The sequence below is a fragment of the Astatotilapia calliptera genome, chromosome 7 (assembly GCF_964374335.1).
Source record: "Astatotilapia calliptera chromosome 7, fAstCal68.1, whole genome shotgun sequence".
Taxonomy (NCBI): Eukaryota; Metazoa; Chordata; class Actinopteri; order Cichliformes; family Cichlidae; genus Astatotilapia; species Astatotilapia calliptera.
The window spans coordinates 27,192,156-27,336,334 of record NC_137428.1 but is presented as its reverse complement, the minus strand read 5'-3'; the positions used below and the strand labels follow the sequence as shown (position 1 = coordinate 27,336,334).

Here is a 144,179-nt window from a genome sequence, read left to right as displayed (position 1 = left end):
TGAAAGCTCTGGCCTTTGGCGCTGTCAATTATTATAACAGTGTAATTAAGATCAGAAAAATGATTGAAGATGGCAACAACACAGAAGTCCTTTCTAAAGTCTGGGTTCTATCTAGAGAGCAGGGAAAGCCATCATCATGGGTCAACTGCAGGGTAACCTGTCACCATCTTTTGCCTCACTGTTACTCCCAGCTGTGATGAATGCAGAGTGCTATGCAAGTCACAAACTAAGCAGATTTTGGTGGAATATGATGGAAACAACCACAAAGAAAAATGCAAGTGGTAATTTTTAAGGTGGATAAATCTGCTGAAAGGTGGTTCTCAGAGCTATTTTTCAATTTTCTGCTGTGATGGAGTGACACTGTTTATGCAAGAAATATGTGACTCCGACCTTGATAACAAACAGGAGTTTTTAATTGCACCATACTTTTTTTTTTTTAACACGTATTGTGTTTACTTAGGTATCGGTCACACAGACCTAGGGATTGATTGGTGACCCCTGGCGACCACTGCTCACTAGGTTGGTTACAAATTAGTTGCAAGGAGGTTTAAAACTACTGTTTCTCCTCGCAGTTCCTTTGGTGGTAGCAGGTTGACGCTGTTGCCTGTAGTTTGCAAGAACGATAACGACTTGTCTCCAAACATCAACCAACTCACCAACCACTCACCGAGAGACCGTGTGAAACTTGTGGAAACCTTCCAAGTTTCCAGTTTGCTTTGCTCTTTTTCAGCTTTCACTACTGATCAGCAAGTAATTGATAAGTGTTTGCAGACACGTTTTACTTCCAAAGTTTTACTTTGAAAGTCTCTTACTCTTTACTCTACTTTAAAAGTTATATTTAAAGTTTTACTTTGAAAGTGAAATTATGTCAAACGTGTATATATCATTCTTTCTGTGTGGGTTAAAAATCAGCGCAATATAAACCAGCACTTTTCACAGTTTGATTAAGACTTAGAGAGTAGTTGGGCAATGTTTGCAGACAATTTGCCATCTTCTAAACTGCAAGTGACCACAGAAAACTTCTTGTGATGAGGGAACTTGTAGTGCAGCATGAAAATCTGACCAATTTCACCCAAGAAAAACCAGCAGCGCCTCACAAACCAGTAGAGGAGTCTACATTTTTCTTTAGCAAACAGTGGTTGCCTGGCACTTACTGACTGGTCTGTGCCTACCTCGCTGAAGCCTTAGCAAGGGAGTTGGGCCAGTTGAATAAAAATATAATATGCTTGTCATTCGTTTAATAAAAGCCAAATGTTCTTTGTTTGTTTTCAGAAGAAAGACATGAAAAGAAGATGCTGCACATTTATTTTTCATAGATCTGCCCCCCCCCCCCCCCCCCACCACCCACACACACACACCAAAAAAAAAAAAAGAAAAGAAAATTATGACCCAAACCATCCACTTTCAGCCACAGTCAGCTTGTCCTGCTGGCAGTTTATTCACTAATTAGTTTTGGCTTGAAATAAAATGCTTTCGATAACACAGTAAAATAGACATATTTTTTGGAGTTTGCCTGACTGCTATCCTTTGCTGTTCAGATGGATTAATTTTCTGCAATTTTCCAAAGTTGAAAGATTTCAGTGTTTACAGAAATTACTACACGCCTCGAAAGAACTGACTGTGCTATGAAAATGATAATAAAGTATAGCTGTACCTTTAACCCATGTGGTGATAAGTCTGAAAACAGGCTTGAGTAGTTTGAGTGTGGTTACTGTCCTGTATGCTTCCTCACATACAGTACATGCCCTTCATATGGAGGCCCTTAAGTCTGAAAATTCATTAAAAAATAACATCTATCCATTGCTGCTTTTTGAAATTTCCATTCATAATCACTTTAATCTCCATTTAACTCATAAGAATACTTATTGCCTGTGATGTGAGTAAGCAAGTGAATTATTAAAATTTTAAATCCCAAATCAGTTTGATACGGTTAAGCAAGACAACATTTTGACTACACTTTTAAAAAATGACACGTTCACGCAGCAGTTTACTGTTGGAGTCCTCCACTGGGCTTCCTGCTGAACATGAATATGTGCAGTACAGGAACAGCAAACTCTCCCACACAAGTCAGAATATCCTCTACTTCACAGCTACATAACTGACGCAGCTTCACTGAACAGCTTAAGCAAGAGATTTTTGTGTTGTTGCCCTCAGCTGGAAAAAGAGCTCCTGGACACTGATGCTTAATCACAGGATGGCACATGCTACAAGACGAATGTCCAGCGAACTTATTACCACACAGATCAAAGGTTATGTGTATGCATGCAAGCTAGCCTGCTCTCTGTGGCCTTAAGCAGCATCTTACTTCTAACATTGCCTTATTATATTACCAGCACAACACAGAGACTTCTCTCTCTGAGCTTTATGGATCTATTGATAAATTATCTCCAGTTTAATTCTCAGCAGATGTGCCTTGCAGCTGCTGCAACTACATCGCAGATTCATTCCACCCATGGCCAGTGATGTTAGACTGCTGGTGGAGTCACCGGCCCATTGCATCAATTATTCAAGAAAGCCGTGTGTTAGCATCTGTTCTGACGCTCATAGATAGAGAGGATACAAGTTTAGTTGTGATATGATTTGCACTTTGGGTACGGAAGTATGGATGCAACAGAGCCCATCAACACTGAATAACAGAGATAAAGAGGGACTGATGAGCGCAGATGCATCCATTTGTAGACGCGCTGCCTTGTTTGTGAGAGAAATGTTCTCGTCTGCGTTTTATTTTTTGTCTTTTTTTGTTTTGTTTTTTAGCTGACTCGTGTGTTAATTGATCACATCTCAAATGATTAATCCATAACATTTCATAACCCAGAAAACTGAATGTGCAAGTCAGCAGACTACTGAGGCAATTGAAACACTTCGTTGTGCTCTAAATAAAGAAGTCACATTCAGATCCTCGCAAAAACAGATTATAAATGGAGAGTGCAAATTTAAAATTTCCTCTTTGTGTCTCGGCTGAACCTAGCTTCTTGGTGGTGTGTGATTGGAGATAGTGCTTGGGACCTGTCGTTGTCCTCCAGAGTGTGTTTCAGTGATCTTCCCTCATCTCTTTTAACTCCCTGTGTGTTTATACACCACTACTGTATTTAATCATTAGTAATTATTAAACTCTGGCTGTTTATCCCACACTGTGTCTTTGTCCCATCTCTCTCTACTCTCTTCTCTTACCCCTCAGCTCCAGTCGAACCCAGCGGATGGCTGCCCCTCCCTGTGCCTGGTCTATTCGAGGTTTCTTTCTGCTAAAAGGGAGTTTTTCCTTCCCACTGTCACCAAAGACTTGCTCATACTGTAAGAGGTTGTATGATTGTTGGGGTGTCTTTCCAATGTTGTAGGTTTTTTTTAACAATATAAAGCACTTTGTAGTGACGATTGTTGTTAATTGGTGCTATAAAATAAAGGTGATTTGATTTTACATGATCAGGCTTTATAACGTTCAGTTTTCCTAAAAACATAGATGCCAAGCTACTAAACTGGAGGCTCTAGTGAATTATTAAATCTTACATCTGTAAGGGATCCACATGGGATCTCTCCTGTAACTTTTCAATGGACCAGTTTTTCCCCTTATATGGTTACTGGTGACATGACAGAGGTTTGTTGCATCTGAATGTGTTTTTAATGAACATGACTTGCAGCCATGTCCTCTGAATTTTAGGTCCCATCGCCATTGCAACCAACCATTTAGATGCTTAACTCCTGGAGGGAGAGCCGTGTTTAGTTTCAGCAGTCAAGCACATTAGTATGGAAAAGTATGAAGTCTTACAAGTGTGGGTAAAATGGATCATGCAGGGCAGTCTGAGTCTTGTATCAGGCACTTAGTGAATTGAGAGAAGAGTCTGAGAATGAAACTCTGAAATCTGTTCAAACTCTCTGTTGTGGTCCTGGTTATATTAGCTGGTTTCTTGTGTTTCCTCCTCTGTTCCTCTACCTTCAGTGTCCCCCTGTCTCTGCAATCACATTTTGTGTTAGTGATGTCACGGCTGTGTTAGTGTTTTGTCTTTTGATCACTTCATGCTTTAAAGGTTGGGGTTTTTTGTTTTGTTTTTATTATAGTTTCATTTCTGACTTTTGGACTTTTCTTTTCTCTCCCGTCCTCAGGAGATTCACCTGTGTCTTGTTCTGCAATCAGGCAGCAGTGTACATAGAGTGATATGTTCCACCATGTTTGTCTCTTCTTTCTTGTGCTTCCTGTGCTCCATTTGTGAATTTTTTAACTCTTAATTTATCCAACAAAATGTTACATTTATGTTCAATTTGTCTAGCCCTGTAGCTATCTGGCTATATTTTTAATTTAAATCACTGAAATTGCCAAATGAAATGAAATTTGATAAGCCACCAACTAAAAGCTTCCTAGTAAGAAAATTCATGGAATTATGAAGTTTTCTATGAATTTCTCCTTAAAATTAGGGGGAAATCTTTGCATTAGTAAGAAAGATTCATTAAAAGGACTTTTACGATGCTTACGAGTTTCGTAACCAGAACAAAAAGTGATGGAGAGACAAAGAGGGCGTAGGAGAAATCCTTTCCAAACGCTGAATGACACTGAGTTAATGAAATGCTACAGATTAGATCATGCAGGGATGATGTTTGTGGTTGCAATCTCATTACATCTCCTACCCAGTGCAGTAATGCTGTAAAGCCTGAAATGAAAGTGATCACAACACCAAGATATTTGGCAAGTGGAAAAATGCAGCAGTGTAGCAATAATGATTTGGGTCTGTCACAGCTTTCCATCGGCAGAGTGATCATACAAATGATTACAGCTCTTTCACATCCTCACATTGTGATGCATTTCATTTAATTTCCACTGGACGTCCACACCTTGCACTCTCACAAAAGGCTATTCATGGGCATGGCAGGCTTGGGCTTGTTGGGTGTAATTGATGGGATTCACATGCGCATCATAGCACCATCACAAAATAAACACATTTTTGTAAACAAGAAGCGTTACCACAGTAACAGTGTGCTTTTTTTTTTCTGTGTATGAGATTTTGGACATCGCTCCAAGATGGCCATGCTCAACACATGCCTCCAGAACACTTTCTGAAAATGGCTTAAGAAAGCGTTTTGAATCACATCTGCCAACTGGTGAAAAGTCAATGTAAATGTCTACAAGGAGATTTTAGAGCCTCTTCATCTGCTGATAGGTTTTATGGACATGCTGATTTCCTTCCCAGCAAGACTTAGCACCACCCCACAGTGCCAAACCCCTACCAAATGGTTTGCTGACCATGTTATTACTGTGCTTGACTGGCCCGCCAACTTGCCTGACCTGAATCCCATAATGAATCTGTGATCTACGGGGTATTGTCAAGAGAAAGATGAAAACCCCTGACCGAAAAAAAAAATTATTAAAAAGGCCGCAAAGCAGAGCAACCTGGGCTTCAATAATACCTCAGCAGTGCCAGAAGCTGATCACCTCCATGCCACGCTTCACTGATGCAGTAATTCATGGTAAAGGAGCCCCAGCCAAGTCCTGTAGTTGGACATTTCTGTTTTGTGAACCTTTTTCATTATTATTTGTTTTGTTTTATCCTTTTGATTTTTAATATTCTTATGATTTGAGCTACAGAATTTCTGTTTTACATGAGCTATAAGCTAGAATTGCTATTTCAGTTTAACCTGTAATGAATATAAAATATATCAACGTTTACCTGTTTGAGTTGAATTAAAAAAGATGGTCCAAAGTGAAAGCATGGGTCATAGCTGAACAGGGACTTGGCTAACTAACGAGAAGGTTTTGACATGGAGAGCTGCAGCTCACACCAAATTAGGTTCACAAAGTCATCATTAAAGCTTCTGCAATACCACACAAATCCTGGAAACTTTCAAGCACAATTATAGTGACAGTGATGAGGATGATAATGAAGATTGTCGCACTCCACAAGTGAGGAACTTAATCCAGAGTGGACGGCTGTATACAGAGCCCAATTTTTAAATTTGCATTTCACCCAAGTTACAAGCCCAGTTTTGCCTGGATTGACCATACGGTTTGTGACGCGTAAACGGAAACCACTCTGAAAGAAAGAAACACAAATGTATAATATCTAGGTGTTGGTTTATTTGCATTTAGAGGCTTGATGTAACTCTGTCACACTGCTCCTGTACTCTTTTTTATTGTTGGAGGCCATCCATCCACATTTCTTCTCCATCAGGTTGATGCTAGAGCAGCACCAGTATCCCAGGGACTCTCCTCAAGGTGAGATTTGCTCACCATCATACAGAAAACTAGAAAAATATTTGTCCACTTTATCATTTTTTCAGTCATTTCACTGAAAACCACAGTGACAACATGCCTGTGGTTATAGTCTTCTGTGAGAAATCATCTATGTTCTATAGCAGACAGTTACATGAAATCTGTTCCTTATACATCTTAAGCTGCTTATTGTTGTAAACCAACTTGATCTTTGTTGCATTTCCATCAGCTGAATCATATAATTGTCTCTGCTATTCCTCAGCCTGAAGATAAATGAATGTTTCTGAGTATTTAGGGGATTTTAACACAGCCTTAATCATTCCGGACATTATAAATTATATGTCTTCACTATGTGACTATAAAAGCAGTTGTAGATTAAAGTACCACTAATTATGGTTTATTACTAGTTACTGAACATTGCACATACATTGTTTATAATACCAGGATTTAACAGAGATTTAACTCGGTGCAGTTAAATCCTACAAATTTAACTCTACATTGAATGCACATTATTTCAGATTACATTTTTATTTCCGTTTTTCTGACAGAATGTGTCACACCTACAATACCCATGTCAGCCACACCTCCTCACTGAGGTAAATATTTTAGTTTAAAGGGCTCACAAGGGGTCACATACTGTACCACCCCTGCTTCAATCCTTAATAAATGTGTGAATAGTATCTGGCATAATCATCGGTGTCAGGGAGGAGCCTAAAGCTGTACACTTTTGTGCTACTGAAGCTAGATTTTGGAGCTAGAATTTCACTGTTAACCTCATAGGTATGTTCTGATTAGGTGAACTAGTAAAGACAAGCCGCATAGATTTAAAAAAAAATCACAAAAGTCAACAACAGTGAAAGAGTCGAAAGATAAGAGCTACTGAATAGCTTTGACTTGATATCTTGAAGAATTTCTCAAATAACTATGATAAATAAAGTATTTTGTTATCTTGTGTAGATGACACAGCTTAGGGAGCTCGGAGACGAGCCTTGACACAGAAAGGAGTCGGTTCTGAAAATGATTCTTTGGGTTTTACAGATACGCCCAAGGGATGTCTTCCTTGAACCCACTTCTGAATTCCCCAGGAGGAGCACAGAGATTTTCGTGTAGCCTGTAGCCTTGTATAAGTGCCAGCAAGTCTTTCTCTCAAAACACTTGTAAACTAAATGAAAGTTCAAGTGCCCACTACAGAGAGATGACATCAGAAAAGAGACAAATGATAGAAAAACTCTGCTCGCTGCTTTTTGGTTGTGGACGTTATTACACATGCTCTTTGATCCAGCTCATGTCTCCTCAGATGCAGGAGTTAATTATGGGAAAAGGCTCAGCCCCTCCCGACTAGTCCTTTATGGTATACTCCACCCTGCCATTTACTTGTATCCATCTGCTAATTAATGAAGTGCCATGAAAGGGTTACCCAATCAAATCACTGGACACATAAATCAAAGACTTCCTTTCTTTTTGGTTGCTGTCAGTATTATTAGAGGAAAAGAGTGATGACTACTATTGAAACATTGTGCTGGGTCATTTACCTATGTTTGAATGTTCCTGTTCGTGACCTGAATGCTTCCTATTTGCAAAGGTGCCTCCGGCGTGCGCCAGCGCATCACTGTGCATGCGCGCAGACGTGCAAAGACACCTTTGCGCGTGTTTTTGTTTGCAGATTGGTACGTACACATTTATGTGGCGCTGCTCAGTTGCACAGAAGCTGGGCTCATTAAGCAGATTAATTTGAAAGATTAAATGAACGTGGGAAGGATGAAAGAAATGAGAGGGGACAGAAGCCATGACAGCAGAGAGGGAACGAGAAGATGAGATCGGCAGGGAGAATGATGGACAGCTGTGTGGGATAGTAAAGAGACCTGAGTGGAAGAGAGAAATGGAGAAAGAGAGGAAAATAAAGATAGGAGGAGGCTTCTGGGGAGCAAAAGAGAGCGAGAAAGTGAGTGAAAGCAGGTAGGCGGCAGAGGAACATTAAAAACTGAGACAGCAGAAAGGAAGGGGATATGAATGTGTGATCTTCTTGTGGAGGATAATGGCTCCCCTCTACTCTCTCCTCTATTGCTCACTGAAGGGCAGAAGTATCTGTGGGCAAATATGTATCAGACTCTGGGCAGCTTAGGCAATTTCATGGCGCTAAGGAAGATGATGATAATCCAGTTAAATTGAAAAATGGGAATGACGATGGATCCTCCTTCATCCTGTAATTAATCCTTTCTTACATTCATGCATCCAGATAGTCTATGTGATTAGGATTGACTGAGGATAATACTTACCCTCAGTGTCGCCCTGCTGAGAAATTCCTCTCTGGCCTGTGATATACAAAAGAACGTTTATTTCGAGCTTTATGTTCGGCGAAACAGGCCTGAATTTACATAGCAGGATTGAAAATGTGCTTCGTGATGCTTGGTCATAAATAAATCACTACATTTTTGCAGGCCCTCTAGTGTTTAATGGAACAGTTAAATGGAGAGTCTGTCACGGTCCTGGGTCGGTGACCCAGTGTTGAGTTGCTTGTGTCTGAGAGTTTTTGTATTATGATCTTAGTTCTCTTTGTTGTCTTAGTTTGGCTTTCTTGTATTCTGTTTAGTTCACTGAGTATTTAGTAGCTGCCCTCTGTGTCTCTTTGTTGGTCTCTGTGTTTCTTAGTTGCGCTGTCTCCCCTAGTCAAGTCTGCGTCTGTGCTACTTCCTGTTTTACTTTGAAGGTCTGTGTCTCATCTGAGTGTATCCTACTTTGCTTCCTTGTCTCTTCCGTTCTGATGTCTCCCAGCTGTGCCCTCCCTCTGTGTCTCATTCCCCTCATTCCTTCCAGTGTATTTAAACCCTGTGTTTCTCTGAGTCAGTGTTGCCTCGTCCCTCAAGCTGTGTGTTTCCTCGTGTGCCTCTCTGCAAAGTGTAAGTTTATATTTTCCCAGTTTAGTTTTGTATGCTTTTCCCCTGTCAGCAAATAAAGCTGAGTTTTTTGAGTTCATCCCTTGAGTCTGAGTGCCTGCATCTTGGGTCCAACTCCTGCCTGCCACACAGCACTTCCTGACAGAGTCATGAGGACAGGGAGGGGAAGTACAGAGGTCTCGCCCTGTTTGTGTGTGTGATGAAAGAAAGTTTCATTGGGAGGCAAAAGCACATGTCCAAAAGGCTAGATTACTTTGATTTGGTATAAATACAAGTATAATGTTCCTTATTGTGGTTAGATCAAACATTATAATGCAGAGAAGGAAAAATTAAGTGAAATATTTGTTGAGAAATACGCAAAATGAGTTATTCCTTTCAAAGCCTTTAAATAATCCCAGTAGGATTCTTGGTTTTGTTAGTGTGGGAGCTGTTTGTAGAATAAATTATGGTGTCACTTTTTTTTCTTTTCTAAATGACATTTAGCCCAGCAGCTTATTCATTTGTGTATCTAAATGAATTATTTTTCTCTCAAGAACATTGCCTAAGATGTATTTAACCCTTTAAAGCCGGTCGGAGCGGACACGCTTCGTTTTGCTTAACTATTTTTAAATCCCGGTAGCACTGCAGCCACGTAAGCTAGCGCAATAATTTTTTTTTTTTTTGCATATGAAACCAGAGGAGTTGTACTTACATCTTATGCCATCAGCTTGTCCTAGGTCACAGTTTCCTTCCACATATAGCTTTGCAAAACTGCATAAAAAGCATTTGTAGCAACAAAAATATAATATTCCAGAAACACGCTTTGCCGATCCGATCAGCTGTTTGTAACACTTCATACGTCCATCAGCGCAAACTATCGCGAACTATTGCGGAAATGTAGGGTTTTTTTTAACCATCAGGGCCTTATGAGCCTATACTGGTGTTTTTAAAAGTTATGTTTGACTTTCTGTGTCGTTTCTGGGATACTTAGGACTCATATTGCACTGCTGGAAATAGTTTATTTTGATGCATATGCTGTTATTTTGCAAATTTGCATTATAATATTCATTTTTGTTTTTCCTGCAGTATATGAAAATTGGTGTATTTAAAAAATAAAACTATGAAGACACTTAAATACAAACTAAATTTCCTGTGGTGGGAAACTATTTTGTCCAACATTTTTGTATTTACAGTTTTGAGGGATAAGCCTCTTAAATTTCCCTAACTAGAAATATATGTTAAAAAACAAAAACGATTTTCAATTTTTTTGTAGGTTATTGCACTGTTTTGCAATTTATGTAAGTACTATGCACTTAATGCGTAGATTTTATTAAAATTTGGGCTATAATGGTTGTCTTGATGTATATCAACTTGAAATGCGCCCAAAAATGGCACTACAGCATGTAAAAATATAATATAAGCTCTGGCGGACTTGGTTCTATGGTAGGGTTAATTTTCTAACATCTTTGCATTTTTGAGAGGACATGTCTATTTATGCAAATGTGAAAAGACTCAAATTCACACAGGGGTGAGCCAACAACATGTTTTAAGTGGGGAAAGAATATCTAAGCCATCCTTCAACCATTAATGCACACACACACACAAACACACACATACATACACAAAGGAACAGGTCATAATGAGAAAATAAGAAAGCTGTTAAGCTGGTATTAAAAGATCACAGATTAATCAGAGCTGTGCATGTTGTGTTACTTGATGCTAAGTAGAAATTAAGAATACATTAGATCGTTAACCATAAAGTCTTTACATACTGTGAGCTGGTCTTTTTTGTGGATTGTCATCTTTTGTGGTGAAGAAGCTCGTGTGGCCCTGAGATCCCAAGAGCAGAGCCATCCAGAGTTCATGCTCCTGGTAATGTCACCCACTGGAGTAAGGAAAAGAAGGATGCTGACTTTGTGGGTGCATGAAAATCACTAGGAAGGTGGATGAAAGCTACAGCAGAAAAGCGATCCAAGTCTTCTTGTATTCCATGCCAGTGAATCCTGGGCCTGTTCTGGGAAGGATCATGCACTGATTTAACCCAGCCATGGTTGGACCACGAGCTTGGATAAATGGGGAGGGGTTGCATGAAGGACAGTTAAAACAAAACATTCGGATCATCAAAATTTAGGCTTATATTCCAAATTGGTCGGGGCCCGGGTTAACGACTACCACAGGCAGTGTTGGTCAAGTTACTTGAAAAAAGTAATCAGTAACTAATTACTGATTACTTCCCCAAAAAAGTAATCCCGTTACTTTACTGATTACTTATTTTCAAAAGTAATTAGTTACTAAGTTACTTAGTTACTTTTTAAAAACACAATTTACAACCTGAAGAGGTGATAAAGCGATAGATCTTTCAGCCCAATTCTACTTTTTCTGCATAATCCATCATACAAAATGTAATCAAATGGAAAAGTCTCTTTTTAAAACTTGTTTTATTAGTTTTAATCTTTTAACTTTATGCATCAAGCAAAAATTTAATTATATGCACCATTCTCTGACTTGAATAAATTAGTTTAACATTTAAACCTATTTTCTGCACATTCCAGCACATAAAATAAAATATTTTTTGTGTTTACACTCACTCTTTCAAATAGATGCAAGTAAAACACAGCAGAAAATAAATAAAGTCAAAGACTCAGCGGTCCTGTTGCTCTATTTTCACCTGTAAAGCAGGAGTAGGGTAGGCGGAGGTTTACCCTGGTGCAGGTGTGCCGCAGCGGTCAGTTGAAGAATCCGCGAGTTTCTCTGTGAGTTTCCCATTATGTCGTAGCGCACTCGGTGCTTGCTTGGAAGTTTAGGGGTTTTTTTCGCTGTAAAAAGAAGTTTTCTTCCCACGCAGTGATCAGCGGACACTAATGTTTTTGTCACTTTTTATGGAATCAAACTCAAAGTAAGGTCAGTACTTCCACACTTTAAACGCTGCACGCTCATACTCTCTCCCGCACTCGATATGTGATCCATTGTTGATCTGCACACAGTTGTTGCCACGAACGGCGCACTCGCTTACGTCACTGTCGTGAGACATTCTCGCAAAAAATCGCGGTTTTAGTAACGCAGTAACGCAGTGTTCCTACGGGAAAGTAACGGTAATCTAATTACCGTTTTTGCGATAGTAATCCCTTACTTTACTCGTTACTCGAAAAAAGTAATCAGATTACAGTAACGCGTTAACGCGTTACTGCCCATCTCTGACCACAGGTGATGTTGGGGAGCCGGGTGCTGGAAGAAATTGATATGCAGGTTGATAAGTGAGATCACTCTACCTGATTTTCAACACAGAAGCCGATGCTGTGTGTATAAAATCACTATATATTCTCCACATGTAGTTTCTCCATGAGTGACCTGAATAGTCGTCGTTAGAGGAAAATACTATTTCAGGTTTTTAAAAACGTACATGTCTTTTAATGACATGGATAACACGGTAGGTGTGCTTTAGTGGCTTCGCCCCCTCTAACTTGTTTTATTGTATCTCAACAAAAACCTTCACCTTACCTAATGTAGTCCTCCTCCTCTCATTTGTGTCTCAAAGAAAGCACAGTGGACATTTTCTAGATTTATGAGGGACAACAACTTCTTACAGGCACTGCTTAAAGATTGCGAGTGGGATATGCCTTACTAAATCTAAGAAGTGACATTTTGAAGGTCTGACCCTTCTGAAGGGTACATTTATCTTTCCAAAAGCACCATGCTATTGTGGCGCTTTCTATCTTGAATCAGCTCACAGTGGGAGCCTCTTAAAAAGATGCCCTTTTGTTGTTTTTTGTAACAAAGAATTGGCCATTCAATTTGGGTTACAGTTCAGATGTTCTATACACTTTGACATGTCCCAAAAATGGCACACTGAATTGATTAAATATGATTTAGGAGCACGTATTGAGACTCAAAAGTTCATCCATCCATCCACCCATTTTTTTAAACTGCTTATCTAATTCGGGGTTATAGAAGGATGGAGTTTATCCCAGCTGTTATTTTTGGGAAAGGCAGCACACGCCCAGACAGGTCACATGTCTATCACAGCCTCAGCTAAAAAGCCATTGTTGTCTGTGCAGTAAAAACAAGTCCTTAAAGACAAGCAATAAGTTCGAGATCTATGCATATTGTACATGTACATGCATATGGATTTGTAGAATCTGTAGGCAACATTTTAAGCACTGGAAGCTTTCTGGTTTCTATTCTGCTCATGTCTGAGTGCTGTTGACTGGTCATGTTTGAGCAGACAATGTATGTATAATCAGTTTAGTGAGCAAATGTGGAATAACATTTACCAAAATGCAATCTCAGAACCACTGAATACTGACTGATGATGACATAGGCTTTTATTAGCTTGTTAAAATGCATCTGCATTGATAAACAATGACAGATGGACAAAACAGAAAGTCTTGAAGTGAACGTCCACTGTCCAGATTTCTTGGCTGCATTGAAAGCATCCTAAAATTGCCTATTTCCCAGAGAGGTTAAGTTGGCAGACTGACCGAATGATTTGCTGATCGGAAGATCTCTGACTCTGCCCCTGAAATGTTATCAAACACACAGCAGACATAAATAGTCCAACATATGTAATCATTTCAGTCCACCAAAGCTGTTGATGGCTGTCTGTTTTCAGACCAGGATAATAAAGGTGAATAGAGAGGAAACCAAGACCCTGATGGTCACACTTGCGTGATAATGCTGGTCCTCTGAAGCGCTGCAGCAAACAAGAGACTGAAAAACAGAATTTGAAAAGCACTTTTGTCGAATGCCAATGATTGTTCATCAGTGACCTGTAGTATAAAAATAAAAACTACACAGTCCAGTTTGTGAAATCCAGGCACACATGACTTAAACCTGCCTAGAGAACATGCTTAATGAAATCTGTAAGTATATGTTCAGATGTTAGGGCCTTTACCTATCAGCCTATCAAAATGAGAAAAAGATGCAGCAATTTACTGAAAGATGTGGAAGCAAAATACAGAACATAAAGCAGAGAGTCATTATGTGGAGGCTGCCTTCATTCTGTACCACATCCTGAACTTTATTAGGCAAAATCCGCCCTTTGGGTAGACTTTGGGTTTGCTTTGGCTAAACTGAAGCTACATTACTCAGGTCGTTGCTGGATTTTTCATATTTCTTAATAACATGACTTTCATATGCTGTAGATTCTTCTTTTGTCCTCCACTTGTCCATTTTCCTTTAATTTCTTTAAGGATGCCCTGCACACCATGCAGAGATAGAGGGTGAGATAAAGAGTGTTAACTGTGGTATTTTTGATCGATTCGGCTAAAGAAATAAAAGCAAAAAATGTGTCTTTCTGTGACAGGCTGGAAGGAACAGTGCATAAAGATGCCATTTAAAAAGAGTTCTTTGCTAAGTTGTGTATTATGTGTAGACACAACACTGGTTCACCTCTTAGGTGCCTCTTTTGCAAATAAACCCCTGTAACTCCTCTCACAAAGTGAAAGAGGAACAACTGTGTGAGCACAAAGAAAATACAGCGAAAAAGTCCGAGAATCTTAACTCTTTCCAGCTGTGGATAGATTTCTCTCTTACTACTATTGACTGAAACATCTAAAAATATCTCTGCACTTCATTGCATTTACCCTGAACAAACACATCAGGAAACACGTGGGCAGAATTTACACACTGGGGTGTAGAGTAGCATTACTTATTTATCAGGCCAGATGGAATTTCAAAATGAGATGCTGAGAGCATGGTCAGTCAATAACTCTAGTTTCCCCGAAACAAAACAAAAAAAGGAAGAAAAAAAAGAGACAAATAAAGATAGTTGTTCAGCACGTAAAAACAGAAAAATGATAGATACATACTACAGTGCCGCAGAAGGACTGGGACCAGACCCGCGTGCACTCCAGCGGCTCAGCAGCACTGCACTCTGTTTACTTGCAAACTGATGATTCCATTAATGTTAATTTAAAAGGAGAATCAAAAGAGGAAATGGAATATTTTCAAAAGCCCAGAGCAGAGCACACTTCTCTGAACTGTTCTCATATGAATAAGTAATCAGGGAAAAGGTTAAGATGTGTCATTCTTATGCTCATGGGATGAATCTCTAACACCAAAGCGACTGATTTCTGAGCCCGCTATTGTATCGGTAAGAACTGGGAGAGCACCTTCTTTTTCCACTGAGTTGTTTTTATGTATATCAGTGAGTAAGAACAAGGTCAAAACAGGACTTTGACTCTAAAATCCTCGCGTGACAGACTAAAGCAGGAATTTTGCATTTGTTGTTGTGGACCCAGATCCGTAAAATTTGCAATTGTGCAGCAAAAGTTTCAAATTCCATTTTATTAATTAGTAAGCAACAATATAAATGTTTAATTGAAAAAAAAACTAAATTCATAGCTAGAGTTGAGCCCCAGGTGTTATATTATGTTCCTTTGCGATAATCCTAATTTATACTGGGCCTCTCTTCAGTTCACATACTGTCTGAAACAAGGCATTTCATCTCTCTTCAGTCTTCTAAATGGCTGCGCTTAGCAAACAGGAAGTTTTGAAACGCTCGACTGGTGGTATTTGTATTTGAGCGTCACCCAAATTATGTCACTCTTCACTGTGCAGCTTATGGATCTTAAGTGAAGCTCCGTCATTCAGTTTAAGCCCTCTTTGTTTTTCTTTGAAATGTGCTTTATGTCAGGAGTTAACAGGTTTTGGATTCGTCACATGTGTGGAACGTCTTAAGGGATGTGTGCTGTGATACAAAGCTTAATGTAGCCCATGATGATAGAGACCCCCTCATTAAATCTCAGACATAAATATCACAGGCTGTGCAGGATAGCACTCCCTGTAGTCTTACATTTCCACCCTATGATCCGCTGACTGATGATGTGGGGCTTTGGGACTGTGATTCGCTATGCTGGAGCACAGTAGCAGGAAAACAACATAGCAATTGAAGAAAACTGAGTAGAGTGCGAGCATTGATAACATAAAATAGCATAAGGATGTCCATCCATTTTCCTAACTGCTTATTCATTTCAGGGTCACCGGAGGGCCTGGAGCCTGTTGCAGCTGTCGTAGGCTTTTAGATATCATTATAGTGATTAAAGAGGCTAAACAATGAGCTGGTGCTTACTGGTGGGAATACTTCTGGGAGGTAGGAACAGAATCTTCATCTCCGGTGCAGATATGAGGATGAACGTGGATACTGACAAAAGACGCAGACTCTACGGCTCCATCTTTGCTTGACCATCTTTTCGTAAAGATCATGAGCATCTGATTCTATCACAACCAGCCAGGTCTAATGATGGCACGCGTTAAATCTGTTTGCTTCATGTATTTCATGTGTGATATCTTTTTTGGGAGGTTCTAAAGGATGTACTTCACTAATATTAAATGTAATATTACTGTGTACACTACACTTCATTTCCCCTTCTTGTTTTGTTCAGGTGTTCGATGAAAGAAAATCAGCTGGCTTGATGTTGTGCACATCAGGACTGATTGCTGTTATCCAAACAATCACAAATCTATCAAAGAACAGTCTAATCTAGTCTTCTTTTGTCCACGAGTACTGACAGGAATGATGACAGACAGCTATAGCTAAAAAAACAAAATAAAAACAGTTAAAGTGGCTTTTGGATAAGAACTTTTTGTAGCTTTAATGTAATGGCTTTAACAGGTATTGCATTACAGCTGTTTTAATATCTAGTCCCCACATACAGTTTCCAGAGAGTTATTTGGATGCTGCAAGGCCAGAAGAAAACTAGTCAATAAAATATCAAGTCAAATCAGTACATCCTCAGTGCTGCTGTGTGGTTCCAAATCATAAAGCGAGGCAGCTTCGGAGTGGACCTCTGCATCCACTGCCTGCCAATGTCCTGTGCACCCCGAGGTAACTGTAGCATGTAGCTATAACCACTGCTGGATAGCAGGAAAGATTAAACATAAATCTGGAGAAAATTTAATCTGGACTTTACACAGTATGCACATTGTCGTTTCTGTTGGATGTGCTACAGCTGGAAGTTCATCACACTCTTGTACAGAACAGTGTTAAAGAACTGTGGATGAAATCTGGAAATCTTATCAGACTAAATGATGAGATGATGCCATCAATTGGAGCATAATTTTCCATTTCTTAGCCAATAGCAGACAAACTGATTAATGGATTCTAAGAACAGCAGAAACCTGTCCTCTTCATTTAATTCTGTTTAATCATTTCAGAGTACTATCACAGTTTCTCTTTATGTGTGGGCTTTGCCAGATTCCAGATTCCCACATATGAAGCAAAAGGACTCTGTAGGGGATTTTATCCTAATTTCCCACTAAATGAGAAAGCTACAGCAGAACTTTGGCTTGTTTTGCTTGTTTGTTGGTACCTTAGAGCAGCGGTCCCCAACACACGGGCCACGGAGTCTTTTGGTACCGGGCCACTGGGTCTTTTCCCGTGTGTTATGAATAAATCTTCTGTGTTTTTTGGTACCGGTACTGGTTTTATTTTGTTGTATTTATCCGCGACACCTTAAAGGGCAGTCCACGAAAATATTGTCGGACATAAACCAGTCTGTGGAGCAAAATAGGTTGGTGACCGCTGCCCTGGAGGGCTTTTTCTCATGTTTGCTGTCCTATGGGTGTACCTATAAGCAGTTTGTTTTGGAGGTCACTGGGCATTAAGCCAAATATGTTTAATGTATCGGAGCTTTACTATCTTGCATGTCATTTGCATCTGATTTACATTTAATCTTAGCTCAGCTGTGCTATAGGTACAATGAGTGTCCCAGTTTTAAGGCCTTATTTCATACAATGTGTTTTCTCAGATATTTTAAAACTGGTAACAATACCCATCTACTAGTGTCTGTATCTGGGTCTTCTCTACATTATGACACAAAATTTCTAACGTATGATTACCACAGCGTGAGTCACTGGCTGTTTTTTTATTATTTATACAAATTATTATCAATTATTTATCTAATAATTTGCGACTATTCAGGTGGGAGCAGGTTACAGCAGATCTAAGGAGTATGAACTTTGTCCAAGATTTCACTTCACGTTGTTCTAGTTTCAGAAACGTGTTTGTATTTCCACTGAATAGCTTTAATGTCTGCAAAAATAATAGCATTAGCATTATTTTTACCCCACCTATTAGGAAAAACAATCAGAATACACAAACTACCTGCAGGGGTGTATGCTTATTATTGATCTTTTAAAATTAATAAAGTGTATTTCCTACAATTATCCACAGAGTTAAACTACTGTAGGTGTTGCAGCTGTTTTTATGCATTTGGGTTCGTCTGGATTCCAGTCTCTCCTAATGCAGGACATACCTTTTTAATTACTGAAAAGTTATTGTTCAAGAATGACACTCCTGCAACTCTCACTGTGGTCTAAAGGGCACAGTTCAGTTTGAACGTCCTGCTGTATTTTCTGTTATCAGCATTTGTTAAGCTTCCAGAGCGCCGAGCCTTTAAAATGGCTTGCAAAACTGTCAGCATCACTACCGTTGGCCCTGTAAACTCATCCAAGTAATGAGCAATGCCCTAATGGCCCACTTTAAACTCCTCAAAGTATCTCTGAGGTTGTCTTTACCTTTCTCTTTACATTTAATGTTATTTTTTTCAATGTATAATACCTTCCTTCCACGCAATGATAATAATAGAATCTGGTAAAATCGTAACACTTCATTAAATCTATGTCTCATGCACCAGGATAAGAGACAATGCACCTGACAGAGCCTCGGGTCTTTCAATGCACTACTTTGCAAACCTGGGATTTGTAGGACTCACAGAAAGCTGCAGGCTGGTAATTAAGCTGGATAGCTAAATAGCTATTAACCCCACTGTTTTCACTGTTACTTGCTAATATTATAGACTTTAATTGGACTCCTTTGGGTGTTTTCATGGCCTAATTCTGTCTTTTCCATGGAAAGTAAGACAGCACTTTGGTGTAGCAAGCTACTATCATAAAGCCTCTTTAGGAGACTCGAGTTTAGTTCTCTGCTGATAACAAAACAAGTGCTTTGTGTTGTCTTGTTTTACTCTCTATGTATTTTTCTGTATATTCACGGTTTGAGTGGCTACTTCTATAACAATGTCACCTAGAAAAATTCCTCTTATTCTTCTTCGTATATGGACTCAGGCGACAGAGCTCCTTTACTTGTAGAATGATGTGCAACCTTGTAGCACTGACAGTGCCTAGCAAACAACGACTATGCAAATGAGAAAGGATTGATCCTTTCTTTGAACTGCTCTACCTCCTAAACACTACTTGCCAATGTTTTTTCATTGTTTTCCAGGCGAGACACAGCGGGCCTTCAAAGACGAGCAGCGAACACCGACAAATACAAATTACGGGATTGACATGGGCCATGGAATAGCAGAATGTGTGAAGAGCAGATGAAAGGAGAATATAGAGAAGATGAAGAAGGGATGGGTGACGGTTCCTTTCATGATGCATTGGTTTGCCGCATCCCCTATGGTGCAGCTGTTTGTTATCTGTCAGAGTCACAGCACCATGCAACTGAGGGAGTGCAAATGATGCAAACTCATCCTCACTGCATTGACACTTATTAACATTGAACTGGAAAGGCACTCGGAGAGCACATTCTCCTCCAAGGCTAATGCCCGTTTTAGTATTTACTTTTTTTTCTTTTTTTTTTAAGAAATTGATCTGGAGCACCAACTGAACTTATTGGCTTCTTCCATCACCCAAGCTTTACAGTACCTCTCCATCTAGTTTTGGTTTGTCTGACTTGCAAATAAACAATGTTGCTTCTCAACTTGGCAGAAGAAAATCAGTAATGGGGATGATGATTACCCCTTGATTATCACAAACAAAGAATGGCAATGATCACATAATTCCAGCTTGGATCTCTCCTGGTGGAGAAATAAATGGAGCTTAGAACCATGTATATCGAAAATGATCAGCTTAATTGCTCTGAATGACACGTTACCCAAATACCAGTCAGAAACTAAAAAGGCTTAGATTCAGGTCAAATAAAGCAAGGAGTGAACAAATAACTATAGTAGTGGATGGTATAAAAGTCAAAACACATTTTTATTCAATTAACTCAGATTTATGAATCAACTTTTATGCTTTACATTATTAGGGATGGGGTTGTACATGTTTTGTGGCATTACAGCAGATGCCTATAAATATCATCACAGGAAACTAAACTCAGCACTCTAACATGTTTCTGACAATCTATAAAGTGCTGTGCAAAAGTCTTGAGCCACATCTTAGGTTGGGGCTTTTGGAGGCCAATCTACAACTGATAGAGGTCCATTGATAGGTTTGTAGCATAAACCTATTCGCTGGAACGTTGAAGGCAATATAATTACACTGCAAAGCAAGACACAAGTAAGCAAGCTTCTTCATGTTTCTCGTGCACGGGAGAGAACCGGACAGGCGCCGTTCCCTCGCCTGACCCCAGTTGCTCTCGTCCGTTCTCCCGTATCACTGCCCTTTTATTGAGGTTACATGAATATGCATAGGTTCATTAACATATGACGTCTACATACAAACAAAGAGTACCTTGCCTGTGTGTGTGTGTGCGTATGTGGTGGGTGCGTGTGTGTGCGTATGTGGTGGATGTGTGTGTGTGTGTGTGTGTGGTGGATGTGTGTGTGTGTGTGTGTGTGTGTGTGTGTGTGTGTGTGTGTGTGTGTGTGTGTGTGTGTGTGTGGTACTGCTGATCAAAGGGTCATAAAAGCACACAAGCAAACCCTGGTCAGGAAGAGGGTAGACCCCCCCCCCCCCCCATCCTAGATAACACCGTGAGGAAGTCCAGCAGTTCATTTATAAACAAAAGCACTTAGACTAGAACAGACGCAACTACGTTAATCCTACCGTAAAACAATAAGACAAGGCACGAACTCTCGTGCCCTCAGTGTGCTCTCTAATACACACAAAGTTTGCAGACTATTAAGTATGATCAGACCTCTACCAATCTACAACTAATTATAAACTCTAAGCATAAGTAAATATTTCTAAGCATAAATGACAATCAAAAATACAAACTCTAACATCCATTGTGCATTTTTCTGTTCAAGCATACTTGTGCATCGGCAGTGTGTTAGGGGTCATTGTCATGCTGAACAATGACGATCACCGCTGGCCTAAATGTTTTACGGATGTTTTACAGATGTCTGCAGACACTCAGTGTTGCACCACTCTCTTAACCTCCTGTAACTTGAACAAAACACCTAAAATTGTAATTTTTCAGTCTATAAGACCTGTTGTCACTGATTTATTTATTTTTTTCATCCAGTTCTTGTGTAATGTGGCATACCTCAGCCTTTTCTCACTGTTTCCTTTCTTTAAGAATGGCACTTCTGATGAGGCTTCAGTGAAGAGGAAATGGATCAACTAAAAGGCCAGATATATTTCTCAGGTGCTGAGTCTGTTTTTTTTTTCTTCTTCTATTTCTTAAGGATATGACTGTCAGATACTTCAGGTGTCGTTCATCTGCTATAGCTATGTTAGGCCAGCTACTTCTTCTTTTGTCCTACACTTGTTGAGCTTCAAGACATATTGCACATCAGTGGGAACAAACCTTGTGTTTTTGCCATGCTGCTGGTAACAAAACACCTAAAGATACAATTAAAAATTGGTTCTGTGGTAAGTGGTTTGCTATGTGTAGAACACTAGTTAAACCCACTGAGTTAGGTGCCTTTGCATGCCTGATTGATTCATAGGTCAGTTACCATATCTTTTTAGCTCCGTATTTAGTCATTAAATATTATTAATCTCTGGCTCTCTTCCACAGCTGCTTTTTGTCTTGTTTTGCTCTCCTCACCTCCAACAGTCATAGCAGCTGGCTGCCTCTCCCTGAGCCTTGTTCTGCTGGAGGTTTCGTCCTGTTAAAAGGGAGTTTGTCCTTCCTGCTGTCACAAACTGCTTGCTAATGAGGGTCATTTGCTTGTTGGAGTTTCTTTCTATTATTATTGTCTTTACCTTACAACATAAAGTGCCTTAAGGTGATTGTTGTGATTTTGCAATATATAGATAAAATGGAACTGAACGGACCTGAACTGAATTAAGTGGCTCAACAATTAAAACAATATTTCTCTGAAAATGTTGATGCACAAGGTCTGGACTGAAAATGATTTTAAAAAAAGCAGGCAAAGTCCAAAGGAAAGCCTTGAAAGACTTGGAGAAATATTGATGAAGAACACTTTTAAAAAGTCTGGCTCTTTGCAAGCAAAACTCTCAACACTTTTACACAATACTGCATGTGTATATTTTAACCCAAATCATCAACTTTCCATTACCAAACTTAGAAAACAAAATCAAGTGGTTGTGAGACTTAGAGAATAGAATAAAAACATAGATGGTCTACGTTGCTGTGGTTTTCAAAAACACCCTTCACCTAAACAAATCGCATTGGTTCTTCTATCACCTATTTAAGCATTCCTGAAACAACATAAGTGTTTCCACTTTTAAGGGCAGAGAAAGTGTGCGTTAAGATGCAGGAGGTGTGGTGGCGGCATAAACACACGAGACGGATGACTGGGAGCCTGGAGTTAAGGACTCGTCTGGGGCCGCTTTTAATGACTAGAGTAGAAAACTCTATTCTACTACCATCCTCTGGTCATGATGACCCACTGGAGCAACACTAAAGTCTGATTAATATGGAAATGTGAAAAATGCATATCTACATCTTGACCCTGTCTATTTGAGTATTCAGTTCTTGTCGGTTACAGAGAGGCTACGGTAGAGGGAACGGTAGATGTTAAAATTTTGGACATTCATCTGTTTTACGGTGGCGGTTTCTGCACACTTTTTCAGCCACGATGTCAGATTTCATTACCCTGTGCTGCGACCGGGCTGTAGTCACAAATTTAATCAAGTGTGTAATCGTACTATCGCCACTAACAACAAATGGAAATGCATTCTTTGATCAATATGCATGTCATGAAAGTAAAATAATGTAGGCACACACTGTAAAATCTGTTCTGTGGCTACGCTCTCAGCAGTGGGGATTAACCCCCCTTTGCCTTAATGAATTTCTCTTGACAAGTGAAACAGCAGTGATTTTGGTTCGAGGGCACACCTGTGTTCACAGAGTGTCACTGCATAACTAGTGTCTAGTTTTAACAAGGTAGACCCCACAGGTCTTTAACCTCAGATGTACAACAAATCCTATTAATATTAACTGCTGCCACTAAGCTAAATCGAGCTATTTAACTGATCTCACAAACACTGGTCATCCCTCTGATCTAGGCTCCTTTCTCACAACCACCTACTAAGATCAGCCCCTGGTGTGCAAATTCTATGAAAATACTCAGAATTACGACATTTTCCTAGAACTTCCTCTTAAAGTTAAGACTAAATCCTGGTAACGATAAATTATTCACTGCAATCATACGAAGAAAGACTGTCAGGAGAGGGGAGGGGAAACTAAGGTTTAAAAGTTTTTAACAGGAATGAGAAAATAATAGAAAACAAAGTGTGGCATTACAGGAGCACCAAGGGAGGAACTACAATGTGCACAGTCTCCATAATCCTGTTTATTCTTCTTTCTAAGCGCTAAATCAGGTGTGGGCGATTAATTTTCCCAAGGGGCCATGTGAGAAACTGAGACTGTTGTGGAGGCCTGCACCAGTATGCTTATTAAAAGAAAATCAGTCACCACTGTGACATGCAAGAGAGCCAATAAAAACAAACCAGTAATTTTTAAAGAGTGTTAATTGATTCACAGCATCAGCTCACACACTGAGTAACATGCAAGAAACCATTCCATCTTGTTAATTGTCAGTAGCTGCCACTTTGAGCCTTTGAGCAACACAGTAAATTTTCTTTTGTGGAGTCTGTATGCTGATGAAGACATGTTTAGATGGTGATCATGTACATGTATGTACAGAGGGGCACTCTGGGATTATAACGCTTTAATGAGAGAAAATGATCATTACGACGCTAAGATGTGGTAAAACTGGAAAACGTGTAGTTACAGTGTTTCACAGTTTCATGTTGTGAGTCCCTTTTCATATCTTTAAAAAAATGGCACTTTAATGCAGCAATGCTAGTGTCTTTGATATCAAAGAGATTAAAGACATCAGTGTGGTAATTAAAAATGAGCAAAAATACAACTCTAAATGTGGGAACCTGTGCACGTCTGCATTTTCAAAGACTTTATGTGGTAGCTTTGGCTTTTGATCTATCCACAGAATCAGTTTCTAGCTTCACCATGTTTCAGTAGAGTACATTCTCCCCTGTGATTTGGGATTTGGTAGGTCAATTTCATGTCCATTGTGCTGATTGTCACTAAGTTGGCATTGTTTCTTCTTTTATCAGGCACCAGTTACTTAATACCTAGCAATGGGGGCAATGACACTTGCTCACTGAGGTCAAACTTTTGGTCCCTTTCTTACTCAGATTTGCGCTGAGATCCCTCCGTCCATCCAGGGGGGCTGGAGTCCATCCCGGCCGTCAGCCAATGAAAGGGGTACACCCTTGACAGGCTGCCAAGCCTAACACAGAGTGACAGACTATGTTCACACTCACACCTACAGCCAGTTTAGGTTTGGTAAAGTTGTACACATCCTGTTTATTCTTGCAGCCGTGCAGGGATCATGTTTAATACTGGATTGAGTATCTCAGGTTCACCATTTAGAATTGAAATTAGAAGCCAATTTTCTTCTTTTGCACACAAAAAAATGAATTGCTAAAATTGACCTTAAAAAAAATAAAATAAAACTTGCCTCTTGAAAAGGGCTGTACTGTACTGGTTGTGCAGTCTCGAAACACGTCCATCATTCACACTTTTATATTGTCAGTATTCACAGCTGCCTGCGTACATGAAAATAGTGACATATAAATAACACCAAGATATGAATGTGAGTTATTATAGTTTGTATTTTCTAATTAGTTTTTATTTTTATTTCACTGTGACTTTTTAAAAAATCCTGTTTAGTCTCAGTTAGTTGAAGTGGATTTTCTTGTTTCACAATCATTTTTACCCGTCTGCTATAATAAGCTGATGGGGTGGGCGGGTGTGCTTGGGCTTTTTAAATTTTTGTTTTAGTTGACAAAAATGTTTTTCATATCTAGTTTTAGTTTTAATAAAGGGCAGAATAAAGATTGTAACTGTAACTGTATGATGAGTTTCAGATAAACTGGATGTCTGGGTTGAGCTTGTGGGTTATGCATGGAAAAGAAAAGAACCGGCATGGTTCTTCAGGTGACTTTCAGAGAGCTGACTCACAGAGGTCGGGATAGGCATTAAAAGAAAAGAAGAAAAACTTCCCTTTAACCACAAGCTTAATTCCAGCATGACGGACAGGTAATGGTGTTTTCATGAGGAATATCAGCGATGACTGTGGCATCTACCCAGATAAGATTATTAAAATGGTATTTTGCCGTATGTGCTGAAGTCGGTGTGAAGGATGAGTCTTTGCTGAGATATGTGGATCGATAAACCTATTTAGGTGTCTGAGGGTTGGTGAGTACCAGATCATTCTTTAAGATAGTACTGGTCTTTGATGGGATCAAATAAACCAACATGAGAACATGAGAGAGAAGAAGAGTTAGCGTCGCCTAAATACGTAGGGGCAGTAACTCTAGGGTGAGGCAAGGTCTTCTTACTGAACTTGTGTTTTGATGACTGAAAGATTTGCATCTGTGAAGTTGGGGTGGAAGAGAGGAGGTGTCGTAAGAGGAGAGACTTGGAGGGGTTACTGTTGAGTTCATGTTGGGGTGTTTTTGCAAACATTTGTCTGAGCATTCATTTTTGTATGGACATTAGGCTTCAGGGGTTAATAAATCCAAATGGTCTTGAATACCTTACAAAAAAATCATAATAGTCATAATAAATCTGTCTGGATGCTCATGTGGAAAGGCTGTGCACTTTTCCTGTTCTCAGTTGTCAGATACTTACTCTCTATGGAAGCCAAATACAAGCAAACTGCCAAAAGGTTGCCCAGTATGACAGAAATCTAACCAATAGGGTTATTTTCAGAAGGATTTCTGTGAATTATAGCAGTGTTTATGAACGATAGAGAGAGACGTTTACACGGTGCAGGGGAAGCAGAAAGAGAGAAAAAGGGTGTTTGCTTAATCTGGATGAGAATTGACAATATTAAAGAGATGATTGATTGCGGCCCCACACCTGCAGATCCTGTTAAGGAGTGAGGAGAGCGCTTAATCATTGATGGCTCCCGTGATGGCTCACGCTGAAGTCCTACCAATGAAACAAGTTCAGTGAAACAAGCTCTTAACGCAGAGCACATTTTCTATTAGGGCAGTAACTGTGACGAGGTGGGAGCAGGACTGGGTTTCTCTTTGCAGTTTCTACCATTGTAACACTGACATTTACAGACAACAAGGAAGTGTGTTCTTTGGACAGGTGGATTATTTCACCTGGATTATTTTTTGCAATTAGAATTTGTATTTTTTTTACGTTCTTTATGTGCTGAAAGTTGCAAAATATCAAAATGTTGAGCCGTTTGTTAATATTTATTTTGGAGCAGAAGTAGATTAAAGTATCCATGTTTTAGGGTGGGCTTTGCCTCCGTTAAAAATATAACCTAGACTTTAAAGGTAAGGGGTCTAATGGATGCTTTGGTGTTTCCAGGGGACAGGAATATGATGAATACTTTATTCAGATGTTAAGAAGAGGTATAAAGTTTCGTCATTGTGGTAATGGATGATGCACTCAGATGGTGGGGAAAAATAACACATAAATACTCTCCCTGATGTTACACGTGTTAAACAAATTTGTGGTGGAACGCAGCTCTGGAGAGGCTTTTGAAAAGAGGCCCTTATGATAAGAGGAGTACTGTGCTCCATATATTAAAGTGGGACCTTTCTAACCCTGCATCATTTCATCTTTTCTTTCTGAATAGAGCAGATTTAGCAGGACTGATTGCTCCAAGTCTTACAAATACATGTCAGATTCTCAGCATTAACATCAATCCTTGCCTAGTAGATAATGATTTACTGTATGGCCTTTCACCATGTAACATTCATTACTTATTTTCAACCCCTTTTTCCAGATACACTTTTGAAGGATGGAAGATTAAGTAAGGTTTTCCACATTCAGGCTTCCCCAGGGTGACGGATGTTGGATTTGCATTTAACTTCCCAGGTCCTACTATGGATGAGTGACCTCACTGGGGTGTTTCTCTTCATTCTGCACACAGGAACAAAATATAGCTGTTCTTCTTTTGTAGAAGACAGGAGGAAAATGACATTTTAAACAACTGAAGAGGACTCTTTTGTATAAGAACAATATGTATTTTTTCCTCTTTCCTGCTGCACCAGACTGAATGTGAGTAGAGCAGTAGACTGACAGAAAAAGCACTCTTTTCCTTTTTCCTGCACTTTCCTGCTATTCCCATTTTTAATGTTGTTTTGATTGTTTGTTTTTTACTCTTTTTACTCAACAGACAAGGTATTTTATTATAAGGATCTGAACTGAATACCTAGTTGATTGTAGTTTGCGACGGATACTTGGTGAATAATGAAGATAAACTTTATTTAAGGATCTCTAAGTGCATACATGTGTATTACACTGTATTATGCAGTATACTGTTTCTACATTGTAAGAACCTTAGAAGTTTAGTTATAGTTTTATTCTTTGTATTGTGATACATTATTTTCAGTAATACAGGTGTGATATCAAATAAACTATATACTTAATCAGTCTTTTTATAATTATATTGTGATAAACTTTAAAATGTTACATGGTAGCTGAGGCCTGTAGAGTCTGTTATATAGTTCTTGGGTTTTTTGCTGTTTCTCTGACCATTACACAATCTTACCTTGGGGATAATGTGCTGGGATATCCCCTCCTGGGAAGACTGGGAGCTGTTTTGAATGTTTTGCCCTTGTGAAAAAATTTTCACTGCCGACCAGTGGACTTGAAATAGTTTGGAAATGGCCTTTTAACCCTTTGATGTACAGCAACAATTGCTTCTCTAAGATCACCGCTGTCTTTTCTCCTCGGTAATATGCTGAGACACACCTTGTTTCAGCCCAGCAAACTGCCAAAATGTCTCCTTGGTTTTGTTTTGTTTTTAGAGGTGCTCACACTTGCTCACTAGTCAGTTAATGAAGTGTATCTTATTATTAGCACCTGGCTGCCACTTACCCTCCTAATTCATGTGGAAGCAATAAGGGTGTACTTTCACACACTACTTCTTCATTTTGGCTTAGTCTTGGTTTCTGTTAAATAAATAATAACGCCATGTAATATATTATATATTGTGGTTCATACGAGTTTTCTTACCTGAGATTCTTATTCATCTGCCTAATTTTAACACTTGGTAACTTATCCTGATGCCTAAAACCTTAAAAATGATGGTGGGTGAATTTTTTTCCTAGACACCTTTCAGAAAAGATTATGTTCAAAGATATTTGTCCAGCATTTATACATTCATACATTTATTCAGTTGTTGACCGAATAGACAAAGTAAGAATTATGTTTAAAGAGATTTTTTTTAATGAACTTTGAGGGAGAATTAATGAGAAAAGTAGTTCAGTGGCCATAGGTTCACTAACACTCCTATGGGATTTAAGGATATGGTTGTGTTCTCATGAATTAATTACATTCTTTTTGAGGCATCTCAGCCACTAACAGATGCACGCCCAATGACACACACACCACGCACACACACACTAAGGAGAGAATAAAGCCCAAGGCCAGATGCTTGTTCACAAACACCTCTTTGTCTTTGAAAGGCAGGTGCAGGTATATTTTATTCAGAAAACTGGCTTGTTGCGTTTAGTCGCTGTCAGTCTTCCAGACAGCCACGGGGGAAGGAGTCATTTAAGTGAGCTATAGCTAATTCTCAACAGGGAGGTGAATGAATTGGTAACTTCAGGGGAGAGGGAGAGGGCCTCCATGGGAAATTATGTCATTGTTTATCATTTGTAAATATTGAAAACAACATTTTGGTGTTTTACATTGGCCATAGGCATTGTTATTTGTCTCTCTGTGTTAGCAAAGGACTGATGACAGTGATGTCTTACAGCTGGTGTGGCGGGAAAGACCTGAGACACCCAACGAGCCCATGATACATCACTGACGATGCATCTCAGTGCGCCCCAGGAGACATTTCTTGTGTACTGTATACAAGGCAACCAGAGAGACAATTTGCCTCTGCTGTTCCACCCTTAAATCAATAAGTATATGTGTGCCTCTCTTCTTTATGTGGCTACTATCCAGAAATAGTTTTAAAATTTTAATATTAATATTCTGCCAATAATGTTTAATCTAAATTTTCCAAAAAAGATGATAATGTATTCATAATTTAAATCCTTACATCTGCACTGACTCTTTGCTCATTCTTGTTATAGCATTGCATAATCTTCCTTTTTTAAAATGCCTTTCCTGATTCAATCTGTATTTTGGTATTGCATATCCTATTGTGGATTTTTATCATTTCAACAAGTAATACTTCATGATTTGTCAACAGCGTTTTCACTCAGTCAACAATGTCAAAGGGCCATTCTGATGATAAAGTTATTGAGAGCACTTACCTGTTTGTTATGAATGATCTCACTTACCACTCACGAATAGACTGCTTGTAATTGACCCACCAATCATACCACTGTATGGGGTTATATAACTAATAATAACAGCTTTTCACCACTACAGAAAAAAGCAATAAACATTAAATAAATATTTTGGCCCCTGACCTACAACCTGTAATCTAAAATAAAGGATTATATACCCATTTCATCCCCTCGTCAATTACACTTGGTGTCACCTGGAACCTTTAAAAGGTGCTCTGGAAGCCTTGGGGACTCTTTTGGCCCGAACACCTTTGGGGGAGCAAATGACGATAAGAAGCACAGCTGTGCAGTTAACATATTCCACTCATTAAATTATAAATGAGCTTCCCTACACATATCCTCAGGTATACGTTAAAATTATTATTTTTTGGACAAACCAAAATTGCCATACTTATCTACACTTGAGCCAATCCTCATTTCTTTATATTTTTCTTCAAGAGAGCCAGGCTTTCTTTATATTTTTAAAGTTCTCCAGGCTTTCCAAAAGTTTTTCTTTGGAGACTAACTGATTTTTCACTCAGTTTCAGTCCAGTTGTTGTACCTGACCACTTGTCACTGCCCTAATTCAAGATATGAACCAGAGTTGAGTCTAAAAACAACAAATAACTTGGCAAAGAACCACTTTTAAATTGTATCTTTAGGCACTTTGTTGATAGCAGCCTCCCGCAAAACACATATTTTGGGGCATTTCTTTAGTTGAATCTAAATGAAAGAAAATGTAAGAAAAACACACACTATTTAATAGGCATAAAATAGTATTTTGTGCCAACAGCTACTAGCTGAAATTCTGGCATATCTTGGCATGGTGTGCAGTGTTTCCTTTCTTGAGAAAAATGGACAAGTGGAGGACAAAGGATTAAAAAAATTCCTGATCTGTCCGATGAAGCCTCATCAGAAAAATTACCTTTCAATGGAAAGGTGGCTGTCAAGAAGCCACTCTTAAGAAATGAAAATGGGGAGTGAGTGAAATGAGTTCATGTTGAGTGAAATGAAAATGAGTTACTGCAAATTATGCAACAGCTGGAGTGAATTTGAAATTTCTGGCTCAAAAATTGAGGTGGTCAGTGAGGTACAACAGTGAGTCTTTACAGTCATCTATAGATGACGGTGGACGCCCTGTCGTGGTTTGGGGCTGCGTTTCAGCCAGAGGTGTTGGAGATCTTGTAAAAATGCAATTATAAATGAGGAAAGTACCGTGCAATTTTAATCCACCTGGGAATGGCAGATTTGATTGGCAGCAGCTTCATTTTTCAATGACAATGATCCCAAACACAGTGCCAATAGAATAAAAGCCCACTTGTACAGAGAAGCACATAATGCAACTCTTATCAGTCATGGATTGGCCTCCCTGGAGCCATTATTGGCGCAGTGTGGGATCATCTTGACAGAATAAAACAAAAGGCAGCCAAAGAAAAACTTTGAATGTCCTATGAGAAGTCAGGAGGACTATTGCTGAAGACTGCTTAAATAAATTTTAAGAAAGCTTCGTAAGCGAGTTCAGGCTGTGTTGAAGAATAAAGGCGGTCACACCAGTTATTGACTGTGAGGATTGACCAAGTGGTGGAGGCAGTAATAAATTGTTTAGAAGGTTGACAGTCCAGTCTTTTTATTTTTATTCTTTATTCTGGCACACACTAGTCCTCTAGAGGCTTTGCAACCCCTGATTAAATAGCCAGCAGCTCCTCCCACTCCTTGAAGTAGCAATTAAATACTGATTAATGATTATTATATACTGTATGTCCATGTGAGTTTGCACATTTTTCAATAAATTGTTGCACAAATTTCCAACTTTCCTATCAATGTATAAGGCTTTAGCACAGCCTAGTGCATTGCAATTCCTGGGGCAGATCTTCACCAGTACCTTAAACACAAGTCAATAAAACATCATAAACCTTTTTGTGTATGCGTATTCTTGTATCTTGAGCTAAGTTATCCATGTGCAAAGACGAGCTGTTTGCATAAGTACTGTGAAGACTCTTCATTTCAAACAACACCGAAAGTAGATGAAGCAGAGGCATTAATGAAAGCTTCACGGGTATTAATACCGCAATGTTAACTTGACTAATGGTAAAGCCCATTAGGTAGAGCTGAAGGTGTGAATACAAAACACATTAGGTGTGAATTATGTTATTAACATTTACAATCAAACACTGTCATCATATTCAAACAGCATCTCACTAAGTCCCACAATAATCTGCTCATCAATTCTCCGTGACTTTGCCTGACATTACTTGACGACATAGAATTCAAGTTGACATTTATCAATGCAAAAGACATCGCAGCCGCCAACTTGGCACAATATGCCTCAACAAATATTAAAATACATGCATTACAATACCAGCCAATTCCTCCCACGTCCACACTGGGCAATAGATTTTTCTATAATTGTACGATCTGACCAGAGAAAATTAGCTAAATTTCTCTGGAAAATAGTTTGAAGGTGAAAGCCAGTGCCCACAGCAGACTGAGACAAGTAAATGGGTACTTTAACCTTCTGTTAATATCAAACTGAATGACTGAAGCTTCTTTTTGCCAACAGACATGCTGTGAGACAATATTCAGACGCTACAATTATCATAATGTTGTCGCAATGAGATGTATGTGACTAGCACTGAAATCACTCTGTCGTCGAGAAGTTTTGAGCATTTAGCACTAACACAGCAGAACTTAATGCTGATAGAAAAAAAAGTTTTCTTTGTGAACCAGTGATGAATGACTGCTGGAATGGATCTGAATGAGACAAGCAACTTGCCAAGAAGATATTGACCGCTTCTGTCACTGGTCATTTATTTGGACCAATTGATGGGTCAGTTGATAGTAAAAGTTTCCAGATTAGCCGGTGGGTGTTCATAATATAATATTATTAATAAATCAATCCATTTGTCTTTCGTCAAATGAAGCAAAGCTCAGGCAAACTGAGCTGTATTGAGCATTTACTGTCAGTGTTTTCCACATTGTAATATTTGCAGATTATCTCCCTGATTTCAGCACATTTTATGCTCCCCCGTTTTGCTTTGAAAACAAACGAAAACATTAGTGTAATGAAGGGAGCGAAATCTTTGCATCTCGCAGGCGTGCACATTCACCACTTCAAGGAACAAGCTTGTGCTGATATGTGTTCTTAATTGGATGTCAGTTCCTTCCTGTTTGTTTCCCTGCACATTCTGGGACTCTAATGGCACCAGTCGACTAGGTCTGCCAGTGAAAAAATAATGATATATCTATTAGAAAATGTACACAGAAAAATGGTTTGAAGTGGTTACAAGCGCAGATCAATTGAATAAGCTTAATTTGTGAATGTGTGCGCCTAGCAATCATTGTGCATTTCTTTGCAGTCGAGTCATGAGGCCGTGGTACAATAAAGGAGAGCTGTGAATCATTAGTGACACTGTGGTTAGGTTAAGGAGACTGTCTATCAAAGTAGACACAGAATGATTAAGACGCTTGAATATGGGCGCCTGGATGTGGGTGGCCACCGAGGTGTGCACGTATATCTGCATTATGATTCACGTTTTAAATGCACGATCCACCCTGATGATAAAGAAGCCACAGTGAGCAGTTATTCTAAGCAATAGCACAATAGAAACAATCATGTGCTTTTTAAAACTGCTCCAAGAAAATGGTGTTGTTGTTTTTTAAATGCAGGAAGGTTTCAGTGCTGTTTTGTTGGGTCATTTTCAGGTCAACACCTCTAAACCTAATAAGGATTCAATGTCTAGCCTTAGGACAATTCATGAGAGTGAACAGCTTTCATATTGGGATCTATACACCAGAAGATAAAACGGTAAATATCACGTGTGTTTTAATGTTTTTTTATTTTAGAAATTTCTGATGTTTATTCATAATTAATAATTCATAATTATTCATAATTCACAATTAATCTCTTTAAATCATATCCAACCCCCCTCACTAAAACTTCTGAGCAAAGTAGCCTGGGTCTGGAGTCAGAAGTATTTTAGTCAGCAGTGCTCACTCAGTGATGTTTTTCGGCATCATGTTGCATCACATTTTAACTGATCTTTTAATTGCTTTCTTCGGGGCACTGACCTTTCACTTTCTGATGAATCACGATTCCAGTCAAAAGAGATTGAATGAAAGGTGTCTCAAGCCAATTCAAAATTTCTCACAGCTGTTTAAATAAAGTCACAGGAAAGAAATATAGCAGCCCAAAGGAAATTTGGGAACAGAATTCCAAAATAAAAGCACACATGAAAACTACGTAAAGGACATTGTAAATGTGAGATGACTACGTGGGAATTTTGTTACCATGGAGGCGGAAAGTCGGGCTTGTAAACAAATAAATACATTAATAAAATAGAGTATTTTGTACAGATGTGCATAGACCTTTATGACAATCCTGAACAAAAGTAAAACTAGCAATGACACCTTGTTAATTAGGCAATCTACTTTTTAAAAAGAATTATGTTCACTTATTAGAATCAAACATATATAATTTGTTTTAGTTGATTAGAATATTTTGTTGTTCTGCTAATAAAATGGAGACTGGATGCCATATATATCACATTTAGCATTACACTAAATTAAAGTGATTCTTTTCATAAATGTAATTGAATAAATTAATAGTACGATTACGTCATGAAAACAACATGTTAAATCTGTCTGTGAACTTTGTGTAACTGTAAACAAGTAAACAAACCAAAGATAATATTACCTTGCATCCTACCTCCTTTTTTGTCGCTTGTGTTTTACGTATATTTTGTACTTTTAGATTCGGGGCAACGTGCAGTAAAATTACGCTTGTATTTATAATTCCCTCCATTGACTTTTACTTTACAGGGCTTTACGAAGCCGTGGGACTTTTATTTTGAAACTTTCACGGAAGCTCAATTGGTTGTTGCGTCCGTCTTGAGACCGCTCGAGTCTCCTTGAGGCAGACGCACGCAGCTGGCAGCTGCTTCAGTGCGCGAGACCCAACCATCGAACGGGGAGCTCGCGCTTCTCGCTTCACCTCTGATGGACTTGAGATAAGAGGAGATCAGTCAGCGTCTCTCATTTTTGATGCCCCGGGTGTTAGTAACACAGCAAGACACAAACTGCTCTGATGCTCTCAACTGTTCCTGCGCCCATTTTAATGTGTTTTATGTGTTTGCGCTCAACAGTGAGGTAGACTTTTATCCGGGCACATTTTAGAGTGTCAGCGTGTGATTTATCCCGTGGATGCGGCTGTCGGAATCCATGTAAGCCCTGCAGGATCAGCCTGTCACAGGGCATCATGGTGCATCAGGTTCTTCACAAGTGGATGAGGAATATTTCTCCAGAGATGCTGCTCCTGGTGCCGATACTGTGCTCCTTTCGTCTGTCAGGAGCGGCTCCCTCTCTGACTACCGAGCAGCTGGACATGGGGGTGGTAAGTTTTGAACCTTTTCTAGCTACTTACAGAGAACCGGGCTCGGAAGTTTTTCTGGATGGTGCAGGGAATATGAAGTGGTGTGTTCTTTTTTGTGTGTTTTTTTTTAGCTTTGGTGTGTGAGAGAGCTGGAAGACCCCAACACCCCCCCCCCCCCCCCTTTTTTTTTTTTTTTACTTGGGCTACTCTTGAACGTCCAGCGAAGAGCAAGTGCTGGCCTCTCTAAATACTTGCTCTGAATTTTAACTGCGCTCTGCAGTCCACTCCACAAGGCAGAGTGGCAATAGCACACTGCTTGATTAAAAATAAAAAAAAATAAAAGACTGTATAGGATTTTATTTCTCCCGAGGAGGAACCGCTCCATTAAAAGAATGAAGTTGTGATAAATACATGTCTGTGCAGGGGGTTGCTTCGATGTTGTATCGACCTCTTCCAGCTTATAGTGAACGACAATCCACGAAGCATAATTTATTAATGCTTTTTTTCCCTCCCCTCCCAGTAACGCCTTTGAAAGAGTCCAGAGGATTGCTGTGTTTAAAATAGATGATCCAATACTGTAGTCTGGCGTGGCTCAGTAGACTTGAACTAAATGCAATCTCTTAAATAGGCAGCACCATTGGTGGAGGATACAAACAAATCGATCAGAGCTGTGACTGCTTATGAGAATAAATTTAAGACCTTTAATAATAAGCTTCAGTTTGGAGCTAGAGCAGAGTAAACTAATCATTAATGATTCTGTTACATTATATTTAGGTGTGTGTGTTTGGTATTGGTGATGCATCTTGAAATATACACAGCCTGTAAAGTGGTAACTGGCCTAATGCTGTATGTCATCATCACTACTACTACAGAACAACAGCATGAATGGCATTTACTTAAGACTGCCGTTAAGAAAGAAAAGAGACCTTATGTTTGCAAGATCATACTGTGTGTTTATAGCCACTATAATGACAGCAGGCATAAAATTACAGTATGCACCATTTACTTTAAAAAAAAAAGTTTGTAAAAGCTGATTATCATCTTCCTAAAGTAGTCCCCGCTGAAGATGCATTTTTCTCCATATTCCACTCCTTAGGGCAACTTCTTTCATTCTTTCATTCTTTCTTTCCTTTTTATTGTTTTTTTTGTTTGTTTTGCGGCTCATCCCAACTTCAGTCTTCCTGTCTCACTTTCTTTCAGCCCTCAAACTCTTCTCTCTCTATCTAAAAAGAAAAAAGAAAAACACACAAAAATCCCTACACATGGGATTATTTTTTTGCGTAAAGACAAGAACAAGAGAAGAGATAAGTTTAGATTTTTTTTTTTATTCATGTGTTACCTTCTGAGCGCTGCGTCATTCAGTTTTTGATACTCTGTTCTGACACATCTGGCACGGCAGACGATCTTATCGAGATGATATGCAGGCCGTAATTGTTGGCACGTATGAGCAACAGAAAGACAATCTGAACACGAAAATTCAAGATATGTAGGTTAAAAACTAGGCACAGATCTGTAGCACAGAGCCTTTTTTTAAGCTCAATGTCCCCACATATGACATATGAGTGTTTAAGTAGGACATATACACACTTTTTCCTTGCTGCATTCCTATGAGTAATGAAAGTAATGAAATGATACATAACAGCAAAAATCATCATATCAGATGTTTTCCTCTTGATACCAATATCTCTCTGTCCTCTGTTATTTTTTTGCACAATGCTATCCTCCTTTTTTAATTGTTATTCATTAAAGAATAGGAAAAATAAAAGCAATGTGCTTTTCGGGACCTCTCGCCCAGGCATTTCTTTAGAATTGCATGAACTGTGACACAACAAACAGTCCAGTGTCACCAGATGAAAAGCTGTAGTAACAGCAGCAATTTTCCTCCATTTACTGTGTCACAGAAAGAAATGCTCAAGGTGGAGTTTTTCCTGCATTTCTAGATAGAGCTGTGTGTGAAACACTCAGCCTCTGTGCAGCCTGTAGACTGAAGGGCTTAGCTTTTTGATGTAATAGTTGGGATGCTTTGCCCAGCTTTCTCTGCCATTAACAGAAGGGTGACACTGCAAAAAACATGCTGCTTGGTAAACCTGAAGCAATTAGTTTAATGGAATGACCGTTTCTTTTATGTTTGAATAGTTTCCAGCTCGATGTGTTGAGGAAACCTTGTTTTGGTTATCAGCCAGGTAAAGTCTTGACTTTTAATTGCAGTCATGTGAAAAAGTTTTCATAGGACGTTCTGCAGTCCTGTGAAAATCATTCAATAGTCAACAGCCACCTTTAGCAGCTATAACTTGAAATAATCTTTTCCTATATGACTTTATTATTCACATCATCGAGGGGAAACTTTGGCCCACTCTTCGTTACAGTTTTACTTCAGTTCGTGAGGTTTTTCTGGCATTCATTTACAGCAACAACTCAAGAGAGGACCTCTCTCGGTCCTGCCACGGCATTTCAGTCAGGTTGAGGTCTTGACTTTGACTGTTTCATTACAACACCTTGATTATTTTCTTTTCCAGCCATTTGGTCCTGATTTGGTGGTGTGTGGGGGGGAACATATTCCTGTTGCTTGACTCAAATGTGAGGCCATCTGTCTGGCAGTTAAAGCTTGCCCCAAACTGACTCTAGAACACTTTGGTATACAGAGACTTCATTGCCCACTCAAGGACTGCAAGGTGCCTAGGTCCTGTGCCTGCAAAACAAGGCCAAAGCATCACCCCTCCATGTCTCTACTTGACAGTTGGTATGAGGTGTTCATCCTTAAATTCTGTGTTTGGTTTTCTCCAGACATGGCGCTGTGCATTATTGCAAAACATCTCACCTGTGCGAAGAACATTGATCCAGAAGTGTTGTGGTTTGTTCAGATACAAATTTGCAAACCTAAGCTGTGTTGCCAGAACAGGGCAGGCTTTTCTCCTGGCAACCCTCCCAAATGAGCCATGTTTGTTCTGTCTTTTTCTATTTGTAATGTCATGAACTTTAACATTTAATATGCTAAGTGAGGCCTATAGAGTCAGAGATGTAGCTTTTGAGTTATTTGCAATTTTCCTGAACATTGCGTAGCAGTATGTTTTTGCTAGGATGTCCACTCCTGGAAAGTCACTCTTAAATGTTTTCCCCTTGTGAATTATAATAATAATAATAATAATGGATTGGATTTATATAGCGCTTTTCAAGGCACCCAAAGCGCTTTACAATACCACTATTCATTCACTCTCACATTCACACACTGGTGGAGGCAAGCTACGGTTGTAGCCACAGCTGCCCTGGGGCAGACTGACAGAAGCGAGGCTGCCATATCGCGCCATCGGCCCCTCTGGCCAACACCAGTAGGCAAGTAGGGTAAAGTGTCTTGCCCAAGGACACAATGACCAGGACAGAGAGCCCAGGGATCGAACCGGCGACCTTCCGGTTACAGATGCGATTCCCAACCCCCTGAGCCACGGTCGCCCTGTGATCTCGTTCTCACTGTCGAATGATGGACTTCAGATTGTTTGCAATTGGCCTTATAACCCTTCCCCGACTGACAGGCAGCAACAATTGCTTCACTGAGATAATTGCTGATTTCTTTCCTCCTTGGCATTGTGTTAGCACACAATTGAATGCTCCAGCCCAGCAAACTGCCAAAACTTCTGTATTTATAGAGATGGTCATACTTGCTAATGATCAGTTAATGAAGTGCTTTTGATTAGCAGCACTTGCCTCTACTTACCCTCTTAATTCCTGTGGAGACAGTAGGGGTGTACTTACAGTTCTGTGAAAACCTTCTTTTTCACATGACTCTTGTGGATGTGGGAGTAGATACCTGTCTCCCTGTGTTAGTCTTGTGATGTCTTGGCAGTCCAGTGGTGTATCTTAACTGTTGCCAAATTTTATCTGGAATAGGCTCCAGATAGTGGTTGAGAAAATAGACTGATGAAGTTTATACCTATAGCATCTGCTAAAGTCTTGATTGGGATTGAAATATTTTGTTTATATATATAGTCCAACCTTTGTAGTCCCCAGTGTTTTGGCAATAGAAACCCAGTCTCGCAGATGGTAAAAAAAAAAAAAACAAGACAACTGCTACCGATTTAAGTCCATTTTCAAAGCAGTTCTGCTTTGTTTTTGTTTGTTTGTTTCGATTTAGTCTGTTTAATTAACTCTGATCACATGTGCAGACATGCTGATGTCGATTGAAGTCATTTCTTGGCTTCTTCATGTAGGCTGTACTAAAATTTGTTTGATCACAGTGACAGTTTTTATAGTGGTGAGAGCAGCGTCTTTGTAGTTTCTCCTCTTCATTGTGGAAAAACACATCTATAGACACTTTAAACAACTTTTGCAACATGTTTGCATTGTGATCTTTGAAAATAAGTGTTGTTTCTTCAAAATATGCATACTTCAGTTGGGGTTTTCTAAGGGTATGGCGTAGCCTATTAGTTGTATTGAGATGTGAATTGTCTAGTTTAAGGAAAACATGCATTCCCCCGGACCAAAGCATATTTCTTACTTTGAAAACGGGAGTACCTGAAAAGGAATGTGATGTCCTCTTATGGCCAACCGCAAAAAGCGAAATGTAGAAAATCTCTCTGCTCAAAAAACCACAAAGACATGAAAGTGCCTTTCAAGTTTATATTTTCGAACCCCTCTTGACCAAGGATCTTTGCCTGCAAGTCTGGGACAGATCACATATTTCTTTTTTTTTTTTTTTGGTACTAAGAAATAGTTTGAGGACAGAAGAAAAAATATGTATTCCAGAGAGGCGACATGAATAAGATGTCTTTGGGGAAACTCCTGACGCTCCAGGGAAGAGGTGTCATCCTGCAGTTCTTTTTTTCAGAGGCCTTATGTGACACCCTCCTACTCTAGGGATCTGAGCTAGATAGCAAATTTTAAGTTCATAGTTTAATTTTCCCAGTAAAGTAAGTGATCATATCATTATGAAAATTACCATATGTGAAAGCTTCTAGCTGAAGCTGGAAGCCAGAAGATGATTTTTAATCCTGCAAAGCCCTGTTAGAGGCAAAAGCATGTGTGAATTACGACTTTATAGCACCTTATACTTGATAAAGTAGAAGAATGTGATTTAGACTTTTTGGAAGATTAAAGTTTCCGGCTTTATTCATTGTCAAAAAAGAGAGAATTCTCACATTTGATCTCACACAAAAAAGTAAATGTAAACAGTATAACCTTACTTCATCTTCTAGGTTCATCATGAAAGACAGAGAGTGCTTATCAGTGCAGACAGCTGAGATGAGTATTAGTTGCCCAGTGACTGATTTGTTGTCACTGGGGAGCCAGAGTACACACAGAGGACATTATTCACTGGAAGGACTGTAAACTACAGATATTATCAGATGATTGTAGACATAATTCTCTTTCCACAGTGGATACAAACCAATGAGCCACAACATTAAAACCACCTGCCTAGAACTGTTCTTACAGGACAGGACATCTGGGGGCGGTCCACGTCGTGTTTGGCATACAATAGGATCCTCGCAATGGGCCCTTGGGGTCTTGTAGGTTATAAGATGGGGCCATGTTGGGCCATATGTAAATATTTTCCATCTGGCGACTGTTGATAATTGTGTGGTGTTCCATATACGCAGTGCAACCTGTACTTTGTGGCACTTGTTAGGTCAGAAATGTATAGAAAAAGTGAACAGTACTCATTATGAACCATACAATTCCAGGTCTTTATGGTGCTACATATGCTAGCTTTGCTTGATGAGAATTTTCATCAGGGTCTGTGTAAAGCTTTCGGCTTTAAAGCCTAAATTATACTCCATTGCAGAAACAGGAGAGTTGGGGAGACACGACGGCTGAGTAGCAGTTATAGTCATTCCTGTTTTATTTTGACATCTGCCTTAAGTCAGCCGTATAGGGAGCATCCAAAGTTTGTGGATTGTAATGTAAATTCTCTCCAGACGAGTTGGCACGATCACAAAAAATTAGGCAGGCATGCAGGCATCCAGTGTCCCTCGTGCTCACCATCGTATGAGGAAATTTAAGTCACTGGGACATTTGAACTGACTCCAATAAACTTCCAGATATAGAAAGTATAACTGAACTGTTAACAATTTGCACCTTCTAAGTTAAATATTCAAACAATGTAATTTCCAAGCAGTAAAACCACCAAAACCGCCAAAATAATGCCTAACAACCTCAAACACAAAAACTGTCCCCAAAGAACAATTACTGACAGACTCACCTGATATGTGTTCAGTCATCTATCCCATCAATAATGGTGTGGGTGCTTTTCCTGAGTGGTATACACATTGAGGTTCTTATCCTGCAGAGGGAGGTCATGCTTAGCCTGCCACTGTGTACACTCACCCGCCACTTTATTAGACACAACTATTTAAGTGCTCATTAACTCATAAGTCTAATAAGCCAATCACATGGCAGCAACTCAGTGCATTTAGGGATGTAGACACGATCAAGGCACCCTGCTCTTGTTAAAACCCGGTGTAGAATGGAGAAGAAAGGTGATTTTAAGTGATTGAACTGGCATGGTTGATGTTGCCAGAAAGGCTGGTATGAGTATTTCAGTAACTGCTGATTGTCCAAAGAAGAGAAAATAAGTGCTCTTCTTTGATGCCAAAATAAACAGTAGACAACTCTGGGGTTCCACTCCTGTCTTTTAAGAGCAGGATGCTGAGATTTCAAATCACACCATTATTTGTTGTAAACAACATGAAAACATGGATCTATTCTGCCTCGTATCAATAGTTTAGTTCAGATGGTGGTGGTGTAACAGTATGGGGGATATTTTCGTGGCACTCTTTGGCCCCTTTTATACCAACTGAGCATCATTTAAACACCACAGTATCATTGGTGATGATGTCCATCCCTCCATGACCACAATGTATCCATCTTATGATGGCTGCTTGGATATCACAAAGCTCAAATAAGGTTAAACTGATATGACCTCCACAGTCACCCGATCTCAATCCATTAGAGGACCGGAGAGTGATCTGATGGACCGGGAGATTCACAACATGCATGTGAAGCTGACAGATTTCCATCAAAGATTTCCACATCATGTCAATGTGGACCAACATGTTTCCAGGACCTTGTTGAATCCATGACACAAAGGATAAAAGCAGGTCTGAGGGTAAAAGGCAGTTCTACACGATACTCATAGGATATATAGCCTGTATTTGTATAGCGCTTTACTTAGTCCCTATGGACCCCAAAGCGCTTTACACTACATTCAGTCACCCACACATTCACACACTGGTGATGGTAAGCTACATTGTAGCCACAGCTGCCCTGGGGCGCACTGATAGAGGCGAGGCGGTCGGACACTGCCGCCACCGGGCCCTCTGACCACCACCAGTAGGCAACGGGTGAAGTGTTTTGCCCAAGGACATAACGATGGAGACTTTCGGAGCCGGGGCTCGAACCGGCAACCTTCTGATTACAAGACGAACTGCCAACTCTTGAACCACAATCGCAACCATATACCTAATAAAGAGGTCCATGAGTGTGTATGTGTTTGATATAAAGTACTCAGTCACTCAAGATTTCTAAGGAAACACTCACCTAACCACAAAATAAACCTTTGAATCCTGTAGTAGTGACTCTAACAACCAAATACTGAGTCCTTTAGAAACACCCCACACAGCAGCGATGAGAAGTGTTCATTTTATAGCTACGCTTATCTAGCTTGATATATCACTGAATAGCTCCTATTTGCTATTTCAGCACTTGAGGGAAAGTAGTCATAACAAGTAAAATATAATATGGTATATGTTTCTTGCTCATCATATAATCTTCCTTCTGAGGTGTATTTTCTCCACTGAAACATAACTGCAAGCTTCCCAAAGGAACTATCCATCTGAGCGCACATTTCTTCCCTTTGGATAAGCGAGCCTGAGCTGGCCAGATTAGCAGCTGATAAATTACCTAAATTACTGTATATTCAGCCACCTGTGGAATTTTATTCATGAAAAAACACAACCATTACACATTTGAATAATGATCCTAAAACCTTGAGACTGCACTTGTATGTGTGTGTGTGTCCATGTGCCTAGAAGGACAACCACACTCCGGCTAGTCCATTTCTCACCTTCATTTTGCTACGTAATTTCTTAAATGAGAACACCATCTGGCATCAATTCCTCTGGAGCGGTAGGTGCTCCCCTTGTGCTCCCACACTGCCACCACTTACTATCCTTCCCTGCTAAAATCTAAATAATTGAATCAAGTCTTGAAATTGCATCCAGGAGCAATGACAAGAAGCAAAAACAAATGTATTGTTTTTTAGGATCGAGACAGAAGATGGGCTTTAAAAAGTGAGGCTACGTATTTAATTTTTTTTTTTGGGGGGGGGGGGTTATTATAACCAAAAATACATTTTTGATATAACCAAAAATTCTTATTCTTCTATTTTTAGTGACATTTCTGATTGACTTAAAAACCTTTTTTTGTGGCCTTTTCCATGGTTAACAAATACATGGTCTCTGGGAAGAAAATGTAGCTGGGACTCACTATTATAGTATGTTAATAGGCGATCAATTTGCAGCTTGTGTTCTTAAGAGACCTATAAGCATGACTCAGGAAACATCCAGAATACTTATGCAACAATATCCACTCCACTCATTCTCTGCTGGTTGAATCCCAACCAATTTTCTTCAAATGGTGCTAATCCTCTGACCAGCAGCAGAGCTTCAAGATGCAAATGGTATTTTTAATAATTCAGTTTTTGTTCTATAGGGTATAATTGGGTTTCTCAAACAAGCAGCCTGGCCACCACCTGTAGCACCACCTTTACTAACGTCTGGGTTTGTCACAATACTAGAACTTAAGAAAATGCTGGATACCATTTGATACAACTTTTGATACCACGTGAAGAAAGTGATCAAATGAAGAGGCATAATTGTTTTTAAATAAAAATTATAACAATACTGTTCTGTGCAAAAGCATTCAGCTGCAGCCATATCTATTTCCTGTTTTTCTGGTGACTTGGTTTCATCGCTGATCAAATATGTCACAATTTCTGTCTGGTTGCTGGCAGTTTTCTCAGCTTCAATCAGGGACTTTAGGAGGACTATTACACTTTTTACTGTCTCCATATTGTTTTCTCCACACCCTCCTGGTGACATCATCAGCCGCATACATTTATGCTCACCATTACAGAGTGGATATCCCCTTCAGTATTCACCTGAAAAATGGGTCTTGGCACTCTTGCTTCTATATCAGCAATGGTGAAATAATTCAAAACCAGAAGCAGAATACCTGCAGTTTTTTTTTCCAAAGTTTTTTTCCACAATATTCCATCTTTTCAAACTGTTCCAACAGCTCCTGCAGTATAATCTGCAAATCTCTGAGCTTCTGTACCGATATAGCATTAAAAAAGCAATAAAAACTGCAGCTGCTGTGGCAGGAGCACACCACACAAGGTTACAAAAATTAAGAGGTGCCCAATGCACAGAAGTGGTGACATCAATTTCAATTCAGCTTTGTTGTACGGTGACGTTCATGAGGCACCGGACAACAGGTATAATGGGTCCTAAATGTTAACCTTGATAAAATGGCTAACATTAACATGTCCACTGACTAAGTTAATATTTATGATAACTTTAGTATTTTTAAACTGAAGCTTTACTGACCTGCAAAATGTCTCATAAAGATAGGTTTGTGCATTACTGTTTAGCTGCTAGTGGCATGTTTAGGTGCTAGTGACAGGAGGAGCTGTTTGCTGTGAAGTTGTGTGTCAGGTTTTGCAAATGAGTGTCTAATCCAATAATAGTTACTAATAATTAGAATATGAGTAATAATTTATTGAAGACCCTAATCGGTACACATGCTGCCAACTGCTGAAATTTGTTTCTGTCACTGAAAAAAAATTGTCATCCATAACTCAAAACTTTTGGTTATTATCCAAAAGTTTCAGCTTACTCAGAAGTTTGAGTGAGCACATAGACATTTTGAGGTAATAACCCAAAATTTTGATGCTGGGGGGAAAAAAGTACCATCAAGTTGTCTGTACTTGCACTTCAGTACCTTTCACTTTCTCCTTGAGTGTACCCCGTTTCAAATAGAACACTTTCTTTTGCACTTTTTGCCAGCACATCTTGGTTTGTCTTATTACTCCAAGAAGTCCAGGGATAGAAGGTGCTCAAAGAGAAAATGGGAAGCTGTGACAGTCAAGGATTGCTGCACTAACTAATAGAGACAGGTCAAGAAAATAAGACGTATCCCAAATGAGCATTCTGCCCACACAGAATATGATTTATCAGCAAGCATAATTTACAAGTAGTGACTGTCTGGACAGTGTATTGATATGTATTTCTAAAAATTTACCTTAGTGAGTGATGAGGAGTCCTGAAATGTTAGCCCACACAAAAATAACTGGATGCTAGTTTCCCTGTAAACCTGTTATTAGTCTCTCACCCTGAATCATTAGGATACTTTTAGCAGTGCTGTCCCATTTCATCAAGTGTGACCTGCCGTCTGTAGAAAGGTATCATGGGGCTTATATTGAGGGCAGCAGATTATTTCAGGAACAATGATGTGGGAGAAGATTTTAATGTTGGAGAGAACATATTTCTCCATAAAGATTGACAGTCAGCTTGTAATTTAAGCTTCTCAGTAAGACGGAAACCAGTCCTTCAATCCGCTCCTATCCAATCTGTCACCTCAGCCATGATAAGATTAAAAGTTCTCTGGAGACATGCAAGTTTCTGAGAAGACTGTCAGCATTATTGGGGAGTTCATTATTTCCTCAGAAATCAATTCAGAAATGGTCTCAAGAGCTCCGACACCTCATTGGCTGCCACTGTAGCATGGTGGTGTGGGACTGATGTGTGGCAGCTGTAAGACTTCTCCATGGCATGTTTCCAGACAATGATAACATTGATTTCCTGATAAGATTTGGCAGCATGTGTTCACAACTTGATTTACTGCAGGCAATATTTATGTTGATCTATGAGGAGACTAAAGTATTGGAGTTGTAAAATAAAGCTTGCAATTTCAACCACGTATTCCATTGTCTGTGTTTATTAAGTGTAAAGAAATTCTAGACCTGAGGATTGATTAGGATGTTTTTGTTTGTTTTTAATCAGTAGCTGAATGTGTTTCATACAGAGGGTATTTATGTCACATGTCTAAAATAATAGACATGTTTATTTTCATCAATCCAGCTGTCTACATGAGTGTCATAACATTTTGGTTGGTGCTATATGCACGTCAATGTGACTGGGAGCATGGTATTTTGTGTATATTTTGTAGGGCTGCACGATTAATCGTTAGAAAATCGTGATCTCGATTCATACTTATGTGCGATCTCATTTCCAAATGACAACGATTTAAAAAAAAAAAAAAAAAGACGACGTCGATTGTACCGCATTTTGATCCGGGACGTAATCTGCATGAAAACAAGCGCTCACTCTTCCTGCTCAACAAATGACAAGGGCGGAGCCTTATACCACGTGATACAGAGGCTGTGCCGTGTGATGCTAAAATTAGCAGGGAAAAAACAACGGAGAGCACGTCAGGGATGACGAGAAAGTGACAGGAGAAAATCCGTCCCGGTCAACCACCCAAACATCAATAACGGGAACCTTATACAAGCAGTACAACATGTTGCAGCAACCACAAAACATGAGACATTTGTTGTTTTTATGTTTATTTATTGTTTTTATGTTCAGTCTCAACTGTTACGAAGTTGATGTGCAGTTAATAAGTGCAATAAATATTTATACTGGAAAAGAAAATCGTGAGAGAATCGTGATCTCAATTCTAAGCCAAAAAATCATGATTCTCATTTTATGCAAAATCGTGCAGCCCTAATATTTTGTCTAAATTGCGTCTTGTCCTTTGCTGTGTTCCTGTATGTGTGCTCCTTGCTTTGTTTTTCCTGAGTTTCCTAATTGTGTTCTAGATGTTCAGATTCCTGGGCATGGTTCCCTGTTGGGCTGTCTGGTTTTGGACTTTGTGATTTTTCTGGTCCAAGATGTGTTAAAGCTTCTTTAAAGTTCATTCCTGACTCAACAGTCCTGCATTTGGGTCCATATAATTTGTCCTCCACACAGCATGTCGAGACACCAATCACATTAAACCATGCTTGCATTGGTTATAATGCAGCTTCCATTATTCTTTCTTAATTTATCTATTTCACCCTTTTCTCCACTGGAAACTGCAAGAGCCCATGTGTGCAGACAAAAGCTGCTGGGTTCTTAGATTGGAGAAGTTATAACAACAACTTTTTGTTAACCATGTGTATCAGAATCAGAAACTTTATTGTCATTGTCATGAGAACAACGAAATTAAGAATGGTCCCCGATCATTGCATCATCCCTAGCAATATCAAAATATAAATAAAACAATAAAATTCAATAAATAAAATAGATAGAATACTTAAAATACTAATAAGATATAACAGTAAAACATTCACATACATTCCCACACACATGCTTCAGACCGTGCATAGATTAACACAAGAGTGGCGTGATGGACATGTTTTTGTAGTATTCAGATGTGTTATTGCAGTTGGATAACAGCTGTGTTTGAGTCTATTAGTCCTTGCTCTGATTGCCCTGTACCGTCTGCCTGAGGGCAACAGTTCGAACAGGGAGTGGCCAGGATGTGAGGTGTCTTTTATAATGTTTTGGGCCTTTTTAAAACAGTGGGCGTTGTGTAGAACTTCCAGTGTGGGGAGAGGGCAGCCAGTGATCTTTTGGGCGGTGTTAATGATCCCTTGGAGTGCTTTCCTCTGAGCCCCTGTGCAGCTAGTGTACCAGATGCATATGCAGTAAGTTAGAACACTCTCAATGGTGGCTCTGTAGAAGGACACCAGCAGTCTCTGTGTGATGTTATTCCTCCTGAGAATTCTCAGGAAGTACAGTCTCTGTTGGGCCTTTTTCAGCAGCTCGGAGGTGTTCACACTCCAGGAAAGGTTCTCCTCTATATTGACTCCCAGGAAGCGGAAGCTTGCCACCCTTTCTACACAGTCCCCATTTATGAATAGTGGTTGGATCTCTGCCTTTTTCCTTCTGAAGTCTATTATGAGTTCTTTGGTTTTTGAAGTGTTGAGGAGGAGGTTATTGGCCTTACACCATGACGTCAGCTGCTCCACCTCGTCTCTGTTCGTAGACTCGTCTCCCTTGGAAATGAGCCCCACCACTGTGGTGTCATCTGCAAATTTCACAAAGATGTTGCTGTGGTGGCGAGGAGTGCAGTCGTGTGTGTAGAGAGAGTAGAGCAGTGGACTGAGCACACAGCCTTGGGGTGAGCCAGTGCTGAGACTCAGGGCTGAGGATGTGTGATGGCCAACTCTGACTCTCTGTCTACGGCCCGAGAGGAAGCTATTGATCCACATGCAGGTGCTGTATGGAAGCCCCAGGTCTTGTAGCTTGGCCACCAGTTTGTGTGGAAGGATGGTGTTAAAAGCTGAGCAGTAATCCACGAAGAGCATCCGCACATAGCTACCATGCTCTTCCAGGTGAGTTAATGCAGCATGGAGTGCTGTGGCTACAGCGTCTTCCGTGGATCGGTTTGCTCTGTAGGCAAACTGGTGTGGATCCAGGCTGCGGGGCAGGGCTGCTGTGATGTGTCTGCGGACCAGCTTCTCAAAGCATTTCATTACCACTGGGGTGAGTGCCACCGGTCTGTAGTCATTCAGGCCGGTGATGTGGGGCTTCTTAGGCAAGGGGACTATGGTGGAGGACTTCAGGCAGAGTGGGACAGTCGCCTGTGCGAGGGATTTGTTGAAAATCCTGGTGAAGATCCCAGCCAGCTGTCCTGCACAATCCCTCAATATTCGACCTGGCACACCATCAGGACCCGCCGCCTTCCTCGGGTTAACAGCCTGCAGCATGCGCCTCACCTCGTGCTCTTCCAGGGTGAGGGTGGTGCTGCTATGGGTGGCGTGTTGCTGCTGTGGCTCCAATACCTCCGGTACCCTGGTCTCAAAGCGGGCAAAGAAGATATTCAGCTCCTCTGCCAGCTCCAGGTCACCGTCCGCAGCTCCGAGATTGATCTTATAGTTGGTTAGGTGCTGGATGCCTTGCCACACCTGCCGGCTGGTATTACTCTTCAAATGGTCCTCGATCCTCCTCCTATAGTCCCCCTTTGCCTCTCTGATGCCTCTCTTCAGGTTGGATCGGGCTGTGGTGTAGTAATCCCCTGTTGCCAGACCTGAACGCAATGTTCCTCTCCTTCAGCAGCTGCCTGACCTCCCGGGTCATCCAGGGCTTTTGGTTGGGATAAGCCCGGATCCGTTTGACTGCTGTAACAGTGTCTATGCAGTGTTTTATATAGCAGAGAACACCGTCTGTGAACATTTCCAAGTCCTGATGTTCAAAGATATCCCAGTTAGTCCTGTCAAAACAGTCCTGCAGCTGCTGAGAGGCACCCTCTGGCCATATGGTAATATTCTTTGTGATGGTAAGAGCAGTTTTCTTGAGGGGGGCATATGCAGGGATTAGAAACAGTGACAAGTGGTCAGACTGACCCAGATGTGGCAAAGGTCTGGCCCTGTAGCCCATTTTGATGTTGGAATAAACTTTGTCCAGAATCTTGTCACCCCTAGTGGCACACTTGACGTGCTGGTGGAATTTGGGGATTGCTTTTTTTAAGTCTGCGTGATTGAAGTCCCCTGCTACGATATGTACAGCGTCAGGGTAAGTGCTCTGTTTATTATTGATGTTTGTATGCAGGAGTGCGATCGCAGAGTTAGCATTAGCATCTGGTGGTATGTAAACAGCTGTTATTATGACAACGGTGAACTCCCTAGGTAGGTAGATGGGCCTGCATTTAACAGTCAGATATTCAATGTCCGGTGAACAGTGACGGTCTATTATCACTGTGTTGGTACACCAGCTGTTGTTCACATACATACAGAGCCCCCCTCCTTTGCGCTTACCGGAGTCCACTGTTCGGTCATGTCGCTGTGTGGTATAGCCTGCTAGCTCAATAGCAGAGTCTGGAATGGATTGATGTAGCCAGGATTCAGTGATAAGAAGGATGCATGAGTCTTTGATGAAGTTATTCGCTGCTATTTGCAATCTCAATTCGTCCAACTTGTTCGCGAGGGATCTGGCATTTGTGATGAATAGGCTGGGGAGCGGTGGTTTGAGTGGCTGCCTCCATAGCCTGGCTAGCGCGCCGGCCCTGCAGCCTCGCCGTCTCCTTCTCTCTCGACGCCGCCTGCGCCTCCACCCCGAAGGGATAACAATCCATGGGGAGCCCGGACTCCTCGCTATTTCCACCGGTATCTTGTGTAAGCGGACAAATTTGCTAGTCACGCTCTCGCGGTAGCTTACTCCAATCTTGAGGAGATCATGTCGGCTATAGATGTTATTCGCTTGGCTGGTAGAACACAAAAACAAACATAAGGCGTACAAAATTATCCAAACATAGCATCGATCGGTAGAACACTGAGCTGCTGCAACTACGTGCGCCGCCATCTTGAAAGCCTGTGTATCTGCTATTTGCTTTTGCTGAAAGCTAATGTGCTTCTTTGTTCCTTATCTTTATACTTTTGTGTTTTAATGAATTAATTGTCAGTTTGTCTTTCATTGTTATAGGTCAAATATTTACATGACTGGTAGAATTGGATGACATGTAGGATGAATCCATCTTTAATTCATTCAAATTACTGACTGAAAATTCACTACACCTGTGTAGAGTCTGACAATAGAGTTTGTCAGTTTGTCATTGCCTAGCCTATAGAGATCGGTGGTCTTCCCTCCACGGATATCTCTCCCCAGACCATCACTGACCCATCACCAAACCGGTCATGCTGAACAATGTAACAGGGAGCATGATGTTCTTCACAGTTTCTTCAGACCCTTTCATGTCTGTCACATCTGTTCAGGGTGAAGCTGCTGTTATCTGTGAAAAGCACAGGGTGCCAGTGATGGACTTGTCAGGTCTGGTATTTTATTGCAAATGCCAATCGGGTACACAGAAGCAGGCAGCGAGCAAAAGGCCCACGAGAGCAGATCGGGCCCTCAGGCCAATCTCACGAAGTTTGTTTCTGATTGTTTGGTTAGAGAATTTACACCAATGTCCTGCTGGAGGTCATTTTGTAGCTCTGGCAGTGCTCATCCTGTTCCTTCTTGCACAAAGAAGCAGATATCGGACCTGCTGATGGGTTAAGGACCTTCTACAGCCCTGTCCAGCTCTCCTAGAGTAACTGCCTGTCTCATTTGAATCTCCTGCGTGCTGTGAGAGACAGCAAAGCTTCTGGCAATTGCACATATTGATGTGTTGTCCTGGAGGAGTTGGACTACCTGTGCAAGCTCTGTAGGGTCCAGGTATTGCCTTATGCTGCCAGTAGTGACACTGACCCTAGACAAAACCAAAGCTAGTACAAAAAACAGAAAAGCTGAGGAGGGAAAAATGTCAATGGCCTCAACCTGTAAAACCCATTTTGGAGATTTTGTCTCATTGTTGCCCTTCTAATGCACCAGCTATTAATTTCATTAACACCAAAGCTGTTGTAACTGATTATAAAACCCCCTCTGCTGCTTAACTGACCAGATCAATATCCCGGAAGTTTAATTGATTTGATGCTATACTCTGATTAAAATGTGCTCCTTTAATTTTTCTGAGCATTGTACATCTAATCGTACACTGTTACTCTTAGTGAAGTTGTAAGTAATTAACTTGACATCCTAAACAGATATGAAATGTAGAAAATGTTTATGCCCACATTCTGACTCGCTGTAGTGATGGCAACATACTTCTTTTTATTGTCACGCAAAACATCATTGATGCCAATGATAATTTTCATTTGAATCAGTAACTTCTTCATGAGCGAAATGATTGATTATTTTTATTTTAACCATCCAAATTTGAATTCTCAATAGAAAAAGAAAAAAACAAACAATTGGTGCACTGAAATAAAAATTATTGCAGCAACTGTCAACCCAGTCTCTCTAATATAGTAACATTGGTTGCTCATTTGAATCAGAATTTTTTGGTCTTTGGCAAAAAGATTTTCTTCAAGTAGGATTGATATTCTGGTTCTTGTATGCTCTGCAACAAAACTTTAAAATTGCTGAAAATACTGATAATAATAGTAGATATTAACATATAAATAAGTTAGGTAGTAGCTCATCAAATCCACTATCTTAAACAAGCAGAATAGAGAGATGCAAAAGAATGTGTGTTTTGCACAAGATTGAATTAAAACAAATAGTTATGTGTAATCTTTCAGTGCTTTGTCACAGATCTTTTGAAACTGGAACTTGTAAATTAATCAAAATGTCAACCACATTAGCAGACGTATTATGCCCGCTCCACCTTGGTATCTTTGTTCTGGACTGAGCTACACACTGGAGTAGCTTTGCAAAAAAAAAGAGAGAGAAAAGAAAGAAAAATCCCATCTCATCTATACTGGCCTTTCCGGGCCCATTAATTAATTTGCTGTCTATTAAGGGGTCCCTTCTGGGGGGTCCCTAAACAAAACTATTATTCAGTTTGTTTACTGACTTCCTCTTTAGCACAGCTTCAAAAGATTCCAGTGGTTTTCCAAATACTTGTGCTCCTCCCCTACGTCATCAAGTCAAGTAGCCGTCCTCGATCATCTTATTCACATTCAGAAGCAGATGATTCCCCCCGGACCACCATCCATCGCTGTAATGCATTTAAGCAAGAGACTCGGCGAGAGAGTATTTCTGTTTTTCTGTCAGTGGTATGACCCGAAGTTATACTGAAAGTCTGAGGGGCACAAGGTCAGCAGGGATAGAGACAGCACAGTCCCAACGTGGAGTCAGACAGAGCACCGTCCAGTCTCATATACTTCATCCTGTTTGTCAGGTAGTGAGTGATGACCAAATCAAATTAAATAAAAAAGTGATGACTTGGAGAGAACCACAGCTGCTTTTACTCATAATAAAAAAATAACAGCTTGCACGATTAAGTGAAGCTTTAAACAAGTTATCAAGGCTACAAATTCTATGCCAACTATCTTCCGTGGATCTAAAGTGTTTTCTTATTCAGTAAAAGCAAAGAAAAAATTCTTTAGACCCAAGAGTAGAAAAAGAACTGAAAACACGCATTTAGTGAAGTCTGAAGCCTGAGATTTTGGCTCGTAGTGGTTATTTGTACAAATGCTAACCTCATTATTTGAAATGCAATATAGGCCCAGTTTGTTTTTGATTTAACGCAAGTACTTGTTAAAAAAAAAATCTTTCGATTAAAGTTGTTTAGCTACACATTAAGCTTTCCATCATTTCTGTGTACCGTATTTTCACGACCATAAGACTCACCGTACTAAAAGGCGCAGTCTCAGTTATGTGTGCCATTACTGTATTTAACACACACATAAGGCGCACCTGATTATAGGGCGCATACAAGTATGCGTGTTTAAAAATAAAGCGGGAGCAAAACTGAGTTTGGTACTCACATTTTTATTACCGGTAATTGTCATCAATCAAACCCATCGAAGTCCTCATCCTCTGTGTCTGAATTGAACAGCTGTGCTAAATCTCCATCAAACATTCCAGGTTCACTTTCTTCACCGTCAGAGTCACTTTCCGTGCCGTGCGGCTCCTCGGAAATGATGCCGGCTTTTGCGAAAGCTCGAACAACAGTGCCAGCAGACATGTTAGCCCAAGCATCTACAATCCATTCGCAAATTGTGGCGTAAATCGCCCGGCGCTGCCTTCCACTCTTGGTGAAACTGTGGTCTCCATCAGTCATCCATCGCTCCCACGCCGCTCGCAGCCTTACTTTGAACGGGCGGTTCACACCGATGTCCAGCGGCTGGAGTTCCTTTGTCAGGCCTCCCGGAATGACAGCAAGCTCACAGTTCATTTGTTTCACTAGCTTTTTCACATTGGCTGTGAGATGGGCACGCATAGAGTCACAGATCAACAGCGATGGTGATGCGTGGAAAAAACCACCTGGTCTCCTTACATACACCTCCCTCAGCCAGTCTTTCATCATTTCCTCATCCATCCAGCCCTTTTCATTTGCCTTAATGATGATTCCTGCTGGAAACTTCTCTTTAGGCAAAGTCTTTCGCTTAAAAATCACCATAGGCGGCAGTTTCTGTCCATTAGCATGGCAGCCAAGCACAACAGTAAAAGAAGACTTTTCGTGCCCCGTTGTGCGTATCGCTAGCGTGCTGGTCCCCTTCTTCTCCACAGTGTGACTCACCGGGATGTCAAAAGTGAGCGGGACCTCGTCCATGTTTGTGATGTGGCTGGGCTGGATGTTTTTGTCGGCGATGTGTTTGCTGCAGTAGGAGCGGAAGATGGCCAGCTTTTCATTACCGGTATAATCCGCTGGAAGTTGCTGCGCTACCGTAGTCCTGGTCCGGATGGAAAAATGGCACCGTTTCATGAAACGAAAGCACCAAGACGGACCTCCTCGGAAATGTTCAATTTTAATTTCTTCTGCTAGCGAAACCGCTTTTAGTCGAATGGTGACCGTCGAAACGCTTCTCCCACTCGTTCTTTGCTCGATGATCCACCGCTCGAGTCTTTCCTCCAACTCGGGCCACCTCGCCTTATGTCCGCGGAAACTCAGCTGCGTCTTCTTGACCTGTCAGAGCTTGTTTTCCAGCTTCCTCCACTTGCGAACCATCGATTCATTAATCTTAAATTCTCTCGCAGCTGCTCGATTTCCATGTTCCTCCGCGTAGCTGATGGCCTTCAGTTTAAACTGTGCTTCATAAGCGTGTCTCTTTGCCATTTTCAGGGTTGTTAAAACAACGATGTTCCACATAATGCACATACCTGACCTTTTATACAGGTATGTGCGATTGTCCGGTATATACGATCAACGCCCACACTTCACCCTTTAGCGTTCTCATGGTGTTCTCTACTACGTCCTCCTTACAACACACAGGGCGCACTGCACTATAGGGCGCGCCGCACTAAGGCTTTTATGTGCGCCTTATAGTTGCGAAAATACGGTATCTGCTGTAAGCAGTTTGCTCAAAATAATCAAATCGGTCTTAGTCGGCTTTGACACAACCAAATATCCGACTTTACAGAAGTAATGGGCCCTACTGTGTCAGTAATTTAGCAGGAATTGCTGTTTTCCTCAGTTAAATATGATCCTACCGTCTCCCTCAGCCTTTCACTGGCTTCATGGTTTAGTTTAACTGTGGGTTAGAGGAAAGTTGGCTCCCTTTCAGGCTCTCCTTGTAGAAAACCCTAAATCAAGTCCATGTGGCTTTTCTATTTTAATGCAGGCATCCCGCCTCCTTTTAGTCATGAACCAGATCAAATTTTTGGTTGCAAGTGGTATTCAAAGGCCTTGTAATTATGGCGGTATCTGGTGTTGCTCCGATTGCTAGTTGAAGTTTAATTTTCAGGCACATTTTCCCCACAAATTGAACTGGAAGAAACCTCAAAGCATCAACAGAGCTATTCTGAGTTCACTGTCCAAAACTGGCAGAATTATAATAAATGTGCATTCCTATTTGTGTGGGGAAGGAAAAGCTTAAAAAGTGCTTCTGGATCAAAAAGCATGCTGATATTTATCTCTGGCATTGGCAAAGAAGTGATTGGAAGCACTGTCTCATGGTTTACTATATATAAAAAAATAGATGGGAGAAAATAGGTTTCTGAGGGAATATTTGATGTGTGCTTTGTAATTAACTTTCAGTATTGTATGTTCTCAGACTCCATGTTCGCATCTTGTCTGTTCATCTGAGTAAAATGGGATAAAAGAACTAAAGCCAGATAGACAAAGTGTTTGCCCAGTGTCCAATGTGATTCTTGGAAGATGAATAAAAGCTTGATTGAAAACAAGCATTAAGGCATACAAATCAGACTTCTTTTACAGAGAGTAGACTCACTTAGGTCCATAGCACACTGCGCAGCCACATTAATTTGGAGAGGTTCTTTTATATTCAAGATTGTATCTGGAGGTGCCTGTTAGCTCAGTAATTATTCGTTGGCTAATTGCATATTTGCCATGTTTATTTCTTTCTCCAGCCCATGAGAGACAAATAGAAAGTGTTATTTCTCAGTGAACCTCTACCTAAGTCACAACAAAACTAATTGCATATCCTCGACAAAAGAACAAGTAATTTCGTGATTGGGCTGTTTTGTTTTTAAAATCTGTGAACTCCTCAAAATTCAGCTTAAGGGCAAAGAATAAAAGAGAAAGATAGAGCTGCAAATAAATGGATTACTCCTTGATCTTAATGAAGTATCTGTCAATTAAATCTGTTCAGATAAAGAACATGGCAAAACTCAACAAATTTTAAGGGACCATTGAAAAGTAATGATCCATTCAAATAGTCTCAAGACAGGGCCAGAGTAAACAGGAAGTCCTTCTTGGAAACTGTTCAGAAAAGGCCAGGTCCTTTTTCTAAATGAATACTGGTGGCGGCTTTGATGAACCAGCATCTAGCATGGCTAACATCAACCAATCATTTCAATGACCTACAGAGCCGTACGATATAGAGAGCACCGAGGCAAGGTACAGCATTACAAGCTTTGAAAATGGATTTTGTAAGGAAGGCAGCCACTCTAAAATATATTTGCCAGGTAATTAAGTGAACACTTATAGCATAACTTTATTGACAAGCAGTTCTGCAGAAGATATTGACCAAATAGTAAAATGCATGCTTTCAAAGGTTCCATAATAAAAGCCCTGTTAAGAAATGGAGAAAATTATGTGATGAACACTGAAACATTTAAGCTTGACGTGCATGAAGCATTGAGATGTGTCATTTTTGTCTTTGCGTACAAAGATTACGGATGTTACACATATTCTGTCAAAGTTCTCAGTCATCAGGGTCAAGTCAGTCTGAAGTGCTTGAACTCAAGCCAGCAGGACTTTTTATATGTTAATGAAGATGTTTATATCTCTCATCCAAAAGCCTTCCTCAGCTCAGAATGCTGATGGGCAGTACCAGAACCTCTAGAGAGGTTATCACAGTGGAGTTCATCCTGAGAGCCGTTCACCCACGCTGTCACCATGAGAGACGTTATGGTCACATCAGTCAAGATGGCAACCAAGGTGGTCACTGGGGCCCTAACGAGTCACATGACAACAGGTTGGGTCAGCAAATCTCAGGACCACTTCCAGGGTAACAGTCCCGCCATGAAAGTGGTCCTGAGATAGAGCGGGTCTTCTACTAATCGGAAGGTTTTTGGTTTGATTTCTGGCTCCTTCAGTCTGAATGCCAAAGTATTCTTGGGAAAGATAGTAAACCCCAGGTTGTACTGATGCATTGGAGTGTGTGAATGTTAGTTACGTATTTTAAAAAAAAGCCTGTATGAATGGGTGAATAAGACATGTTGTATCAAGAGCTTTGTGCGCTCAAGAAGAGTAGAAAAGCATCATAAAAGAACCGGTTGACTTGAATTATAGGTCAAACATCTGGTACCCCCCATCAGCTCTGTGGATGAGAGGTGACAGATTGTATTTTATATAAGCTCATGTTTGATTAACCAATGTTTGACGCTATGAGTGCTAAGAACTGGTGGATACCTCAGGACATCTTCTCTGTGATACTGGGTAGCTGATTTGATTAACCTTCTGATGTTGGGGCAGATGAGTGCAGTGATGCTCTCCTCAGTCGCTTCCCATTCACGTCACAGCGTAGCACACATTTCCAGGTGGAGCTGGAATATTTTTTGATGCCAAGCAGGGTACCCCTTGAGCAACTGTCAAAGCAGCATATGGTTTTGTTGTTTTATATTGACACTGTTGTTGAAAATGCTGACTTTCTAACACAGGCGGCCTTGAAAACAAACTCTTTGGTGTGCTTTAGGATAACAATGGAAATGAAGAGTTGGTAGAAAGAACAACTGTGGACATTTCTCATTCCTAAGATACATTAATGAATCAGTGCAATCTCTAGACATTCACGTACTGATTTAAATGCAAAAACACAAAAACTCTCATAGTTCTTCATCTTTTCATACAAATTTAAAAGAAATCTGAGAATGCAATGACTGCTACAGCTCTGCATTGATTTTATTTTAGATGCTGACATTTAGCAGACTTGGAGATGCAAAACAAATCCTCTCATCTGACAGCCTGTCTGTAATCCAAGGCTGATTTGACACTCAGAGCCAATATATGGAAGCAAGAGTGAAGCTACACTCAGTGCAATTCACAGTAGAAGCACTGAGCAGGCAATAGAAGTGACAAGACTACAGATGTAAGCATATGTTAGCATATTTACGAGCATTGTCTGTGAAGAAGCCGATCACCCTCAAGGCCCATGCACATATTAGCCAATATTAGCCAAAATGTGTTGATTTAAATGGATTTCCACTGTAGGCAGCTCTGTCAGTGCAGGGCCAGTATAGCAAGTTATTGAATCAAACTGACTTTAAATCAAATTTATCAAACAATAGATGCTGCAGTTGAATTCACTATTAATTTATTCTCTAGTTTAAGCACTTTTTTTTTTCACAGGGAATTTTTTTGTTGAGGGGTGGGGTTGGGGAGGTTGTGGGACTCTGACTAACATTAAACATGGAAAAAAGAAGAAGCCAAAATGTTCTTTTTATGAAATATCTAAAAGAAGTGAGTCCCCTTAGACTCCAGTGTTAAAATGCAAAACCTTACAGTAGATAAAAACATATTCAACACTTTCAGTGTCTTTAGCCTCTTTGTGACTTGCCTGACTAGTGCACATATTTGAATCACCTTGTTGTTGAATTGTGCTATACAAATAAACTTGCCTTGCCTTGCCTTGCCTAGTCATTAATGACCAGTTTAAATTGGAAATCAGGGCCTAAAATTACACATCTGTGAGTTTTATGGGTGCTGTCTTGTTTTCTGCAGCATTCGGTTGCACTAAAGGGCAAAATCATTGGCTGTTAAGCTCATCTGGCAATTTCATTTTACATTAAGAGTGTTGGGACAGATTTGGGTCATCCCAAAAAACAACTACCGTATTTCCCGGACTACAGAGCGCACCTGAATATTAGCCGCACAAGCTAAAATCAGGGGAAAATCCTGTTTTGTACATACATTAGCCGCACCTGACTAAAAGCCGCAGGTGTTTCAATGTTGACTTATCATATGTAAGAGAATATGCACAAAGGGAATTGTCAGGAAAGAGATGGCTGTTTGGAGACACACCCCTTTTATTAATATTTTGAAAAACAAGTTATGGGTACATATTTGCATAACTTTTTAGGTATATGTACAAGTAGCGGTAATTACAAGTACGAAACATGTACTGTGCTTCATAAATGAGTAACAAATGTAGTACATAATAACCTACAGCACACCAGAAAAATAGATTCAGACTACCTTTTAGGCTCAGGTGCAGTGACACGGCTTTAACAAGAAGAAAAGTCAGTCACTCACCACCATCTTTCTCTTCTTCCTGCGCACTAAAACCACCAAAGTCCTCTTCTCCAGTGTCGGATACGAACAGGCTCAGGATGGCTTCGTCATCCACTCTCTGCTTCTCTCCTTCGTTGTCACTTTCAAAACCAAAGAAATCCTCGTTGTCAGTGTCAGAGTCGAACACCCTCAGAAGGGCCGTGGCGGCGTCCTCCTCTCCATCATGCAGCAGTCCAGCCCTTCGAAATCCGTTGGTGATCATGGATGTTTTCACACTTTTCCACGCTGTCAGAATCCACTGGTGGAGTTGAGCATAACTTGCTTTTCGCAAGTTTACCGCCGCTCATCATCCACGCCTCCAACTGAACACATAGCGCTAATTTGAAGTTTGTTTTTCCCGCTACTTCGTACGGCACTACGTTGCCTGGCAGACGGACATGTGACCAACATACCACTCTTGAACCCCGATCCTTCCGCCAGGCAACGTAGTGCCGTACAACAGCGGAACAAACAAAACAAATCCTCTTACGATATGACAAAAATCATGGACAATCCATAGAAAAGCCGCACCTGACTAAAAGCCGCAGGGTTCAAAGCTTGTGCAAAAAGTAGCGGCTTATAGCCCGACAATTACGGTAGTTTGTTACCTTTGGTGTTGTGGCAATAGCTAAGGATTCAGTAAGGCTTCAAAATGGCGACTGTTCAACCAGCTGGTGATGTCCCCGTGTCTAAGGTCATCTTTTATGCATTCTGTGATTCCTGTGTATGCTTATTTTTCCAAACAGTGCGTGCTGTAGGGCATTGCAATCATTATTGCATATTAATGCATGAACCTACCAAATATTCTGTTACCTTGCTTGCTTATAGGCAGTCTATTCTTTGAAGTACTGCTGGACACAGAAAACAGAAACCCTCTAGCTCCATAACTACAATTACACTACTTAGATTTCTGTCTCAGTCATATTTCGTCGTGTTATCAGATTCTGTTAGCATGATAAAAAAAAGTCATTATATTCCAGGACTATAGGGGTTTCTCTCCTCTTTATCTAACTTCCTTTATCTTTGTTCCAAGAACACAGACTCTGTCTAAATCTTTGCTTCTTTTTTATCCTCTGTGCACTTATCAAGCAGATTAGGAATTTCTGCCGATGGTGATTTTTAGCCGACAGTTCTGTTATGACAGTGTGAGTGTACACGATTATGTACAGTATGTCTTCTGGTTCATTATCAGTGGGTCGGGTGTTTATTTGGGTTAGTTTTGGCTGTTTTTTTGTTAAGTTATTTACTCATTATAGGAGCTTTAGCAAGAGGAAGCAGCAGGGATGACTGATTATTAAAGTGCCAATACGACATGTGTTGCACTTTTTATAATGTGTTGAGCTTCCCTGGAAAAAAAAAAGGAGCTGAAAGACCAAGATTTCAGTCTTTAATCAAGGCTGGCGTGCTCAGCATAGGTATATGATCGCTGGTTTATTTAACGTTTACATACAACTGAACCCGAACACTGGGCAGATGTCATTAATCACCACAGGGAGCCTCAGTGATGGTGGCCTGTTGCTAGTTAATTTATATGCTGTTCTCAGTCATAGACTGTGTGTAAAAGATAGACTTAGTTTCTTGGCCTGAGAAATGAAGCCAATATGAAAATGCCTTAAACCTCCATCCTTTCTGATCGCAAAGTGGACCTGCTTTGATTGCTTAAAGGCTTTTGATTATTTAGAAATTGAGTGAGAAATGACCATATTGCTCCCTTATTTTTTGACCTCAACAAACACTCTGTCACACATACACACTCGAACCCACCTAACAAATGTAACGCAAAGTCCAAACATATCATACATGCAATAATTACTACAGTATGGGTAATGACTGGAACTTGGATCTGTTGCAGAAAGGCTAACATCTTGTTTAGACCAACCTACCTACAGTGCTGTGAACAAGCATTTGTCCTCTTCCTGATTTCTTAGTTTTCAGCACATTTATTGCATTTAAAATGTTTCTGAACATGAAGCTAATTTTAATATTAGACAAAGATTAACCCGAGTAAATATAAAGTCCAGTTTTTAATTGAGGACCTCATTTTAAGTGGAAAAAAAAATAGTTATCCAAACCGACCTGGCTCTGTGTGAATAAGAGATTGCCCTCTAACCCTGATAACTGGTTGTGCCACCCATTTGTCTGATTTGAACATTGGGTTGATCTAAAACATATGAGTGTGGCAAATATACAAAAAACTAAGAAATGAAGATGGGCCAAATACTTTTTCACAGCACAGTAGATCTTGCAACACATATAAGGTGATCATGATGCATGTAGGTTGTCATTAATATCACTTGCAGTGTTTAAATAAGAGTTCATTTGAAAGTACATGAAACTGAGTTATGTGCTGAACCTGAAATTCATTGCGTACCCACTGTCAAATACCCAGGATTGTGATATCCCTAGCAGGTAAGTTAATAAACAAATATGTCATAACAGCATTTTTTTTTATTTTCTATGGCCAAAAATACAATGTTTTTCCTTGACCACCAGACTGTCATGAGCACAACACAAGCTCCACTTGTATTTCTTGCCTACGCAGTTTCAAGCTTAGCTTTGCAGCTGGGCTGTGCTCTGTCAGACAAGTATCTTATTACCTTCTAGCACGCTGGTTTCATCCAGGGGACGTGAGTTGAAAAAAATTCTACAACTGCCATCTCCTTGACATCCAGCATGGAGAAAGAGATGCATTAGGAATGAAGACAGAACAGTAACAGCCGGGGTATGAAATAAATTAGTTCAAACACTGACGTGCATGGAAATGCTGCTGGTGTCAGTCTGGACGTGTGGCTGTGTCACAGAACCCCATTTTATTCCCATGCCAGAAGTATTGCTGGAGTGTGAACTTTGACCCCATTTCCCAGGCTACAGCCGTGTCAAATTGCAAAGCAAGAAAACTCCCTCTGCTCCTCATTTTGTCCAATTCATCTATCCATTCTTCAGGACTGAAGTCGGGCTTTCTTTTGATATGATCTCAGCTATGCGGGTTTGAGTGTCTGGCGGTGGAGGTATCAGCTGACTAACAGTGGGGCTGTCATTTCTGTTCCGCAGTATTATTGCTATGAATACAGTGCAGCTCCCCTTTCCTTCTCTAATGAAACAGCACGTATCCCGAAAGTTCATGTTTTTCCACAGGTGCTGCACTCATACGCATACATGCACACAGCAATATCCCACATTGTCTTCCCTCCTTGTTATACTTCTGTTTTCTCAGATAACTTTTCAATGTTGTCAAAATAACGGCTCATCACCATGAGGTGCTGGTTGTATTTTTCACAGCTGTGAGCTGTGGGGGGTTTCTAAATAAAAAACTGAATTCTTAGTTCTTAAGTGACCTTTTTTTTGATAATGCTGCACTCTAACTCTCAAAGTTTCTGTAAGCTGGAAGGTGAAGTAGTTTCGTGCATGAAAATGAACCAACAAAAGTCTGAAGCCTTTAATGCTCGACTTGTTTTGACAGATAAGGAGCTGTTTTGCTTTTATTATGCAGTTGTACATTTCAGGTTCCAGATTACTTTGTACCATGTATCATGACTACCAGACAGCTGTGGCTGCCATATGCATCACAGCTTAGCCAAGGAAGAAAGGAAGCAATATTTAACCTAAAGTAATTGATTGTTGGAAAAAAAAGCAACTTATAAACAAAAGAAGCAAAAGCTTCAGCGTGACACAGTCTGTGGGTGCTGCCAGTTCAAAGAAAGAAAACCAAATGCAGTCTAACAAAGTTCCAGCTTGCTCTCGAAATCATAAAAGAAAATATAAAGTAAAACTGCCGGCACAAACCAAACAAAGCAGCAACACCCCTGCTCCCGGTATATCTAACAGATCAGGAATGTGCTGTTCTTGTTTTTGTAGTGCCTGCTTAAGGCATTCACAAACGAAATCAGCAGAATGCAAGTTACAATGAGACTTTTCTCTCAGTGGTGTTCAACAACAACAGGCACAGAGGTGGGCTGCTTACTTTAAATCAGCCATCGAGTAATGTCCTTGTCACCCTTAGGCAACTCAGCTATTGGGGTGGTCTCTCTTTTCTCCCGATTGTTTATGGACCATCTCTTGTCCCATCATGAATTGTTTCTAGAGCACACTGTGCTATGTCCCATGGCTGAGTGCTGCATGCTTCCAGTTGTTCAACTGCATCGTAATTGGAAGCAATGTGTTCATCACATATCGCCTTGAAGCCGACAACTGGTCACTTGTGGGCATTCCCAGCTTCAGGTCCTGAGGTGAGCTGCTAAAGTATTTACTACCAGGTCATATATCAATCAACGATACTCTTCGCTCTTATTGGTAGTTACCAGGAAGTTGAAAAAAGTTTATGTAAGGTTCCACCTAGTTCTGTGGTATTTAGTCACCCCATTGCTGCAAATGGTTTCCAGTGTGTATGTAGCTTTAGTGTTGATGTGCAGACCTTTCATATCATGCTTGCAAGCATCTTTGTAGTGCAGCTGGAGGCGGGCAAAAAGGCTTTAGCTGGAGGGTATTTGCACAGAGAACATAGTTTGGTATACAGCCATTTTCCATATAGTGTACTTGGCCAAACCAACACAGTCTGTGTAGTCTGAGCAGCATTGTGAGAAGAACATCCTGTACAAAGACCTGACACTTTTTTACTTTCTAGCCTGTTGCGATGATTGCAGTCTGCTTGTCAGCATTAACTTAATTCCCATGGACCCAACGAGAAAGGCAGACTGTGGCATGAAAACACTAACGTGAGACTGATGGTAGCTTTCCAGTGGGATCCAAGAATCCCTCCAGAATTAGCCCCTGGTGCCACACGCTACACCACTGGAGCACAGTGGATTATCACGGGTTAACTGCTGCTTCCCTTATTGGGTTGACGCTGTGAGGCAAAGCTGGAGTGTCCTCTCCAGGCTGTGAGCCAGGGCAAGCTCATATGGAGAAGCAGTTCTACCCCGAGTAACAGGTTCCCTCTTTTCGCACTGCTGATGAGTGTAAAGGAATGGCGAGGGCGGATATAGTTTGACAGCCTCTGGGACTCCAGATGTCAGTTTTTCTTTAGGGTTAATTCTCAACATAAGATTTCAAAACAAAGACATACTGCCAAATAGGGCTGCACGATTTTGCATAAAATGAGAATCACGATTTTTTGGCTTAGAATTGAGATCACGATTCTCTCACGATTTTCTTTTCCAGTATAAATATTTATTGCACTTATTAACTGCACATCAACTTCGTAACAGTTGAGACTGAACATAAAAACAATAAATAAACATAAAAACAATAAATGTCTCACGTTTTGTTGTTGCCGCAAAATGTTGTACTGCTTGAAATTCCGTCTCCACCGTTGCTCGACGCTGCGTGTATAGAGCAGGTAGTGCAACAATAGAAAAATAGTTGCGGGACGGCGCTGTGTAGCGTTTGTCTAGGGTGTTGATCATTTTCCTAAATCCCTCGTTTTGCACAGTGTTGATGGGAGCCATATCTTTGGTCAGGTGATAAGTGATAGCCTCCGTAATTTCTTTGTGCCTGCGGGAGTTCGACGGGTATAGGGAAGCGCTGTATAAGGTTCCCGTTATTAGTGTTTGGGTGGTTGACCGGGACGGATTTTCTCCTGTCACTTTCTCGTCATCCCTGACGTGCTCTCCGTTGTTTCATTCCCTGCTAATTTTAGCATCACACGGCACAGCTTCTGTATCACGTGGTATAAGGCTCCGCCCTTGTCATTTGTTGAGCAGGAAGAGTGAGCGCTTGTTTTCATGCAGATTACGTCCCGGATCAAAATGTGGTACAACCGTCGTCGTCTTTTTTTTTTTTTTTTTTTTTTAATCGTTGTCATTTGGAAATGAGATCGCACATAAGTATGAATCGAGATCGCGATTTTCTAACGATTAATCTTGCAGCCCTACTGCCAAATATAAATACCGTAGACAATGACAATCTTCATTGGACAATGGTGGTCTTGACTGAAACACTGTTGAACATTTGGTGTGGAACAAGCATGAACCTTCTTTGTCTTGGCATTGGTTGAACTGGTATTTAATTTTTTAAGGTTCCCTCTAGCAACATATCCCAAAACCCTTTTTTTCCCACATGGTGCTTTTATGTTGAATATTTTGAGTTTAAAGAGCAAGGAAAATCCATCATTTCCCTTGCCGACAGGAACCTACATTTCATTTACTGTCGATGCCTGCGTGATGAATACCAGTTGGCACAAGCTCTCTGCATGTGTTCTCATGTAGCTAAACCCTCAGCCCTATAAATTACATACAAGAGCCATAAATACACTCACATGTATTCCTACAGCTTATTTGAACTTGGAGCCGACAGAGATGCCGTCTCCCGTATGCTGTACGAGCCTATAAAACCTATAAACGGGACTAAAAAGAAAAGGCACAAAGAAGTCATCTTAACTGTCACACATTAAAATTTGACTGACTGAAATCCACTCACACACTCTGAGACCCACACTTAAAAGTTTGAGATTATTTCTGGCTGAGAGCTTCACATGTTGACAGTTGGGGAGGTCTGTCAAGCAATCAAGTGTGTGTGCGCTTGTTTATATGCATATCTATATGTGTGACTGCACATATTTCTTTCCTATTGTGGCATACTGGATGAATGCCACAGCAGGGGCACTGGGCCGGCGTTATTCAATCCCTCTGTCTGTGGGCTTTGGCTGGGTGCCATGCCACATTACCGCCCACGGAGGGAGAAACTTCAAAGAAGGATTGCGGGCTTTTTCCCTGAGTGGAGCCACTGAATCTTATGCCTGTTAAAATAAAACTCCAGTTACAGGGCCATGTCCTAATTGGCTCCAAAAGCCATCAGTTGTTTATCTTAAAACCTAGCCTGCTGATTATTTTTACTGCATGCACTCTGTGTGAATCCCCCTCCAGGGCTCACATAAAATATGCCATTCGGTGGATCATTTTGTCCAGCGTTCATAAGAAGTCTACAGGACTATGACAGCTGTGGAAAGACTGATACCTTTGTAATGCGGTGTCTTGTTGTAGAGCTGTTCTCCACGCAAGAACAAATCATACAGACATAAACAGACGTCTGGACACACAAGACATTTCATGGTTTAATCTTTTCTGCTGCACTTTTTACATTTAATGAAATGCATATCCTCTCAAAAGGGCAGGTTTTTTTGTTCCCTCTGGTCTTCAAAACAAACGCAGAATGATATTAAAGAAGGCAAACATGAACTTCACCTTTTCTGCAAACAAAAGATTTATTGAAATGTTACATTAAAACCACAGCTACAGCGCTCGTATAGCAAAATGTTTGTTTAATTCAGCATACAGAAAATAAAGAGAGGGTAAAGTTCTAGCCCCAGGTGCTGTTTGAAACAAAATTACTTGATTGTGAAAAGTTTTATGATAGTTGCTCTGTGACATCTTACATAAGTCCAAAAGATGGATTTTTACTGCTTATAGCACTGCAACACTGGCGAGAATGACCCAGCTTTTCATCGTCTTTACTTTCATTTGTTCAGGGGATTCTTTCTCTTTTAATTCATTATTTATTGATTTTCTTTTTTTGTTGTTGCCCACAATATGGAATAAAGACAAAAAAAAAGAACAGTTGCACTGCGTGTGGTTCTTCCCTTTCCACTAACACGGCAAACATCAATAGAAAAATCCTACAGCTAGCAAGCAGGTGGCTGTAAGCTGGTGTGTGGTGTGTCGAAGTGTCCATGAGCAGGAGGATGGAGCTCAAATTGCTCCCTAAGAGGAAGCTACCGCCTTGCATAGTTGCTGTGCATTTTAAAGTGTTTTTCCACAGCAACTTTAAAGATGTTTGCTATTTACTCATATGTGGTTACAGATGAAAGTAAGTTTCAGAAACCTATAAGGGGATAAATTTTTTAAACTAGCCTATAAAAACTCTACCTTTTGGTGGTTGTCTGTGGTCATTACAGGTTGTTGCAGGCAGGTGAGCGATGCCTAATCAGAAGCAGGTAGAGAAAACCAAACTTGATCCACAGGTACAGATGGGTGATACCTTACATTTCCTTTCCAATCCAATACCAGGCAAACCCAGTCTGGTGTCCCTGATATCAAAAGTGATACACGCGCTTGTGTTGTACAAAAATGAAATTCATTCAGGAAAAAGTACATGTTTCATATTCCAGGCATCTTGTGGCAGTTTTTGGTGTCACGGTCCTAGGTCGGATTGACCCAGCATTTTGAGTTTTTTATGTCTTGGTTTATTTTTGAATGATAGATTGTTCTTTATGTTTCTCTGGTGCTTTGTTGGGTTTTATGACAAATCTGTGTTTCAGTTATTTTGGTGTGTTTTTGCATTATGGATTGTTTTTTTTATTCTCTTGTAGGGCTTGTGGTGATGATGATGATGATGATTATTAGTTTCATGTTTCTGTTTATCCATGTTTAAGGATTTGTTGTTGCATGTGTTATATTCTGTCTGCCTCTCTGTCTGCCTCTTTGTTTAGTGGTTTCTTATTTCCTGTTTTATTGTGAAGGTCTATGACTCATGTGAGTGTGTTCAGTTCTACTGCTCCCCTGTCTCGTTAGTCCAATTTCTCCCAGCTGTGTCTCCCTCCTGTTTCCCTGATTACCACCCTGTGTATATTAGCCCTGTGTTTCCCTGTGCTCAGTGTCGTGTCGTACCCTCAGAATTATGCCTGTGTGTTGCAGGTCTCTGTTGCCAGTAGTCTTTGTTCAGTTCATGTTTTGTATTCTCCAGCAATGAAGCTGAGGTTTTGAGCTACAATTCCGTGTTTGAGTCCTGCACTTGGATCCACATCTCCACCTGCCCGCACACAGAGCCCTGACATTTGGAGAATCAACAAAACAAATACCCAGGACAAGCTTTACCGGAGTGCATGCTAAGTCCTTTTTTTTTTTTTTTTTTTTTTTAAGCTTTATCCATGCATGCAGCATCTCAAAACGTCATATCCACATTAAGAAGAGCAGAGGAAGTGACTGGTTTGGTGTTTTATACAGTGCTATGTTAAAGGTTTTTTTTTTTTTAATTTTAAATCAAGCATCTAGTTCACTAGATTCTTGATAGTGCACGGCCTATGCACTCCATGTTGGAAGTTATTTCCTGCACGTAGATGTGAAGAACGTGAATTAGTTATTTTATAAATACTCTTTCCAAATCTTTTCAAATCAAGCATGTCTCAGTTCGATCCGGTTTGTGCAGAAGGAAGTAGTTTAATATGGGTAAAATGTTCAACAGCGCTAATCGTTTACTGTTACTTACAAGATGGTCTTGGTAACCAATAGGTCACTCCGCCCTGTGTGTACGGCTCGGGAGTCATTAAATTACATTATATCAGTGTCTCTGACGGTTACCTCAGCACTGCTGCCCTTCAGATCAATTCCCTCTATTACCGAGTCTCCTTCAATCTCACCATTCTTCCCTCTTTCACCGCTCCATATTTAACAAGATTGAACAAATGGCACCCTCCATTAACCAGGCATGTCTAAGTCATTTAGCGTTGAAGGTCTAGGAGAGAGGTGTACCCTTTTTTTTTAAACCTACCTCCTTTTACCCCTCTGTCTCTTTCACTGTCACTTCTTTCCTCTCCTGCACAGCTTCGGCCAGCAGATGAGGCTTGTGTCTCAGCTCTCTGTCGAACCAGCTGTCTTTAAGCCACGGATTAAATGAATCACTTACCAGCCGCATTTTAATCCCTGCTGTCACACTCTTGCTCTCTCTTTCACACACACACTTTGTTGCTTCACGTGGGTCCATTAAATTGAATTATATTTGAATTCTATCTCAAAGTTAGATATATGTAATTAAACACTGACATTCATCTGTGAACAGATACATGGTGTTAAAGTAAGCCCATCCATCAGAACATATTCTTACAACATGTCAGCCATGTGTTCCATTACAAGCACATTAGATGGAAGTACTTGTCTAATGAAGTGATTGAGTGCTTCAGCAAGCTGGGGTGTGTGCCATCTGCTTGCTACATAGTTGCTTCAAATCCAACAGATGAATTTTAGTGCATTTGTCTTTCCCACTTCGGTCAGTTGCAGTGAGTGTAGTGCCGAAACAGTGTTTTTATTTTAAGAAAAATGCCAAATATTTTATGGTTTTATTTTCTTAAATTTGAGGATTTAAAGCTTTGTGTGTGTGTGTATAAGGAAGTGCAAGACTTTTAAAAAGTACAACAAAGCACAAATAACTCAATGAACTGCAGTCCTAAAGCAACATGGGTGAAAACGGTAATGTTGTATTACATATTGTGACAATGTGTACATGAAGGCAGCATATCACATCATCACAGTTCTTCCCTATTGCACTTTGAATAAATATTTTCTTGCTGAGACAGTAGCTAAACATCACACACCTACTCGCTGCAAGGCTGCTGCCAGTGCTGGCTACCACAGTGTTTCTGGTGCCCTCGTTTGTTTTTCGTTTCTTCCTATATTTGTTTTAACTCTGTGCTCTTTTTTTTTTTTTTTTTTTTAACTCCTTCAGTATGAGCTTTTGAATATGCCATCTTGCAATGTTCTTGATTTTCTGTGATGTCCCAAGGATAGTACCTTTCTAAACCCAGCATTTGGTGTGGAGGAATATAAGGTGGAAAGAAAAAGAAGGCAAGATAGCTCTGTAAAGACATCTCTGCTGGAGGAAATCTGGAGGTCTTTACAGCTTCCTGTTCATCTGCCACATTAAGAGTAGCCAGCTCTGCTGCACCACGGGGCCGTCTATCCTTGCTTGCCCCTTATATTCTACCGATTGTACTTTATGTCTGGCAAATTTTGCAGGTGACCCATCCCAGTGGGGATCACAGATGTGAGGCCTGTTTGGCTATGATGTGCTTTAGAAGAAAAACTCTTAACTCGAAACACTTGAGTTGAGAATTCAGTTCTGAGAAGGCCTCTCACCTCATTGTTCTCTGTAAATCACCAGAACAGCTGTGAATGTGGCATACTTCCATTGATTCCTGTATGCTAGGATTTGTGGACATGCCACCATGTAGTTAGTTTAATTCGTGATTTCTTATAGTATGCATTTGCTATGGACAAACTACAGCATGTATTGTTGTTCACAAGAAAGAGAGGGTAACCATCCAGTCGCTGCTCTTAACTGAAAATATGCTAGTGGGCAGAACCAAGAAATCAACAAGAAAGTGCTTGGCTGACCCTTTCCACCCAGGAAGCCATCTGTTTCTCAAACCCCCTCAGAAGAATGATACTGTTCTTTCTCAGCCAACAATATCTATTTTTTTCTTCTACTTATCACAGAGGCATCAGCTTAAGCACAGAAGCCCAGACCACTCTCTCCCAGCCACCTCTTCAGGCTCATCTGGCAGAGCACTGAGGTGTTCCCAAGCCAGCTGAGAGAGATAATCTATCCTATCCTGGGGCTTCTTCGCATAGTATGTGGCCCAAACACCTAATCTAGGATATGCCCCATCTTAACTGGCTCCTTTCTATGTTGTATACCGAGACTGTAACCTGATGTTCTATGATTTAAACATCCATCAACTCAGCAGTCTAAGCAGAGCAGACCTCCCACTTCCTATCTACTTCCTCTAGCTCTTTTGCAGGGAACATCATTCCCAAGCCAGCCAAGAAATGTAATTTCTCCATCATGCCTGATTGAAAGAGTCAAATTAAAACCAGCTTTGCAAGCATGCTGAAAGTTGTGACATTATATCATTTCTGTACGCTTATAATTGGAGGCTGAAATGAGAACTGGAGATGTGACAACAGTGATCGGTGACAAAATTAACAGTTTACACTGATTACATTGGTTTTTGTTGCATGCACATATTTATTTTAGTCTGAATGAGAATTTCATCTCAGCAGATAAGCTTAATGTTGTGTTTGCATGTGTTAATGCATTCAATCAGGAAAAGTCAGCAATGTGTCGTGCATTTGTCTTCTATTCACATTGACTGAGATCCATCATTTGTTCAGTGCATTAGCTGGTGTGAATTGCATTGTTCTGTTCTTCGAATTAAAAAACAATCTTTCAGCAAGGCACCAGTTCAGCTTAGTAGATGCCATTTTCAAGACGCTACGAAATGTTTGATGGTATACATTTAAATAAATAAAAAGGACATTGAGCTGAGGGCATACATGGGAGGGAGTGAAGGCCATGTAATAGTATGCAGTGATGAATTTTTGGATTTGAGTCCATTTTGGAAACGTCAGGTTAGTGCAGAAGTCAACAGTATATTACAACACTGGTCCATATGCTTTCATTTTAATGCGTAAATGTTGGATAGACCTTTAAAACATGTTAGCAACCATGTTAAGCAAAGTCTTTTCAGTGGGGCAGTAGTTGGTCTGAACGTAATGTGGCTAGCACAGCACACACAGATAATTGCCTCCCACCTCTGTTTTCCATTTAACTCACTGGAAGGAAGCGACAGTGTTGTACTGGCCGCTGTACTGTTAGTGATTATCTGCTCTCTGGTGACCACTTTTAAAGGGACATAAAAGCTCCTATGTATCATCTCTGATGGCTGCATTTTATTAGATAATGACTGCAATATATCAAATTCGGACCGTGAGAGCACCACAACCATAAGCACTGTGTATGTGCCCTCTGTAGAGAAGGCTGATTGTAAACAAAGTCACCCCAGTCTACTCTTCTGTTAATGTGGGTAAGCACACTTGAAGAAAATACCCTACTATGGAAATCATATGGTTTTTATGTAAATTCATAGTATAGTAGGAGGCAATGTTTTATTTGTTTTCCTTATGCACTGTTACTACATATACCACTCATCCTGTGACAGCTGGGATAGGTTCTAGTCCACCTGCAACCCTGAATTGGATAAGCCGACGGAAATTGATGGATGGATCTCTATGTATGAAAGTGCTCATGCATTTACATAAGAAGTGAAAACAATAGCCTGAAGCATGTGCCAGCTCAGTCAATTGAGCAAAACAATGCATGTCATCTGAAATTTTTAATTAAGTGCAAAATTATTCCCAAGTAACTTCAGTAAAAGCTGCAGATGTTGGTATTATGGAGTTAGTAACAAACTAAACACAAAATTTGGGAGGAAGAGGAAAAAATGGACTAACCATCCCTACAATATGAGTTTTGTTTTTGAAAATTTTTGCGTTAAAGATGAGGATCTATCGCTCGCGTTTGGCACAGAAAGATAATAAAGAAAAAGATCTAAACTTTTTACGAGTTCAATGCAAAGAGTGAATGCAGACACTTGGCAGGCAGCAACAAAAGCAAATATTAACCTAAAACTTACAGGTAATAATGCATACTTACACATGAGAGAGAACTACAACCATGTTAACCACTGCAGCACTGTGCTCTCCAGACTTACTGCATTAAAACCCCAAATCACAACAGAAATACTAGTTCATGGGATACAAATCACCTAAAGATGGTCAGTTATTAAATGTGTGTCCAGCTGTAGTACTTGTAAAAAAAGTTTGAATATCATTTTGTATTGCATGGATGTGACGGGTATCTTTAGTAAGAACGAGTGTTTTTGAACCTAAAAAAGGGCAAAATGTTTACAGTCAAGTTGAATATGTTTTGGTCTTTAAGTCTGATGATTATCATCCTATTAATCAACTCCGTATTTAAGGGATTATGTTAGAATCACACCAGATTTGTTTCTAAATGAATCCCTCAGTCCATAACCCCCCTCCATTGTGTTTGGACTTTTTCAGTGCCAGAAATGCTTTCCCCTCAATCTGTTGCCCACAGGCTGTGTTACTTCTTTTATTCCATTTCCCCCGCATTTCACACCAAATGGATTTTTAATGTTACTTTATCTACAACACAAAACCTTTCACACACTGCATTCCTCACCAGGTTCCTCACCATGAAACCTTTTACTCGTGGGAAACGTTTAGAAAAAAATCAAAAGGATTTTCTGAGAGGTAGCTTCAGTAAGTTCTGGATGTCAGGTTAAAGAGATTTTGAACTTGACTGTTGTTATTATTTATTTGCTGCACTACAATGGTGGACTACTAAACAAGATTAGTGAGGTATGTGCAGCCTAAAAACCAGAGTTTTGAATGACCTGTTTTCTGTTTTTCTTTAACCTGGCGAGATCACAATGCATGGAGTTTGCATGTTCTCGTTCTTGCGGGGGTTGTCTCCTGGTACTCCAACTTCCTCCCACAGTCCAAAGACATGCAATTAGTAGGATTAGATTAATTTGTGATTCAAAATTGCCCATAGGTGTCAATGTGAGTGCGGATGGTTGTTTGTCTCTCTGTATTAGCTCTGCATCTATCCAGGGTATACCCTGCCGCTGGCAGCTGGAATAGGCTCCAGCACCCCCGTGACCCTAAAAAGGATAAGTGGAAGAAGATTTTTTGGACATGTTCCAAGTGCAAAATAGATTTTCAGTTGAGGGCATGTGTTTTACATCTGACACTTGCTGAGATTGTTGTTAGTGATGTTTCTAATATAAACTGGAATGGCACAGTAGTGAAAACTGGATGTTGCATTGTCACGAAGATTTACTTGTTTTAAATATGTGATGCAGACCTGTGAAAAACTAATAATACCCTCGACTGCCTCCAAAGGAGTTAAGAGGTTAACTATCAGGCGCTGCCCGTCAAATGCACTTGATTACTTGATCATCTGCAAGTGTGACCATTTTTATAAAAGAAGAAATTTTGGCAGATTGGCGTTTTGGAGCTTTTAGGTAAATGAAACTGAAAAGAGCACAAGGTTCATGACAGTACAGTTAGAAAAAGACTAAACAAGGGTGACTTGTTTGAAAGGGTTGCCAGGAGAAAAAGCCTCTTCTCTCTAAAAAAAAAAGAACATGGCAGCACGATTTAGGCTTGCACAGCTGCGTCTGTAAAAACCCACAAGAGTTTTGGAACAATGTCCTTTTGATATATAAGACCAAAGTGGAGGTTTGGCTGTAAGTCACTGTTGCTTGGCAAAAACAAAAGACAGCATATCAGCACTAACCGTCATGCACGGTGGTGGGGAGGTGGTGAATTTGGCTTGCTTTGCAGCCACAGCACCTGGGCACCTTGAGTCTACCATGAACTCTCTGTATATCAAAGTATTCCGATCAAATGAAGCTGAAGTTTGACCAAAACTGAGTCATCCAGAAACAAATCTGCAACAGAATGGGTAATAACAAAAAAATTAAACGTGGTCTAATGACCCAGTCAAAGTCCAGACAGTCAAACTGTAGCAGGATCATGAAATAGCTGTGCATAAATGGCCACAAACCTCAGTGAACTGAAGTCATGTTGTAAAAAAAAAAGAGTCATAGAGATAAGGATTACTTTATGTTACTGCTACTAAAACTGTTTCAACAGCCTACTGAATTACTGGGTGTTTTCCACAGGGCTGCATAGAGTCCTGTGGAAACTCTCTTTCACAAATGTATATAAAATGCTAATATATAGGATTTTGTTTGGGCTCAAGCTGCCAAATCTGTTGTGTAAATTAGAAAAACTATTAGGCTTTTGGAGTATTACAGACAACATAGTGTTATGGAAATAATAATAAAGTAATCTGGGCAAAAAAAATCATGTCCTTCATTATGGGACAGTGTCACACTTCAGTACAATCCCACTCTGTCCACTTCTTAAGTAAAACCTTTAAAGGCATCAGATTTAAAGTTTAAGAGCTGTTAATCTGTGCTGATAAAAACAGCAGCACTGAAAGCTAAAATGAATATAATCACTTATGTATTTATATACTTGAATAAATGTATATTCACTTAACGATTTTCTGCCAGCATTCCTTTCTCCTTACTTACATGTAGCACCAGTTCTGCTTTTTATCGTAATGATTTTTTATGTTCTTTAAATTTCTTCACCCGTTGACGACTGAAAAACGACAAACAACAAATGACGCACAAAGTGCTTCCTTTGTGTGAACACACACAGCCTGAAGCAGGAAGCCTGGTTTAACACAGTTAACAACCACCAGCTAACACCTAAAAAAAACAAACACAAAAAACCCAACAACACAAAACGTCTGGCTATTTTGAACCTCCCTATTAGTGGGTGCACATCTTAGGAAAGACGGATAGATGAATAGCACCCCACCCCACTTTCAACGGCTGCAAAAATGTTCTTTCAAAAGTGCTATTTGATTTTAATCTAAGTCAACAGCTCGACACCTTCCTAAAATGGGCCAGCAAGACATGGGACTCACCATTTCTGAACAAATAAGTGATGTAAAGGTGCAGAAAGATAGATTACGTTCTCACTCAAGTTTTGTTGACTGTTCCAAGTTTATGTGAAGTTTAATATGTCTCCAAGGCAGCTTCCACATCACCATTTCAGATGCTAGAAACTGACAGTTTTCTGTGTATTTCTGTCAATTCATGGTGCCCTTCAACATCTAAACCTTACTGACTACACTTTCTTAAAAAAAATAATATAACCATCTTTTCTAAAAAGAAATGGAAAATATTCGGCAGGGTCCTTGTGAAGGTTGCCCGGTAAGAAAAATGACAGTAGGTCATATGTGACTGAGTCTGTAGTTTTATATGATATTCTGCTGTTGTTAAATTAAAGTATTTCCAGGTAATGCGTTGCTGCAAGTACTGTCAAGACACGAAGTTCTTTAGAAATATATCTTTCAGTATTAAAAGCTGTATTAAACACAGATTAAACCGATTTTAAATATTAAATTTAATTATGTCCTCTTCTCTCAGTTTTTTTTAAACTACCCTAATTTCGTGTTATCCACAGTGAAGAAGAGATAATAATGTTGAGGATAGAATAAAGACAGTCTGTGATCATTGCAGCAACTAGATTAAAAAATAGAAGAATAAAAAAAATAGACTGCTAATGCTGATAAAACTGGGATCTTATATCTATTATTATATCCTGTCAGTTCACATCAGCTAAACCGGAGCCATTTCTCTTATGCACATAAAATTGCCTTGCCAATATACCCACTGTGTCTTGACCAAGGCTGAGTGCTTCTCCATCTTGCTCGCAGTCTTTCTTGAGCTTGCGTATATATCTCAAGACAATGAATGGAAGGTCGGCTTCAATCTCCTGTTGATCTCTTTCACCTTCACACCTTTTGTGTTCCATTTTGCCTCCCATTCAGTTTCAGTCTTTGTCCTGTGGAGAGGCCAGCACCAGGACTGGCTGGAAACTGAAATGGAAATTGATTAAAGCAGTGGGAAATGTTGCAATAATTGATTTTTTTTAAAGGCAAAACACAGAGCAGCAAACATATGCCCACGATATCATCACTTTAAAAAGACGTGATCAAGGTGTCAAGCCATTGTCCATTTACACATCCAGCAGACAAAGGCCTGCATTGGCATTCAAGCGCTGCTGTTTTTCAGGCTACGAGGTGAATGTAAATCAAATATTCACTATTTCCGTTTCCATATGGGTGCAGTGGGTTTATCGCCTTTTTTTAAGCCAACTCTCATTACACATAGCAGTTTGATTTAGTGCTGGTGTCAATTTCATTCGTAAAAAAAGGAACTCAAAAAAGAAAATCAAATGAACACAAGAACATCAGTAATATTAAGCAGAAGTCTGGGCACTACAGGCCCTCAAACCAATTTTAATTATTCTTTTTGCATAGGGTCTTCTAGGATATACATACTGTTTCATTATGAGAAAAATTATGTTACTCTTAATAAGTCTGCGATCCTTATCCTTTTGGACATCATATGTACTCAAACTGCTGGAACATCTTGGATTAAGGATGACGTGCTAGTCAACATATGCTGCTAATGAGTGCACATGCAGGGCTTCACAGTTTCAGTTTCTCACTCAATATGCTCCTCACACCCTCAATAAGAACATAAGAAATATTCAGAAGGTTTTTGGGGGGTTTTTTACACATATTTACATATTTAATAAATGCCTTATATCATTCCCAGTATTTTTGTAACTTCACCAAATAACAGGAGATTGACCCTTTTCTCTTTTTCACTCATCTCCATAATTTTCCAAGTAACTGCTTTGATCTTTTGCTCATGCCGAGGCTGCTGGCTCGTGGCTGGCCCTGAGCTCTGGATAGCATTAGCTTTAGCATATTTTCCTTTCTTAGCTTCTTTAAACTGTCTGTGTCCAGCTGGGTGTGTGATTTACTTTTGTGAACTTTGTGTCTTCACTCACAGCGTACTATATGTTAGCATGTAGCTAACATATGTGTGTGCCTCTGACTATTTGTCTGCACCACTGTCTACATGTTGGTTCATAATTAGACCACCCGGTCATCGATCATGGCCAAGTATGCTGGAAATCAGCCAATTCGGGTCCCTGCCCAGTCGGTGCATTTGTATTCAATTTCATACAGGGTTAACATTACCTCAGTATTCTGTTTAATTAACGTTTTTCACAATCTTTCACCTTTTTGGAAATAGAGCTGTATGCTAAGGATTACTTAGAAGGTGACAACAGGAAAAATGACATCTGCTGCTGTTACAGCAGGAACTAATGATGGTCATTATGGAATGAAAGATTTCCAAGACATAAGTTCAAAGGATATTTGTATTTTAATAAATAAAAGCCAAGCTTGTATCAGCTCCATATATTTAAACATTTAAGCTGTTGACCTTTAGTTTTTTTTTTCCCTCATGTGGCTTTGAAGTAAAACGACCTTCATTCAGAGCAGCAAAATACCAGGAAAATCTCCATTAGAGTTAAAGCAGCACATTTCAATACATTCAAATAACCTGAGCAAGGACCAAGAAACAAAATCAACGTACAGTGATGACAATATGACAACTACAGGAAATAGCATCACCATATATGGTGCATTGTGTGCACAAATAGCTAGCTCATCTTGCCATTAATCACAGTCAAACCATTTGCAAGCTTAGTGGTGAGTGTAACATTATACTTTAAGTAGTGTTAAAAAAATACACAACACGTAGTTGGCCCCCTAGATAAAAATAGTACTGTGGTCTCCAGTGAGGTAACTAGTGGTGACTAATGTGGGTGAATCTGTAGCTGCTGCCTGTGAAAAACACAAGGCAGACATTACCATCATTTTTAGTGGTCATGTTATTGTCCTGTATATTTTTGCACGAACATTTTCTTTGCAGCTACATTCCTCAGTCTCTTGTTCTGTTATTGTGCTTGTATGTGTTTATTTGTGTGTATCTAAACCCTTTACATACAAACAGGTTCAAAAGTCAAGTCAATGTTATTTAGCGAGACAACTGTACCGTTTTTTTTTTTTTGTTTTTTTTTTAATTATAGGAAAATCTTACTATTCAGAAACCACAAAAAGAACATGCAAATTCCACACAAAGAGCCCGGCCTGATGGTGGAATTGAACTCGGGACCTTCTTGCAATGAGGCAAGCAACCGTGCCACCATGCTGCCCTTCTATTCGTCAATCACCAGAAATTACTTTCTGCTTCGCAGTGTTTTGAAGGGTTGTATAAATTCTAATAAGCCTAGAAGGTTTAGCCATATCCGTTATATAATATTAAACATATTAATGATAGACATGAACAAAATACAAAAAAGAAAAAACATAAAAGTAAGAAGCCACAGAATATAAGAATTTGCTCAGTATTCAAATAAAGGTCAAATCAAACCTGGAATACAAAACTTCAGACAGAGGAGCAACAGAAAAACCTGAAACAAGAGCCAAACTCAAACATATTAACTAAAGAATCTAAATTCAAAAGCATGACCAACCCCAGGGAACATAACACAAAATACTTAGTTTTTGAGGCATAGTTAAAAAAAACAGTTGTTCTAGTATTGTGGTTTTTAACTATACAAAAAGATATGACGGAGCCACAAAATCAGTCGACATTAGAACTCGCATGTATAAACAGCTGGAGTTACAAACGGATGTCTGAGACTACTCTGGAAAAGTCTCTTTAAATTTAAACATTTCTGTAGTCATATAAATGTTAAAATGAGATGTGAATACACACAACTGTGTGTTTTCTGTGGGAAGAGAAACTTCCAGGCCATTCAGCCAAATATTGTACATATACTTTTTTTGATGTGCTCTTGGTGCTGGACTCCAAACTGCACACAAATATCAATCTGTAAGTTTTAAGTTTTAAGGGTGTACTTAAAAACCATCGAAGAAGACCTTAACTACCTTGGCTGACATTCATCCGCAGATTGTTATCCTCTCGCCTACTGATCAAATTGGATCCCTTGGATGTGTCCAGTACAGTATAAAAAAAATGGCCACTGCAGGCAAGAGGAGGGACTGTGAAAGCTTGTAAAAGTAAATTCCATCCATTGCAAATCATTTGTGGTCGAGTGCACAAACCCATGGGGGTGACACTGAAGTGTTAAAAGAAAGATGGGTATCGGTATTTCAACATGTTACAGTTAGACACAAATGGCCATGAACAGACACTGACACAGATGGGCTCATGAGCCCCTTGATGAGAAACGTAAGCTCGGTTTAAGGTCAGGATTTGAAGTTCAAAATCTAATGGGGCAAAGTCCACAAGACATTTAGAGCAAGACCAGTTGGTGTTGAGAAGGACTGTGCTGGCAGCAGAAGCTCTCTCCTCTGTGTCAGATTTCACTGAGGCATGGGCATGAGAGCGAATCAAACACGTCATTGCTCTACAGTGGAGACCATTTAGATCATAAATAATGTTTCAACTAGTCACGTCATCACAAAGAGATAATAAAAACACCAGAATTGGTCAAATCGTCCGTTTTCCCTTTAAAATCTATTTGAGAGGCTTTCAAGAAAAATAAGTAATTAAGCGAAAGAGAGAGGCTAGTGAAAATTAGTATATGATTTTATTTAAATAAAGCAACATTTCTATCCCTCCATCCACCTATCTATTTTCTGCTAATTAACCTGGTCCAGTGGGTGGGAGGGTGGAGGCTGCTCCAAGGCCAGCTGAGAGATATAATCTCTGCAACGTGTCCTGGGTCTGCCCCAGGGCCTCCTCTCAGTAGGACATGTCTGAAACACCTCACACCCAGCAGGCATCCTAATCAGATGCCTGGACCACCCTAACTGGGTCCTTCAATGTAAAGGAATACAACTTGAGGCCATATGTGAGCGTAGGAATGCAGATCATGTGGTAAATTGACAGCTTCACTGTTGCCCTCACCACAGAAAAACGTTACAGCACACGCATAAGCACTGAAACCATAGCAATCTGTCTATCTAGAAATGCAGAAAACATCCTCTAGTGGGTCTTGTTCTCACTGTCAGGCACAGTGGAGCTTGACTGGAGTTGGCCACCACTGGTGCCCTATGCTCTTCACAGATGAGAGCTGGTTTACCCTGAGCACATGTGACAGACGTGTAAAGGTCTGGAGAAGCTATGGAGAACATTATGCTGCCTATAACATCATTCAGCATGACCGGGTTTTTGGTGGATCAGTGATGGTTTGGGGAGGCATATCCAGAGTGACACACAGATCTCTACAGGCTAGGTAATTTCCCCCCCACAGCCAACAGATAGGGATGAAATCCTTGGGTCCATTATCAGACTCTACACTGGTGCTGTGGGCTGGGCTTCTCTTGGTACACTACAATTCTGGCTTCATGTGGCGAGAGTATCCAGGTAGTTCTTGGAGAATGAAAGAATTGATCCCTATATATATATATATGTATATATATATATATGTATATATATATATATGTGTGTATATATATATATACTGCTTTGTGATGTAAACATTAATTGCGTCCTACAAGTAAGGATTGGGTTTGTTTTATATTTTTTTCAAATTTAACAAAAACTAAGAAATCTGCTGTATTTTTATAAGTTGCTGGTAGAAATGTTGCTTAGTCAGTGTACCTTTTGGAAGAAGGAATTTCACAGTAATGCTCTAGCTATAATTTTGTCTTGAATCTAGACTTTAATGATGGTTTTAATTTTTTATTATTTTACTTTATCATCTTATCATTTCATTTATTTCACAGATTTCTATAAATCACTTAATTCCATACTGCGGATGGATTGTTTTACGCGTTTCGGATCTAGCAGCAGGTTTATAGATGTGATTTATTTTGTTTGATACAGACATTAACAGCTGTGTTTCCTTCCCAGAAGGCACGTACTGAGGTTTTACAATTGTAAGAGAGGAATGCAGTTTCTTAACTCTTTTATTTATGCCACTTGCTGACATGCAGGCTAATTTATACATGAATAAAGTCCAATAGTGTACTATAGTACAGTAATAGTAGTATAGTCACCATTGTCAGGACAGGATGTGGACCCAAATGCAGGGCTCAGGAGACAAAACATAAACATGTAAACTAAAGGGCAGTTTTCTTTCAGTTCTTGCCAACAAAAAATACAAAACAAAGACGTCAGCAGAGCCTGGGCAAATAATGTAGAGGACATGAGGAGACTGAGACATTGGCTGTATCCCAATTCAGGGTCTGCAGCCTTAAAGGCCGCATCTTAAGGCCGATTACGTCACAGCGACACGACGAAGGCTGTCCCAATTCGAAGGCTGCTCGAAATGCAGCCCTCAAATGCGTCCTTCATTTCCCTGAATTTTAAGGACGTGGCGGTGTAGACTTCGTGGCCCAACATATCCCAGAATGCATAGCGCGGTGGTGGGTGTGGATAATTTTGCCGGAAAAAAACGGCGGATGAGGGGCGCCCGAAGAGTAAACTTTAAGTAAGTACTGAATATTATGTCACTTTTTTATGTGCAAATGTTTAATAACGAAGAACATTAAAACATTACTGTTGGCCACATGTCGGCAAAGTTATGTGACATTAGTGACGTTTGTACTAACTTGGTTTTAAAGCCTTTACTTTAAAATATACGGCGTTCAATAGCTGAGCTTAATCTTACAGAGAATGATCAAAGCTCATGTAGAAACAAACAAATGAACAAAAGATTTTCTCCTTCATTTCTGTCAAACAAAGCTGTATGAAACGTTTCCAGCTGTTCCAGTATCATGGTTGCTAGGCAACCTGGGCAGCGCAACGGAGGCTAGACCGTCCCATTTCACAAGCCTCGCACTTCCGGCCTTAGCGGTCTTTAAGTACGCGGCCCTTGAGGATCGTTGAGGCTGCGTACTTTAAGGCTGCAGACCCTGAATTGGGATACAGCCATTTTATACAAACACAAGATAACGAGAGGATGGGTAACAGGAGGAAACACAGCTGGGGATAATTATTGAGAACGAGGCAGGGGAAGAAGAACTAAAGTTGAAAGACTAACAAAATAAAACAGGAAGTAAAAGAACACAGGAACAGAAACGCACTCTTGACACAGAGAAGACAGGAGGGCAGGATTAATAAAACACAAGGACCCAAAAATACAGTCTACAAAAAAGGTACAAACTCAAACACACAATCAAAAAACATCATTAGAAGAACATACGGAAATCATAAGAACACTCTTAACTAAGAGGTTTCTTCCTGTTAAAAAGAAGTTTTTCTTCCCCACTGTCACCAAGTGTGTGCTCATAGGGAGTCGACTCATTTTTAGGGTTTTTTCTAATATTGGAAGGTCTTTCCTAGAAGTCTTACGAAATCAAGCGCTTTGAGGCGACTGACTGGCAATTGGTGCTATTTAAACAAAACTGAATTAAATTGAAATTCATTGAATTTTCTAATGCTAGCCAGAGCTCAGCTTCCCATCTTTGTTTGAAATGTGGACTAATGTGGTATTGTGAGCATCTCTAAATGTCCCTGTTCTGTAGCCATAGAAAACTAACCACCTGTTAAACTCACAAAATGACTGTGCATTGTTTACAACATAGAACAATACACAGTATTATAATATGCGAACAACTTCCAGTTAGCTCTGATTTTCTGCTTTTACTAGCATTTTTAACTATTTTATAAATCTTTTTTATGCACAGATTGGAAATAATTATCACTACAGAGCTCCAAATATTTTTTAAATATTCATTCATTTGAATTTATTAATCAAAAATGATAAAAATGTTTACAGCTGCTCATTTAAATACCCTGTTTTGTTTCCACGGGCAGGTTGCCATGTGGTGCTTTGGTTCGTCAGTGTTCTAAAACATGCTTGACCTTGTTAGTAATTATTCCTTCGTCCTTGGCCTCTGTTGCGTCTAACGTGTGGGTTCAGGCAATGTGTCTTTTTCAGCTCCAGTCCTTTCAAAATAAAGCATGTGCATATTAAATTTCACATGGAAAGTGAAGAAATCTCCTTAAGATAATAAATCATGCTAAATGCCTCAGTTTGCCACTAATTGAAGTTGCTTAACTTTTGCTTAAAAATTAAATTCTTTCCAAAACAATTCTTCATTGAGCCAATTTTTTTTTAACCTGAGAGTGATAATATGATCATTTATGGGAATATGAGCAACTTTCTACTTACAGTGAGTGAGGACCAGTGAACAAGCGTTTATATTTACACCACACAAAGAGTTCATCAACTTTGGCTTGTAAGAAGGTCGAGCCAGTGATCAACAGACGGAGCCCCTTTGGGTTTAAAATGATGTGGTCTGGCTCCTTAGTGCTGGTCTAGTTCCTCGTTCTGTGCCAAATATATCTGGCTCTCCAAGGAAGTCCTGTTTGTGAGAACTGAGAAAACAGATGAGCAAAATGCATCACAGGAAACGGATGATGTCAAGGTTCGAGTTAATTCTCACTTTTTGCTACCAGGCAATCTAGCAGCAATGTTTTTGTTTGCTATCAAATGTGTTTCTAAGGCTGTGCAACTATCCTTCTACCTCGCCTGCAATATCTCTCTGCTTCTATTTATTATATCCTGCTTCTTTCACCTCCTCTGTTTGCACAAGGACTAAATATTTCATTTCTAAAGGAAATACTGTTTGCTCAAAGTGTCTGCCACTAGTTGTGGATTTTTTTGAGCTCCTTAGTCTAACACACATGCTGTCATTGCCTGGCAGTTATATCATCCAAATGTAATGCTTTAAGTAAATGATTTCAGTATAAACCTGAGAAATAAAACGGAAAGCTGCCTCAACTGCTTTGGAGAGTGATAGCATCACCGTTGCTATGGCATACACTGCCGGGGCGTCGTTGAAAGAAATGGTTTAGAGAAATGTGCTTGGCTTAAAGCTTTCGATTGTTGTGCCACAAAAGGGGCAGGATTTTCTTTATAGACTTTTAGTGTAATAAGAGATATGTTTGACGACTGCCTTTCATATGCAGAACTGTGGGTATTTGTTTGGTAATCCACATATTTTTTGTGCTCAGCTTTGAACTATCACCATTATCAAATTGGTATATGAAATTTTGAATTTCAACATTGATCCATCAATTTTCTTTTGCTTATCCAACTCAGGGTAAAGAGGTGCTGCAGCCCACCCCAGCTGTCACAGGGAGAAAGGCAGGCTCTGGACAGCACACCAGTGTGCCGCAGAGCTACCTCACTGCACTGTTTTTCTTGGTTGTTTTGGTTTGGTTTTGTACCTTGTATTAAAGTTTACAATTAACCATTTATGTGTAAATGCCTATAAATTTACATTTAAAAATGGATAATGTACTAGCAGAAAATTGCCAGCACATTTTGTTTTGTTTTTTTTAGGTATTTATTTTTTATTTTCTTGTTTGTTTGTCTGTTTGGTTGTTTTGTTTTTTTACACCTTCTGATCTTTATCTTGTAAATTAGGGGGCCGTGTCCTCGGTCTCCTAATCAGATTAACCTAGCGGTGCATCACTGTTTAAAAACACCATGACTTTTGTACAGTCAAAATGCTGACCTTGAAGAACTGACCTTAAACTAAAAAAAAGAAAAGAAACAGGAAAAAAGGTTAACCGTTGGCCTCGACCATCTTTTATGTACAGTCTATCTATGGTGGCGTGGTGGTCAGAAATCGTCTGAAGTCTGTTGACTCAGGGTTTTGTATTTATTAATATTATCCTATGTTCTTGTTTATTCTGGTTATGTATTCTGTTAAGATTTGCTAGTTGTTAGGTTTTGGCCCTGCGGTTCAGTCAGTCTCTGTGTTTCCTCCGTACGTTTCTCCCTGCTTATCATACCCGGTGTTTGCTTGCTCTCCATCTCCTTCAGGTTTGTTAGTTTGGTTCTTAGTTTTTCCAGTTTAGGCTCTTTCTTAGTTCTATTTTTGCCACCTTCGTTTTTTGTTTATATTTCTGTTATCATAAATAAAGATCACTCACATCTAAGTCAGTGCCTTCATCTTGGGTCCTTCATTCATAACTCCACACGGCTTGCCCCGCAAACCGTGACAGAAATGACCTAATACTGTATAAAATCACAAAAGGATTTACAAAAGAAGGACAATGTGGCAGTAGTAGGTAACATACTAGATGCTGAAAGGATTGAGAAGTGTGATGATTTGCTGGGAACTAAGGACTCTTTAGTGCTAAGATGGATTTCTGAACTACCTTAGTTTAGTAAAGCTATCTAAACGTAAGAAGACTGCAGTTTTCTACTAAAACTTTACAGTTAAGCATTTTCTTCAAGCGCTTCATAGAATCTTTTAGCGGAGAGGAAAATAAAAGTCTTCCTGTGTCCCCGAGGCATTAAAGAAAAATGTAAACTCTAAAGTGGCCCCCGCTACTTCACTGAACGTTGAGAGACAGTGAGGTTGTGGGGTTAAGCGTCTCCCGATGACTCATTTCTTGTCAATAAGCTGTTCATCAGGGGAAAACAGGGAGGTTTTGTCAGATGGAGCAGCTCAGAAGCAGAAGGATGAAGCAGCCTGAGCTTTATATAGAGGCTAAGGGGATGGATATTGACCTTTAGTGGAATCAAGAAGTGGATTCTTCCCATTTGACAGGACGTATTCTATGGTGTTGGAATGACTTTAATCTGTTACAGGAGGATGGGGGAATTTATCTGAGATAAATACAGAATGCCTCTGTCTTTTTGTCTCAGTGTCCACTTTCTATAGTTTTGTGTCTGTGGGGAAAATCCTTCTTATTTTCCTCAGAACATGCCACTCTATACGAAGCATTGCCCAAACAGGCAAAGAATAAAAGTGAAAATCAGGGGAAAAAAAGATATAGAAGTATAAAAATAGAGCAAAGCAATAGAGGGACACATGATACTGAACAAGAAATGACTTTTACATTTACATTGTGTTTCTTTTTTACTCCTGATAGGATTACCGTAACCAGGGTTCAGAACAGAGCAAACCAATTTTATTGCAAAGATAAGGAGGTGTGAAAGAGAACAAACATAAGCTCAGAGGATTTAATATTTACTTTAGTACTTAATGATAATTTGTCTCTAAGAGAGCCTGAGAAGCACAGAAATGTGTGAATGCCTAAATGATTCAATTACAGCGGCACAAAAGTGACATCGCTGTATAATATAAACAAGTGTGGATTCAGTAAAACTACAGTAGAGTGCTTTGGAGCCATGTCAAATACTGCAGAGTGGTGTTATACACCCCAGTGACTTACTTGCTGCTTTGCATTTTGTGGGATGTTTACATGGGTGAGAAGTGGCATTATGTGTAATGCAACAGTGATTAACAGTTTTAGACCTTCCACTATAAAGCAAACGAACATCTCCTCACAGCGCCCTGTGACAGCATGCGCAATATGTAGTATAGTTCCCATCTCACATTGTGCTATTTTAATACTTTTTGAAGCCAGCAAAGGTCAAACAATCCAGTATTTCACAATGACCAGAGAATTCGTTTTTTTTATTTCTTACTCTGTGGTGATAATCATCTTGTGACCTTTCATTTTTATCTTGCAACCAGACTTTAATCTTGCAATCCAAGGTACTTTGAGTCCTAAATTTGAAAGGAAAAAAGGACTATAGCACTACATTGCTGACATGCACACATTTCTTTTTGTTTTCAGTCTTTTGCTGGGTGTAAGATACAAAACACTTAAATGGCCTTTATTGCAGTCTCTTGGAGGCTTTGACGTGAGTTAGAAGCGTGGCTTTAGCTCATGAACGTGTACGTTTTTAATTAGTTTTAATAAAGTTTGTAACAATTTACACTGTAAAAAGTGACTACCAGATTTACAGTCAAGTCCATAGGTTTTTACATAATGATACATGTCTTTTCTTTTCTTTCAAAGTGTTGCACAAAGGTATTGGGAATTGCAGCTCCTCTTACACACGGCATCGCTGTTTTTTTCTCTTGTTATTCCATGAGAAATTAAGCTGATGTAAGATCTGTTGATTTCAAGTGCTGAAATGGCATTTGGTATCTTTTCACATGAATTCCCAACATGAGAATTGTGCAGATGCCAGTGAAGGAGGCTTTTAAGCTGAAAAACCAAACCTGTCAAAGAGACAGCCAAAATGTTAGGGGTGAACAAATCTTAAAAAGAAGGAATGACAGTGACCAGGCTCAGCAACACTAAAAGGCTTGAAAGGCCACAGAAAAACCATTCACAACATCTTAACAAGTCAACAAAAAAACTTCAGGAGGTGGGCTTACCAAAGAGCACAATAAAAGAGATGCTGTGAATGAGGTTTAACAACATGGTGCAAATGACAGGTTACACTCAAGAGCAAGATTAGATTAGACGTTGCCAAAAAACGTCTACAAGAGGCCAAATGTATCGGGACAAAGAAACGAGGTTTTCTTTGCGAAGCAGTCACCTGATTTCAACCCAGCAGAGCGTGCTTTTCAGTTACTAAATTCAAAGCTGGAGCCAAGAGACCCGCAAACAAGCAGCAGCTGAAGGTGACTGTGGTAAAAGAGTTGTCAGAGCATCTCAAGAAGGGAAACGGCTTTCGGTGATGCCATGGGTTCATGAGTTTGACTGCAAAGGATCATCCGAGCATTAAAAACAGAGTTAATTTTATTGACCTAAAATCTGTGTCATAGTTTTCATCAACAACCATTTTATTTCTGAAAAAAATACTAAGCTAACAAAAGATAATAAATAAATAAAAACTCCTGCACGAGGACAAAAACTGTGCTGAAATGTATTGACACTAAATAAAATATTTTGCAGCTACACGAGCCAATGCAAAGTAATTAAGTTGTTTAGAAAGGCAGGACAAGTTTGGAAGTGATCCAATATCAAGTAATATCCTTGTGCAGTAAGGTTAGAGGCACACATTAGCTCTGACTGCGGGGAAAGAGTGCGACTTTCCTGTTTCTCATGAAAACGTGCCAAAACATCAACCTTAGGTTCAGTCTACTATAATCTTATGTAGTCAGCTAAAACAAAAAGAATTTAGACGTCTAAGTAATAATTAAAACTACATGAAATTTTAGCCAAACACTAAAATTTAAAAAAAATGCTGTCAAAGTTAATACTGCTTGAAAACAGTCCTAATGTTTAACGTTGTTTGTCAGTCCAGTTATTTTTGAGCCTCTGGAAATGAAAAACCATGAATGAAAGTGGCTCTAAGTCCTAAACAGTGACAGACAATCCTAACAGTACTTTGGTGTTATTATTTTTGATTTACCTTTAACCGTGGCAGTCTACAGGCAAAATTATGAACCTAAGTGCATCACGTTGAGGCAGTGATTTTGGAATACTAAGATTACTTCACTGGTTAGATGTTGGTTTTCATTTTGGGGATGCGAATATTTGTTAATTGCGGAAAAATATACAGTCTCAGCTTGGCTGCCTGCCTACCTATCCCACATTGATCATCACCCTTCAGTTCACCCCACTGAATGAACGCAGCTCTGTTGTTACTTGATTGAGTGAACTAAAATCTTGCTCTCCAACCCCCCGGGCACACCTGCCTCTCTCTCTGTCTCTGTGTTCTTGTTCCACTGTCTAACACTGTATCTCCCACTGATGCAGTTACAGCTGAAATCACAGCACAGCCCTCAGCTTTAACTTCTGTGCGTGGTGATTTTGTCAGACAACTTTGCAGTTATAAAATCCTTGAATGTTCACTGTTGATTACTACAGATAAAAATTGTATTTGTGACAGCCGGTCACATTCAAAAAAAAAAAAAGAAGAAGAAGCATCTCAAAATCACAGTTCCTCCACAGTTTGATAAATCAAGGCTGGTTTTATTTTTATCATGTGTGCCTTGTTTTCATGGAAGATTGGAAGAAGCATTATCCCAAAGTACAACAGCAATAATATTAAAAATGCAGTCAGCCACATCCCGGAGTGGGATAAATGAGAAACTCCATGCAGGATGGCCCTGACGTTACCTGTTAGGGCTTTTGCCATTTTCACAGCATGCCTCCTGCACGCTCACCGAAGTGTAATGTACTGTACTAAACCTACAGACTCGGGCCCCGCAGTCTGCTAGGAGAGCTGTGAAAAGCATGATTAAAAGTGCACCGTCGTAGTGAAACAGTGAACCGTTTGTTTATAGATGAGACATATAATTATGTTACATAATCACTATCATTATCAGTGAACACATTGGGGGGGCGGGGGGGTTTAACAGAAGTTAGTTTTTTCCCTTAATTTGCTGCTCTCACTAATCAGTTTGAACTCTGTGTATCATCGCTGGCTTCTTGATCTGGCACATAAATAACAAAACATAGTGTTTTCATTTTGTGTAAATGGGAAAATTGGGAAGGTCTACTGTGCAGGCGGAATTGGTAAATCGCATTATGAAAAGGATTGACGATGACACAAGGTGATGCACTTACCTATCTGTTTCTGTTTGCAAGCTTTTCTGTTTAATAGGTTGAGTCTGTGCTGTTGTGCATTTATTCTTTCATCTCTACTGTGTTGTTGCAGAAGTTCCTCCGTACTGCTTCATTTCTAGATTAAAACAACTCTGGGGGATCAAAGACTCTCATTAGGAGGCAGATACAAATCCCACAAAAATGGCTATATGTCAGGAAGCCACACATTCGAAACAAATTGCACAACGAGTCCAGAAGGATTTTCCAAGTTACTCAATGTGCACTGCCCTTTCCTGCAAGTAAATCACATTTTTTTTAAGTAACAGCCCTTGAGTGCTCTTAACATAAAGTAATCTAAACGCAGCGATTTCCACATATTGTGAATATCACCGTGAATGTATGCTTCCCCTGAGCACACGAAGTATTTCCTGCCATTTGTTTTCTTTAAACCGTGCAACATTACATTCACCTCTACCTCATCTGTCTCCCACACCCATGCTGCTTTGGTCCAACATCTAATCTTTATTTTGCTCATCTTGACCTGGGAGCGATAAGGACAAGCTGACAAGATCAGCTTCATGTTACTGTCTGTTAACTGCTCTCGCTAACTTGCTGCTGTGTTCTCATCAGTGTGCCCTTTTTTTCCCACTCTGTTGCTCTTCTATCCCATGCGCCTCTGTTTTGTAGGAAACTGATTTAAATCATGTTCACTGGCTGACCTCATGTCAAGATATGCAGGGGCGACGCTGAGTCGGTGTTAGAAGGGGAGACGGGGAGAGAGCATGAGGGAAGGAGGTGAACGTTAAATAGACTGAGGGCTAAGGTGCAACCAGAAGCATAGACTGTCCTGAAGCTCTTAGCATATTTGAGTACTATGGCACAGTCCTCCAACAATATAAAAGACACAAAAACATACTAACAGGCAGAAGGCGAGATCACTATACCATAGAAAAGTGACTCACTCAGTGTGTATAATCAAACCAACAAACCAGTAATGAATTAATACGTAACAGGGATTTAATTATATGAACATGTGTGCATGAGTCACCCCTCTTTTCTTTACATTTTGCACAAAACATGGGAAATAGATGCAGTAATTTATTGAAACCATAAAACTTAAATCCTTTTTGTGCCAATTCCTTACCATTGTTGCCTTTTAAAGGGCCTGTCTGCTCAGTTTTGTAAGCAGAAGCAGTTGTGTTCAGCTTCAGTTCACACTGTTGAATTAGAAACCTGATTTAAAGCAATGGAAAAAGCAATGAAAGGGTCACAGGAATTTATACAACTGATTTGGTAAAAGCATAATAAAAAATATTGCTGTAGCTCTTACTAACAGTTTGCATTCTGTATGACTTCACTGGCTTCCTGATCTGGCACACAAGTAACAAAACATAGCATGTTCATGTAAATGGGAAAATTGGGAAGACCTACTGTGCAAGAGGAATTGGTAGATTGTATTATGAAAAAGACTGACGATGATACAAGAAAAAAAAGATATTTTTTGTGTTTACTGAATGATGTGTTTAAAAGATTGAGTCTGTGTGCAGTTATGTATTTATTCTTTTATCTCTTCTGCGTTGTTGCAGAAGTTCCTCTGTACTGCTTCGTTTCTAGATTAAAACAACTGGGAGATCAAAGGGTCTCATTAGGAAGCAGCTACAAATCCCACAAAAAGTGGCTATATGTCTCCATAATAAGCTCCTCCTTTGGCCATTTTTATCTAAAATCTGGTATATTATAACTGTAAAACCATATAACTGTAAATGTGCCTTTTTAATGCCAATTCGTTGCCACTGTTGGCTTTTAAAGTTCCCACTTTGTTCATTTTTATAAGCAAAAGCTATCGTGTTCAATTTGACTTCTCATTGTTGAATAGGAAACATGTTTTAATGGTGGAAAAAGCAGTCAAATGGTCACAGGAACTCATAAAACCAATCTGGCTAAAAACTTTAAAAGCTCTTTCTTTTTTGGATGCAACTCACACATGCAGTTGGTATTAAAACACACATCGGGAGATGCGGTGCTTACCTGACCTGCTCTCCTACCTCGTTCTGAAAGAACATCCATTTTTAGGACGGTCAGATAGAATAAGACTAATAGGTAACACAGGATGCCCTTTATGTGTGTGTGTGCACATCTCTGTTTTAGTGCCTTTGCTTTTGGTCAATTTTATTCATGCGGCTCATGCATGACTCGCATTTACACACTCCCTGTCTCTCTTGTGGTGTGTGAAATCATAGTCAGTGGTTTGGTTTGATGTTTACAAGGCTGTACAACAGAAAGTTCCCTAGAGCATTAGCAGATCTTAAGACTTAAGACGTCCTTTTCATCAGTGGTCTCCTTTGTGTCGCTATCTTTCTCCAGTTTACCATTTACATTTCTTTTTCCAGTCTTGTCTTCATTTTTTCCTACTGTGCTTTTCTATTAAGTGTTTTTGCTTTGTTAAGTTCAAACTTTATTTGACCTTCACACAGTTCTGGTCTTATATGTGGAAACATGCATTCAGAGTAACCTTTGTGAACAGTTGGTAAGCAGCCCTGACAGTGAGATGGATGATGGATTTGGGGGTTCTTGACAGGATAGGACAATGATATTGCTCTGTGCTCAAACACACACACAAAAAATGAAGTACAACTTTGTAATAAACAGGTTCCCTGCCAAATAATACCAGGATATTCAAGTTTGGGTTTTTTCTTCCTCTTTCATTTTCAGAATTTCATCCTCTTCATTCAAAACCTCCACACACTTATTCGCCTTTGTTGTTAAGTACAGGTCACACTGGTTTCTACTTGCTATTCGAGACTGGCAATGGATGTTTGTGGGCAGGAATGTTGGACAAAAAATTATTTCAATAGGTAGTTGGCAGTAGATTTTTTTTTAATTAACAAAGGGTTTATAAATTGCAGCTAAAGCCTATTATAGATATATAGTCTAAATGCACAATTAGGGAACATTTAGGTTACCAAGCCTTTAAAAATTCATATGAATGAAACAGAGTCCAGGGGCATGTTCAGAAGGGGGGCATAGGGTGCCCCCAGCCCTTGGCTCTGTCGACGTGGTGTAAGCATGTAGCTGAGTTTGCTTTCAAAGCTGCAGAGTCATGGAAATGGCTGTAATCATGTTTTCTCTGTGAGGCACCAAAGCTAAAATCCATTCACAGTATTATTAGTAGTATTACTTACTTTTATGCTCATGCTAGTCTGATGTAGGGTTAAAAACTTCCTGAATTGTTAATAGTTGAGGGATTGGAGGGTTTGTTAGATTAAATGATCTTAAAGGTTAGAACTGAGATGGACACAAATTGAAAATACATATTTCTGTTACTGTTGCTGGAAATGCAATACAGCAATACAGCAGTACACGGGCAGTTATCTTTCTGTGTGTTTCAAGTACATTTGTACTATCTCCATCTCTCGTGTTGCCCTTAAATAATTCAAACAACCTTAAAACCAGTTCTTTACTTGTTCCTCAACTTGTTCTTTCTTCTTCTCATACAACAGAGACAAGAAATTTCTGAAATCTAAACTTTCATGCCACCCGCAGTGGAGAAACTGTGAGACTACAAAAACCGGATTGTTGAGACAAAGAGCCCAATAAAATGGCAGCAGGCTTGGCAGAATGTGTTTTATGCTTTTTGTGCGTGTGTGTTTCTCATTTGAGACCAAGAATATGGGGATGCAGACATTGTTTTGTGCCGTTGCTTCTTTATATCTGCATTTTTTAATAATGCACGATTAAAGAACTGCAGAGTCTCCTCCATCTGCATGAGCCCCTCGTGCTACAGTCAATCACAGATTTAGAGCGAATAAACTCATGTGGCTGGTCTCATTCCTTTCATCATATATAACATTTTCTTTCCCAGCAAGGTTTCTCTCTTCTAGCGTGTTCTAGTGTAATCAAATGTGGCTTTTAGTGTCATTTATTTGCCTACGTACCTTCACATTAGCATTAGTGAGTTTTTGGCTGCCACAATGTGTAATGTGTAATACTTCCAAATACATTCCATATATGAACTGAAAGGCAGAAACTGCATTTCAGGAGTCTTTTGTAAACATTATAAAAAATCTAATTATGCTCACCCAAATTGTCATTTTTTTTTCCTGGTGTTGTTTTATTTGATTTGATTTCTGCTCATTTTCCTCTTCAGTGGGTCCATAAACGCTCTAATGCATTTCTGTGATTACTTAATGCACACTGAACTGCTTAAGTGTGAAATGTGCGGCACATATTGCCTTGGCCTTTAACTGCAAAGTTAACACTTTTGATTGATGCTCTTTCAGCGAAAGTATAGCCAAAAGGTCCACTAATGCATACAAGGCCAAGTACTTCTGCCGCCATGTTTTTTTTCTCACACAAAACATTTACAGTGAGTGCCTCTACGTAGCAGCTGTAGGGTGATGCAGTGAAGTCATTCTTTTACTAGATTTACTAGGATTAAGTATTAGTAAGGTGGACCTCGAGCAAGTTCCTGAATCTATAGTAGCTGCAGAGGTGTTATTATATACCTGACCTTGTGCTCTAGCTGGCGAGACTCACACTGACTGAAACGTAACAACAATACAGTCTTATATCATTATTTTCCTGCCAGAACATTGAGTACGCTGACATTTTCTTCAGTCACTGAAAGGTGGGCCAGGTTGCTTTTGAACTTTAAAGTGCTTATCTAGAACCTCCTGCTCAGCAATACCTGCCCCAGAATCTCAATTCCTTTCACCCAGGTGACACACATATTATGTGTCAACTGTATCAAGCCAAAGCTCATATGCCATTCAGTATTCTGAATCAGCTCTTTTTTTATGTTTATTTTTGCCTCTCATCTTTCTAACCTTTGTACCACAGCAAAAGTGAACATTATGTCTCAATAGCAGATCTGCCCTCCAATATCCTTTTATATCCAGTTGCAGCCACCTGCCGTGAACACGGGTATTAAAAGCAACAAAATCGAACACAGTTGCTTCAGTTTTATTGGTAATGAAAAGAGGGCTGTCTGCCCGACATTTGCCAGGACATAAAAATATAAGGTAGCATTTATACGTAACCTTAAATTATAATGTCCACATAAGGGTAGGGTCTAAATATGGGAAGCATTCAGATATTGTAAGCAAACACATGAACAGCTTGTTTCCTCTAATATAGAAAAAAAGGCTTTTATGAAACCCAAGCCCTTGACGACCCCGCCTCAATGTGGGTGGGGTCGTCATATAACATTGACAGAAACACAACACAATAATGGCGATGGTATACCTGCTGCTAAACCAATGGTAAACGTCTACATCTCATCATTGGACCACAGCGTTGCCTCAATGCCAGGTTTCAAAAATGGCAGGTTTGATTCCTGTGAAGGAGTTGCTCTCAAGACCTATTGGCTAACGTCATTCCCTGACCAATCAGTGAATTGCAGTCTAATGAGGGGACAATTTCAGCCAATTTCCCATATATAACTATAGAAAACTCTAAAAACCAAGTCAAGTCAAAACCTTCCTTTCCGAGTGGAAATACTGGTGGAAATAAGAGATTGTAGAATCAGCGGAAACACCCTTCAACATTATTATGAGTATTAATGTTGCATGGTTTGTCCATCACAGGGACAAGTTTTTGGAATGGCACAAATATGACAGCCAGCTGATCCGAGCAGAGTCAGGCAAACCATTTTATATATTACATGTCTAAAAATATACATCTGAATATCAGATTTTTACATCACCAAATATCAGTCAAATGGGTCTTAAAAATCCTGTTTTTATGTTTTACCTTGTCTTGCTATAGCTCCTTGTTGCTCCTTTCTGATGAGTAGTGATCTAACCATTAAAACCGTTAAAAAACAGATTTGTCAGACCAGCCATCAGTTCACGGAAATTGAGGGTTTGAGCTGAAATGGATACCTGAGTGTGACGCACTGAGAGAAAAAGGAAGAGGATGGATTTAGCTGCAATTTAAACTCATGATACACAAGATCAAAAAATAACCTTCGGAAAGTTTTCATAATAAAATTGACAGAGCATATCTGAATTAATCGTGGTACAGGACTCTTGCAGTGCATGTTTCGACCTGTCATAAAAGCATTTATATTTTTAAAAATGATTGCATATAAATAAGAAACATCCAAGATCCTAATATTGTGCATACTGGCTCATTGTCAGCGAACAGCTGTTAATGATATTTGTTTTATTACAAAACAATGAGGCGGGGCGGGGATTCCCCACATTGTCGTCTACTGTTGTTTCCACCAAATACAGGGAAATTAAAGTGAAATTGCAAAAATCTGCCCCCCCAAAAAAAAAATTTTCCTGCAAATATTTAATATTTCAGGCTTTAAGGGGTTAATTTATATATATTACATAACATTTAAATTAATTATTTCACACCTGACTTGGTTTAGTCAGATGTTAGCAAAAGAATTAAAGTTTGCTCTCTGCCATTCAAACATCTTGCAATTAAAAAAATGCTGACAAATAGTGTCTAAATTTCTGTTAAGAGAAGGAAAACGGTTTTTCATTTGTTGGACGCACAAACAGTTGCACAGAAGCACAAAGCTCTTTTTGATCCTAAATATACAAATATGATTCAGTAGAGATCAAACTGAAGACGGTCTCAACATCTTTAGGGCACTTGAATATTTTCAGGTGCCTGGAGTGACGACTAAACTCTGTGTCTTCTGTTTCCCTTTCAGGACTGGCTGAGTAAGTTTGGGTACCTCCCACCGCCTGATCCTGTGACTGGCCAGCTTCAGACCAAGGAGGCCCTGACCAAGGCCATCAAAGCCATGCAGAAGTTTGGAGGGCTTAAGGAGACTGGAGTCTTGGGTATGTGGCTAGGTTGATTGCGAAGCTCTGCTCTACGGAAGGAGCACTATGGCTGGTTTTATATGTTCACTGATACCAGCGTATGTAAGAGTAAACGCCTGCGGAGGAAAATATAAGGTATGCCTTACAATAGAACGCATTCCTACCAACAGAAAAGCAACAGAGGCGAATCAATAACGCTTTGACACAATAACCACCGAACAATAAAAAGGTAGCTTTTATTTCAGTTCTTATGTACTGAAAAGCATTATATTGCACAGCTGTCTCCATGTCATGAGACACCTTGTAAGCATAAATCATTCTTGCTGCCGCACCACACAAAGCAGAATTACAGTACTGCTATGTACCTACTGTACTATATGTGATTGATAACACTGGTATGTCTGAAGCGGAGCAGTATATTGATTAGTGTGGGTTTTACTGTTCGCTCTCATGTGAGGCCCTCATAGTTTCCCGCGGTGCATATTGGCAGTCTCACTCACTCGCACAGACGGCAATTCTCCTCTACAAACAAAACTCTTTACAGGCTACTCCCTCGCACATACACAAATATAGAAGGTAGAGAACAGGATACTGTATGTGAATAATTTGCTAGCCTAAAGCGCTGCTTCTCAAACTGTGGGGCGTGGACAGCCATCTGAGGAACATGATGTGATGCTAGGGTGAAGCTGAACATATTTAATGAATATTTATTTAAGTAAGACTCAATTATTTGGGGTAATTATCAGTAAAATGACCCTTTTTTGTGCTTCTGTAGTGGGGAATGCCAGAAATAACTGTGGATTTGGAGGATGTTAAACTTCTTCCTGGGATGAGATACAGTCAATCAATCTTTATTAGAAACTCAAGATCCAAAAAAATGTATAAAGAAAAGAATCAGTGTCCTAGAAAAATACATAAAGTTACATAATATTGTTCGGTAACTTTGTGGTGATCTGTTGTTCAGACAAAGCATCACAGTTTCATTCAGACATACCCTCTACTTTATCAGAGATAGCTCCAGCGCAGGCACAGCATTTCCTATACTCGCAAGATTGAACAGATGGTTCAGGTATCAGCACAATCCATTTTAGTGTCTCGTCACTGTGCAGAAATGCTGCTGTGGTTGTGGTGGAATAAAAAGAGAAATGGGGTTCAAAACGTCTGTGACAGGTGCCTTCTCCTGGATGTCCATCCGAGTAATCTCCACGGGCCGCTCCAGCGTCTTGGCTCTGAGTCCGGGCAGCCTCTCTTTCTTAAAGTGGCCAAAAGGCCGTACAAGTTCTTGGAGGCCTGCTGACTTCTGAAATGCAGATCATGACTGCGCTACATGCGTATCCATAAATATCACTAGTTCTGACGTAATGCTATCACGACTTTTACTCAGTAAATGCCTGAAGGGGAAGTTGGGGAGCATGTATATGTTTTGGCCCAAATGGCTTCTTGCAGCCTTTTGTTCAGTCAGCTGTGTACGTATATGTGCTCATACAGTGTAACATGACTCTCAACTACTGAAGCATTCATTTTCAAACAGATGTTGAACAGTGATGGATCACATGTCCTTATTCATGCGCAAGCATAAAATGCATTCATACACTAGCTAATTAGTTTTCTCTAAAAATAACATGGTAACTGTGCCATGTATTTGAATTAGTTTATATATGTGCATGTATCTCTTCTGTCCTGCAGACCAAGAAACACTAGGGCTGATGAAAACACCCAGATGTTCTCTGCCTGACGTGTCCGAGACAGAGGGGACAGTGGGACGCAGGAAGCGAAGCTTGAACCCTCAGAACAAATGGAACAAGAGACATCTATCCTGGAGGTAGGGAAAATTAACAGGACGCTTTAAGGTCACACGCAAGCGTCGCCCAGATACAATAAAACCAGCGAGTCCACAGACGGTGAATCCTTATTTTCATTCCCAGTGAGAGTAGCTATGTTAAGGCAGTAATGTATAATACAAATATGAAACCTAAATAGGAATCATCCTAATGATCAAAATAAATTCCCTCTTTCTTCAGATGTGATGCTTTTATCTGTCTGTAACCATATAGATAAATATTAGCTTTAAGGGATTTTTAGAGGTTTGTATGAATTTCAAGTCCTGCAAATGATGCATGATCCTTTTTTTTAGGACCTAGACCTTATTCTGTAAACCAGGGGTCCCCAATCCCAGTCCACGAGGGCCGGTGTCCCTGCAGGTTTTAGATCTCACTCTGGGTCAACACGCCGGAATCACATGATTAGTTCATTACCAGGCCTCTGGAGAACTTCAAGACATGTTGAGAAGGTAATTTATCCATTTAAATCAGCTGTGATCGATCAAGGACACATCTAAAACCTGCAGGCCCTCGTGGACTGGGATTGGGGACCCCTGCTGTAAACGGTTACAAACCACTGAAAGCTTAGAAGTGCACCCAGCTCGTGAGGCTGGAAGGAACATGCCACTGGAAACATTTGCTACTTATATTTGACTGTTTTAACTATAATATAGTAAAAATCCTCTCTCAGTCTATTTAAAATGATTTCCCATCTGTGCATGCTTTATTAGAACAGATTAGATGTCCCTTATTAAAGTGGAAAACTTTGGTGTTTTTAATTGACTGAGAGTATTTTGTAAAAATAAATAAATAAAAAGAATACATCGAACTTAATATAATCAGTAAACGTGTCTTTCTTATTAGATCATACACAAACCTTTGTGTAAATTATTCATAAAGTTTTCATAAATGAGACAGGGCTTTTATTTTTTTTAAGTCTTCAGATTTAATACCGATGCCTTTTTTATAATTCCTAAAGAGAAGGGTCACAGTCTGCTGTTTATACAGTACATGATAAGATAATATGGGCATGTTAAAAGCAGCTGGGCCATCTGTCAGGGATCCAGCTTAGTGTTAAACAGCAGAGGAGGAGGCGGTGAAACATATGGTTGGCCTGAGCTGGTTCGCACACGCCATCGGGAGATGATCTAAGGTAGGTGGTGTGTCAGCCGGTTTGTTTTAATCTGTGTGTGCTGTGCAGCAATAGACATCAACCTAAAGAGCAGTGCAGGGGAAGGGAAAACGAATAAATAAACATTTTGGTACTACATATGCACACATAAACAAAGAGTAACACCCACGCTCTTCACTCCCATGTGTGGCTGGATTTTTTTCCCTTTAGAGATGGGAGGTCTTTTGATAAATATCCCCGAATCACCCTCTGCTTATTCTCACCCACTGATATTGCTGTGATATTGGCCTGCAGTGAAGCTGCTGATGGAAGGAGTCAGCCAAATTATTATTTTATATATGACATATTGGCAACGCTATACTTTATTATATAGGGTTGGAATGGAGGTTGTGGAGTTGCTAGTCTAAGTATTAATATTTTAAAATGGAAGAGAATAACAAATAAAAATTTGTCACAGTTTATCAGTAGAAATGTCTTAAAACTGCATTCTGTCTAATAGCCTGCAGGGGGAGACTCTTCTGCCTGCAAAAAGAAGTCAGTTTGTATAAAGGTCTGAGGGAAAATGACTCCGCTGCTCTCTTAATCTATTATTAATGCATTCGTGTCCTCTGAGTTACAACGCTTAATTGACACAGAATGAGATTCAGTTTGTAAATTGTGGCCCGGTTTAGGTAAAAACAGATGAGAAAGCAGGGTATGCTTTGTGACTAAGCATGCTTTTCCTTCCCTTGATGGCCTAACTGCTCAAATCAAGGCTTTTCAAAAGATTCACACACCAATGAGCAGCAGCAAGGTGTCTGCGTGAACTTAAAATACAGTCTATGCATGTAGTACAAGTACAGATTTTACACTTGATTTTAGACATGATTTTACGTTTGCGTTATAGAGCTTGAGAACAGGCTCAAAAACAGTTGAGGCTGGTACTGCTTTGTGCTACTTTCATAGGATTTTGCAGGTACAAACTGTTTTTTGACAGCTGATTTCTAATTATTTGTAATAATTAGATAAATACAACATAAATATCAGTATGTGCATATGAATAAAGTAGCAAAATATATGTGAATGTTAATCAAGGGTTTACACAAAGGTTTCTTTGTGTATGATCTGTTGGGTAAACAACTATTGGTTGGCCAAGTGTTTTTATGTCACTTAGCATACAGTAGTTATAAGTTTTGCTTTAGGGAGAGTGTGGCATGCAGGACAGATGGGCCACAGCATCCTGCAGAAGGATGATGAAACAGGCAGGGTAATAGATCTAAGGTAGGACAGAAGGAAAGCAAAATGAAGCAAGAGGTGGTTGGAAAGCAGGACATCGGGGCACTTGAGGATTGAAGAAACAGGTCGATAAGCAGGAATTTTCCACTGGTGGGAGGGCTGAGCGCGCAAAAGGGACTGTGGGTGAGCCGTGATACTTAATAGCAGAACAGAAAGTAAAGCAGTGTGTAAAACGGAGTTAGCAAGATGAAGATGTCTGGGTAATTGTGAGCTGCACAGTGAAGTATTTGATTATAACCAATGTCATCCAGCCTTTTTCTTAGCTGTGTATCCAGTTCAGGGTCATGGGTGGGTGGATAGCTCGTCAATATAATATTTTTTTTTTCAAAGATTAGCTTTTATCTAAACTTTATGAAGAAAGCTTTATTTTCACCGTGTGGTAGTGTGGCCCTAGATGTAGACCAGTCGATCCATCGGCCTTTCGACTACGCCCACAGCAAGGCTGATATTTGTGTTTAGGAAGGAATTTTTTGTTTGTTTGTTTGATTAGAACACGAACTATGATAAATTTAGTGAGTCATTAATTTCGATTCCACCAGTGAAGTAGTACTGCGTAGCCAGCCCACATTTTAAAAGGTGTGAGAGCCAAATGTGACGTAGTGTTACATTTCCAAAAAGTGAAAAGTGTAATTTCCGTGGAAGAAAATTGTGCCAGGAGCTTTCCACTTTGCTACATTAATAACAGATTACTAACTCAAGTTGATGTTGGAAAATCATCCAGACTTTATTCCCAGGGATTACAGGTCAGGTTTATCCAGCCAGAATCAGCTGAGGAAAGTAAGCTTCTTCAGCAGGTTTGTGGCAGCAAAAGCAGCTGCTCAGACTGCAAGACGGATGAGTTCAGGTGGATGAATCACTTGTCACCGGAGGCAGAAAGGTTACAGCTTTTTGATAACAAATTACCTGGTGACTTTGTCCCTGTGGCATCTCCTTGTTGAAATAATCCTCAGTTCACTTGGGGCTTTCGGTCAGAGATACAGCCTTTTTTTCAGGGGTGGGGTGGGTGAGGATGTAACTGCACATGGGTGGGTGGTTTAGGGGGACAAGTGGGGTGGGGGTGGTCCGCATAAGGTCTCAGATGACCTGGAAAAAGCAGTTGGCCGCAATCCAGCAGCACACCGCATTGAAACCATGGAGTCAACATCTGCTTCTGGGGACCGGCATGCACATAGCTGTGAGGTCCTGCTGTTTTATGACTGGAACATTTTTGCTTTTTTTCATATCACTCAGTCTCTCTTTTTACTCTGCTTCTCTCCATCCTGCTGCTGCAAACCTTCTGCTGTCAATCACCTGCTTTATGCTGCCTCCAGCCTGGCCCTAGTTGGCTCTGTGAAATAAGGCAGCTTCTTTTTCAGTCCAGTGAAGCCACCTTTCTACTCGCAGCTCTCACATTTGTGTAGCACCATAACGCAGCCAAGATGTACTGAAAATTGAGATGTACAGACTTGGTGTCTTTTAAAAAGAAGAGGAAAAGAAAAAAGAAAAGAAACAGCCTCTGGCTTCTGCCGAGAAACAGATGGGGCAATTATTCAGGTTTTATTATAAATGCCTGTGGATTATTTGTTGATTTCAGATTCATTCACATCTAAAGAGGCTTCCATATTGCATGGTTTATCAATAAAGCTACACAGTAAATTGATATAATATTCTATATAGAACAACTGCCTCAGGCATTGGAGTTACCACTGACATTTTTCATCCAGGTATTTAGCTTAATGTAAAAAATGCACGGATCACTGCTTGCTTCTGTATTGATTTGTGTGCCAACTTTTTCTTTTTTGCCGTGATATTATGCTTCGTATAATTATCCGACTTGGAAAATCACAAATTCAAACAGTCTGGTATTTTTTGCCATCTCTGTTTAGCACCAAGGTCACCGTTTTGTTGACTCGAGAACATTTAGGTTCATCGCCAATAAATGAAGCAAAGAGTCACTGTCCCAGTCACTTGTTCCTCGATGGGATCTTAGACAATTAAAAACTCTAAAACACTGTTAAAGCAGAATCTCAATAGAAAAAGGCAATATATTGTAATTGAACTTCCTTTTTTCTCAGTCCAGTATTACTCTGGGACAATATTGCATAATGGAGTTTGTAATGGCAAAACTAATTTCCTTCCTCATTACATATTTATGACTTAGATTCGCTAAAGACTTTGAAGAAATGCTATTTCACAGCCATTTTTCAAAGAATGAAGTTTTCCGTTTGCTAGATGAGATGTAAAGCTTGAAAATGGGAAAACATCTTAAATCCCCTCAACCATTTTATTTACATGGCATCCAGGAGGGTGATCACATTACTCTGCAATGAGTAACTTTTCCATTTTCTTGTCATTATGTCCATTATCTTAAATTATGAGAAGTTCATCTCACTGCAATACACATGGAGCCAATTAAAGATGTTAATGTATGTATAATATATCTGTCATGGTTGGTGAATGCTTTGGACCCAGGGTGCAGACCTGAAGCCAAATTAACCCTTTATTTAAGTGAAATTGGGACGATCCAACAAGCAGCAGTAACCCAAATCAAATACTAATAGCAGGGATAATTAGGTAATTAGTTAGTTAATTAGTTAATTAGCATGAGGCAATTACGAAAAGAAGACACAGGTGAAGAGAGTCAATGAATGAGACAAGGAGAAGAAAATCCAAACACAATGCACAGAAGATTATCTGGTAAAAGACTGAAGCAGGAAGTAACTAAACAGGGGACACAGGAACGCAAACTTGACAAGGAAGGGCGGGAAAAAAACCTCGGGGAAAAAACAATAAGGAAACTCAACCAAAGAAAATAGAAAATAAGCTTAGAATATGAAGAACAATATATAGAACAGAGCATACAAGGAATATAATAACGCACAAAAATAAAATATTAAACTCCAAGCTTGACTCCAAGCAAAGACCTGTCAGTTATTTGCTGTTTTTCCTCCTTAAACTACTTTTGAGCTGCTTGTGTCTTACTAGGCAGGTTTAAATTAGCCCAACTAAATGCGTTTACCACTAATGCAGAACTTAACAGTCTTGTTACTGATTTACAGGGGAAAAGTGTAACACTACAGGGGAATTACACTCAGGGTGTAATTAAATTGTCTTTGAAATTACAATGAAATTAAATTTACTTACAAATACTTACAGGTAGGTAAGCTAGAGTAAGGGGCTAACAACTAAGTTTATTTCACAGGAAACAATTTGTACAATTTCATAATGATTTTGCAGAAAATCAGTCAGTGTTTTCATAAATCACATGGTAAATATGCTATACTTTTGGGCTAGGTATAGATATGGATGATAATAGTTATAGGATAATAGCTATAAAAACGTCTGATTAATCCAATCCATAATACAACCCAGACCCAGAAAAATGCAGTGTACTTAAGATGCGGAAATATTGTTTGTTTTTCCCCAATATTACCAAGAAACTGCACAGTACTTAAAAAACTACTTAAATTTACTTACAATTTAATTATTTTTTATTGCCTGTAAAATACATGAAGTTATGTGCTACTTAAAAGTACTTAAAGTGTGTCTTTTTTATTTGTTTCCTATTATTATAGCTACCAAATTTACATATTTGTAGATGAAAATAATTATTATTATAATTTTATATCTAATCCATTGAAATTACTTTTAATTACAGGGAAATTACACCCTTTGTGCGGGCCATACTATAAAGTGTTACAAACTGAGCTTTATATATATATATATATATATGTATATATATATATATATATATATATATATATATATATATATATATATATATATATATATAGATGGGGAAATAAATCTCGAGTGAGAATACTTGAGTGCCGGATTGGTGTTTGAAAAGCTGTTTTTTAAGCAGTAATATTCTGTGTGCTTTTATGATTTAAACATGATCACATCTATAAATCTAATGACTGAATGCCTGAAGATAAGCTCGGCTACTTGCATATATGATTTCTTCGCTTGCTTACACTCGTTTCTCCATCATTCGCTCCCCTCTCTTTGTTTTCCCTTCAACTATCCTCTGCCCGCCACTTAAGCTCCGCAGCAAAAGATCCACAGCCTGTCCAGCACTGCCTGCTCAGTGTGCACTTTGATGTTAGCAGTTCTTTCTAAACCTGTTCTGTTTGATTGATGTGTAAACGTCTGACAGTACACTCCGTTCTCAGGTATTTATTTGTGAGTCGATGATGCACACTCAGGAGCTCTGTTGCTGCTAAACAGCCCTTCAGCCGCTAAGCCTCTGATGACTACTGTTATACGCTGCTGCCAAAAACTCTTACATCTGCACTTTTTGTTGTTGTTTTGTTTTTACAAACTGCTGGCTCATGCGCTTATCACTCTGTAACTGCTCGTGAGTCACGGTCTGACGATTTCAAGAAAACAGACATTTACGGCACGATCACACGGCCGTTATCTTGATCATCCACAAGCTTATTTTTTCAATGCTGACCTGAAAAATCCTTCAGTGATACGTGTGATTCCATTACTGCCCTTAAAATCCCAACCTGATGCTTTGAACACATTACACATTGAACAACTCGGGCGGAATGGATCGTGGTTATATGTGAATATAGATAACACTATATATTGCACCCAGGCTACGACCTTTTCTTTTCTCAGATGGTGCCATTAATCTTAGCACTGCAGGGATTGGAAAGTGATGATAATAAGTCCTCCCTAAGGGAGACTGATCTCTTTACAGGTGGATGTGAGAATTGAAGTGTGGTTTAATGAGCAGCTGCGGCAGAATTAGTAATGAGTGTTGGCATAGCTTTCAGGTGGTGTTTGGGGCCATGTGGCAGCAGATATGATGCCAAAAAAAGTCTGTAGACCGCACAGCTACAAATAACAGCCAGACTCAAAGTGTGATTCTATAATTTAATATCCTCCCTGCAATTAAAAAAAGGGGAAAAAGGAGGGCGAATGAAGAGTTTTTATCCCAGCTTATCTGGTGTTGGAGACATGCATGTGTGTTTAATTTGTATGAAGATATATTAAATACTTTTAAAAAGTGTATACATTACACATTTCTAAGGTCCCTATAATGCCCAGGCTCTTTGTCTACGGTACTGTCACTATCAGTTTCAAAAACACACGAGTTGATCCTTTTGTTTTTTAGTTGAATCTATGAAAAGTGTCAAAGATGGTTTAACAGGCATAAAATAGTATTTTTTCACCAGCAAGGTGATTCCCAAAGATATGTTAGTCTGCATATTTCAGCACGGTGTGCAGTGTGTCTGTAAAAAATATTGAGACAACTGGAGGACAAAAGAATTCGTAGCAGATGAACAGTAGCTGAAAGTCATATCCTTAAGAAACAGGACAAAATCCAGCAAAGACCTGACACAGGAACTGAGAGATGCATCTGGTGTAACATTTCATCCATCTACAGCAGATTGGTGTCTCTCAAGAAGCCATTCTTAAGAAAGGGAAACATGGAGAAAACACTTGGGTATGCTAAATTACAGAGGACTTGGACTGAAAATCAGTGGCAACAGAGAAATCCCAGTTTGATTTTTTTTTTCATCATTGTCAGCATGTACAGAGGAGGTCAGGAGCAAGGTCTGCAGATATTTGTAAAAAGAATAAATAAATAAAATAAAAAGACTGATGCGCTGTCAGTGTTTAGGGTTGTATTTCAACCTGTGGTGTTGGGGATTTTGTCAAAATTGATGGAATTATGAACACAGAAAAGTATCATCTGATTTTGATTCACCATCCAGTACCATTTGGAAAGCATCTGATTGGTATTGATCCCAAACACACTGTCATTGCAGGAAAAGCATACCTGGATAGAAAAACACATCATGGAGCTCTATCAGTCAAAGACTGGCCTCCCCAGCTCCCCACAACAGAACAACTGAAGCAGTGTAGGATCATCCTGGCAGAGAACAAAGAAGGCCTGGAGAAGTATTCTTGAAGACTACTTTAAAAAAAATTACAAGACCTATACTGCAAATGTGTCAATAAACCATTGCATATATTTCCCATTTCCATGGCAAAATATAAAGAAATGAGGGGTGGCTCAAGAATTTTGCATACTACTGTGAAAGGAAAATAGTTACCCTCAAATGTTAATCTAAACATACTCAGTCAGTTTACACAGCTACTGAGCAAACTACCCAATCACTTCTGATTTAAATGAAGTGAGTGATACATTAACCCGATATGACTTTACCTGGGTGGAAAATCTGTGAATCTCTTTGAGGTAAATTTTCCAAAAAGTAAAGTTAAGCTTGGGTGTGTTGTAACTGTATCATAAAGCCCCTACACTGACATGGATTTATTGAGGCCAAGGTGTTTAATAAACATCATGAAGGTGTTTACTCAGACAAGATGGACTACAGAGAAATGACAACCGCCTCATTTTTATGCCCCTTTGCACCATACTGTATGTAAACACAAGCATCACCCAGAGACTCCTCAGTTCATCTGAGATGCTGGGCAGGAATGCTCTGACCTTGGTGGACTTACCTGCAATTAGCACATATACACAGACCCATACACACTCACTCACTTACAGCTCGATGCTACGCACACATTTGGATATTTGGACACTTACACACCGTCGCGCTTCCCCATCTTTCATTCTCACAAACATCCACCCAAACGCGCAGACATACACAATCACCCACCCTCGTCTGTTTGAATTAGGTCTAATAAGCAGGTGAATTGTCTGTGGAGGCTGAGCCATTTGCAGTGACCTTGGCTAACTGTGGTTAGCAGTGAGGCTCAGATGCTCAGGCAGCATGAACAAATGGACTGCACAGCCACATTTTCCCAAATAAATCAAGGCAAGAAAAATTCTGCACTACTGTACACTGCAAGTTTCCCCACAGAATAGATGATCCGATTAGATTTTGAGGTGACTTTGCTGCATACATTTGCATATTAATAAGGAAAATCCCATTTTCAAGCTGCTATTTCCTTATTGCTTTAAACATTGTTAATGCCGACCATGTGTTTTGCGACAACATGTTGATATAGACATATTTGCTAATTAATGAACCCATTCGCATCACTGGATGTGTTAAAGGCATTGTGATAACAGCAGAACAGGCAGCTCAAGTGTTCGCTGCAGTGAGGATCAGGAGTAAATATCTCTTGATATGGGCTGAAACTATTAATGTTAGCTGTCAAGTCCTCGAAGGGATTTCATCAGAGAGGTGTGATGTTATAGGTGATAGTTTCTGTTTTAGACTTAAGGGATAAACATGCTCCATATTCATTATTACTCCACTGGATATTTTTTCCCCTGCCAAGTTACAAACCAAGGTGAATATAGGTTTTCATATGTTTTGTGCGTGTAGTATCAGGATCACACAAAAACACTACAAAACCGGATATCGTGAAACGTGGTGGGAATGTGAAACAGGGAGAAAATGAATCAGGATCACTTTTTTTTTAAATGACAAGACATTGGTGTTGACTGAGGATGCACTTTCAGAGCGCCCGTCTAGTTTATACAAGGGTATAAAGAAAAATCATTAAAGAGATTCAGTGCTATTAACCCTCTGAGACTTAAAGCCTATTTTATAGTACTGCAGTTGTGTCCATCTGCGTAGGTATTTGCCTACGCAGATGCTGTGCGGATGGGTACTGTATGCAGCCTACGCAAACGTGCCTGTGTGCAGACCAAGGTCAAATACTGATGTTGAAAGGTTCACTGAGATTTTTTTTTAAACAGCTTGAGAAGCGCAGACTTGCCTGCATTGGGCACTTTTCATTGTTTTTTATCACTCGTATTCATTTCAGCTATTTTATAACTTCTTTCTTCTCCGCGGCTGGTCGCTGTGAATCGCTACAACAAGGTAGACGAAGGTTCGTAAACCAGCGTGTTACGCTATGCATACTTGGGACCAACAAAAAAGCATGCTTAAACCACGAATCTTCGTCATTGATGACCCAATCACAGCATGTGATGCAACATGGGGGAAAAAGTCAAAACCTTTGATTTGTTTAAGCTAAAATTTAAATACATCTAAATTAACATGCGTAACAGCACAAATGCTTTCATTTATTTATCTTTTAGTTCATTTTCTATCAGTTTTGAACTTGATGATGTTAGACTGTATTGTGGGTTAGAAATGGTGCTACTAATCCACAATAGTACAATAAAAAACTTGAATACAATTAAACTGGGTTTATTATTGAAACTGTCAATCAGTCACAATTAGCAGAGCGTTATGGCAACAGGCCAAAGAGCAATTTCTGCTATCTGATTGGCCAGGTCGTTCCCATCCAGCCAGCCAGCTGATCCCAGCCACCACAGGGCGAGAGGTTTAGTACACCCTGGACAATTCACCAGCCTGTCGCAGGGCCAAAACTGTGTGTTGTTTATTTGCAATTTATGCATTTAAAACTGTTTTAGAAATCAAAATGTTCAAACATAGTTTTGAGGTTTGCAGAGGCATCAATTTTGTTTCCCATAAAGGTCAGTTTTTCCTTGTCTCGAAAACATAGGGTTAGGTTTTGGGGGCTAGGAGTGAGGTCATCATCAGTGATGACTTAGACCTCAGGGTACTGAAAGCTTACTTTAAAATGCAAAAAAACTTACCATACCTTAGCCTAACTGTCCCTTCCCTTACTTTACTTAAATTTGGCAGCTGTCCCCTTCAGATTAGTCTCCATGTGCATCTCTTAACCAGCACGACTGCTATTTTTCACGCTGCTCCCAGAAGTTAAAGAACTAATTATAGAGGACTGTAGTGGATTTGTACTGTGTATACTGCAGCTGTCATGACTGTAAGATTGAGAACCTCATGAGGAAATCATTTGTTACTTATACAGCTACCATTTTTTGGTTGAAATTGTGCTTAATTAGGAGGCATGTTTATTACACTTCCTAGCCACATACTCAACTTTTAGCTCTGTTTTGTCCTCTACCAGCTATTGAGAAGAAGTCTCTGTTTGTAATATCTCAGTGCTACTGTTTATGTAGTGGGTTTTTAGAGCTTTCTTTGCTGAAAACAGCTGCTGAAAACAGCCTTGGCCAAACACAACACTATCAGAGCAGAGTGTAAACTCAACAGTAGAGTTGCCAGCTACAAAATAGTTTTATTGAACTAAAACTGTCTTGTCCATCATAGTACAAAACAAAAAATACCAGTCCCAATAAAGACTGGATAAAAGATAGGCGGTGATAAATGAAAACAAAACTGAAACAGAACCTGCACATGTGTCTTGAGAAGTGATTTAAAGGATTAGAGAGACCTCGCTGCTCTGATTGCTGTGATCTCCTCTGGCAGGTGTTCAGGAGGTTGCCTGACTGTAAAGGTCCAGTGACCGTGAGCTATGATCTGAATCGTCTGAACAGCTGCTTCTCCAGCTCATGTGGGGATGAAAGGACTGAATGTAGCTTGAAAGGTTTTGTGACTCAAGTTATCAGAAAACACTTAGCAGGTCCTGAGGAGAGCAAATGCTTTAAAGATGGGTGAAAATAAGCTCTCATGAGGTCACAGTTTCAAACTTTGTTGGATATGTTTCCTATATTGATTCATTTTGAAAGTGTACTTGCTGGGTCACAGGGCATAGTTGTTTTCCTAAGAGTAAAGGTAGCTACAGACCTTTCACACCATAGTGTGTAGAAACGGTACATCCATCCGGCATTCATGTTAAGCACTGAATACTAGCTTATAGTTTGCTTGCTATAGAGAAATATAGATGGGGATAATTTTGCCTACTTTATGTTAGAAATATGCTCATTTAAACCAGTGCAAAAGCACTCGCCCCTAAATTCTCATTAATGTTTGAGTTAATAATGTTTAACCCAATGGAAAAGCACTGCCAGAAATATTAATGGAGCCTCATGAATGACTTTGTTTTGCTGGGAATATTAGCAAAAAACTCAGAAAAACAAAAGTACAATGAAAAAGAGGAAGGCTGGCATTAAAAAAAACAAGTTTGAAAATCACTGCAGCAAAAAAAAATAACTTTGTTGTTCATTTATCTTTTTTTCCATTCGTAGAATTGTTAAGCACAACCGTAACATGAAACTTTATACCTTACCTGTATATAGACCCCACACATGAGGCTGTTTATTCTTTCAAAATGTTGAAGCATCTCATATCTTTTCATCTCCTTGTAATAAAAAAAGAAAAAAAACTGTTACGTTAATACATGATGCTTCTTTATGTTTGTTGGTATCAGCTGAGAAAGCAGCCAAAATATAGCTAAAAAAACACTATACTGGAATAAATGTAGTGAGATTTCACTGCTGTTATTCTGTGAAGCAGGAAAGGCCAAGGACCAAATCCTTTCATCAGAATTTGATACATTCACTTTATTGATGTAAATTAATGTGCGATATCCTTTGAAGTATATAAATAAATGAAATATGGATTAACTTAAATTTAAGATGGAAAAAAGGAGTGCAGAGTGCTTCATTTGGCACTCACACGAGTTAGATTTAGTGTACTATACTTTCATAAAAACAAGAATAAAATGTTCTTCTTTCAAAGAAGAGAGTTCACTTTCCCAGAAAAATGTTCTAATCAATAACACTAAAGCTGTACCAGAAGTCAGATGAAAAGAGTCGCCTATCTTGGCAGAGAAACTGAGTATTTCTAATGCAGCACTTCTTATACAGTACTATAAAGAGCAGCGACTCCACAGTGAAAAAGTAATGAAATGTTGCTGTAAATCATGAAAGATCAAAAAGGAGATTCTGATTAGTCTGATTAACAGAGTTCATAAAAACTATATTACTTTTCAGTATTTGACAGATATAAACGATATTTCTGTAAAACGTCTTCATGATGTGTAAAAAAAAAAAAAAAGAAAAGAAAAGAAAAAGAGGAAAGAAAAGAAATCTAAAAAAAAAGTCTTGAAAGGTTTGGTGGCATTTGAAATGAAGAACTCGATCTATACTGTGGATAGATCGATCCATCTATTTCACATTCTTTCTCAGCATATATGTGATCTCTGTTTTCTCTCACAGAGTCAGGACCTTTCCTAAGGATTCGGCTTTACTGGGCAGGGACACTGTTCGAGCCCTCATGTACTACGCCCTGAAGGTCTGGAGCGATATTGCGCCCCTTAACTTTCATGAAGTAGCTGGCAGTGATGCAGATATTCAAATCGACTTCACTAAGGCTGACCACAACGATGGATACCCCTTTGATGGGCCGGGTGGCACAGTGGCACATGCCTTTTTCCCTGGAGAGAGGTTTACTGCTGGGGATACACACTTTGATGATGACGAGGCCTGGACCTTCAGGTCACCAGGTAAGGAACACACTTTATTAGCTACATCTTTCACAGATGCTGCAGATTTGTTGGCTGCGTTTGTTGGCTCTTTCCATCACATCCCAAGGTGTTCTTTTGGATTGAGATCTGGTGACTATGGGGTCCATTTAATTACAGTGAACTCAGTATCATGCTCAAGAAATCAGTTTGAGATGATTTGAGCTTTGTAACACGGTGGCTTATCCTACTGGAAGTAGCCATCAGAAGATGGGCACACTGCAGTCTTAATTAGATTAGGTTAGATTAGATGAAACGTTATTAATCCCTCGGGTGGGTTCCTCCGGGAAATTCTGTTTCCAGTAGCACAGCAGAAGTTGCATGTTACAGATACAATAAAGGGGAATGAGAGAAAGGATATAAGCATAAATATACCACATAATATAAATACAGAATATATAATAGGGATAAATAGGAATACCAGTGGATTGCACATTTGAGTGAGTCTATTGCACAGTGATTATTGCACAGTCGAATATAAGAAAGAATATTACGAATACTGCACAGTGAAAAAAAGCACTAAAGCTCAGTTGTTCCCGCCCTCCTTTGTCCCCCTGTTTCCCCTCCCTCACTCCTCCAACAAGGAGTTAAACAGCTTGATGGCGTGTGGGACAAAGGAGTTTTTAAGTCTGTTGGTTCTTGACTTTGGGAGAAGCAACCTATTACTGAATAGGCTCCTCTGATTATTCACGACCGTGTGCAGAGGATGCCCAGCATTGTCCATAATGTCCAGCAGTTTCTTTAGTGTCCTTTTCTCTGCCGCTGTCACCAGAGTGTCCAGCTTCATGCCGACCATAGAGCCAGCCTTCCTGATTAGTTTTTCCAGCCTGGATGAGTCCTTCTTTGCCGTGCTGCTCCCCCAGCATAGAACAGTACTCCAGCAACCACCGACTGGTAAAACATCCTCAGGAGCTTCCCGCAGATGTTGAAAGACCTCAGCCTCCTGAGGAAGCACAGTCTGCTTTGGCCTTTTTTATACAGGTGCTACATGTTGCATGACCAGTTTCAGAGATATGGGATAGGCATGATCAGCCTTTATGTTGTTTAAGCCAAATTCTGAACCTACCACCCAGAGATAACAGCAGATTTTCTGTTGTCCCATTTTGGTGAGCCCGTGCAAGCTGTTGCACCCAGTGCGGCCTTCTGCTGCTGTACCCAACCTGCTTCAGTGTTTAACACAGGGCTGCCCAATCCCAGTCCTCGAGAGCTACTATCCTGCAGCTTTTAGATGCATCCCTACTCCAACACAGCTGAATCAAATGAATGGCTTGTTATCAGGCCTTTGCCAAACATGATGGCATGCTGAAGAGGTAACCAAACCATTTGATTCAGCTGTGTTGGAGTAGGGATGCATCTAAAAGCTGCAGGACGGTAGCTCTCGAGGACCGGGATTGGGCACCCCTGGTTTAACATGATGCTCTTCTGCATACCTTGGTCATAAGGAGTAGTTATTTTAGTTTCTGTTGCTTTCCCAACAGCACGAAGCAGACTGACCACTCTACTCTGACAACTGGCATCAACAAGGCATTTTCACCCACAGGAACGGTGCTCACTGGATATTTTCTCCTTTTTCAAACCATTCTCTGTAAACCCTACAAGCACAACCGTGCTACATTCAAACTCTCTTATATCACCTTTCAACCCTATTCTGAAACTTAATTTAAACCTTTTGACCATGTCTACACGACTAAATGCACTGAGTTTCGACCATGTGACTGGCTGATTAGATATTTGCAATAAAACGCTGATGAGCACTTGAAGCCAACAACATGGCCGGTGAGTTGTATTACTTAAAGAGTGTGCCTGAATGAAAAGAACATAAAAAACTGAAGGATGATCTGTTTCTGTGAGACACTTCCAGAGTACTATGAAATAAAGAGCCTGAAACGGTCTGCGTCAACAAAACTTTAACAAAATGAAAAGTGCTTGAGAACAGTTTTGAACTTCCATACTCACCAAGGTTTTTGTATTCAAAACAAGATTGCTGTACTTTGTACTTGTACTTTGGAACCAAGCTGCGCCTCCTACCTTTTATTCATGTTCCAGATTGTATTATCAATATTTTATCTGTTCGAACTAAGAATATAACATGCTGTGGCTTCAGTGTGGTGACTACAGCAGCATTGACTGTTTTCACAAGCTTGTTAGGAAGCATAAAAGACCTTCTTTCATCTCTTCCAACCGCCACAAACAAAGAATCCACTCCAACGTCCTACCCAAACCGAGGAAATCAGTTTTTTTTTCAGCAATTAGCACAAGCTGTTTATTGTTCACTGTTGACATTTATTGATCTAATTTTACTATGCCATGGGGCTTCTTTTTTTTTTTTTTTTTACAAGAATTGAGTCTTTAAATTTAAAAGACCAGAGGGAAATAGCACCATATTTAGGGTGATTAAAGTATTTTAGCCGACAGCAAAATGTTTCCTTTTGATTTGTGCCGATCAGAAGCTGAAATAAATGTCTCCACCAGACCACAAAGCACCACTATAATTTGTGATGTCAGCTAACAGCTGCACCAATGACAATCGATGAAAGAGTAATTGCGACGCAATGAAGCAGAGATGAGATTTCTAGGGTTGTGGGCATGCTCTTTTGCGTGGAAGTGCATTTTTATAGTCTTTAACTTCTACTGAGAGGTTTCTATTCCACTCTATTTCATAAGGAAAGGCAATACCTTCTACTTTTACTTTTTGTAAACTATTTATATTTATTAGTCAACTGCAGGATGTGCTTGCAAAATAAGAAGCATAGCTAAATTTGAACTAAAAATGGCTAAAAAAAAAAAAGAATCTAAATCTAATTTATGCATGCACAGTCAATAACACGTATATGCATTTTGAATGTGGTTTATTTTTAAACTCTAATGTCTGACATTTTGCGAGTATTATTTGCCTTCTTGCCTTAGATGAAATGATAATGCTCACAGAATCGTATTTCCCAAAATACTAAACCTTTCTTTTGAAAAAAGAAACACCTGAAGATGTGGTATTAGTGCGATAGCTCCTTGAAACAATCCATTGTGATTGTTATATAATGCAATTTCCTTGTCAAATAAAAGTATATTGAATACTTAATTTAGACAAAAACCCAATCGATAAAGACACGTAGTCCAAGTCTGCAGGCAGGGTGATAGTTCAATTTCTTTGTTTGCTTTTGCCCTAAAACTAGGAAACATATGTTACCGCAACTCAATTTGCTTCAATTACATCTCCCAACAGCCTGCATCAGTGTCACGGCATGATGACGTGATGCTCCAGGAGTTCAGAGCATCGTCTGGGTCAATGTGGTCGTGATTAATGAGAGCAGGTTGCTAAAGAAAAGAGGGATCAGAGGAGCGCTCTTGTCTTCATGACCTCTATTGATCTCTTCAAGCCACACAATTGTCTTACACAGACAAACGCTGACTTAGAAGAGGTAATTTAAGCAAATAAAATTCTCTGTGCAAAGACTCGTGCTTCCAGCTACGAATTGCTCAGCGGTGGTGACGGCCTGATGGAAGACCGCACTAGTGTTAAAAACACAGATTCTTACTGTGAGCAGGAGAGAAAAGATGCTGGCAGTGAATCATCTTACCTTGTTAGATGTTCCAGCCTTCAAGGCTAGTGTTTCACTGCCTGTGATGAAGGGTGAAATGTACATCAAAAAAAATCACATCAGACTCTTTCATTTGGTAATCAGGCAGCTGCCTCTTCTTCTTCGCCTGTACTCCATAAAGGGGGGAAAGTGTCTTATGGCCAACCAGTGCCAAAGAAAATCCCGTTCGCTGCAGCTTACAATGTTTTAATGAAGTTAGCTCAGAATTCAGGTTTGTGTAAATGCTGCTTTTATTTTATTTTTTTTTACTGTCTACTTAAATTCCTTGAAGCACTTTAGCACTTCTAGACCAAGATGATTAGAAATTATTGAATTTCAAATGTGCTTGTTCTTTCTGTTGCATTTGTTGCATCAAAGATATAATTACTTAAGTGCACCCATCATCTTTCCCCAAAGACACAATTTCAACAAGATTTGTTAAATACTTCTTTGTTAAATAGGTCTCCTTCCTGTTATTTCCTCTGCATTCGCTGGCTTATCAATTAATCAATCAGTTTCCTCTGGGTGCATACATGATTATTTAAGTCTTTCCCTCCCCCTTTTAGCACATTTCTAACTTCTGATTTTGACACCACTGATCGTGCGATTCTAAACCTAGAGAAAGTTTAACTGGACCTGGCATTTCTGCTACTTCACTCAGTTTTATCATATTTCACTGACAGACATTTTAGTATTCATGATAATGATTCGATACCTTCTTCTGCTTCATCTCTCTCCCAGGTGGGATACCTTTAAAGGTCAATCATTGGACCTTTTCAGTTTTAATTTGAAGTGATATCAGGCCATCTGCTTAACTTTCTTTCCACTGCTATGTGAGAAGCTTTACTTCTCTCTCATGACTGTTTGGCTTCTTTTTTTTGCATTTGGGTTTTTTTACAAAGTGGATTTGTTTAACTTTCCACCATCTCAATCCTGGCAAACCTGACATTGTGGTAATCGGCCACAGCTCATTTACTAAGAAGGCCAGTCACTACATTTTCCTCTTAATAGACCACCTCTGAGAATCTTGACCTCCATTTGAGTTTTAAATCTCATATCACTTTTTGTGAACGTTTACCTACTTTTTATATTTCCACATATAATTCAAAATTCTCAGTGTATCGTATATGAAATTTCACTGCAACCCTCTTAACTTGCATTACCTCTATAACCTGTATAACCTGGTCCAAAGAGTAGCGGGTGATCCCTTTTTGCCACCAATCATCTCGCACTAAGACAGCTGGAATAGGCTCCAGCCCACATGCAACCCTGAATTGGATAAGCAGAAGAAAATAGATGGATGGATGGAATTCATTTCAAAATCTGTCATTATTTTACTACCTTAAAAGAATATTTAAGGTACCAGCATGTTGTTCCAGTTCTTCTACTCTGTGTTTAGTCACTCATGTCTGCGAGCCAGATGTTTCTGCTTCTGGGTTTTGTTACAATCTGAAAATGTATTGATTAAACAGTTTTGTATAGCAGCTCTTCGGCCTGCTTAATATAAAGGATCATTTTTGCGCAGCTGCCAGCTTGCCTAATTTAGCTCACTAAATATTCACAAAGGAGCTGATGCAGATCTCCATTTCTCACAGTTAATTTTGACATCATATAATAGCTCTTTGCATACACTTTGCAGCTCAGAAGAAGTATTGTCTCCAAATGCTGATTATGGGATAGGCAGAGTTACATTTATTAATAGAGCCTGACCCGATACATTGAGAGCAATATTATTATTACACTGATTATCTTTGGAGGCTAGTAGCACGAAATTGGAGTAATCCAAAGATATAATTGAGGTCATTTCGAAACCGTGTCACCATTACATGTTTATTTTTGTCACACGTCTCACTCGGAACAGATTTTGATTTCCAAATGAAAAGTTGGGCATGCTTTTTAAATTACAGTACAAGAATCTTACTTCTGTCTAGTTTTCCTTCTTTGGAAGCTCAGCGGGGTTCACGAAACTTTGATTAATACTTAAAAATGTGAGTTTGCTTCTCTGGACACTTTTTCACAGAGTTCTAAAAAGTAAAGTTTATTTATTGATGTCAAGTTTGATCAGCTTTCTATTTGGGTTTTAGCAACGAGAGGTTGCACTGGAGTACTGCAGAAAATTAGGCCTTTAGTATACTTTCCAGTGTTCTAGATAGAAAGTCCGTCGGGGAAAGATGCAGAAGCAAAATATGTGGGTTGAATGTTACCAGAAGACTTTGGATGAAGTATAAAAACTCCGATCCAATACACAAGTACTTCTGCATAGATTCCAACATTTACAATAGGAATGCCTTGATGTTAGGAAGTCCTTCACCTTAAACCATCTTTAACTGCCCGTCCCTCAGCACCACGCCAGTGAATACTTTATAATTATTTTTAAGCTGTGTTTGGTGATTTGCAAGGAGTTTTGTTAGGTTAGGAAATCGCCAGAGTTGCCTTCATAGTCAAGCTTATATTAATAGACTTATTACATTAAATGGTGTAATTTCGAGTGTGGATAAGGAAACAAACAATAGTCTTTTGTGAGAAAGCCCAAGTTCTTGCAACCGTGGGCACTGCCTTGTGTTTCCTTAAACAGACTGTTTTTATGGTGTTGCAATTACAGGTTGTAATAAACTGCTTTTACAGACAGACGTTTTGTTTCTGAGTGTTACAAGTTTGAAAAAACATGTAGTTCATCATTTGTTTAGTTTGAGAAATCAGTTATAAAAATCATTGATAGAAAAAAAGGCCTCAGGAGCTTCTGAATCATCACCCTTCGTTAATTTACCACATGAACCAAGTTTAAACACAAATGTGTAATTTAAACATTTGTATTCAAAAATATATACAGTGACCACCCTGTTAAAGAAAACCTCTAAAACACTTGCTTAAAACTAAAAGTACTGGATTACTGAAAATTCAACCACTGAAACTATTTTTTTTCTTACAGTAAATTAGAAAAAAAAAACATAGATAGCAACAATAATAATTTTTTTTGATTAAAGAGCTGGTGCATACCGGTGGATTCACCATTACAGAAACATAAAGAAAGATTTTGGTAGTTGGCAGCTGTGACGTAAACCTTACACTGGGTGGTGATCTAATAAATTTGTTAAGCACTGTATAAACCGATTCCAGATTGGCACAAGGTAATGCAAGGTCATAATAGCGCATGGATTGGCGCCAGATGAAAAGGATAGCCCTTGGCTAGTTGTGTACTTGTTTCTTTCCGTCTACCTTATGTTACACCATTCTTATTAAACTTTTAACCAAATGCTGCAGGCCATGTTTGCAGCATTCTGGACTCATCATGTCATATCCAAGAGAGTATTGTACCTTATTGCATTGTATTTACTGTGCATTAAAGTAGTAGCACTTTTTTTTTAAATATTTTATCTTATAATAACCTGGAATTACACAAATTGTTGTCAGTGATGTTATTGTGCTTACTTTCTTTTCTTTTTTTGTCTGTTTTTTTTTCCAGGCATGGGAGTCTAACTCAATAAGTCTTATTCATCCACGTAAATCTCTCTTTGTCCGCAGGCACGAGCATTTTTTTTGTCTGTCAACCTCAGATGGGTTGTAAATGCGATGACATGGTGCCTACTTTGTTCTGAATCCCTGTTTTCTCCCTCGATCCTTTCATTTATCCACACTCCCTCTCTCCACCTTGTGCTCATGTAGATTAGAGTTGGCATTTGGCTTCTGGAAATCCCAGGTGCAGCAAGCACAAGTGCACTTCTCCAATTGTCCTTTGTCTTTTGACAGAGCACAGCGCTAAGACGTTCCCAAGTCGAGGCCAACATAAGGTTAACAGAATGCTGATTTGATCCTAGTCACCGAGGAACTCTAAGCTAGCTTGGCTCGACTCGCCCGCACTCACATTTTTGCGAATCTAAATCTCAAAAACCAGGTTTTGTCTTGCTTAGCAGAGCCAAACAAGGAGTTTTTGGAAGCGTTGCCGTTTCCTCTTAGCTCAACATCCAGGGAAATGTGTTTTAATAGCCTGCAGCCTCTTTGGGTGTCTTTCCACACTTAGGATTTGATTGGCAGCCCAGGGGCTCAGGCAGTATTACCATAGTTATCTCACTGCACCACATTCCTAACAGCACTCACAGCCACAGGAGCTGTCTGTCACGCTTCTTAACTTGCAACCTATAGAGTTCACTCATAAAAGGGATAAACACGCAAACAGTGGCTATACGGGTTTTACAAAAATCTGTAAGCAGCTAGGTGATCTCAATCAAAGCTGGAGGTGATACAGGCAAGCTATGGTTAAACTGCAGAGAAGAATATAGTAGTTTTCTGCTATGTCACAGTTTCACATTGATAACACCGCTGTTTTCTCTTACTGCCCTAAAAAGAGCGCAGGTTAGTTTTGAAATGTTTAAAGAAAGGAACGAGAAGGTGTTTCTTAGGTAACTTTTCTTGTCATGCTTGTGGCTTAATCTTTCTACCGTGGTGAAGAGCAGCAGTAATACTTGTGTGCAGCTACTTCTTTGATTGAAGTCAGTTCTCTCTTAAATAAATTAAGAATAGTTTCCAGAAGTGCGTCTTTATGTTTTATTCCTGTACCGACCTCTAATGTGCATCATTACTAATGCAGGTTTTTAATAGTCTCACACAGTCTTGTCCACTTTGAGCAGGTATGAGACCAAAAAAAGTCAGATATGCATGTAAGGCTAATGAGTGTTCCCCTCTTTCTGTGTCTGCCTTAGAATCTCATGGGATGGATCTGTTTGCAGTTGCAGTCCATGAGTTCGGTCATGCCATCGGCCTGGTGCACACATCAGCCATAGAGTCTATCATGAGACCATACTACCAGGGTCCCGTGGGAGACCCGCTGAAATATGATCTACCCTATGAAGACAAAGTCAGAGTCTGGCAGCTCTACGGTATGAGGTTTCCATTCCCTCTGCATATCGGTGTGTGTGTGTGCGTGTGACTGAAACAGAAAAGGATTGACAAGTTGTGTAGAGTACTGTTATTGATTAATGAAAACGTGGCTGGAGTTAATTGGACCTCTTTATGGCATATGACCTTATCACACCATTCCCTGATATACAGAGTATCAGTGAGCTGAGGGGAGACTAATGATCATGAGCTGAGAATGAAGTGCAGGAAAGAATGTTAAAGGACGGGACAGAATGGAGGAGAATGAATTGAACTAAATTAAAGATAGACAGACACTAAGACAAGACTGCTATATTTGGTTGTAATAAAAGAAACACGTACAAATGATGAACAACTGAGCAAGCAATTTTTAAAAATGTGCAAAATGTTCAATTCTTTCTGGAAATTGATGATTTTTATGTGACAATATAAGTAATCTTTTTTTTTCCTACATGAAGGAATAAAACAGTGTAATTTTTTGCCACGTTTTGTTTTTCCTCTTCAAATGAAATCACACGTATCCCTCTCAGGTGTCAGAGACTCAGTTTCCCATACAAATCGACCAGGAAACCCCTCCCAGACAGCTGAACCTCCTGTTCTACTGGACCTCCCCGAAAACAGATCCACACTCCTGTAAGTAGGACACCTGGTGTGCTTTCAGCACAGTGCAAATAATTTAATGATTCTGGTAGCCTAACACATAAATGATACACTTCAACCTTTCATCTTCTCTCTTTCTGCTTTTCTGGCCTTCTCAAACACACACACAAACACAAAATTGTGGTTTATTCTTTTTACAAGCCCCCTTGGGTCTTTCTGTTCACTGCACTAAAGATGTTGGAGTGGAAAGTGTAATAAACGTCCCCAATAGATTCACCCAGAAAAGCAAAACTAAGTAAAAACAGCCGCTTGCTACCTCCAAAAGCTGTTTCTCACAGCCCTGCCAATTTAGTGCTTTCAACAGCACAACATATCATGTTCCAGATGTGGTCATTATATTGCATATTATTCTTATTGCATAATAAATTGCACATTATTTAACCATTTAAACTAATGCTATAGTCCATAATAAAGAATAAATGTTTTAATTGTTAGCCCTTTTAGCTAGATTTTATGTTTCATGCTATATTGAAAGCCGCCTGCTACCCGCTGCTTCCTGACCTCCATGCATACACACAATTTAAAAGCATTTTAAAACCAAGGAAGAATAGAAGCCCATTTTCCATCAGTAATATTGGCCTTTCACTGTCCTCATCACTCACTTTTCACCCACTCCATGTTATCATGATGCGTGGAAAAGCTATATCATGCTTGCCAAGGGTCACAAATGCTGACCACTATAGGCAGCAGAGTTTCATTAAAAGAGCTCTGAATAGAGATCTTTGTTGATAACAGGAGAGCTCTCGCCCTCCCACTCACAGTGGCAGGTCTGTAGTGCTATTGCCTTGATAATTGGCAGGCTGACCACGTCAGTGCTTTAAATCACTTATTAGCTTGTGGGATAAATGTTCTGAAAGACCGCACCGTTTCAGTGTGACAGCATTTCACCTCATATTTAGCCCATTTAATTAAAGCACATAACATGCACATTTGTGCACACATTCAGAACATCTCTCATTAGATGAGTACGATCGTGACATTTTTCTATATGCAAACAGCTGCAACTCGGTTGGATCGTTTTGGGTTCCTTTATGTTTTATGTCTAGTGGGTATGCGGCATAGTAGCGAATATGATTGTAATTGTAGTAACTTCTTTACTACAACCTTTTCCATCTTTTGTCTTCATTTCTTTTTTCTGCTTCTTATTTTTTCACTCAGACTGGCACGGGATGCTCCAGACAGATGCACCAGTCACTTTGATGCCGTGGCCCAAATACGAGGGGAGGCCTTCTTTTTCAAAGGTATTCAAATCTGAAAGGAGAAAGTCAGAGTGTGTGTGTAATTATGATTGCAGGATACAACCTTCCCAGTCCAACAAATGGTTAAATAATTTAATACAGTAAAACTAATTTGTTATTATTCTTAAAAATGGCCAAATATGGAGATCTGAAGTTACACTTATCAAAGATGGACACAGAGCAGCTTTTAAAACATGCTCTTTTCTTAGTTTTCCTTGGTTTGTAACAGTACCCAAAGGGCTGTTGCTGGTTTCCTCTTAGAATTCGTACATAGCAAAAACCTTGAAGATATTTTCAGATCAAGTTGAAGTTGCGAGAAGACATTATGTTTGCATGTGTGAGGGTCTTGTGCAGAAGTCTTCTGCAAGTTAACTGAGTCCTCTGCATAAGAAATGCATATTTGCATACTGACCAAACAAATTAAATAAAAAATAAACAAAGGAAATGGTATATGACAAATGGCCTACTAGATGAAGGCAAGTCTGAAGCCCCAAAGCTCTCATTTTGAGCACTCCAACAGTCGAGGAGTCGCTTTGTTGCTGGATTTATTTTACATTTCTTTGCGGTTGTTTTGTGTTTCTTTGTCATCCTGATTTTTCTCTGTGAGAGTATTTTGTAGGTCTGTCATTTTAGGGCTCTTTGGGTTCACTTTGGTGTCTCTTCAAGATCAAACTGTGTCTGTTTGTAGTTTTGCAGCCGCACATCTTGATTGGAGAGTCCTTTCTTAGAGTCTCAAACTGATTCGCTCGCTCGCTTGCATTTTCTTACAGTAATTCCCCTGCCATTGCCTGAGTGTCTGAAGCCATTAACTGAACTCCATGAATCTAAATTGAACCGCTAGTGAATGGTCCACCGGCGATTCCACTTAAAGATCAAAGGATGCCTCGCCGTTCTTCTAAAGGGAGAGTGTACTTTATTGTCCAACGTCAGATATGGAGAAAAAGTGTTTTCCTGGATGAACTGGGTTTTGATTGTTGTTGCAGTTCAATGTGCAACATTGAACATGTGGCGAAAAACATGAGTTAAGAACATATGGTGAAGTTAGTGAGGCTGGGCGTGGGGCCGAGCGGTGGCGCCAGCAATCAACAGGAAGCCAAGTCATGTGTGTTTCTATGAGGTTGAATAAAAGGCTTACACACTATCACAAATTCTCCAGTCCAAAGAAAATGAAGCCCAAACTGGTTGATGAACTGAATCTACTAAGCATAAAAAGTGATGTTTCTGGGGCATTAACCAGTCTGTATGGTATATTGAAAAATCAGTGGAGCAGCATTTTTGATTTTTGTTTTCTCTTTCATTTTTCATAAGCATACATGATGTTTTTTGGCTACGCTCAACTGGATAATAAATTGTTTTCCTCCTAAACTCAAGCCAAATTTTTCAATTTCCAGTGCTGCTAACTGGTTTATCAAAGTAGTTCCAGAAGAATCAACAGAAGGTAAAAAGTGCTGAGTTTGTTAATTAGCCAAATTGAAGGAGTAGCTAGCTTTTGTGATGTGACTACTGAAGATACAGCACACTCTGTGGCTTTCCTTCTAAATAAATCCTGCAGAGTATTGTTAAGAAGTTCTTATTGATCTTTACTTGCTATTTCTGTCCATCATAGGGAAGTATTTTTGGCGGCTAACTCGAGAGAAGCACCTAGTATCTCTCCGTCCTGCTCAGATTCATCGTTTCTGGAGGGGCCTTCCTCCTAATCTGGACAGTGTGGATGCTGTGTACGAGAGACCAGGGGACCACAAAATCGTGTTTTTCAAAGGTAAATATATGTAACTTTATTCGATTACTCAGTCTATATGTTCACAAGTTGTTTTTTTGCTTGTTTGTTTCATTTAGTTTAGTTTGTAATTGTGTGGATACATCCTATCATATAAAAGGTTTGATTTTAACCTCTATGTTCATCACTCAGGTTTAAAATACTGGGTTTTTAAAGACAATAATGTAGAAGAGGGTTACCCTCGTCCAATCAGTGACTTTGGCTTGCCACTGGAAGGAGTGGACGCCGTCTTTGTTTGGCTGCACAACGACAAAACCTACTTTTTTAAGGACAACCGCTACTGGCGCTACGATGACCACTTGCGACGTATGGACCTGGGCTACCCTAAAGACAGCTCACTATGGAAGGGGCTGCCTCCACACCTGGATGATGCCATGAGGTGGTCTGATGGTGAGTAGACATAAAAACCAATGTTTATTTGTATGACTTTTCATCAAATTGACAGAAGTTGGCTTGCTGCCTGTATAATCAGTACTTCAATAAAACAAATCACTGAATGACACAGCAAAATATATACATATATATCTCACTGTTACTGTAGTGGTTAATCCACCAGTATGCACAAGGTTTAAGACTAAATTGTTTAATAAAAAAGCTTTAAAAAAAGCTTTTTTATATTAAGATGTCAAATTACAGTTATTGACTTGTATTCTCGAATAGAAAATCCCCCAGTCATCGCTGCAGATGGACGCCCCGCCTTCAGCCTGAAGTTTCTTCCTGTTAAAAGGGAGTTTTTCCTTCCCACTGTCGCCAAGAGCTTGCTTATTAATGTAATCTGATTGTGTTTCCTCAACAATCAGATTACCCCTCATATTGTAGGTCATTTTTATTGTGGCACCTTGAGGTGACTGTTATTGTAATTTGGTGCCATATAAATTAAATTAATTAGAGTTTTCAGAGAAGTCCAGTTTGCTAAGTATAAAAACATGAATTCATTTATCTTTAATTTAATAAGGTCTAATAAAATTCAGATTCATGCACATTTATTAAAAATAAAATATATATATATATATAAGTATTAACCGATTTCTTTGCCATGACACTTAAAGTTGAGTTCAGGTGCATCCTTGTTTCTGCTGATCAGATGTTTTGACAACTTGACTGAAGATTTGGAAATGCACACATCTGTCTATACATTTTGTTTTCTATTTTAAATCTTTGGTTTTTAGTTTTATTATTAACATATCAAGCAAACATTTTTTCACTTTGTCACTATGGAGTATTGTGTGCAGAATTTTGAGGTGAAAAAACAAATTAAATCCGTTTTGCTTTAACATGAAAAATGTGGAACAAGTGAAGTGCTGTGAATACTTTTCAGATGTTTTTTAAAAGAGAGGCTTAAAGAGCTTTTAGAGGCTCCAGAGGGGCTCTGAAACTCAGGGAACATTTGCATTATTCTGTGCATCGTTCTGGAGTCGTGGAGTTTGGGAGATTTGGAGAAATACATACAGTGATATGTTTTATAAAGCAGATCAGCCCTTCAAAAAATAAATCCATGCTCACATGTTCAGACTTTTGTTTTTAATGATTAAAGTAAACAGACACGCACATTCATCTACACAAAATCTCACATTCACATACAAACTGTACACGAAAATGTGACTTACATATACACCACAACAAGAAGCCAGAGCCCCATAAAAGGTGAGCTGGGGTTATAGTAAATGTAATGTAAACCCATATATTTACCTTGCCTACGGACCTTTTGGATGTTACTTGCTGAAGTTTCCAGACAACAAACTTTTTAGATTACAGACACTGAACCAGGCTACCAGAAACGGCTCGCGAGGCAGGCATCCCGGCTTGCCGAAAACAGCCTTGACCTTTACACTGCAAACACAGCGTAGAGTTGTGTTGGCTGTTATGAATCCACAAGATTCAAGTAATCAGTGCTGCCACTGTGAGCTCGGTGGACATGGTCAGATACGCTGGGAACAAACCATCTGAAAAAAGGCTAAGAAGGGATGACAGGATCTCCGGTTTAATCAAGAAGCTCCAGCTGAGAATGTTCGTGCTGCATTAGCCGCAGCAAAATCACCATCATGCTGTCGATCCTCTTCTGCAGATCCGTGTTCTGATGCCGCTCTGGCTGCTGCTGCTCCAAGATGAAAGTAGAGTTTATCTTTGGAGCAGTCACTCTGTTTGTCTTCTTTAAAATACTTGAAAGGAGGTAGAGTGTGAAAGAAGGCAAGGGAAGCACTGTTGATTTTACCTCGTTTGGGCAGCCATGCATTTCACAGACTGCCCTCATTGCATCAGCTCTCGGTTCAACATCAGTTATTATTCTACAGCCATCGGCCGCCCTGGTAAGCCCTCTTATCACTGAAACAAGGTCTCTTTCTGTCTCACATGCAAACACCAGTATACACAGCATAAACACAGAAGTGCACTAAGGGAATCATGTAAATAGGCACTCTACTGATCTCCTCAGACTAGTAACATCCTGCATTTTTTACGGCACGTTTAGTTTTTTACTTGATGTTAGTTTTTGATTTGAACATCTTAATTTATTTTACTTATCTCGTGTATGCCTACACATTTTATTTAAGTCTTAATTAAGAAGCAATTGTGTAAAATCTGTTAGCTGTGTCACTGCATACAGACAAAATTAGCTTAGTGAACTTTGGATTGTAACATATGCTGGTGGAAAAAAATCCTAAAGGATGCTTTGTTTTTTTTGCTATTTTCGCAGCAGTGATTTATTCCACACTTGTGTGTGATTAGCAACACGATTGGCTGGATTATGTTTCCCAGTTCAGCTGTAATTTAGAAGATGACTATGTGTCATGCAGCAGCCATCTTTGGCATTTAAGAATCATAAATAACCACTCATCACTTAAACAGAGTGCTCAGTTTCTTTCCCTTATTTACATCTGTGTTATTAATTCTTTCAGATTTATATTATTTTCTTTATGATAGGAATTTATTATTGCAGTTTTAGCATTTGGTAAATTCGTGTGATTTATCATTTTGCCAGAATGCACATACTCACAGTCGATAAAATACTCTTAACTACTGTTCATCTTGTGATGGGAACACACCACCTGTGAGTTTCTTGACTCACAGGTGACTGACTCAGACTGACTGCACTAACTCTCAATTAGTGAATGTTTGGAAATTATTTCCATCTAATTTATGAATGTGGACAGATTGGAAGGTCGTTGCGGACTGTTTAAGGGACACAGTTTATTGTCATATCATCACTCGAAGTCGCTTGAAGGACAGCAGCTGAGTCTGAGTGGTCATACACCTGGTCCTTGTCTTTGAAGGGACGAGACTGCAAGGTCATTGCACACAGTCGCAGGGATTTTGGTCACACCCTGGTCTCCAGCTATTATTTTCACTAGTGTGAATGTAGCATAAGAGTTTGTAGGAGAGTGACCACTTAAGCGCTGTTCTGAGTGTGCGTGCCGTCCTCACATAGACAGCAGCCTGCACTTCTTTTTTACTTACTGGCTTTCTCATTGGCCACAGCCAGTACTCCAATCTTTGGAGAGTGTAAGTGCTCAACAGTTGTCACCGAGTTGTTGAGCATGACAAATGTTTCATTGCAGCAGCACGGGCACTGCCTTCTGTTTGTAGATAATTAGTCCAGTTCCAAAATGCAATTATGGTCTGTGACATTTTCTATTTCCATGCTGGATAGACAACAGAGGTATTGTTTTCTGCTAACCGCCCCAAATTAGCTCCCAGTGTTTATGACATATGGTTAGCCACTAACCCTTCAGAGTCACTTGACAGCTATTTGAAATAGTCATCAACAGTTACCGATGACCTTTTCCCAGACATAGCTCAGCATATTACCAAAAAGCATCATTCCACTTAATGTTTAACCAAGTCAGAAGTGCTTGTTTTTGCAGAGAAGTGCAAGCTTCAGTGACTATTGGGATTTGCTAGACACTATGAGAAATAAGTGTTTCATACTACGCTGTGTATTACACAAAGAGACATAAATATCAGGTGTCAGATGTTTTTGTGACACGTGCGTTGCCTGCCTTTGTTTGAGTTTTAACCAGAAGCTGGTTAATCTGGTACAAGAATCAGTCACAGAGTATTCCTGAAATGTCAGCATCGTCAAAATGATGGGGAGTCTCTGCTCTCATTTATAAAAAGAAAAACGTTTGATTACTTTGCATTTAAGATATTCATTTGTAATGCCCTCTGTGTGCAAGGATAGCTGTCGAGCGTCTTTTTAGCTTTGTCATTTTTTTGGTCGTTATAAATTTTAAATCATCGCAGAAAGCCTGATCTAATATTTACACACAGAAATTTAAATGAACGGCTGCTAAACCAAATAAAACAGCTCAAATACATACTGTGTGTGTGTGTGTGTGTGTGTGTGTGTGTGTGTGTGTGTGTGTGTGTGTGTGTGTGTGTGTGTGTGTGTGTGTGTGTGTGTGTGTGTGTGTCCCTCCCAAGCCCACACTCCTGTTAGTTTCTCTGAAAGTGGCGAGCTTTACGCGAGGAGGTGGGATAATGTGATCATTTCTGGAGCATGTCACGCCTGAATGTGCCATGTCAGTAATGTTTATGGACTGTGTGCATCTGTGCCTGTAAAACATTCTGGTCTTTTACCTCCTGTAAAAATGCTGAGTACCTTCTTTAAGAACCACACACGTGAAAATATAAGCTTGTGCGAGCTCACTGCTCTTCCAGCAGAATTATGGTTGGCATTAGCGCGGCATTACCCATTGTGATGAGGCATTATTAGTTTGTACTGACAAAAAAAATCTTAATAAATAGAGAATTCATTTTCAAAAATCTGGTGCTTAGTGTTGGGTATGTATAAAGAAATGCACGCTTTTCTTTGGCTTTGGGGTTTGTAGTATGCACAGAATAAATTAACTAGTAGACTGAATAGTGTGACAAGTTTATTCTAAAAGTAGCAGTTTTTGATTTCACATTGAAACTGTAAAGTTTTTGTCTGCCACTCTTAAAATTTCTTTCACAATTAGAAAGCGTTTTATGATAGAATTTAATCACAGAACAGCATGCATGGACAATAATATTAGACTTAATGAGTAAAAGACTATGAAATCAGAAAAGCAGCTGTCAGTTGGACAATTAACAATAAGCCGATTTTGACACCACATCCATGCTTTGATAATTAAATGGAAAAATAATAATAACCTGAAACAAAGCCTATGCTATGTAAGTCTACAGGCACTAGGTACACCCTTACTACTGCCATAGGATTAAAAGGGTAAGTAGCTGCCAGGTGCTGCTAATCAGATGCACTTGATTAATTGATCATCAGCGAGTGTGAGCACCTCAATTAAAGCCGACATTTTAGCAGTTTGCTGGTCTGGAGCATTCAGCCGTTAACACAATGCCAAGGAGGAAAGACATCAGTAATGATCTCAGAGAAGACACTGTTATTACTCATCAATCTGCAAATGGTTATAGGGCCATTTCCAAACAGCTTGAAGTCCGTTATTCAGAAGTGGAATATATTCAAGACAGTTTCCAATATTCCCAGGAGTAAATGCCCGGGAAACTCACTCCGAGGTCAGAAACTGCAGAAAAAATCCAAGAGCTACATCTCAGCCTCTACAGGTCTCACAAATCGTGTTAAATGTTAAAGTTCATGATAGTAAAATTTGAAAAAGACTGAAGCATGATTTGTTTGGAAGGGTTGCTTTGTTTCTTTTATGTTTGGTCATAAGCACCACATTTGGCAAAAATTAAACAGAGCGTCAGAGCACAAACATCTAACACCAGCAGCAGGACAAAGAGCCCAAGCACATTAGCAAATCTACAACAAGTTTAGCTGTAAAGAAAAGAATCAAGGTGTTGCAATGGCCCAAAGTCCACACCTTAACCTAAAATCCTGTGCTGGGACCTTAAAAGAGCTATGCATGATCATAGAGATAATATTTTAGGTAAAGTTCTCCAGAATCACACCACCAAAGTATTATATTAACAAGGTCCTGACATTTGCTTTGACTAGGCAAACGCTTCAGAGCTACAGATGATCCTCAGATGCAGGAAAAGGGTTGCTTGAAGTTCCTAAATGGTTATTAAAGGTCAAAAGCAAACAGTAATATTTTCTGGTAGAGAAAAAAAATGTTTACTTTTAGTTGCATTGTTTTGGAAGCCTTTGTGAAGCAAAGCCCCCTGAAGAATGTGTCATCCATTTGGCTGTCCATATTAGGCTTTGATTAAGCACTTGTTGTAGTTAAAACTGGCACAAAAACAGCTAATTAGCCAGAGGTACTTGGTTGTGTTTTTCAGGCCACTCTCAGCAGGAGTGAGCAACATTACTGATTTCCCCTGCAGCAACTCCCAGCTGAATGTGTGGAAGCTCTTTTCCCTGTCAGGTGTTTAGAGGTCTGTGTTGCATCTGAGTTGTTACCAGCTTCAGAGGTCCTACACCAAGCTCTGTGCTGTGCATAGCAATAGGCAAATCACACAAAAGGTAAGGCCCCAGCAAATCAAAGCTTCGTGTTAGGGCACATAGGAATGTGTGCATTTATATAAACAAGAACACAGACAGTCACGTATACTCTATATACACCTTTGGGCATTGAAACTTAAGCTACATCAAAGCTTTTTATCTGCCTTTAGGCTGTTTCCAATAGGATAAGGAGAGAGAAACGAAGAAGATGGGAAGATAACTCATGGTGAGCAGCAGTGAGAATAGAGTTGAGGAGAGACACAAGCCATGGAAGAATTCACTTTTAAGAGCTAAGAAGAAAAGAGAAAAGACTTGATGTGAACAATGCTGAAGGGGACAAAAGCAGCAAACGAGGAGCCACATCAGTTATACGCTTGTCTATCTCAGTAGATTCAGATTTTATGCTCCCAAGCAACTGTAGAAGCATGTCTGAGGGAGGCAAACTTATCAAATTATTGTGCTGATCGTTACCTTACATCACACCTTACAATGCGTGCTTCTTTTTTGCATAGTGCATCACATTTGATGTAATTCTGGTCACCTAACATGACACAGATATCAGCGAGAAGCAGCTAGTGGGGAAGATGTTAAACGGTGCATAACGTTAGCTCCACGGGTTGAGAAAAATGTCTCAAGTGTGTCAAAAAGTATAGTATGGGTTTCTGTAAAGCTGTGCTTTTGTGTGTATCAGGTGGGGTTAAAGTGGTGTACAGTGTGACCTGATAAATGGTCCTGAACAAAACCGTCTACAGCATGTGAACAGTATGTCAAAGTCGTGTCCTTAAGAAACAGGAAGAGATATATGAGACATTTGATCCATCTACTGTTCACTCAGGCCTCATCAGAAATGGTCTCAGTGAAAGGATGGCTGTCCAAAAGTCCTTCTTAAGGAAGTGAAGCAGAGTCCACAACATCTGGACTGAAAATCAGTGACAACTGATGATTCCAATTTTCAAATGTTCAAATTTTTTGGTTTATCAGTATGTATGTGAGTGCCAGAACCTCTTCAAAAGTTTACTTTTCAATGGACTGGTGGCTGTCAAGAAGCCCGTCTTAAGAAAGAAAAATTGAGGTGTGCCAAATTACAGAAGAAGTGGATTGAAAATGAGATGAAACAGGTTTTATGGAGTGACGAATCCAACTTTCTGACTCAAAAAGTTGTCGAAGGAGGTCAAGAGAGCATGGTTTGGGGCTGAATTTCAGCCACTGGTGTTGGAAATATTGTCAAATTGATGGAATTGTGAATGTAGAAAAGTACTCTCAGTACTCCACCATTTGGAAAGTGTCTGGTTGGCACCAGTTTCATTTTTCAGCATAACAATGATGTACTGGGAGAGCGGTAAAAACATACCAACAGTATCACTCATGGATTGGCCTCCCCAACGGGCACATTCAAAATCAAAACTTAATGTTCTTGCATTGAGGTCACTGCCTGCTAACCACTACACCTCTGTGCCACCCTAAGTTTATTCTGGTTTCTATGTTTGTATCATTAGCTCAGAATACATTTGATATATGCTTGATTTTGTACATTAAACTTAAAACTCATTATGTATTGCAGCAGTGCACACAGGCAGCGCTTCACTCCTGACAAACTGTCAAGGCTGGTTTTAATCTTTACGTTTGATCAAATGCACATTTTTAAAACTCTGAACATCTTTTTTTAACTTTTCTGGAAAATTATAAGCAAGCACTTAATAAACAGTCAGTTTGCTCCCTTCCCAGTTTTTAATTCCTGCAGCTTTTAGTGCAGAACCTCAGCCTTCATAACATCCGCGTCCCTGACCAGATCACTGGAACTAATAGCCCATTATGTATGAACTAACAGGCACATTTCCTTCTTGGGATGATTAACATTTTCCAGTCATTACTTTTGTGCAGGCTTTAACACAAAAACTGGGGGGTTTTTTTCCTGTTGGTCTCCTCGTAAATTCCAAGTCATTGTGGGTCATTTTGGATTTCACCAGTGACATCACACGGAAACTTCTATAATCCTGCTCATATATTCACTTGCTGTGTTTTTAATACAGTTACTGCAGCCAACTTTCCACCTTACGTGCGATTTAATATTATATTGTTTCTCTGCTCTATGTGATCTTGTTCTGTTTATTCACATCCAAAAATATAACAGTATCAACCCTGTGTCCTCCCCCTCCCTCCCTCCCTCCCTCCCTCCCTCCCTCCCACTCTCTCTTAAGGCTCGTCCTATTTCTTCAAAGGGAAGGAGTACTGGCGAGTGCCAGGCAGTGACATGGAGGTGGAGGCAGGATACCCCCGCCTCATCGCAAAGGACTGGCTGCTGTGCACAGAGATGCAGTCGGACTCTCCGGACACACAGCCCAAAAGCACAGAGACGAGAGTCAACGTGCAAAATCACCCAGATCACGCGGAGAACGGATACGAGGTGTGCTCCTGCACCTCGGACACCGCATCGCCTTTAGGCGTCCGCCCATCCCCGTCTCCCGTCTGGCTGCTGCCGCCACTCTGGACGCTGTCACTGGCCCTCCGCTCCGAACTGCTATGATGCTAAAGCATGGGACACAGTTCTCAAGCTGGGTGCAAGAGTTTAATTATTAGTGAAGGGCCAGTGGACACACACTAAAGTACAAACTGGAAATTTCTGCTCATATAAGTATTGATTGGTATGTTTTTACCATTATTTTGTTGTTATTTATTTCACATGCCATTTGATGGTCATCTAAAGCGCCTTGCAGTTTGGGATGTACATACCAGTATCATACTATCAAACTAAGGTACCCCTGACAGGTATCAATGCATCCACAATGATAATGTTAGTGCCGTACTTGACAAATTGTTATATCTTTTTTGTTTTAGGTTTGTTTTTGTTGTTTTTGAATGGCTAAAAAGGCTTAACGCTGAGAAGACTAAATGAGTAGAGATTGTTTTTTTCATGTGCACCAAGTTTACAGCAATAATGAATGGCATTTGTTTGATGTGAAGTGGTTAAAAAAAATAGAAACATTTTAATAAGTGACACCATGGAATCTGGTAATGACAGACATTTTTGAGAAATATGCTTCCTTGCTGAGAGTTTGATGAGAACATTTGCTTTAGAAAGACCAGGAAAAGAGGGGAATAGCTAGCTGACCTCAAGCTCATTGAACTAGCATTGTTTTTATCATTTACAAGTCATTTACTTGCTTCAAGACATTTTTTTTTTTACCTTCCAGCATAGCCATAAATATTTAAACACCTATCTTCGCATCTAACTATCAGCAAGAGAGTAAAGAAGCATATTTTCCAAAGAAAAAAATTGTGCCTGGAAAGTAAAACTTCCTACCAGGCTACTATATGCCTTTCAAAACCCTGTCCGTCAAATCTATTTTTTTATCTTTCGTTTCAGCCTGACTGCAGTTAACATGATGGCGAAGTTTAGGGTTCTGATTCACCTATCCCGGAGAAAAATAGTATTTTTACGCAACCTGATATAAAAAACCCCACAGAACGGCTCAAGCCAGGGTAAAGAATGACATCCTGGGATATAAATACTGTAGTTAGACAGTTGACTGACACCCCGGCACATATCGAGGCAGCCTGGCAAAAAAAAAAAAAAGTGCCCTGTGGATGTGGTGTAGATAGTTTGTAGATGAATGGCCCCTGTGGGATCCTGACAGCCAGGCATAAATGGCACGCTGGATGGCAACAGGTAGATGAGTGGCATTTGAGGTTGTAAACAGGCAGGCAGGTGAATACCTGCTACAGCTACATGCAGGAAAGGGCACTCTGGGATTTGGAAAACAGACAAACGAATGTTATTCATGGCAGAAAGTCTCTCTCACGGCTGCTTAGTGCCATTATCCTTGCTTTGATCCTTTACCTAAACTCCCACACTCTTTGAGGAAATGATGTTCATATATCTACACAAAGTCGTTATTTTCACCAGAAGCATTCCCTGCCATTATCAGAGGCAGCATTTGCCTCTGCTTTGTTGTATTTTTTGTAATTAATATGGATAGATCGTGAGTCCATATTTGCTTTGATCAGATTACAGCTCACGGTTTCAATCCCAAGTTCCTCCTGGTGACATCATTGAAAAACCTCACAAAACAGCAACCAGGTTTATTGTTGCTGGTATATTTACCTGCAGTTTAAATATAGACACAGATATATTTCAATGGAGATGTTCCATGGGTACTTCAATCCAAGTGGACTGTGTATATTTCAAGCTGTGTTTTCTAATGTAAAATATTTTTGTAGAAAAAACATTAAAGAATCCGAATGACTTTATTGGATGACTGTGGTGAATTATTTCAGCTACTCGATCATGTGGGCGGAGTGTGCAATTATTGAGCGGCACTTGAAAAGACGCCCAGGTTTGGAGGTTATGCACTAACTGATATCTGCTCTCCATCTTGCTAATGTTCTTAAGCGTGTTGTAATGGTCTCTGCTGCACATTTCAATATAGGTCTGCTGGCAGAGACAGGCAGCTTTATTGGGGTGTGATGGTTACTTTCACTTAGCCACCACAGAAACTGCACGGCACATTGTACTCACTCAATCTTGGCATGTAATAAGCATGTCATAAGCATTTTTATGTAACCTCTAATTATATGACTCTATAGGGACCTATAAGTTGGAACAACTGGTTAAGAAAAAGGATGGATGTCATCCTCAAAAGTTGTTTGTAGTTGGATTTTTTATGGTTATTATTTTTAAAAAGCTCATAAGAGTAATTCTGGGGCGTTTAAGCTGTTAGAATACATCCAAGTGGGAACAGTAATCACAGAGAAATAGCATAAAATGTTTTGCTAGAGGTGGCACGGTGGTGCACTGATTGGAACTGTCACCTCACAGCATGAACGTTTTGCATGTTCTCCCTGTACCTGTGTGGGTTCTCTCTGGGTACTCCATCTCCCTCCCACAGTCCAAAGACGTGCACATTAGGTTGTTTCTTAGTTGGCCATAGGTGTAAATTTGGGTATGGGTGATTGTCTGCCTGTCTACCTGCTACCCTGAATTGGATGGATGGATGGATGGAATATGGTCCTGGAATATGCATGTAGCCCTGAAGGATTTTACTGCTTGTTTTGTGAGCTGACCAGAGGGGTTTGCCAGAGTGTCATCGATGGTATCTGCCACCCTTTAGCTTTGCTCCTGGGCAGATGATTATACAGTGTATACACTTTTTTTTTCATGTGAAGTACAGTGGAGGGGTAACCTACTTAATCCCTCTTTATCCAAACACGTTTAGGTCCTGTTATGCTTTACCCATGAGTGGCTAAGATAGACACTGAAGGTAACTGCAAAAAAACAAAAACAAATGGCTACATACACCCCCGGGCCTCGGACCGGTACCGGTCCGTGAGTCGTTTGGTACCGGGCCACGAGAGTTGAGGCTCAGGTGTGAAATGTATGGTGTTCAGGGTTTTTATCGGTTTTCAGCGTTATTTTGTTATCGTTTTTATCGTTTTTATCGTTTTTATCGTTAACTCGGTTTTCCTGGGTCTTTTCACGTGTGTTATGAATAAATCTTCTTTTTTTCGGTACCGGTACTAGTTTTATTTTGTTGTATTTATCCGCGACACCTTTTTTTTTTTTTTTTTTTTTTTTTTTTTTGCCTGTCCCGTTTGGCTCTTTTGCCATCAGAATTGTTGTCTAAAGGCAAAGAAAGATGCCCAACGGATTTACTTTACCAAACTGACCATCCCAGCCTTGCCGTAATGGTCCATTTGATTCACCTTTTATTGTTTATTTTATTTTCACTTACTGAATACGGGACAGACTTGACTGGGGGAAAGAAGGGGAGAAAAAAAGAGGGAAAGAGAAACAGCTGAGAAGAGGGACGGGGGAGAAGGGCAAAAGACAAAAACCAACAGAACGGGCAGAGAAAAAAAAATGCATATATCAATCACCTGGATCACCTGCTGAGAAAGAAAAAAGAAAGCAAGCAGAAGAGAACAAGAGTAATAGAATAAACAACATCACAATGATATATGGGAATATGACAGTAAATACTAAATGTTAAACATTATTGTGCAGCACATAAGATCAACAGAACACAGTGTGCTTTGAGGTAGGAGCCAAAAAGGGTGTAGTTTGAGGGTGTGATCACCCGTGTGTACACCTGTGAGCATGGACGCGCTTGTTTTTTTAAAAGGTTCCTTCATGTAATAATCTGCTAGAGGGTGTGGGGGGGCCACAGCCCCGTCCTCCAGGGCGTGAAGCAGGTGTGGAGGAGATCAAAACTCCAGACATCCAGAGGCCCCCAGAACACAAGAGACCAAGGAAGACCAACAGAGGGGCAGCTGCGCCACTGTCCCGGAAAGAGCTGAGGAGAGTCCCAGATGAGGGCTCACTCAGCAGCCGCGGAGCAGAAGCCAGGGGGAGTTGCAGTGACGCGCCCGTGAGCTCTGCGGCAGCCAGCTGCGCCTGAGTGACCGAGCCCCAGGCCAAGAGGCCGGGGGCACCCCACCTCCGAAGTGGCCCGAGCGAGCCCCAGGCTCCAGGCCCCGATAAGCGGCCGCCAAGGAGTGAGCCGGTGTGTACCTGGACGCCCATCCCCGGACACAAAGAACCACCAACGCACCGATGTCTGAGGGGGTCCGCCACTGGCAGGGGAAGTGGTGGTAGGGGGAGATAGGCCTCCAAACCTTGGAGGGCCTGAGATGTCCCCAGAGAGGTGGCGCCTGACACCCAACCTGACATATAGACACAGACATACAGGCACACACAGATACAAACATCCATTCCCACCCTCATGCTCTCATATGCACTTACTCCACACTCAACCAACGTGGAGACAGACATAAAGAGACGTTGTACACACGATCACACTCCCCAAGCGTACTCTACAAACCGGGTCTAGGTGCCCCTGCCCCTGGAGGGGGGAACTGCACCCAGACCCAGGTGGTGTTTCCCTTTTCCCTGCGGTGGGGGGAGGCAGACCGTCCCGACTCCGCAGCAGCAGGAAGGCTCCACACTCCAGACCGCAGTCGGACGGCCAACTCCTCCTCCTAGTCCTAGCCCCCCTGCTCCAGCAGGTCGCAGAGAACGGGGGTGAGAGAAGACTCCAAACCTCCCTCCACCCGCTCATTGTAATGTTGATGCATGTGTGTTCTAAGGTGCATTTAAAACCCAGGAGGGCATGGAGCTACCTGCCAGAGAGCAGCAGGTAAGCGCATGGTCCCTCCTGCTAGCCCTCAATGACTAAGTGTATTTAAAATTGAGAGGTGGGCAACGATGCCAGGGGTGGGGTGTACACCCTGATGGTACTTTGGATTCCGTGTATCGTGCCCACCCCCAAGATCCTATATGTATGTGTAATGAGAGTGTGAGTAATGTGAATGTCTAAGTTGTGGGATAAAATTGAGGCAGAGGCAGCCAGAAGGGGACAGAGGGGGGGGGGGGGGGGGGGTAGCCTCCTCTGCACCCTGGTGACATACCCCTACTCCAAGGCCCTGCATGTGTGGGTGGTTGTGGTGGAGCGGGAAGAGGGAGGCAGCTGGAGATGGGGAGGGAAGGAAGGGAGGGGCAAGTGACCCCTCCCTGGGGCCAGCTCCCCCGCTGACCCCAGTAGGCACCCCCATACTCCGCGACCCGCCAGGGAAAGGGGGCCCAGGCCCATCCAGACCGGGCCCAGTGCAGCAGCGCCGCCCGGCCCCACAGAGCCCGGGACAGTCCACCCAACCCCACCACAGAGAAAACTGCACCCACCCCACCATCCACTCATCTTCCAGACTACATAAGACAATAAACACCCAGGCTGAGATCTTCCTCCACCTCTCCTGTATCTCCCCCTCCTGCAGAGGCAGCTCCTGAGGAGAGGAAAGCTCCTGCAAGATGTGACAATCTCCCCCACCAGTTGAAGAGCCCCCCAGGTGGCTCGACGCACCGGCGGCACCCTGCTCCAGGGCTGGGCCCCCATGCACCCACCCGCCCACAACCCCGGCAACACACCAACCAGGACCCAAGCCCCCGAGGCCCGGTCCGGGTCCCAGCCCAGAGACGGAGCGCCCCCAGAACCTCACGCCCATCCCGGACCCACCCAGGGGCAGCCAGGCTACCAGGTCAGTAACCCACGTCCGTCAGCACAGACCCTCCCCTAGCCCCGCTGCACGCAGCCGCGAGGAAACAGTCACCGGAGAGCCAACAGAGCCCCTAACCGGACATGACCGCTACCCCGGGTTGAGCCCCCCAAGGAAGATGCCTCCGGGGAACCCCCCGACGCCCTAAGCCTGTCCCTACCCCCACACCAATCACAACAGTGAAGGCGGGACCAAACTATGACCCCCCCCACCCCCACTAGGTGATGGAGCTGATCAAAGGGGCCCAGAGCAATTGATCTGATGTGGTGGCAGAGGCTGTGTCAAGACTAATGTAATCTAATAGATAATTTCTATATTGGTTAGAATTAAGATTATTTTTATTTTTCCAGTTCATGAGGACTGTTTTCTTGGCTATGCATAGGGCAGTGAAAACCATATGGGCGATATTCTTTTCTGAAGTGACATTATCTAAGCTGCCCAACAAACACACTAAGGGGGAAGTTGGAATGTTACATTTCAGACACTTCGATAAGTCTTCACATATCTCGCGCCAAAACTTCTGAACTGGTGGACAGAACCAAAGAGCGTGGATATAATTGTCCGGTGAATTGGTTTGGCAGTGTGAGCAGTTGTTGGTAGACGTAAAGCCCATCTTGAACATCCGATGACCTGTATAGTGCACTCTATGTAATATTTTGTATTGAATTAATTGAAGACTGGGATTTCTAATTAGATGAAAGGTTTTTAAGCAAATCTGAGACCAGAAGTTTAGGTCTAAGTTAACTGATAAATCTGCTTCCCATTTTGCAATAGGAAGTGATATTGATTCATCTGTTTTAGAAAGCATTCTGTATATTTTGGATAGTAATTTGGGGGGTTTAAGAGTAAGAAATTGAACCACACTTGGTGGTGTTTGTAGTTCAACTTGACCCGGTTTAAATTTCTTTTTTACTATGGATTTAATTTGTTGATATTCTAAAAATCTTTTCTTGTTGATCCCATATTGTGTAACTAGTCCGTCAAATGAAATAAATTCTGTTCCTTCTAGTATATGTTCTAAATATTTGATTCCTTTACCACTCCAATCTGAAAAGTTTATCATATTATTGTTTTGTAATATGTCAGGGTTGTTCCAGATAGGTGTACGTTTGCATGGGATTAATGAAGACGCCGTCAATTTTAGAAACTCCCACCATGCTGTCAGAGAAGAGCTGATGTTGATGCTTTTAAAGCATTCATGTCGTTGGATGTTTGGGCTGATAAATGGTAGGTCTGAGATCTCTAGATTATTGCAGAGTGCTTGTTCTACATCTAGCCAAGGTTCATCTAAGAGGGTGTGTTTTAGCCATCCTGAGATAAACTGAAGCCTGTTGGCTAAGAAGTAGTGCTGAAAGTTAGGCAGTTCTAGTCCTCCTTTATCCTTGGTCTTTTGTAGTGTTTTTAAGCTTATACGTGGGGGTTTATTTTTCCAAAGGAATTTGGACATACATGAATCTAGAGATCTGAACCAATCTTGTGGCGGTTTAGTTGGGATCATTGAGAATAAATAATTTATTTTTGGTAAGACCATCATTTTTATAGCGGCAACCCTTCCCATGAGTGATATGGGTAGACATTTCCATCTAGCCAGATCATCTTCTACCTTCTTTAAAAGTGGGATATGGTTTAATTTAGTTAGATCTGCAAGCTTGGGAGAAACATTAATACCTAAATATTTTTTATTTCCCGATTGCAGTGGTGTAGAAGAGGAATTATGGAAGGAGCAATTAATCGGTAGGACTGTAGATTTTGACCAGTTAAATGAGTAATCTGATATTCTTGCAAAAGAGTTTATCAATTCAATCACCCCAGAGATATTGGTTTGTGAATTTTGGAGAAAGAGTAACACATCATCCGCATAAAGGCTGATTTTATGTTCCACGTTCTTGCATTTTATGCCCTTAATTACTGAATTCTGTCTAAATGCTGCTGCTAGTGGTTCAATAAAAATTGCAAATAGTGAAGGGGAGAGTGGGCATCCCTGCCTGGTGCCCCTCAAGAGACAGAAGCTGGAGGATGTCTGGTCAGTTGTTCTAACACAAGCTGTTGGGGAATTATAGAATATTTTTAACCAGTTTATGAAAGAGGATCCAAAACCAAATTTGTGTAAAGTTGCAAATAGAAATTTCCAGTTAACTCTGTCAAATGCTTTTTCTGCGTCTAAAGAGAATATTGTAGTTTCTAGGTTTTTACTGTATGAGTAGTCTATCAAATTAAGTAATCTACGTGTATTTGTTGATGAGTGCCTACCTTTTATGAAACCAGTTTGGTCAGGATGAATTAAGAGGGGGGTTATTTTCTCCAGTCTCTTTGAGAGAGCTTTGCAGATTATTTTAAGGTCTACATTTATAAGGGATATTGGACGATAGCTTGAGGGATATACAGGGTCTTTGCCTGGTTTTAGCAGGAGATTAATGTTTGCAGAATTCATATTTGATGGAAGTCTGCCCTTTTCTTTAATTTCCAACAACGTTCTGTAGAAAACTGGTGCTAGAATCGACCAGAATTCTTTGTAGAATTCTGCAGGAAAGCCATCTGGACCTGGAGCCTTATTATTGTGCATACTTATCAGGGCTTCCTGGAGTTCACCTGGTGTCAGTGGTGAATCCAGTGCCATTGCTTGAGTGTCCAATAATTTTGGAAGAGTTATGTTGTCCAAAAACTGATCAATTTCTTTTTTAGATGGGTTTATTTGTGGTGAATACAACGTTTTATAGAAATCCCTGAAAATGTTGTTTATTTGTATCGGTTCATATAATGTGTTCCCAGATGAATCTTGAACAGCACATATAGTTGTTTTTTCTTTATTTATTTTTAGCTGGTTTGCTAGAAATTGACCGGATTTATTACCATGTTCATAATTTTGTAGGCGTAGTCTTTGTACTAAGAATTTTGTTTTTTTATCAATTATCTCATTTAATTCTAGTTTTGTCTTGAGTATTTTGTTCAATGTTTCCTGATCTTGGTCGCACGCGTAGGCTTCTTCTAGTGATTTGATGTTTTTTTCTAATTCCTGAATATTTTTGTTTTCTTTTTTCTTTTTATGTGATGAGAAAGAAATTATTTTACCTCTCATCACAGCTTTCCCTGCTTCCCATAGAACAGAAGCTGATGTTTCGGGAGTGTCATTATAGTTCAAATATGAAGTCCACTCTTTTTTAAAATATTTAATAAAGTCTTCATCTTTAAGTAGTGATATATTAAATCTCCAGTTTTTACTTGGCGTAGTATTATTCTTGTGCATTAGTGTTAAAGATACAGGACCATGATCGCTGACAGCTATAGGGTGAATCTCAGTGTCTGAAATGTCGTTCAGCAGTGAGCTGCTGACCAAAAAATAATCCAGACGAGAGTAGGAGTGATGGACATGTGAGAAAAAAGTATATTCCTTACTGGTGGGGTGAAGGGAGCGCCATGCATCGCAAAGACCAAAGTCGCTCATATACTGTTTGATTATATTTGTGGACTGCCAATTACGCTGAGTTCCCGCTGTATTGAGCCTATCCATGTCTTCATTTAGTCCAAGGTTGAGGTCACCTCCAAGAACAAGTGTTGCCATCTAAGTGTTCAGAGAGTGCACTGAAAAAACCGTGAAAGAATGAGGGATCATCAACATTTGGACCATATACACTTGCAATACATAGCTTTTTATCACGTATAGATAGTTTAATGATTAAGAATCTGCCCTCTGGATCTATAACTGTATCGAGTACTGTGAAATTAATATTTTTATGTATTAAAATTGCTGCTCCCCTTTGTCTAGAATTATAACAAGCTGAGAACACATTAGGAAACTCAGGTGTTTTAAGTTCATTCGAACCTCTAAGAGGTCTGTGGGTCTCTTGTAATAGGACAACGTCTGCCTGTAGTTTTTTGAGTTGGTTAAATATTTTTAACCTCTTTTCTCTGGAGCCAGCTCCATTTATATTCCATGTAATGAACCTCAGTGTACCCATAGATGTTTGTGTATAACTAGGGATGTATGCTGTGTGCGTTGCTTAGACAGGTGGAGAGAATACGTCACTTGTTCATAAATAAAGAGAAGGAGAGAGAGAAAAAATGTGTGGCGAGATGCTCCCTGAGTCTGACTTTGTGTATGCATAGTTACTAATATGAGTAGGCTTGGCTTAAGTGTGTGTGTATCTTATATGACTGTGTGCGCTGTCTGACTGATGTAAATGTGCTGCCGTTGAGCGCATGGTGCGTATGTGTCGAAATAAAGGATGTTTGTGGATGAGTGTCGAAGCAGGTGATCGAGGCAGTGAAAGGAGTAAAGAAAGAAACCAAGGACAGCGACACCTTAAAGGCCGGTCCGTGAAAATAATGTCGGGCATAAACCGGTCCGTGACGCAAAAAAGGTTGGGGACCGCTGACATACTGCATACATATAATCTAGGCCATTGGATACATTAGCATATTAGCTTAGATTACATTAGTTTATCAATAAATAAAAAATAACTTCAGAAAATGGGTGGTGCAGTGGTTAGAAGGGGGTCTCACAGGAAGATTGGGTGCTGGGTTTGAATCTGCTGGCTAGGTAGGAGCTTTTCTGTCTGTTTTCTCTGTACCTGTGTGGGTTTTCTCCAAGTGCTTTGGCTTCCTTTCACAGGAGAGATGAAACACTGTCTAAAAACATGCATGCTAGGTAAACTGGTGATTCTAAATTGCCCTGTGATGGACTCACAGTGACCCTGACGTAAACAAGCGATTAAGAAAATGGATGGGCTCCGACAACAGTTCCAGATTTTTCTTTAAAAGTTTATTAGATATGTGTCCTCACAGTGCCAAATCAAATACTAAGAGCGACTGACCAGAACACTTTGGCCTGGAGGGCTTTGCCACACAGAAAAAAAAAATAACTACATTTCGGAGGTGACCCAGTGAGTGTAATGGTCTCGGTCTGGCTACCAATATAAGAATTGTCTGGCTCTGCCACTGGCAATGAGGCCAGCAATGATGGTGACAAGTTTCACCCTCACCTCAAAATTACAGCTAATAATTTAACCTCCTGGGTACAGATGACCTCCACTAGCCTTCATTCTGTCTTGAGAAAAGTTTTGTTTTCTTGTTTTGTGTAAATGTAGCAGCCATTATTTCCCCCGCAAAAATGTTTCTGCTTGATTATTGTGTGAATTTTCTGTGCTGTGTCCTGAGATTACGAGCATAAACACAATTTCCTTTGTGCTTTGCTGTACACGCTTGAGTGGTGTTAATTAACTAGCGTGGCTCATCAGCCACCAGGAGAGCACCTGCTCCCGGGGGCAAATGCAGGAGCAGCAGGACGGGTCATTTTTTTAACAGCTGGCCCAGCTGACCCAGTTTGAGCTGGAGCCAGATGATGAAGTGATGATGAAGTCATTGCTTTTCTAAATTTACATTTTTATCAGCAATTCTACATTTACTGCATCACAGCTTGTATCGATTGGCCAAACACTAAACTATTTCATTTTCAAGCTTTCTCTGTCCCCTGAGGTGACCGCCTAACTGACTGTATGTCAATCACACATAAAATATAGCAGGCAGGATATGTCTCACTTTATCTGGATGTTTTTCCACAAGAAAAAGAACAAAATAAAGAAATTACAGAAACACCAACACACCAATGGAGGGATGAAACACCGTCCAAATATCATTTTGATAAAAGTGTATACTGTAACTGTGAGATTAATCGGCTAAGAATCCAAACAACTACGAATACATTACATCATCTCTGTCTGATGTCTGTGGCCCCGCGACCCAGACAGTTGTTAAATTCACACATTTCGAGACACCACGCTAAGTTCAAATGCAATACCAATGGTCTGTGTGGACGAACTGATCTGTGGAATTAAACAGCGTGTATATATGTAATTGAGTGTGTCCGCCATGTAAAACTGTTCCTGCAGTCGCTGCACTGTGGAGAAGTGATCCTGTTAACAGGCTTGGCTCTCAGCTGATGCAT

At 40.0% G+C, this 144,179-nt stretch overlaps 1 protein-coding gene across 1 annotated transcript; it reads left to right on the top strand.

Annotated features, from left to right (window-relative positions):
- The first annotated feature begins 34,311 nt into the window (after positions 1 to 34,311).
- On the top strand, positions 34,312 to 134,440 carry mmp17a (matrix metallopeptidase 17a). The gene is made up of 10 exons (XM_026174043.2): positions 34,312 to 34,882; positions 96,100 to 96,232; positions 97,901 to 98,036; positions 111,369 to 111,655; positions 119,946 to 120,122; positions 120,651 to 120,753; positions 121,939 to 122,021; positions 123,625 to 123,777; positions 123,928 to 124,185; positions 132,391 to 134,440. Exons 1-10 carry the CDS (start codon positions 34,748 to 34,750, stop codon positions 132,714 to 132,716), a joined length of 1,791 nt encoding a protein of 596 aa, XP_026029828.2. The 5' UTR covers positions 34,312 to 34,747; the 3' UTR covers positions 132,717 to 134,440.
- Positions 134,441 to 144,179: the final 9,739 nt, after the last annotated feature.

Coding starts and splice junctions, on each gene's coding strand:
- mmp17a (XM_026174043.2), top strand. CDS start 34,748: ATGGTGCATCAGGTTCTTCACAAGTGGATGAGGAATATTTCTCCAGAG. Junction 120,123..120,650: donor CAGAGTCTGGCAGCTCTACG/GTATGAGGTTTC, acceptor TATCCCTCTCAG/GTGTCAGAGACTCAGTTTCC. Junction 120,754..121,938: donor GAAAACAGATCCACACTCCT/GTAAGTAGGACA, acceptor TTTTTCACTCAG/ACTGGCACGGGATGCTCCAG.